Source organism: Rhinopithecus roxellana, chromosome 1 (assembly GCF_007565055.1).
Source record: "Rhinopithecus roxellana isolate Shanxi Qingling chromosome 1, ASM756505v1, whole genome shotgun sequence".
Classification (NCBI taxonomy): Eukaryota; Metazoa; Chordata; class Mammalia; order Primates; family Cercopithecidae; genus Rhinopithecus; species Rhinopithecus roxellana.
Genome location: NC_044549.1, coordinates 54,451,686 through 54,588,262, shown reverse-complemented (window position 1 = coordinate 54,588,262; position 136,577 = coordinate 54,451,686). Strand labels below are relative to the sequence as shown.

General features: G+C 51.9%; 10 protein-coding genes across 29 annotated transcripts in view; 5 read left to right on the top strand and 5 right to left on the bottom strand.

Annotated features, from left to right (window-relative positions):
* The window catches only part of IQCF1 (IQ motif containing F1), a 6,936-nt gene extending 600 nt beyond the window's left edge, over positions 1-6,336 (bottom strand). The window contains exons 1-3 of the mRNA XM_010360441.2: positions 6,253-6,336; positions 5,973-6,077; positions 1,645-1,707 (exon numbers count right to left, since the gene is read on the bottom strand). Coding sequence (XP_010358743.1) covers positions 1,645-1,707; positions 5,973-6,077; positions 6,253-6,255 — 171 coding nt within the window. The 5' untranslated portion in view covers positions 6,256-6,336. The remainder of the gene's footprint in view (positions 1-1,644; positions 1,708-5,972; positions 6,078-6,252) is intronic.
* A 32,566-nt stretch (positions 6,337-38,902) lies between these two features.
* RRP9 (ribosomal RNA processing 9, U3 small nucleolar RNA binding protein) lies at positions 38,903-48,375 on the bottom strand. Its single transcript, XM_030934175.1, has 15 exons — positions 48,067-48,375; positions 47,712-47,794; positions 44,252-44,358; positions 43,836-43,903; positions 43,715-43,756; positions 43,310-43,436; positions 42,551-42,675; positions 42,377-42,469; positions 41,783-41,883; positions 40,812-40,946; positions 40,667-40,729; positions 40,105-40,250; positions 39,946-40,025; positions 39,181-39,254; positions 38,903-39,072 (listed from the first exon to the last, which is right to left on the bottom strand). The coding sequence occupies exons 1-15, from the start codon at positions 48,151-48,153 to the stop codon at positions 38,979-38,981; spliced, it is 1,425 nt and encodes a 474-aa protein (XP_030790035.1). The 5' UTR covers positions 48,154-48,375; the 3' UTR covers positions 38,903-38,978.
* A 257-nt stretch (positions 48,376-48,632) lies between these two features.
* On the top strand, positions 48,633-55,161 carry PARP3 (poly(ADP-ribose) polymerase family member 3). Of its 3 annotated transcripts, none has more exons than XM_030933992.1 (11): positions 48,633-49,363; positions 49,666-49,852; positions 50,400-50,525; positions 50,696-50,884; positions 51,084-51,216; positions 51,304-51,530; positions 51,800-51,949; positions 52,158-52,244; positions 52,478-52,655; positions 54,044-54,199; positions 54,600-55,161. In XM_030933992.1, the coding sequence occupies exons 2-11, from the start codon at positions 49,673-49,675 to the stop codon at positions 54,767-54,769; spliced, it is 1,596 nt and encodes a 531-aa protein (XP_030789852.1). In that variant the 5' UTR covers positions 48,633-49,363; positions 49,666-49,672; the 3' UTR covers positions 54,770-55,161. The 3 variants fall into 3 exon arrangements, with proteins under 3 accessions (XP_030789852.1, XP_010363355.2, XP_010363357.1); XM_010365053.2 differs by having other exon boundaries at positions 48,984-48,998; positions 49,671-49,852; XM_010365055.2 differs by having other exon boundaries at positions 49,318-49,363; positions 49,671-49,852.
* A 6,765-nt stretch (positions 55,162-61,926) lies between these two features.
* On the top strand, positions 61,927-64,077 carry GPR62 (G protein-coupled receptor 62). Its single transcript, XM_010365047.2, has one exon. The coding sequence runs from the start codon at positions 62,226-62,228 to the stop codon at positions 63,315-63,317; it is 1,092 nt and encodes a 363-aa protein (XP_010363349.1). The 5' UTR covers positions 61,927-62,225; the 3' UTR covers positions 63,318-64,077.
* PCBP4 (poly(rC) binding protein 4) lies at positions 64,030-74,122 on the bottom strand. Of its 12 annotated transcripts, none has more exons than XM_030933119.1 (14): positions 73,950-74,109; positions 68,339-68,684; positions 67,749-67,893; positions 67,599-67,622; positions 67,457-67,489; positions 67,120-67,236; positions 66,785-66,916; positions 66,492-66,620; positions 66,172-66,246; positions 65,959-66,003; positions 65,821-65,884; positions 65,640-65,692; positions 65,383-65,552; positions 64,030-64,921 (listed from the first exon to the last, which is right to left on the bottom strand). In XM_030933119.1, the coding sequence occupies exons 2-14, from the start codon at positions 68,341-68,343 to the stop codon at positions 64,633-64,635; spliced, it is 1,281 nt and encodes a 426-aa protein (XP_030788979.1). In that variant the 5' UTR covers positions 68,344-68,684; positions 73,950-74,109; the 3' UTR covers positions 64,030-64,632. The 12 variants fall into 12 exon arrangements, with proteins under 12 accessions (XP_030788979.1, XP_030789363.1, XP_030789096.1 ...); XM_030933503.1 differs by having other exon boundaries at positions 64,030-64,724; XM_030933236.1 differs by having other exon boundaries at positions 68,537-68,684.
* Positions 74,123-75,139: 1,017 nt separating this feature from the next.
* On the bottom strand, positions 75,140-81,281 carry ABHD14B (abhydrolase domain containing 14B). Of its 2 annotated transcripts, none has more exons than XM_010365043.1 (4): positions 80,610-81,281; positions 78,093-78,524; positions 76,568-76,809; positions 75,140-76,237 (listed from the first exon to the last, which is right to left on the bottom strand). In XM_010365043.1, the coding sequence occupies exons 2-4, from the start codon at positions 78,301-78,303 to the stop codon at positions 76,058-76,060; spliced, it is 633 nt and encodes a 210-aa protein (XP_010363345.1). In that variant the 5' UTR covers positions 78,304-78,524; positions 80,610-81,281; the 3' UTR covers positions 75,140-76,057. The 2 variants fall into 2 exon arrangements, with proteins under 2 accessions (XP_010363345.1, XP_010363344.1); XM_010365042.1 differs by having other exon boundaries at positions 78,093-78,330.
* ABHD14A (abhydrolase domain containing 14A) lies at positions 80,334-88,508 on the top strand. Of its 4 annotated transcripts, none has more exons than XM_010365045.2 (5): positions 80,334-80,550; positions 84,836-85,047; positions 85,222-85,337; positions 87,699-87,934; positions 88,142-88,508. In XM_010365045.2, the coding sequence occupies exons 1-5, from the start codon at positions 80,497-80,499 to the stop codon at positions 88,322-88,324; spliced, it is 801 nt and encodes a 266-aa protein (XP_010363347.1). In that variant the 5' UTR covers positions 80,334-80,496; the 3' UTR covers positions 88,325-88,508. The 4 variants fall into 4 exon arrangements, with proteins under 4 accessions (XP_010363347.1, XP_010363346.1, XP_030789528.1 ...); XM_010365044.2 differs by lacking the exon at positions 80,334-80,550 and adding an exon at positions 81,387-81,854 and having other exon boundaries at positions 88,142-88,504; XM_010365046.2 differs by lacking the exon at positions 80,334-80,550 and adding an exon at positions 82,326-82,357.
* Positions 88,509-91,218: 2,710 nt separating this feature from the next.
* On the top strand, positions 91,219-97,060 carry LOC115898588 (aminoacylase-1). 2 transcript variants are annotated; one of them, XM_030933551.1, is made up of 15 exons: positions 91,219-91,519; positions 91,933-92,044; positions 93,093-93,157; positions 93,247-93,351; positions 93,738-93,832; positions 94,145-94,221; positions 94,306-94,395; positions 94,496-94,552; positions 94,860-94,933; positions 95,019-95,068; positions 95,181-95,325; positions 95,428-95,496; positions 96,399-96,478; positions 96,631-96,691; positions 96,775-97,060. In XM_030933551.1, exons 2-15 carry the CDS (start codon positions 91,951-91,953, stop codon positions 96,937-96,939), a joined length of 1,227 nt encoding a protein of 408 aa, XP_030789411.1. In that variant the 5' UTR covers positions 91,219-91,519; positions 91,933-91,950; the 3' UTR covers positions 96,940-97,060. The 2 variants fall into 2 exon arrangements, with proteins under 2 accessions (XP_030789411.1, XP_030789447.1); XM_030933587.1 differs by lacking the exons at positions 95,019-95,068; positions 95,181-95,325.
* Positions 97,061-101,933: 4,873 nt separating this feature from the next.
* Positions 101,934-107,805, top strand: LOC104663721 (aminoacylase-1). 2 transcript variants are annotated; one of them, XM_010365040.2, is made up of 15 exons: positions 101,946-102,246; positions 102,660-102,771; positions 103,820-103,884; positions 103,974-104,078; positions 104,465-104,559; positions 104,872-104,948; positions 105,033-105,122; positions 105,216-105,272; positions 105,601-105,674; positions 105,760-105,809; positions 105,922-106,066; positions 106,169-106,237; positions 107,139-107,218; positions 107,371-107,431; positions 107,515-107,805. In XM_010365040.2, exons 2-15 carry the CDS (start codon positions 102,678-102,680, stop codon positions 107,677-107,679), a joined length of 1,227 nt encoding a protein of 408 aa, XP_010363342.2. In that variant the 5' UTR covers positions 101,946-102,246; positions 102,660-102,677; the 3' UTR covers positions 107,680-107,805. The 2 variants fall into 2 exon arrangements, with proteins under 2 accessions (XP_030788929.1, XP_010363342.2); XM_030933069.1 differs by lacking the exons at positions 105,760-105,809; positions 105,922-106,066 and having other exon boundaries at positions 101,934-102,246; positions 107,515-107,799.
* Positions 107,806-110,939: 3,134 nt separating this feature from the next.
* On the bottom strand, positions 110,940-113,338 carry RPL29 (ribosomal protein L29). The gene is made up of 4 exons (XM_010365039.2): positions 113,192-113,338; positions 112,733-112,777; positions 112,351-112,415; positions 110,940-111,448 (listed from the first exon to the last, which is right to left on the bottom strand). Exons 2-4 carry the CDS (start codon positions 112,767-112,769, stop codon positions 111,083-111,085), a joined length of 468 nt encoding a protein of 155 aa, XP_010363341.1. The 5' UTR covers positions 112,770-112,777; positions 113,192-113,338; the 3' UTR covers positions 110,940-111,082.
* Positions 113,339-136,577: the final 23,239 nt, after the last annotated feature.

The following is a 136,577-nucleotide window of genomic DNA, read 5'->3' as shown; positions in this document are numbered from 1 at the left end:
GAACCAGATCAGGTAGGTGTCCTGCCTCTGCCATCCTCTGGTTGATAGCCACAAGCACATCACCTTGCCCCTGGGTCTCAGTGTCCTGCCCATCTTGGGGCACACCTGCCCTGGCTACCTCACCCAGTTTTCCACAGACCTTGTTGACCAGCAAGAACACTGTGATATAGGGTCAAAGGGTTACCATGTTCCACCCAGACCTGCTCCTTTCTTTCAGACTCCTTCCACCTGCTGGAGAAGTCACATCTTTGCCAGCCCTGCCCTCTCATCCCTGACAACAGTTCATAGCCACAGCCTGTTCTCTCCCTCGGTCATGTCTGAAGACTAAACCCTGATTTTTTTTTGTCTTGCCCAAATTCGTATCTAAGGAGCCTGGGGAGTCATGCCCTACAAATCATAACTTCTCGTCAGATGGGTTTTATTTAACCCTTTACTTTCCAACCTGACCCTGGCATAACATTACCAGACAAGGAAGAAAAATATTTTATCCCAAAACATGCTTCTTTGCCATATTTTGAAATGGCCCTGCAAGGCTGTTCTTTGTGGAGGAAAATTTGCATCTGTAAAGAATCTCTATTAACATAGCTAGATCTTTTTCTTCCAGACCCTCCCAAACCTAAAGAGATTAACTAAGATCTGAATAGGAAACATTTGTCATCTATTGTTTCTAAGGGGAGATACTACAAGAGTTCAAAAGAACTTTGGTCTCCACAATCTTTTATCTTAACCTGAATATTTCCTTTCTATGAATCTCAGGTCTTTGGACAAATTCAACCAATTGTCAGTCAAAAGATGTTTAAATTCACCTATAGCCTGGAAACACCACCCTCCCCCCAGCCACCGCTATGAGTTGTCCCACCTTTCTGGACCAAACCAATGTATTTTTTTTTTTTTTTTTTTGAGACGGAGTCTAGCTCTGTCCCCCTAGCTGGAGTGCAGTGGCGCGATCTTGGCTCAATGCAAGCTCCGCCTCCCGGGTTCACGCCATTCTCCTGCCTCAGCCTCCCAAGTAGCTGGGACTACAGGCGCCCGCCACGGCGCCCGGCTAGTTTTTTGTATTTTTAGTAGAGATGGGGTTTCACCATGGTCTCGATCTCCTGACTTTGTGATCCGCCCGCCTCGGCCTCCCAAAGTGCTGGGATTACAGGTGTGAGCCACCGCACCCCGCCACCAATGTATTTCTTAAATGTATTTGATTGATGCCTCATACCTCTCTAAAATGTATGAAACCAAGCTGTGCCAGGACCACCTTGGGCACATGTTCTCAGGACTTCTTGAGGGCTGTGTCATGGGCCATGGTCATTCACACTTGGCTTAGAATAAATCTCTTCAAATATTTTGCAAAGTTTCAACTCTTTTCTCTTTTTGTCAACATGTCATAGTATCAAAAGTTCCTCCACCCCAAAGTTCAAACTCTTACATCTCTTCCCTATCATCATTTTTCTTAACTTTCACATTTTAAATCTTAATTCACAAGCACACATACATGCACAAGCTCAAACACACACACACAAACATACACACACACACACGCACATACACATACTTCTAACCGAGCCCCGCTTCCATATCATGGTCATTCCATTCCACAAGCACAGCCCCCACATCCCCAGCCCCAGCCCTGTGTGGTTTGGGAGGTCACACTTTTTCTAATTTCTCATTGGCATTGTCCACTGTCTGTGTCTCAACCAGAACTGGAGTGTTAGCCTGAAAGGGAAATGGGGAAAGAGAACGGACAAGATTGAGTTTATTTCTCTTCTTAGCTCAGCACTGTTAGATATGAGTTCTAAATTTCTCTTCAAAGAATCAATCAGTACGTTCAATTCTTTGCCTTCTACTTTTAAACTTAACTTCCTCATAAAGCAAGCTTTTTCGATTACCTGCTCCACCCTGACTCATTCCCATTACCTGCTCATTCTCCACCCTGACTCATTCCGATTTCCTGCTCTGCCATACCATTTTTCCTGCCAAACCACTCACCTCGTCACTCTCTTTAAATTAACCAATTGGAATTAGTTTAGCCTGTGCGGTCTAACCCTAGCCAACCGGTCTAACCCTAGCCAACCGAGGAACGACCCAGCAGCAGGGGCCACATGTGTCAGGGATAAGAACCCCTTCCCCTCCCTTGTCCAAGGGTGCGCTCACCATTGCTCCATCTGTAAGGGCGCACCCTTCTATAGAAGTACATTGCCTTGCTGAGAATTAAAAAGAAAATTTTACATTCGAGTGCTATTTCTTTTGCAGCACTGAAGATTTACTTATAACAATCTGGGGGCTTGCCTGTGATTACATTCCACTCTGGGGGAGGTCTCTGGTTCTCTCTCACGAGGAGGTGCACCCCGCCCCCTTGTAACGGCCTCAGGGGTGAAAAATCAGGACCCACCCAGTGCGAGGAATAACCCAAGCTCTCAGCAACGCAGAAAGAAACTGGCCAGCAACCTAGCTTAAAGGATCCTCATATATGGTGGCAACAACTCTGTGCACAGACCAAGGAAAGAGAAGCTGTGGGAGCCGATAAAGTACTTCCTTGGTTGTCAAATTCTGGAGGGCTAAATGTGTGTGTGTGTGAATGATCACAAACAAGCTTACTTGAGGTGTTGTTCGTGTGGACAGTGACAAGTCCTACTTCTGGACGGAATGAGTGGGTCCTCTCTGCAGTTCTGTAGCTACCTCTTATGGCTTAGGGTGGATCCCACCATGGGATTTATACCAGCACGCCAACACTAAGAGGGGCCTAATTCTCCCTTGGGGAGTGGCCAGAGAGGGCAACATGAGTGGGAAGTGTCCAAGGGACCTTCAGAGGGGAAAAGAGAGGAAACAGGTCAACCTTCCAGACCAGCAAGGCAAGATGCCCCCTGATTTGAGGAGTTGAACCTTCCAGGATAGGCAAGGTGAGACATCCCTGGTTTGTGGGGTTGAGCCTTCTGGGGCAGGCAAGGTGAGACATCCCTGCTTTGAGGGGTTGAGCCTTCTGCAAATTTCAGGGGGTTGAACCTCACACAAACTTCTGGTAGTAAGAAAAATATTCAGAACACCCCTTTCCTTTCCTGGGGGAAGAGAGAGTAGCTCCTTTCCCAACGGTCCCTCCCCTAGGGGAAGGGGAAGGACAGGGGAGAACAGCAGCATAAGCAGCTGGCAGAGGCAGGGAAAGACCAGCAAAGAAGAAAGAGAAACTGGGAGAGGAAGTCAGAGAGAAAGAGACAGAGAGAGAAGGAGAGAGGCAGAGACAGAAAGAGAAAGACAAAGAGGGAGTCAGAGAGAGAGAGAGACGGAGAGGCAGAGAGAGAAAGAGACAAAGAGGGAGTCAAAGAGAAAGAGAGACAGAGAGGCAGAGAGAGAGAGAGACAAAGAGGGAGTCAAAGAGAAAGAGAGACAGAGAGGCAGAGAGAGAGAGAGACAAAGAGGGAGTCAAAGAGAAAGAGAGACAGAGAGGCAGAGAGAGACAGAAAGAGACAGAAAGACAAAGAGGGAGTCAAAGGGAAAGAGAGACAGAGTCAAAGACAGAGAGAGAGATGGAAGTAGTAAAGAGAATATAGTGTATCTTATTCCTTTAAAAGCCAGGGTAAATTTAAAACCTATAATTAATAATTGAAGATATTTTCCATGACCCTATAACACTCCAATACCACCTTGTTGTCAGTGTAAACAAAGGCATAGCCCAAAAGCACTGAGGCCACTGACAACCCATAGCCTTCCTAATCAAAAATTCTTAATCCGGTAACCTGCGGATGGCCCAAATGCACTCAATCTGTAGCGGCAACTGTTGCTAAGAGAAGAAAGTAGAAAAACAAGTTTTAGAGGAAACCTCATTGTGAGCACTCCTCATCAAGTCAGAACTGTCCTAAGTCAAAAAAGAAAAAAAAAAAGGCAAAAAGGTAGCTTAGTGACTCAAGAACCTTGAAGTATGAGGCTATTCTGTTAGAAAAAGATGATTTAACATTAACCACTGAAAATTCCCTTAACCCAGCAGATTTCCTAACAGGGCATCTAAATCTCAATTACCATACAAAGGTCCGACCAGACCTCCAAGGAACTCCCTTCGGGACAGGACGATAGATGGTTCCTTCTGGGTGATTGAGGGAAAAAGACACAATGGGTATTCAGTAAGTGATGAGGAAACTCTTTGTAGAAGCAGAGTTAGGAAAATTGCTCAAACCTGCAAGCTGTTTGCACTCAGCCAAGCTTTAAAGTACTTACAGAATCAGGAAGGAGCCATCTATACGAATTCTAAGTTAATATGGACTGAATGAGGCCTTATTAATAACAAAGAATAATTGAAATCCCAAACTTGCAAGATTTTTCAACAAAAGTAAAGTTTGCTAAAAGTTAACAGTGTAACATGTATTATAGTAACTTCTAATCTTGTGGCCTTAGGCAGTCTAGTCCACAGACATGAAGGAAGTTCACTTTGGAAAAGAATGGTTATCATCTTCAAGAAAACAAAAGCGGGGGGAGCGGGGGAGGATTTATGTAAAAAGGAATGTTATATGGTAAATTCTTGTCCTAAAAGAAATTAACTGGTTGTTTAAAGAAAGGGATGTTTGCAACAAGTGAGAAAATTGAGGCATGTCGAAGAATTGTCTGTGAAAGTCATGGAAAAAAAATGTTATAATAGGGAATTTATGCAAGAAATGTTGTATAATTTAAAAGTAATTAGGCCTCCTGAATGTAAAACTATTGAAGAAACAGTTTATGTGCAAGGTGTGTAGGTGTGTAAGGAAAGTAAAATATACCTTTGGTGAAAGGATTATAAGGAGGTATAAGAATGTGGATTTTTACCTACATTAAAAGGTTTAAATTTTTTTTTTTTTAAAGGTTTAAGCAAGTTTTGAAATGTTAATTGTAAAGGAAGTTCTGCGTGTAAACATATTGGCTAAAGTTAAAGGGGTATCATCCAGTTTTTCTGTGAACTGGACATTAAAATAAAAGCACAACAGGTTTTTCTTAAAACACTAACCTGCTGTTTAACGAAAATTATAAAAGGTTAAAAAGAGTCTATAAAATTCTTACCTTATAGTCAGACATTAAAAATTGGATAAATATGTCTACAAGGTTTTATTAAAATTAAGTTTAACATTAATAACACACTAAATAGGAAGCATTGTCAAATATAAAATGGTGTTTGACTTTCTTTGGTCTAAAAACTAATAAAAATAGGTGTTAAAGGAAATTTCTCAGTAAGAAGATACAAAAGACTATAAAGTCCACTACTGATGTCCCCACATTTAAAACAAAAGGTCAATTTCTTAGAAATTATATACTTGGTTTATCTTCTACTTTCCTTTCCCTCAAAACAAAAAGTCTTTTAGCACAGGTACCACCCCTAGAATTTCCAGTAAACCAGCACCAGCCTGAGGATCACGTTCTCATCAAAGGGTAGAAAGAAGGAAAACTCATAGATAGGAGTTCTAAATTTCTCTTCAGAGAATCAGTATGTCAGTATGTTCAATTCTTTGCCTTTTACTTTTAAACTTAACTTCCTTGTAAAGCAACCTTTTTCAATTACCTGCCCCACCCTGACTCATTCTGATTACCTGCTCCACCCTGACTCATTCCCATTACCTGCTCATTCTCCACCGACTCATTCCGATTTCCTGCTCTGCCATAACAATTTTTCTCACCAACCACTCGCCCCTTCACTCTCTTTAAATTAGCCAATCAGAATTAGTTTAGCCTGTGCATCTAACCCTAGTCAACAGGGGAATGACACAGCAGCAGGGGCCACATGCATCAGGGATAAGAACACCATCCCCTCCCTTGTCCAAGTGTGCACTCACCATTGCTCCACCTGTAAGGGTACACCCTTCTATATAAATACATTGCCTTGCTAAGAATTAAAAAGAAAATTTTATATTCGAGTGCTATTTCTTTTGTGGCACTAAAATTTTACTTATAACAGCACCATGCAAAAGACACTAGCCACAAGCACTAGGACATAGGATCAATGACATCCAAGTCAGGGCTCCTCCTACCTCTGCCTTTGACTCTGCTTCTAAGGACAAAAGGGTCAGCGTCTCCTTCTGCTGAGGCTCATCTTCTTTTGAGGGCTCCTCTGTCTTTATGGGCTGCTTCTCCTCCTGCAATCAGCATTAGGGGAAAGGCAAGAGTGAGGCTGCTGTCCCTCCGCCTCCATTCAGTATGGCATGCATCCCCAGCTTCCAGGGCTTCTGAGAGTCTTCAGTGTCAGTGGGTCCCTTCACCCTGAGAGATCTATGGGACACCCCTAACAAGCCTGGTGTGTTTGGCTCTTACCATTGGTCACATATGGATTGGTTGTAGATGGTTCAAATCCCCTCACATCTGTGTTCATCCAGCCATAGCATAGGCAGGAAGGGTGGAGGAAAAAAGGCCTGTGATGTCATAATGTCCCCTGTGACTCAGGCACCAGATGGTTCCTAACAAGTGATCCCCCTCCAAGGGAAAGACAAAAGCACTGCCCATTCTTTTCTGCCAGAAATGGACAAAGCCCTGACTTCAAAGGCAAGATGCCAGAAATACTGGCCCATTGCTGTAAAGGTTTATAAAAAGCGAGTCATTGGTAATATTTAATTGAAAAAACTTGGCCAGGCACGGTGGCTCAGGCCTGTAATCCCAGCACTTTGGGAGGCCAAGGCAGGCAGATCAACTGAGGTCAAGAGTTCGAGATCAGCCTGGCCAACATGGCAAAACCTTGTCTCTACTAAAAATACAAAAATTAGCTGGGTGTGTTGGCTGTCACCTGTAATCCCAGCTACTCACGAGGCTGAGACAGGAGAATTGCTTAAACCCAGGAAGTGGGGTTTGCAGTGAGCCAGGATCATGCCACTGCACTCCAGGCTGGGCAAGAGAGCAAGACTCCATCTCAAAAAAAAAAAAAAAGGAAAAAACTTAAATAGCCCACTTAAATAATCAATACGGGATTAACTTAATGGTGTATAGTTCATTCATACTATAAAATACTACATAACTGTTAAAAATAATGAATTTGATCTATATTACTAATGAGGAAATATATAAAGATGTATTTATAAGTAAAAAAACTAAAGTTCCTTTTGATCCCACTATGTAAACAAAACTAGGAACATAATTCTACACATAAAATTGAATAATTTATGCCAGAAGTTATTATATGATACACATTTTATGTTGTAAATTAATATAAAGAAGAAAAAAGGTATATATACCAAACTATTAGCAATGATTACCTTTGGAGAGGAGAGTTAAATTGCTGACTCATGCCTAACACAGTCCCCAAGGAACCCCATGAGGGCCTGAGGACCAGCCTGGACTCCATCTGAGGTTCAAATGGGTTCAGGTGCTCTCCTGTCTTCCTCTGTCCCTGGGGTCTCAAGGCCAGTCAGATGGATGAGGGAGGCCACTGCACATGCACGGCCCCTTTCTGCCTGATCTCAGCCTCTGAAGACCCAGCTGGACAGGGTAAATCCCTGGGAGGCACAGCCCCCGGGATCACTGAGGAGTGCACTTGAAATGTATAGGGTGAGTATGGGAGAGGCCAATGTGGATATGTAGGGGGAATGTAGGGAAGAACAGGAGGCCATTTGAGGCTGGGATGTGAAGTTAATGGGATGAGGGAGTGGGGAATATGGGAATACATTGAAAGATATGGGAAGTTGTGGGTGTGATATGGTTTGGCTCTGTGTCCCCACCCAAATCTCATCTTGAATTTAACTCCCACAGTTCCCATGTGTTTGGGAGGAACCCAGCGGGAGGTGACTGAATTGTGGGGGCGGGTCTTTCCTGCACTGTTCTTATGGTAGTGAATGAGTCTAATGAGATCTGATGGTTTTAAAAATGGGAGTTTGGGCCGGGCGCAGTGGCTTATGCCTGTAATCCTAGCACTTTGGGAGGCCGAGGCAGGAGGATCATGAGGTCAGGAGATCGAGACCGTCCTCGCTAAGACGGTGAAACCCCGTCTCTACTAAAAATACAAAAAATTAGCAGGGTGTGGTGGTGGACGCCTGTAGTTCCAGCTACTGGGGAGGCTTAGGCAGGAGAATGGCATGAACCTAGGAGGCAGGGCTTGCAGTGAGCCGAGATCGCACCACTGCCCTCCAGCCTGGGTGACAGAGCAAGACTCCATCTCAAAAAAAAAAGGGAGTTTGCCTGCACAAGCTCTTTCTTTGCCTGCTACCATCCATGTAAGACGTGATTTGCTCCTCCTTGCCTTCCACCATGATTGTGAGGCCTCCTTAGTCATGTGGAACTGTAAGTCCAATTAAACCTCTTTCTTTTGTAAATTGCCCAGTCTTTGGTATATCTTTTCAGCAGTTGAAAATGGACTAATACAGTAAATTGGTACCATTAGGGTGAGGTGTTGCTGAAAAAATACCCAAAAATGTGGAAGCAACTTTGGAACTGGGTAACAGGCAGAGCTTGGAACAGTCTGGAGAGCTCAGAATAAGATAGGAAAATGTGGTGAAAGAGATCAAATGAAATCCACAGGCAGACAGCCCGGGCGGCGCCTTGAGCCTAGTTAAATGTTGACCCCACAGGCAGACAGCCCAGGCAGCGCCTTGAGCCTAGTTAAAAGTTGACCCCGGACCTAACCGATTATGTTATCTATAGATTCCAGACGTTGTATAGACAAGCATTGTGAAGGTCCCTGTCTTGTTCTTTTTCTGTTCTAATTACCAGTGTTTGCCATATATCTCTCAACTTCCTGAGCCCAGTATAAACACATCCCACCATATGTCTCCCCTCCATATGTCTCTCAACTTCCTGGGCACATCCCACCATATGTCTCCCCACCATATATCTTTCAACTCAAAGACTACCATATATCTCAACTTTAGAAAGACACCACCTGGAAAGTCCCCGATAAGAACACAGCCGTTTGTGAGAGCGCGGGAACCAATAAAAAAACTGCTAAATGTATAAACTTAAAATGTTAACCAATTGTAATGCTGTAACCTAGAGAATTCCCTCGTTCCTCTGCAACTTTACAAGTCCTGTTTACATTAGGCTATAAAAAGCAAGCACACGCATTGTTCGAGGCCCTCTTGTATGTTGTAGAATGGAGGGACCAAGTTCGAACTTGCATTAAAGATCCTTGCCGCTTGGCTTTGACTCTGGACTCTGGTGGTCTTCTTCGGGGAATAAACGATCTGGGCATAACAGTGGGAAAGTTTGGAACTTCCTAGAGACTTGTTGAATGGCTTTTTAAAAAGCCTGATAGTGACATGGACAATAAAGTCCTGGCTGAGGTGGTCTCAGATGGAGATGAGGAGCTTCTTGGGAACCGGACCAAAGGTGACTTTTATGTCGCCAAAAAGAGACTGGCAACACTTTGCACCTGCCCTAGAGATTTGTGGAACTTTGAACTTGAGAGAGGTGATTTAGGGTATCTGGCAAAATAAATTTCTAAGCAGAAAAGCATTCAAGATGTGACTTGGGTGTTGTTAAGAGCATTCAGTTTTATAAGGGAAGCAGAGCATAAAAGTTCAAAAAATTTTCAGCCTGACAATGTGATAGAAAAGAAAACCCCATTTTCTAAGGAGAAATTCAAGCCGACTTCAGAAATTTGCATAAGTAATGAGGAGCCGAATGTTAATCCCCAAGACAATGGTGAATATGTCTCCAGGGCATGTCAGAGGCCTTCACAGCAGCCCCCCATCACAAGCCCAGAGGCCCAGGAGAAAATGGTTTCAGTGCTGTGTGCAGCCTAGGGACTTGGTGCCCTGTGTCCCAGCCACTCCAGCCATGGCTGAAAGCGGCCAATGTACAACTCAGGCTGTGACTTCAGAGGGTGCAAGCCCCAAGCCTTGGCAGTTTCCACATGGTGTTGAGCCTGTGAGTGCACAAAAGTCAAGAATTGGAGTTTGGGAACTTCTGCCTAAATTTCAGAGGATGTATGGCAATGCCTGGATGCCCAGGCAGAAGTTTGCTAGAGGGACTGGGCGCTCATGGAGAACCTCTGCTAGGGCAGTGTGGAAGGGAAATGTAAGGACAGAGCCCCCACACAGAGTCCCTATTGGGGCACCACCTAGTGGAGCTGTGAGAAGAGGGCTACTGTCCTTCAGCCCCTGGAATGGTGGATTCAGCTTGCACTGTTTGCCTGGAAAAGCCACAGACACTGAATGCCAGCCCGAAAAGCAGCTGGGAGGGAGGCTGTACCCTGCAAAGCCACATGGGTGGAGCTGCCCAAAACCATGGGAACCTACCTCTTGCATCAGCGTGACCTGGATATCAGACATGGAGTCAAAGTAGATCATTTTGGAGCTTTAAGATTTGACTGCCCCACTAGATTTCAGACTTGCATAGGGCCTGTAGCCCCTTTGTTTTGGCCAATTTCTCCCATTTAGAATGGCTGTATTTACCCAATGCCTGTACCCTCATTATATCTAGGAAGTAACTAACTTGCTTTTGAGTTTACAGGCTCATAGGCAGAAGGGACTTGCCTTGTCTCAGATGAGACTTTGGACTGTGGACTTTTGAGTTAATGCTGAAATGAGTTGAGACTTAGGGGGACTGTTGGGAAGGCATGATTGGTTTTGAAATGTGAGAACATGAGATTTGGGAGGGGCCAGGAGTGGAATAATATGGTTTGGCTCTGTGTCCCCACCCAAATCTCATCTTGAATTATAACTCCCACAATTCCCACGTGTCGTGGGAGGAACCTGGTGGGAGGTTATTGAATTAGGGGGCAGATCTTTCCTGCGCTTTTCTTGTGATAGTGAATGAGTCTCACAAAATCTGATGGTTTTAAAAAATGGGAGTTGGCCGGGCACGGTGGCTCAAGCCTGTAATCCCAGCACTTTGGGAGGCCGAGACGGGCGGATCATGAGGTCAGGAGATCGAGACCATCCTGGCTAACACGGTGAAACCCCGTCTCTACTAAAAATACAAAAAACTAGCCGGGCGAGGTGGCGGCGCCTGTAGTCCCAGCTACTCGGGAGGCTGAAGCAGGAGAATGGTGTAAACCCGGGAGGCGGAGCTTGCAGTGAGCTGAGATCCGGCCACTGCACTCCAGCCTGGGAGACAGAGCCAGACTCCGTCTCAAAAAAAAAAAAAAAAAAAATGGGAGTTTGGGCTGGGTGTGGTGGCTTACACCTGTAATCCCAGCACTTTGGGAGGCCAAGGCAGGTGGATCACCTGAGGTCAGGAGTTCGAGACCAGCCTGGCTAACATGGTGAAACTCTGTTTCTATCAAAAATACAAACACTGGGCATGGTGGTTCATGCCTGTAATCCCACTACTCAGGAGGCTGAGACAGGAGAATCGCTTGAACCTGGGAGGCAGAGGTTACAGTGAGCTGAGATCACACCATTGCACTCCAGCTTGGGCAACAAGAGTAAAACTCTGTCTCAAAAAAAAAAAAATGGGGGTTTGCCTACACAAGCTCTCTTTACCTGCTACTATTCATGTAAGACATGACTTGCTCCTCCTTGCCTTCCGCCAGGATTGTGAGGCTTCCCCAGCCACATGGAACTGTAAGTCCAGTAAACCTCTTTCTTTCGTAAATTGCCCAGTCTTGGGTATGTCTTTATCAGCAGCCTGAAAATGGACTAATAGAGGGTGTGACAGAGAAGGTGCGATATGTGTTCATTTGAGAAGGATAATAGGATACAGGCCTTTGTTGTAACACTAGTCAGTTTTTTACTTCTCCCAACTCCCAACACTCTCCACACCTCCCCCCCACCGACACACACACACATACTCATGAAAGCCTTGTGCTTCATCATCTGGAAGAATAAACCCCAAACTCCTCACAACCTAAGTAGTGGGCATCAGCTTTTTGAGAGAGAAGAAGACAGAGAAGGCCAGGTGCAGTGGCTCACACCTGTAATCCCAGCACTTTGGGAGGCCAAGGCAGATGGATCACTTGCACCCAGGAGTTTGAGACCAGTCTGGGCAATATAACGAAACCCTATATCTACAAAAAATACAAAAATCAGCCAGGCGTGGTGGTGTGCATCTGTAGTCCCAGCTACTTGGGAGACAGAGGTGGGAAAATCACCTGAGCCCAGGAGGTCCACTCAAATGGAAACTCATGGCTGCAGTGAGCCATGACCATGATCCAACCTGGGTGACACAGCGAGACCCAGTCTTAAAAAAAAAAAAAAAAGATAGAAAAATTCAATCAAAAATCTAATTACTGATCAGAATATATGGGGTAACTCACATCCTGTGAATAATAAAAAGCCCTGGCAACATCAAGAAAGGAAATGAGACAGTATAAAGGCAGGTCTGGGCATGGAAGGGCTTCCCTCCAGAATAGCCAGAAGAAGGAAGAAACGCCACTTCATGGGAATGTCAGAGGGCTCCACCTCCAGTTAGGATGCATAGGGTCACAAAATACTTCCACAGCAACTGCACAATAAGAAAACACCTGACAAACTTAAAACATCACATAATAGTAGCTATGGAGGGTCTAAATAAACTGAATTCTAAAGTGGCTCTGTCCCTCTCTAGGTGCACGGAGGTTAGTGGCTGCTTTCATGCCTGTGGATAGGTACCAAATCTCTGGACACAGGGACCTGCAGGAGTAAGCCTGCCATACGCGGTGAAATGCTGTGATGGGGATAAACCAGCTGAACTTTCAATGGCTGCATGCGAGCTGCAAGACAACTTGGAATCTGGAAAAGCCACACACACACACACACACACACACACACACACACACACACACACACACAGTGAGTCCTCTGCTGCCCCCATTCCTTCCCGTGGGACTTCTGCTGGATCCACAGAAGCACAGGGAGCCAGGGGCTGGCCTGGACAGCAGAGAGAGCTCTTAAGTCTCACAGTGCTAACATTCCACACTTTTGCTGGAGAAAGGAGTCTGAGCCGAGCCTCAAGACATTTGAAACTGAGGGGGATGCAAACCAACTAAAGTGTCAACACAGCCCCAACCTAACTGAACTCCTGACTAGTTGAGAAATAGCCTACCCTAGTCTCTACTGCTTTTATCTAGTGTTTGCACACAATTTTAAAAATGAGACACATGAAGAAGCAGAAGAATGTGACCTGTAATCAAAAGGAAAAAAGCAATAGAAGCAGACCCACAGATGATTCATATGTTAGAATTAGCAAAGACTTTGAAACAACAGAGATTATATAAATATACATATAACAGAAAAATAATTTAGAGGTAAAGCTAGAAAAAAATGAAATAAGAAGATGGAGAATTTGGGCAGACAAATGGAAACTCTAAAGAACAGAATAAAAGAAATGCAATTTTTTTTTCTATTTAAAGAGACAGGGTCTTGTTATATCATCCACCTTGGTCTCAAACTCCTGAGCTCAAGAAACACTCCTGCATCAGCCTCCTGAGTAGCAGGGACTACAGGCACACACCACCATACGCAGTTCTGAAATTCTAAAACTGAAAAATACAATACCCAAAATGAATAGTTCACTAGAGAGAGTAACAAAAGAAAGGATTATCAAACTCAAAGGCAGGTCAAAAAGTTATACGAACATGATAAACACAAAGAAAACTACATATAGGTACAATAATGAAATTGATAAAAATCAAGGGAAAAGAAAATTGTTTCTAAAAAACCAAGTGGTTCACGCCTGTAATCCCAGCACTTTGGGAGGCTGATGTGGGTGGATCACTTGAGGTCAGGAGTTTGAAACCAGCCTGGCCAACATGGTGAAACCCCATCTCTACTAAAAATACAAAAATTAGCTGGGTATGGTGGCATGTGACTGTAATCCCAGCTACTCAGGGGCTGAGGCAGGAGAATCACTTGAACCTGGAAGGCAGAGGTTGCAGTGAGCTGAGATTGCACCACTGCACTCCATCCTTGATGACAGAGTAAGACTCCATCTCAAAAAAAAAAAAAAAAAAGAAAAGAAAGAAACCAAAGATGGCCGGGTGTGGTGGCTCACACCTGTAATCCCAGCGCTTTGGAAGGCTGAGGCAGGTAGACTGCTTGAGGCCAGGAGTTCAAGACCAGCCTGGCCAACATAGCGAAACCCCATCTCTACTAAAAATACAAAAATTAGCCCTGTGTGGTGGTGCATGCCTGTAATCCCCACTACTTGGGAGGCAGAGGCATGAAAATCACTTGAACCCAGGAGGCAGAGGTTGCAGTGAGCCAACATCGTGCCACTGCACTCCAGCTAGAGTGAGACTCTGTCTCAAAAAAACAAACAGCTGGATGTGGTGGCTCACGCCTGCAATCCCAGCACTTTGGGAGGCCGAGGCGGGCAGATCACAAGGTCAGGAGATTGAAACCATCCTGGCTAACACCGTGAAACCCTGTCTCTACTGAAAATACAAAAAAATTAGCCAGGTGTGGTGGCAGTCACCTGTAGTCTCAGCTACTTGGGAGGCTGAGGCAGGAGAATGGCGTGAATCTGGGAAACGGAGCTTGCAGTGAGCCGAGATCTCGCCAGTGTACTCCAGCCTGGGTGACAGATCGAGACTCCATCTCAAAAAAAAAAAAAAAGAAAGAAACCAGAGGAAAAGGTCACATTACATTTAGGGGAAGAAAAATAAACAGTATAGACGACTTGTCATCAGAAACAAAAAGAAGTCAAAAAAAAAAATGGAATGACATTGTAGAGTGCTAAAGAAATGAGAAGAGAAAAATAAGCCAACCTAAAATTCTATACCCAGAGAAAATGTCCTTCAAAAATAAAGATATAGAAATACAACTAAAAGTTCTGCTCTTATCATTTCTACTTAACAATACACTAAAAGTCCTAGCCAGTGCAATAAAGCCTTTAAATGGCCTTAAAATTCTGTTTAAAGAAAGAAAACTGTTATTCACAACATGATCATTTGCATTAAAATGTCCCCAAAAATGTATCCAAAAAGTCCTACTAAAGCTGATAAAGGAATTCAGCAAATTTGCTAGATATCCATGGTGATGGTGGCACATGTCTATAAATATACTTAAAACCATTGAATTGTACATGTTACATAGGTGAATTGTATGGTACGTGAATTATGTCCCAGTAAAGCTGTTTAGAAAATAAAAGTCATCAAAACATTTTCAAGATACAAGGATAATATATGAAAACCAACTGCCTTTTATTTTATTTATTACTATTATTATTATTTGAGATGCAGTCTCACTCTGTCACCCAGGCTGGAGTACAGAGTGCAATGGCATGATTTCGACTCATTGCAACCTCTGCCTTCCAGATTCAAGCAATTCTCCTGCCTCAGCCTCCCAAGTAGCTGGGATTACAGGCACGTGCCACCATGCCCAGCTAATTTTTGTATTTTTAGTGGAGACAGCATTTCACTATGTGGGCCAGGCTGGTCTTGAACTCCTGATCTCAAGTGCCCAGTTCAGCCTTCCAAGGTGCTGGGATTACAGGCATGCCACTGTGCCCAGCCAATCAACTGTATTTTCATACATCAATGGATGATTGGGGAATTCTCGATATAGAAGAACAAAGTTGGCTGGAGGCAGTGGCTCACTCCTGTAATCCCAACACTTTGGAGGCCGAGACATGCGGATCACTTGAGGCCAGGAGTTGGAGATCAACCTGGGCAATACAGTGAAACCCCGTCTCTACTAAAAATACAAAAAATTAATTGGGCGTGGTGGTGGGCACCTGTAATCCCAGCTATTCAGGGGGCTGAGGCAAGAGAATTGCTTGAACCTGGGAGGTAAAGGTTGCAGTGAGATGGACAGAGTGAGGCTGTCTCAAATACAAACAAACAAAAAAAATTAAGAACAAAGTTGAAGGATTTATATTATCTCATTTCAAGACTCACTATAAAGTTACAGTAATAAAAACAGCATGGTATAAGAAGAGACAAACAGATCAATGAAATGGAATAGAAAAGCCGGAAAAAGACTTACACTTATATGGTCTATTGATTTGTTTAATGTACCAACACAATTCAATGCAGAAGGAAACGCATTTTTCAATTTAAAATAAAAGAATCTTGATCCTTATCTAACACCATAGACACAAATAATAATTCAAGGTGGATCATAGCCTAAATGAAACCTAAAACTATAAAACTTCTAGAAGAAATCCTATGAGAATTATTTTGTGCCCAAGAATCAACAAAAACTGTTTTTTTAGCACACAGAAAACACTAAGTATAAAATATTGATAACTTTGCCAGGCGTGGTAGCTCATGCCTATAATCCCAGCACTTTGGGAGGCTGAGGCGAGAGGATTTCCTGAGCCCAGGAGTTTGAGACTAGCCCGGACTCAAACATGTTGAGACCTTGTCTCTATAAAAAAAAATTTTTTTTAATTAGCCAGGTGTGGTGGCATGCACCTGTAGTCCCAGCTACTCAGGGAGGCTGAAGTGGGAGGATCACTTGAGCCCAGGGATCAAGGCTGCAATAAGCCATATTTGCACAACTGTGCTCCAGCTTGGATGACAGAGTGAGACCCTGTCTCAAAAAAAAATTTGATAAATTAGACTTTGGCCAAATTAAAACTTCTGTTTATCAAAAGACAGCACTTAAGCTACAATCTGAGGAAAGAATATTCACAATACCTATATCTGGCAAAGGACTCCTACTCAGAATAGAAGAACTCTTACAACTCAGTAATAAAAAGCAACCTAATAAAAATGGACAAAAGGCTTAAGCCAAAGCTTCATAAAAAAAGATATTCAAGTGGCTTCCAAACACATGAAATTTGCTCAACATCATTAGTTATCAGGGAAAGACAAAATTTAAGCCACCATCATGATGGCCAAAATTAAAGAAAAAAAGAAAAGGAGAATACCAAATGTTGGCAAGGATGTAGAGCAAAAGAAACTCTCATATATTTTTGATAATACAATCAATTTGGAAATTCATTTGGCTATTTCTTTTAAAATTAAACATATACCTACACCCACTCTCTGACTCAGCAATTTCACTCTTAGGTATTTACTTAAGAGAAATGAAAACATATCCACAAAAAGACTTGTACAGGAATGCTCATAGCATATACTCATAATAGTCAAACACTGGGAACAAGTGAAATATCTATAAATAGGATAATGGATACACAAATTGTGGTATATTCATAAAATAAAATACCATTGGGCAATAAATAGCTAAGAACTAATGATACGTGCAATAACATGGGTGAATCTTATCCATGATACTATATTGAGCAAAAAAAGCCAAATGCAAAACAATTCTATTTATATCAAATTTAAAACATGTAAATTTGGGCCGGGCGCGGTGGCTCAAGCCTGTAATCCCAGCACTTTGGGAGGCCGAGACGGGCGGATCACAAGGTCAGGAGATCGAGACCATCCTGGCTAACACAGTGAAACCCCCTCTCTACTAAAAATACAAAAACTAGCCGGGCGAGGTGGCAGGGCGCCTGTAGTCCCAGCTACTCGGGAGGCTGAGGCAGGAGAATGGCGTAAACCCGGGAGGCGGAGCTTGCAGTGAGCTGAGATCCGGCCACTGCACTCCAGTCCGGGCGACAGAGCGAGACTCCGCCTCAAAAAAAAAAAAAAAAAAAAAAAAAAAAAAAACATGTAAATTTGTTGTGGTGGCTCAATGCCTATAATCCCAGCACTTTGAAAGGCCAAGGATCTCTTGAACCCAGGAGTTTGAGACCAACCTGGGCAACACAGGAAAGCACTGTCTCTACAAAAAATGTTTTTAAAAATAATTAAGCGAGGATGGGTGTGGTGGCACATGCCTGCAATCCCAGCACTTTGGGGGACCGAGGTGGGTGGGCCACCTGAAGTCAGGAGTTCACAACCAGCCTGACTAACATGGTAAAACCCTGTCTCTACTAAATACAAAAAATTTAGCCAGGCGTGGTGGCACATGTCTGTAATCCGAGCTACTTGGGAGGCTGAGACAGGAGAATCGCTTGTACCTGGCAGACAGAGGTTGCAGTGAGCCAAGATCGCGCCATTGCATTCCAGCCTGGGCAACAAGAGCAAAACTCCGTCTCAAAAAAAAAAAAAAAATTTAGCCGAGTGTGGTGGTGTGCACCTGTGGTCCCAGCTACTTGGGAACCTGAGGTGGGAGGATCACTTGAGTCTGGGAGGTCGAAGCTGCAGTGAGCCAGGATCAAGCCGCTGCACTCCAGCCTAGGTGACAGAGCAAAACCCTGTTTTTTAAAAAAAGCAAAACTAATATATCATGATAGAAATCATGAACAGTGGACCGGGCGTGGTGGCTCATGCCTGTAATCCCAACACTTTGGGAGGCCAAGGCGGGCAGGTCACCTGAGGTCAGGAGTTCGAGACCAACCTGACCAACATGGAGAAACCCCATCTCTACTAAAAGTACTAAATTGGCAGGGCATGGTGGCACATGCCTATAATCCCAGATACTCGGAAGGCTGAGGCAGGAGAATGGCTTGAACCTGGGAGGCAGGAGGTTGCAGTGAGCCAAGATCGCAGCCATTGCACTCCAGCCTGGGCAGCAAGAGCTAAACTCCATCTCAAAAAAAAAAAAAAATCTCAGCTGGACACGGTGGCTTACGCCTGTAATCCCAGCACTTTGGGAGGCCAAGGCGGGTGGATCATGAGGTCAGGAAATCAAGACCATACTGGCTAGCACAGAGAAATCCCGTCTCTACTACAAATACAAAAAAAAAAAAAATTAGCCAGCTGTGATGGCGGACGCCTGTAGTCACAGCTACTCGGGAGGCTGAGGCAGGAGAATGGCGTGAACCCAGGAGGCGGAGCTTGCAGTGAGTCGAGATTGTGCCACTACACTCCAGCCTGGGCGACAGAGCGAGACTCCGTTTCAAAAAAAAAAAAAAAATCTAGAGCAGTGGTTGCCTCTGGGGGTTGAGATTGATTGGAAAGGGATACAAAGGGACTTTCCGGGATGACATGAATGCTCTATATCTTGATGAGGTGTGGATTTGAGGTATATGCATTGTCAAAACTCATTTAACTTCACATTTAAGATTTCTCCATTTCACTGTACATAAATTATACCTGCGCTTTTCTAAGGAAGGTGAAATAAAGATATTTTCCAAAAAATAAAAGCTGAGATCGTTTATTATCAGCAGACTCACACTGCCAGAATGCTAAAGGAAGGTCCCGGGTGGAAGCTCAGAGCAGCAGGTGGAAATGAAAGCCCCACAATGGTGATTATGTGGGCAAACAGAAAAGATCATCTTTTTAAATTTCTTTAAAACACCATTGAATCCAGTGCTGGCAAGAGGAAGTAAGTACACTATAGATAATCTTTCCTAGTGATTACAACAGAAAACTCTGGACAGAATACAAAATCAACTAGACTCCGAAAAGTAAACAATAGCGGCCAGGCATGGTGGCTTACGCCTGTAATCCTAGCACTTTGGGAGGCCGAGGCAGGCAGATTACCTGAGGTTGGGAGTTCAAGACCAGCTTGACCAACATGAAGAAACCCTGTCTCTACTGCAAATACAAAATTAGCTGGCCATGGTAGCATGTGCCTGTAATCCCAGCTACTCGGGAGGCTGAGGCAGGAGAATCCCTTGAACCTGGGAAGTGGAGGTTGCAGTGAGCCAAGATTGTGCCATAGCACTCAGCCTTGGCAACAAGAGCAAAACTCTATCGAAGAAGAAGAAAGAGAGGACAAAAGAAAGAGGAAGAAAAAGAAGGAGAAGGAAGAAAGAGAAGAAGAAGAAGAAGAAGAAGGAGGAGGAGGAGGGGGAGGGGGAGGGGGAGGGGGAGGGGGAGGGGAGGGGGAGGAGGAGGAGGAGGAGGAGAAGAAGAAGAAAAAGAAGAAAAGAGGAAGAAGAAAAGAGAAAGTAGCAATAGCACACAGATTGGGGAAGAAAGTCAAATGTGAAGAATTATCAGCTCTGGTTTCCAAGTCAAAGTCAAAAACAGCCTAAAATGCAGAACTGCACAAGTGTGAATGTAAATAATCCAAAAGAAAGTCCTTATTTTGGATCAGAGGATCAGAAAAAGACACTTCCTCATGCTAGAGAGTATGGATAGCATCCTTCTTCTTTCTTTCTCTTTTTTCTCTTAGCTCTACCCCAAGGCCAGGCCCAGTCACAGAACCGCATTGTCACAGTGGTGGTGCTATGGGCACCTGAAAAATCATCTCCCTGGCTAGAGGAAATGTACAAAGGGACGAGACCCCTGTAGTCTGAAAGAAGTAATTTTTTCTCATTTCTTTTGCCACTTTGCCCTGAAGGCAGCTCTAGTCACATGGAACTGCATGCAAGTGTAGTGGTCTATAACTCTGAGACAAATCCATATTTCTGGCCAGAGGAATCAAGAACATAATTTCTAGGAGTGAAAGAATGAGGCAAGTCCAGAAAATAAGGAAAAGGGAATCCCCTAATTCTGTGTATAACAAACACATGTCTTAGGTTCATGCCTTAGCTGCACATTATAAATCAAAAATAAAATTCTAAGCCCCCAACCACCTGAATGGACCCCTCTTCTTGGCCAAGGGCACTCCAAAGTTAACCTGTAAAACTAGTTCAGGCTATGCTGGAAAGTGAGAGTCAGACATACCTCATTACTATTAATATCAACACAGACCTTAAGACTGATAGAACAGACTCTTTAAGTCTGATAAGAAACACATACAGGGCCGGGCGCGGTGGCTCAAGCCTGTAATCCCAGCACTTTGGGAGGCCGAGACGGGCGGATCACAAGGTCAGGAGATCGAGACCATCCTGGCTAACACAGTGAAACCCCCTCTCTACTAAAAATACAAAAACTAGCCGGGCGAGGTGGCGGGCGCCTGTAGTCCCAGCTACTCGGGAGGCTGAGGCAGGAGAATGGCGTAAACCCGGGAGGCGGAGCTTGCAGTGAGCTGAGATCCGGCCACTGCACTCCAGTCCGGGCGACAGAGCGAGACTCCGCCTCAAAAAAAAAAAAAAAAAAAAAAAAAAAAAAGAAACACATACAATCTATTTTCTCTAAAGCCTGCTACCTGGGGCCTCCATCTGCATCATAAACCCTTGGTCTCTGCAAGCCCTTATAACCCAGACATTCCTTTCTACTGATTCCAAGTCGTTAGATAATAACCAATTGCCAATCAGAAAATCTTTGAATCTACCTATGACATTGAAGCCCCCACTTCCAACTGTCCCACCTTTCCAGACCATACCAAGGTACATCTTACATGTACTCATTGATGTCTTATGACTCCCTAAAATGTATAAAACCAAGTTGTAGGTCACCCACCTTGGGCACATGTCGTTAGAACTTCCTGAGGCTGTGTCACAGGCATGTCCTTAACCTTGGAAAAATAAACTCCTAAACTGAGACTTGTCTCAGATGCTTTTGGTTTACAGCATCCTTTGAAAAATGAACTACAACAAAAACCACTTCCAAGTCCCAAACTAACCCCTATGTAGCAAATGCAAGGGCAGACCCAAACAGCATAGAAAAGGCTTTGAAAGCTGACACTGACATCAGAATTATCATCCATGGAAAGCAAGACAAAGCCCCTGGCCTTTACGTAACTGATTTGTCTGCTAAAATAAAAACTAAACATTATCCAGAGATGTAATGTTTAAACTGTCTAGGATGCAATCCAAAATTACTCAATATATGAAGAGCCAGGAACATCTGATTAATTATCAAGGGAAAAGATAATCAGTTCTTGCCATTCCCAAATCACCCAGTTGTTGGAAGTATTGAAGACTTTAAAGCAGTTACTGTAACCATTGTCCATGAAGCAAAGGTGAACCCTCTTTTTTTTTTTTTTTTTTGAGACAGAGTTTTGCTCTTGTTGCCCAGGCTGGAGTGCAATGGCACAATCTCAGCTCACTATAATTTTTGCCTCCCAGGTTCAAGTGATTCTCCTGTCTCAGTCTCCCGAGTAGCTGGGACTACAGGCGCCTGCCACCACGTCTGGCTAATTTTTGTATTGTTTTAATAGAGGCAGGGTTTCATCATATTGGTCAGGCTGGTCTCGAACTCCTGACCTTAGGTGATCCGCTCGCCTTGGCCTCCCAAACTGCTGGGATTACAGGCGTGAGCCACAGTGCCTGGCCGAACCCTTTTCAAATGAATGGAAAGATAGGAGCTCTCAGCAGAGAAATAAAACAAAACAAAAATATAACTAGGGCCCTGTCCTCCCTCTCCCTCAGGAGGGCAGATGGGTCCACTAAAAATTAAAAAATAAAGAAATATAACTGAATAAAAATTTTAGAACTGTAAAATACAATCAATATCTGACATAAAGAATCCACTGATAGGCTCATTGGCAGAATGTCAATGACAGAAAATCAGTGAATTTGAATATAGAGCAATTGAAATTAGCTAATCTGAACAACAGAGAAATAAAAGATTGGAAAAAATAATAAACAGAATGCCAGTGAACTGTGGAACCGTATCAAAAAGCCTAACATTCATGTTACTGAAGACCTAGAAAGAAAGGAGAAAAATCATTTAAAGAAATAATGGCTAAAAATTTCCCAAATTTGGTAAAAGGCACAAATCTACAGATTTAAGTATCTCAGCAACACCAAAAAGGATACACTCAAAGAAAACCATGCCCAGAAACATTATAATCAAATTGTTGAAAACCAGAGGCCAAAAAAAAAAAAAGAAAGAAAGAAAAGAAAAGACAAAACACAGACAAAACACCTTAAAAGTAGCCAGAGAAAAAATGATGCATTACTTATAGGGAGATAATGATTCAAATGACCAAACTTCTCATCAGAAATCATGGAGACCGGAAGACAGTGAAACAACATCTTTAAAATGCTTCAAGAGAGCTGTCACCCAGAATTCTAGAAACAGGAAAAAAAAATAGTTTTGAAATAATGGTGATATAAAGACATTCTCAGATGAAGGAAATAAGAGAATTCATTGCCAGCAGAACTATTCCTAAAGAAATGCTAAAGGAAGTTAGGAAGAAGAGAAATAATATCAGAGAGAAACTTGGAACTTCAGTAATGAAGAAAATACAACAGAAATGGTTATCTAGGTAAATATAATAGACTAAAAGTAGTAGTCTTTTAAGTTCTTTAGAATATGTTTGACTGCTGTTACAGTATTGTCTGGTGGGGCTTTCAAAATATACAAATGAAATACACATGGCAACTATTACATAAGAAGGGAATATAAAGGGACTTGTGTGGTTGTGAAGTTTCTACATGTTACTTGAAGAGAGAAAGCATTAATTCTAATCGATTGTGAAGGTATGCTATATGTAAAAATATATAGTAATCCTGAGAGAAAACACTAAAAAAATACAAAGAGACACATTCAAAAATCCAAAACGTAAATTAAAATGGAACACTAAAACATATTCAAATAACCCAAAAGAAATCAGGAATGGAGAACAGAAGGGGAAATAAATAACAGAGGGAACTCACAGAAAACAAATGATAAACTGTAGTCTTAAATTATATCAATAATAATATTAAATGTAAACAGTCTAAATATGCCAATTAAAAGAGAGGTATTAACAGAGTGGCTTTTTTTAAAAAGACAAATTGTGTGCTCTCTATAGTAAATCTATTTAAAACATAATTATATAGGCATGTTAAAAGTAAAACAAGTACTTAATGTACAATGAAAATAGTTAAAATTGTAAACTTCATGTGTATTTTACCTCAATAAAAAAAATTAAGTAAAAGGATGGGACTTCCATTTCCAGCCAAGACAGAGTAACAGTAACTGGATTTACTCTCCCACCTGAAACAATCAAAAACTACACAAAATCTAGAAAACAATGATTTTTAAGATTCTAGAAACCAGGCAATGAAGGACAGTAATCCCCAAGAGAAAGGAAACAAATGAGTTTACTGCCTGGAGAGTTTCCAGGCAACTGTACAGGAAGGGGGAACCAAAGAAGATACCTCAATGGTGAATAAGCATATGTACAGATACTCAAAATCCTTAGTAATGAGGGAAATGCAAACTAGGACAATAAACTATTATGGCCCACATATTAAAATGCCTACAATTTCAAAGACTTATGCCAAGTGCCAGTAAGGATGTAGAGCAACTTGAACTCTTTAGATGAAAACGAACTCGTATACACTGCTCATGAGAATTAAAAATGGTACAACAACTGTGCAAAAAAGTTTGACAGTTCTTAAAACATTTTACATATACCTACCATATAACCCTCCTATTCCAGTCCTATTTACCCAAGAGAAATGAGAGCATATGTGTACATAAAGACTTGTACACTAATGTCCACAGCAACTTTATTTGTAATAGCCAAAACCTTAAAACAACACAAATGTGAATGCATAAACGTAGTACACCCATTCAATGGGACACTATTCCACAATAAAAAGGAATAACTATTGATATACGCAGTAACAGGAATTAATCTCAAAATAAATTTTGTTTGAAAGTATACAGATGAGGCCAGGTAATCCCAGCACTTTGGGAGGCCGAGGTGGGCAGATTATGAGGTCAGGAGATCAAGACCATCCTGGCCAACATGATGAAACCAGGTCTGTACTAAAAATAAAAAATAAAAAAAAATTAGCCGATATTGTGGCACACTGCCTATAGTCCCAGCTACTGGGGAGGCTGAGGCAGGAGAATCGCTTGAACCTGGGAGGCAGAGGTTGCACTCAGCTGAGATCGCACCACTGCACTCCAGCCTGCATCTCAAAAAAAAAAAAAAAAGTATACAGATGAAAAGAGTATATCTAAAACATTTATCACTTCTTTGTGTTGAGAACATTTCAAGTCTTCTAGCTATTTTGAAACATACAATAAATTCCTTTTTTTGTTGTTTGTTTTGAGACAGTCTCACTCTGTCACCCAGGCTGGAGTGCAGTGGCTTAATCTTGGCTCACTGCAACCTCCATCTCCCGGGTTCAAGCAATTCCTGTGCCTCAGCCTCTCGAGTAGTAGCTGGGGTTACAGGCTCGCGCCATCACACCTGGCTAATTTTTGTACTTTTAGTAGAGACGGGGTTTCGCCATGTTGGCCAGGCTGGTCTCGAACTCCTGACCTCAGGTGATCTGCCTGCCTCGGCCTCCCAAAGTGCTGGGATTACAGGTGTGAGCCACAGCACCCGGCCATATGCAATAAATTCTTAACTATAGCCACACTATTATGCTAACACTTTAACTTATTCCTCCTAGCTAACTGCATTTTTGCACCCATTAACCAACCCACTCTTCATTCTTCCTCATACCCGACCCTTTCCAGCCTCTGGCAACCATCATTCTACTCACTCCCTCCATGAGATCAATTTTTTTAGCTCCCACATATGAGTGAGAAAATGTAATATTTGTGCCTGGCTTATTTCACTTAACATGTCCTCCAGTTCTATCCAGCTTGCTCCCAAATGTCTGAAGTGATGGATATCCCAATTACCTTGACTTGATCATTACCCGTTCTATGAATGTATTAAAATATTATGTGTACCCCATAAATATGTACAACTTTTATATATCAGTAATATATATATATATATATATCCTGTATAATTTCATTCATATAAAATTCTGGAAAAATGTAAACTAGTCTAAAATGTCAGAGAGCAGATCAGTGATTTCCTGAAGATGGAGGTGGGGCTTCAGGAGGGGTGAGAGGAAGGGATGACCGAGGAACATGAGGAAATATTTAGGAGTGATGAATTCTAAACAAAGCCCAGGCTGCACGCAGTGGCTCAAACCTGTAATCCTAATGCTTTGGGAGGCCACGGCAGGTGGATCACTTGAGCCCAGGAGTTCGAGACTAGCTGGGCAACATGGCGAGACCCTGTCTCTATACAAAACAATACAAAAATTAGCCAGGCATGGTAGTGCGTGCCTGCAGTGCCAGCTACTCAGGAGGCAGAAGAATCACCTGAACCCAGGAGGAAGAGGTTGCAGTGAGCTGCACTCCAGCATACGCAACAGAGTAAGACTGTCTCAAAAACCAACAAAAGAAAACCACAGCCCAAATCCTAGCAGATTAACATAAATCCTCATACTAAAGGCATATTTACCTCAGTTCCTATTACCTGATACATGCCCAGCATTTTTTTTTTTTTTTTTTTTTTAGACACAATATCTTGCTCTATCTCCCAGGCTGGAGTGCAGTGGCACAATCATAGCTCACTGCAGACTCGAACTCCTGGGCTCAAGCAATCCTCCCACCTCAGCTGCCTGAGTCGTTAGGACCACAGGCATGCACCACCAGGCCCTGTTAATTTTTTTTTTAGAGATGAGGGTCTCACTATGTTGCCCAGGCTGGTCTTCAACTCTTGACCTCAAGCAATCCTCCCACCTCAGCTTCCCAAAGCACTGGGATTACAGGTAGGAGCCACCACACTCAGTCCATGTCCAGCTTTCAACACAACACTACAAGCATGCTAAAAGGCAAAACATACCACACATACACACAATTTGAAGAGACAAAGCAATCATCAGAATCAAACCCAGATGTAACACAGATATTGAAATTATCAGACAGAAAATTTTAAGTAACCATGATTATTATGTGAAGGGCTCAAATGGAAAAAGTAATGCAAGAATAGATGGGTAATATAAATAGAGAGATGGAGACCCTAAGAAAGCATCAAAAGGAAAGCTAGAAATTAAAAAACACGGTAACAACAGAAATGAAGAATGTCTTCAGTGGGCTCACCTGTGGCCTGACGTGACTGAGAAAAGAATCAGTGAGCTTGAAAATATGCCAACAGAAACTTCCCAAACTAAAATGCAAAGGAAAAAAAGACAATGCATCCAAGAACTGAGGGACAATTTCAAAAATGTGTAACATATGTGTCACTGGAATACCTAAAAAGAAGAGAGAACAGAGCAGAAGAAATATTTGTAGAAATAATGGCCAAGAACTTTCCAAATTAATGGTAGATACCAAACCATCGATCCCAGAAACCCAGAGAACACCAAACAGGATAAATACCAAAATCTACACTGATGCATATCATATTCAAACTGCAGAAAATCAGCGATCAAGAGGCAAAGTTGAAAAGCCAGGGGAGTGGAGAGAAACACCTTACCTACAGAAGAGCAAAGATAAGAAATACAGCAAACTTCTCATCAGAAACCATCTGAACAAAGGAGAGTAAAGTGAAGTGTTTGGTGTTGAAAGGAAAAAAAAAAAAAATGCTGGGCTTACAGGTGTGAGCCACTGCACCAGGGCCAGGTGCAGACGCTCACACCTGTAATGCCAGCACTCTGGGAGGCCAAGGCAGGAGGATCACTTGAGGCCAGGAGTTTGAGACCAACCTGATCAACATAGCGAGACCCCATCTCCACAAAAAATAAAAATAAACAAATTAGCTGGGCATGGTGCTGTACACTTCTGGTCCCAACTGAGGTGGAAGGAACTCTTGAGCCCAGGAGTTGCTACAGTGAGCTATGATTGTACCACTGCACTCCACCTTGGGTGACACAACCTCATCTTAAAAAAAAAAAAAAAAAAAAAAAAAAAAAGGAAAAGAAAAGAAATTGACTTTTATGTTTAAAACTTTCTAATAAAGAAAATCCCAGATAAAGATGGTTTTGCTGGCATATTCTACCAAACATTTAATGAAGAAATAGCACCAATTCTATACAATTTCTTACATAAAATATAACAGAAGGGAATCATTTTCAAATGGCTTTAGACAGCAGAATTACCTTGATATCAAAACCAGACAAAGACAATATAAGAAAATTAAACTATGTTCCTCATGAACATAGAAAAAAAATCAGCAAAATATTAGCCAATTGGATCTAGCAATATATAGAAAGAATAATACACTACTACCAATGGGGATTATCACGGGAATGCAAGGAGGGTTCTACATTAAAAAAAAATCAATACAATCCATCCTATAAACAGATTAAAGAAAAAAAAACTATATAAGCAGGCTGGGCGCAGTGGCTCACGCGTGTAATCCCAACACTTCGGGAGACCGAAGTAGGCAGATCACTGGAGGTCAAGCGTTCAAGACCAGCCTGGCCAACATGGTGAAACCCTTTCTCTACTAAAAATACAAAAATTAGCCGGGCGTGATGGTGGGCACCTGTAATCTCAGCTACTCAGGAGGCTGAGGCAGGAGAATCACTTGAACCCGGGAGGCGGAGGTTGGAGTGAGTCAAGATTGTGCCACTGCATTCCAGCCTGGGCGACAGAGTGAGGCCTTGCCTCAAAAAAAAAAAAAAAAACATAAATTGGCCAGGTGCAGTAGCTTACACCTGTAATCCCAGCACTTTGGGAGGCCGAGGCAGGTGGATCACCTGAGGTCAGGAGTTCAAGACCAGCCTGGCCAACATGGTGAAACCCCGCCTCCACTAAAAATGCAAAAATTAGCCAGGCGTGGTGGCACATGCCCGTAATCCCAGCTACTCGGGAAGCTGAGACAAGAGAATCACTTAAACCTGGGAGTCAGAGGTTGCAGTGAGCCGAGATCACGCCACTGCACTCTAGCCTGGGTGACAGTGGTCTCAGAGACTCCTTTAAAAAAAAAAAAAGCATATCAATTGATTCAGAAAAATTATTTCACAAAACTCAACATCAATACATGATAAAAACTCAGTCAGGCACAGTGGCTCACGCCTGTAATTCCAACACTTTGGGAGGCTGAGGTGGGCCGATCATGAGGTCAGGAGTTCAAGACCAGCATGGCCAAAATGGTGAAACCCCATCTCTACTAAAAATACAAAAATTAGCCAAACGTGATGGCAGGTGCCTGTAATCCCAGCTACTTGGGAGACTGAGGCAGAGAATTGCTTGAACCCAGGAGGCCGAGATTGCAGTGAGCCACGATCATGCCACTGCACTCCAGCCTGAGCAACAAAGCAAGACTGTGTCTCAAAAGGAAAAAAAGGCCTGGCGCAGTGGCTCACGCCTGTAATCCCAGCACTTTGGGAGGCCAAGGCAGGTGGATCACAAGGTCAGGAGATCGAGACCATTCTGGCTAATACGGTGAAACCCCGTCTCTACTAAAAGTACAAAAAATTAACTGGGCGTGGTGGCAGGTGCCTGTAGTCCCAGCTACTCGGGAGGGTGAGGCAGGAGAATGGTGTGAACCTGGGAGGTGGAGCTTGCAGTGAGCTGAGATCGCACCAGTGCACTCCAGCCTGGGCGACAGAGCAAGACTCGTCTGAAAAAAAAAAAAAAAAAAAAAAAAAACCTGGCAGGTAAAATAATTGTTAATGGTGATAAACTAAATGTTCGCTCTTATGATTGGGAATAAGACAATGGGTCCACTCTCACCACTCCTGCTCAAGATTGTACTGGAAGTCTTAGTGCAACAAGGCATGAAAAAGAAATAAAAGCCACACATATTTTTAGTGCAACAAGGCATGAAAAAGAAATAAAAGCCACACACATTCAAAAAGAAATATAAGTGTCCATATTCACAGTGACTGTCTACATAGAAAATCTCAAAGACTCCACCAAAGGCCCCTAAGTGAGTTTAGCAAGATTAAAATAAGGATTTATCTTCATGCTCAAAGAGAAAAAAAGATGTAAGGTTAACATACAAAATTTAATCACATGTCCATATACTTCTATGAATTGTTGGAAACCAAAATTATAAAAAAAAATCATTTATAATAGCTCCAAAAATATAATGCTTGGATTTATCTAATCTAATAAAACACATATCTAATAAAACACTGAGCAGAATACATATTCTGAAATATACAGAATGCTAATGACCAAAATAAAAAGATACAAATAGAAAGATATATCATGTCTATTGATTGGGAGACTCAATATAGCTAAATACTCCCCAAATTGGTCCATAAATTAAATGTCATTTGAATCAAAATCCCAGCAGAATTTTAGAAGAGACAAGGTGATTCTAAAATTTATGTAGAAAAGCAAAGGAACTAGAATAGCACAGTTCTGAAGATTAAAAAAATTTGAAAGACTCACATAACTCAATTTTAAGAATTACTGTAAAGCTATAGTAATAAAAACAGTATGACATTAGTGAAGATTAAAAACACAGACAAATCGATCACAATAGTATGTCCAGAAATAGATCTCCACAAATATGACTAATTGCTTTTTTTTCCCACAAAGATGCAAAGGCAATTTAATGGAGAAAGAGTAGTCTTTTTTTTTTTTTTTTTTTTTTTTTTTTTTGAGACGGAGTCTTGCTCTGCCACCCAGGCTGGAGTGCAGTGGCCGGATCTCAGCTCACTGCAAGCTCCGCCTCCCGGGTTCACGCCATTCTCCTGTCTCAGCCTCCCGAGTAGCTGGGACTACAGGCGCCCGCCTCATCGCCCGGCTAGTTTTTTGTATTTTTTAGTAGAGACGGGGTTTCACCGTATTAGCCAGGATGGTCTCGATCTCCTGACCTCATGATCCGCCCGTCTCGGCCTCCCAAAGTGCTGGGATTACAGGCTTGAGCCACCGCGCCCGGCCTTTTTTTTTTTTTTGAGATGGAGTCTTGCTTTGTCACCCAGGCTGGAGTGCAGTGGCACTATCTAGGCTCATTGCTACCTCCACCTCCTGGGTTCACACCATTCTCCTGCCTCAGTCTCCCGAGTTGCTGGGACTACAGCTGCCTGCCACCACGCCCGGCTAATTTTTTGTATTTTTAGTAGGGGCGGGGTTTCATCATGTTGGCCAGTATGGTCTTGATCTCCTGACCTCGTGATCCGCCTGCCTCGGCCTCCCGGAGTGCTGGGATTACAGGCAATGAGCCACCACGCCCGGCCAAGAGTAGTCTTTTTTTTTTTTTTAAATGGTGTTGGGATAATTGGACATCTATCAGAAAATGTAAAAAGGAGGACTCTCAGCCTAAACTTCGTACCTTATAAAAAATTAACCGGGCCGGGCGCGGTGGCTCAAGCCTGTAATCCCAGCACTTTGGGAGGCCGAGACGGGCGGATCATGAGGTCAGGAGATCGAGACCATCCTGGCTAATACGGTGAAACCCCGTCTCTACTAAAAAATACAAAAAACTAGCCGGGCGATGAGGCGGGCGCCTGTAGTCCCAGCTACTCGGGAGGCTGAGACAGGAGAATGGCGTGAACCCGGGAGGCGGAGCTTGCAGTGAGCTGAGATCCGGCCACTGCACTCCAGCCTGGGTGGCAGAGCAAGACTCCGTCTCAAAAAAAAAAAAAAAAAAATTAACCCAAAATGGATTATAGCTGTAAATGTAAAATGTAAAACTTTAAGAAGAACACAAGAGAAAATTTTCCATAATATTGGAGGAAATACTTCTTAGATATAACACTAAAAGCATTATCCATGAAAATGAAAGAAAAAATTAATTTACTTCAAAATTTAAAACTTGGGTACAGTGGCTCATGCCCGTAATCCCAGCACTTTGGGAGGCTGAGGCGGGCAGATGAGGTCGGGAGTTCGAGACCAGACTGACCAACATGGATAAACCCCATCTCTACTAAAAATACAAAATTAACTGGGCATGGTGGTGCATGCCTATAATCCCAGCTACTCCAGAGGCTGAGGCAGGAGAATTGCTTGAACCTGGGAGGCAGAAGTTGCCGTGAGCCAAGATCACGCCATTGCACTCCAGCCTGGGCAACAAGAGCAAAGCTCTGTCTCAAAAAAAAAAAAACAAAAAAATCTTTTGCTCAGTGAAAAAAACCATTAACAGAATGTAAAAGCAAGTCACAGAATTGGAGAAAATATATGCAAATCACATTCTAGAAGGGACTTGTATCAAGACTATTATTGAGAATTCTCAAAATTAAATAGTAAGTAAACAAACCCAATTAAAAATGGACAAAGGACTTGAACAAACACAGCATCAAAGAAGATATAATGATAGCAAGTGAATGTATTAAAAGATGTTCAATATAATTAGCCATTAGGAAAATGCAAATTAAAACCACAATGAGATATCACTATGCCCCTGTTAGAAATGCTAAAATTAAAAATCCTGGCAACACCAAGAGCTGGCAAGAATGACGAGGAACTGGAACACTCATACACTGCTTGTTGGAATGAGAAAAATACAACCATGCTGGAAAATAGTTTGGCAGTTTCTTATAAGGTAAACATATACTTACCTAATCATCCAGCAATCCCACTCCTGGGTATTTGCCCTAGTGAAATTAAACCTTATGCTCACACAAAAGCATGTACACAAAGGTTCACAGCAGTTTTAATTGTAACAGCCAAAAACTGGAAACAACCCAATGTGCTTCAAAGGGTAAATGGATAAACACAAACTGCTGTAATTCCAGCAGTGAAAAGAAACAAGCTGTTGATACCCCCAACCACTTGTACAAACTCAGAGATATTAGGCTGAGTAATAGAAGCCAGTCTCAAAATGTTATATGCTGTATAGTTTCATTTATTTGACATTCTGTTTTTTTTTTTTTTTTTTTTTTTTGAGATAGAGTTTCACTCTGTCACCCAGGCTGGAGTGCAGTGGTGATCTCGGCTCACTGCAAGCTCCACCTACCGGGTTCATGCCATTCTCCTGCCTCAGTCTCCCGAGTAGCTGGGACTACAGGCACCTGCCACCATGCCCGGCTAATATTTTTGTATATTTTAGTAGAGATGGGGTTTCACCTTGTTAGCCAGGATGGTCTTGATCTCCTGACCTCGTGATCCACCTGCCTTGGTCTTCCAAGGTGCTGGGATTACAGGCGTGAGCCACTGCACCCGGCTATTTGACATTCTTAAAAGACAAACAACATACTATTTAAATAAGCAAAGGATTTGAACAGGTACTTCACCAAAGAAGATACACAGATGGAAAATAATCACATGAAAGATATCCGACACCATTATCCACTAGGAAATACAAATTAACATTAAAATGAGATACCACCACACATTTATTTAAATGGATAAAATTTAAAATACTGATAATAACAAGTGTTACAAAGGATGTGGAGTGACTAGAAGTCTCATAAATTGCTGATGGGGATGCAAAATGGTACAGCTGCTCCAGAAAATAGTTTGGCAGCTTCTTATAAAGTTCAACATATGACCCAGCAATCTGGCTCCTTGGTATTTAACCTAGAGAAGTGAAAAAGTATGTCCACGAATATTGAGAGTAGTTTTATTTATTTCTTTATTTTTGAGACAGAGTCTTACTCTGTCATCCAGGCTGAAGTGCAGTGGTGCCATCTCGGTTCACTGTAACCTCCGCCTCCTGGGTTCACACAATTCTCCTGCCTCAGCCTCCTGAGTAGCTGGGATTACAGGCGCCTGCCACCACACCCGGCTAATTTTCTGCATTTTTAGTAGAGGTGGGGTTTCACCATATTGGCCAGGCTGGTCTCTAACTCCTGACCTCAGGTGATCCGCCCACCTTGGCCTCCCAAAGTACTGGGATTACAGGCATGAACCACTGCGCCTGGCTTCATAGTAGCTCGATACAGAGTATCAAAAATTTGAAACAACCCAAATTTCCATCACAAAATGAATGGATAAACAAACTGGAATCCATTCATACAACAGAATACCACTCAACTGGAAAAAGGACGTGAAAATGTGAATGAATTTCAAAGACACTATGCTGAGTCAAAAAAGACAGTCTCAAAATGTTACATACTGTATGATTTCATTCATGTGACATTTTCAAAAAGACAGTTCAGTGGCTGCCAGGGGTTAGGGATGGGGGAGGTCTGACCACAAAGGGGTACCAAGTGGATCGTTTTAGGGTAACAGACTATTCTGTATCTTGGTTGTGATGGTGGTTACACGAATCTATGTGTTATAATGTATACTTCACAGAACTGTACATTCCCTAAAAAAAAGTCAATTTCAATGCACAATTTTTAAAAATTTAGAACCCCATATGTCACATCAAAGAAGCTTATTTTGTGTAAGTTTTAAAAACAACTCAAAACAATCATGATCCTCTTTTTTTTTTTTTTTTTTTTTTTTTTTTTTTGAGACAGAGTTTTGCTCTTGTTGCCCAGGCTATAGTGCAATGGCACAATCTCGGCTCACCACAACCTTCCGTCCCAGGTTCAAGAGATTCTCTTGCCTCAGCCTCCCGAGTAGCTGGAATTACAGGCATGTGCCACCATGCCCAGCTAATTTTGTATTTTTAGTAGAGGTGGGGTTTCTCCATGTTGGTCAGGCAGGTCTCGAACTCCCAGCCTCAGGTGATCTGCCCACCTCAGCCTCCCAAAGTGCTGGGATTACAGGCATGAGTTATCCCACCCAGTATGATCCTCTTACTTGGGTCTATATGAGAAGCAAAGAGATGAAGGTCCTTGCACTCCAAGGGCACAGGAAAGATCCCACATTTGGAACCTAGGGTGACTAGAGAGCTGAAGCCCAGAATGGAGGGAGGCCTAGATGGGGAAGAGACCCAGGGACTGGGGGATTGGTGGATGAGGTGACCCTAGAGGCCAGGTGGGTGCTGGGGCCTTGAGTACCACCAAGACCAGCTCAGCCTCTAGCCAGTGGGCAGGAAGGAGGCACCCCAGGGGCTGAGGAGCAGAGGGAGATGCCATTGAAGGGGAGGTTGGAGGATGCGCTGGGTGAGGGAGCTAGGGCAAGCATGGTGGAGTGAGCCTCCTGGAGCTGGGGTAAGGGATGAAGCACAGGGAGCAAGACACAGGCCCCTCAGGGCCACTGTGGGTGACCACTGAGCACAGAAGTACCAGCATCCTGGGGTACCATTCTCCCATCCCACCCCCACAATTCTCCACCTCCTCTACCAGAGTTTCCCCCAGAGGTTCTCAGTAGGCCCCTTGAGGGAGGGCTGGAAAAGGGAGAAGAAAGCAGGACTCAGTGAGGGTCCCAGTGGGACCAGCCCTCTGCTTGTGCTCCCAGGCCCACGGCCTGCAGAGGAGGAAACACAGGTCTCCTGGGAATGGGCTGTTCTAAGGCAACCCTCAGCCCCTGCCTCAGGCATTTCTTCTGCAGCAGCCCCAGCCCCATCCCCAGATAAGTGACCCTCACATGCAGCCCCTGGCACAGCAGCCTCCCAGGAGGACCCAGGAGTTTACTTGGTGGATCCTGCACCTTGGGAAGCCCCATGGCCCCCTTTAAAGATCTCTACCTGATCTATATCCACCTGTGGTCCTCACCTGATCTTATGCAGTCACCTTTGCTAGCCAGTCTCTTCCTTCATCTGGCTTCTTGCTGACAGAATCTGAGCATTTTCCTCGTTTGTGTCCCCAGATGCTAAAAAGTGCCAGCACAGAGCAAGTACTAAATAAATGCTCATTGAATGAATGAATTTTATAAAGTAAAAGAGGACCAGATGCTTCTGTAAGGAGACCCAAGGCCCTAAAGTCCCAATACCCTTTTCTCCATGCCTAGGGACAGGTCCTGTCACTGTGCTTCCCTGTACCCAGTGTCCCCAGAAAGAGGTGGGGGTGAGCAGGAAGTGACTGGGCTGGGATTGAGGAAGCTCCGCATTGGGGAAGGTGGAGTTCAGCACTGGGAATTGGACAGCAGCCAGAAGAGCCAGCACTGGAAAGGTAGGGGTGGGGAAGACAAATGAGGCAGAGACGTGCTAGACTAAGACGGGTTGAGAGAGGCAGGGCATTTAGCTGCCAGCCAACCCCATCCTGCACCAGCTACCCCTCTGTCTTACTCACCTCTGCCTGGGGTTTCTGTCCACACACTTCTCTAGTCAGGAGGCCCTGGAAAGTGGCTCATTGAGGAAGATTCTCTTGTATTAGGCCTTTGCAGATGATTCCAAGACTGGGGGTGCTCTTCCCCCAGATCTTCCCAGAATTCAGGTCTCATGGGATGTCACTTCTCCAGAAACCTTACCCAGTCTCTGTCCTCTCACTCTGCTTGACCTCTTCATAACACTAATCATCTAGATTTCCATTGTGTCTGCTTATTTACATGCTTTATCCCTTCAGAGGGTAGGTTTCTTGAATGTAGGAACTATTTCTTGTTCATTTCTGTATCCCCATAACCTAGAACAGGAGCTGGGGCTTCACTGGAACACAACAAAGTTTTGATGGACGGATGGATGGATGGATGGATGGATCGATGGATGGATGGAGGAATATGCTACAAGGTGCAAGGGATAGTTTTCCAAGAGAAATTGGAGTTACACTTTCAGAAGGAAATGGGAATGAGCACCTGGCAGACCACACAACAGGTATTGAAGACATATTACTGTCACCATCTCCATAAAGTGGCCTCAACCCTTCTTGTTTGTGGAAAGAAGGTGGGCTGCCAGCCCTCTTGCCTTCACCTCCCTGATTTCTAGTTTCCCTTTTGAAGTTAGGATTGATGGTAGATTCCCCCAGAATGACAGTGATTTGGGTGGTTCAGAGGTTCAGACCGTACTCCTAGGCCCATTCTCAGGCAGAAGGGAAGAGTGGATACTGGCTGCTCATCTGTCATGCCAACCTCCTAATAGTGGCCAGGGGGTGGCCAGCTGCCGTGGCTCATGCCTGTAATCCCAGAACGTTGGGAGGCCAAGGTGGGCAGATCACTTGAGGCCAGGAGTTTGAGACCAGCCTGACCAACATGGTGAAACCTCGTCTCTACTAAAAATACAAAAATTAGCCAGGTGTAGTGGCTCATGCCTATAAACCCAGCTACTTGGGAGGCTGAGGCATGAGAATCACTTGAACCAGGGAGGCAGAGGTTGCAGTGAGCCAAGATCTCACCACTGTACTCCAGCCTGGATGACAGAGCGAGACCCTGTCTCAAAAAAAAAAAAAAAAAAAAAAAAATTGGCCAGTGGACTAGGGTCTGGCTGTTCATCCCTGACTCTTCCTGCACCATTAATCAGAGTCTGAGGTTGCCCTCTAGCACATCCTCTGCCAACTCAGGAGTAAGAACAGCCTAGCTCTGGCAGGAGAAAGGTGCAGTGATATTCTGGACTGGACAAGTAGACTATGTGGATTCCCTGCCGACATATCCCATTTCTGTGCCCTTCACAAAATAACATGACAGTTACTCCCATCAGGAGATGAAGTTTCCTTCCCTTGAATCTGGGATGCCCTGCCATTCCACTTTGGCCAACTGAATGCAATAGAAGTGCCATATCCAAGCCTAGACCTCTAGACGACTTGCATGCTTCTCTCCTGGCCTGGGCTAGCCTGCTGGAGAATGAGAAATCACATATGGAAGTGCAGTTTTCCCAGTGTGTCCATTGCCAGTCAACCTCCAAACATAGATAAGTCAAGGTCAGCAGAGCTTCAAACACACAACTGACTGCAAAGTCATGAGTAAGTTCAGCTGGAACCAGAAGAAACCCCCAGCTGGGCTCGGCACAGTGGCTCATGCCTGTAATTCCAACACTTTGGGAGGCTAAGGTGGGCAGATCATCTGAGGTCGCGAGTTTGAGATCAGCCTGACCAACATGGAGAAACCCCGTCTCTACTAAAAATACAAAATTAGCCAGGCGTGGTGGCACATGCCTGTAATCCCAGCTACTCGGGAGGCTGAGGCAGGAGAATCACTTGAACCTGGGAGGCAGTGGTTGCAGTGAGCCGAGATTGCACCATTGCACTCCAGCCTGGGAAACAAGGGCAAGACTCCGTCTCAAAACAAAACAAAACAAAAAACAAAACAAAAACCCCATTGGCCTACAGATCCATGCACACTAATGGTTCTAAACCAGTTTTAGGATGGTTTGCACCCAGCAATAGCTAACGGATGCAGGAGCCAGGAAGAACACCTACTCAATCTCAGCCTGAGAGCTAGGTGGAATGCAACCCTCCTGGAACAGCCAGATTTTGGCCAAAGCGGAAGTGAGGGGAAGGGTCCTGGGAGAGGTTGAAGGCACCATATTTGCTGATAGCAGCTCCTGCTCAAGAATCCAATAGCAAGGAAGCCCTGACGGAGCAAGGCTGAGAATAGAAACCATGGGAGAAGTTATCTTCACTTTGAATCCGGAGTCCTTGCTTTCATTTGATGAGAATGTACTTAGGAAAGTGTTCTGTCGTTCAGGAGCTTCTCTGTGTTGTTTACAGTGTTCTTCAGGTGTTCATGACATTGCTAAGCTCAATTTGAGACGGGACACAGGAGTGAGTGAATTCTATCAACATCTCATCTGTAATAGGATTTTTCAGGCTGGGCACAGTGGCTCATGTCTGTAATCCCAACACTTTGGGAGGCCGAAGCAGGTGGATCACCTGAGGTCAGGAGTTCAAGACCAGCCTGGCCAACACGGCAAAACCCCATCTCTACTAAAAATACAAATATTAGTCAGATGTGGTGGCATGCACCTGTAATCCCAGCTACTTGGGAAGCTGAGGCGGGAGAATTGCTTGAACCTGGGAGGCAGAGGTTGCAGTGAGCCGAGATCATGCCACTGCACTCCAGCCTGGGCAACAAGACCGAAACTCCGTCTCAAAAAAAAAAAAATGATTTTTCAGAGGCTCAACCTGAACCTGACCCCTCTGGCCCCAGGTTAACTGCAGGCAGTCTGAGGGGGAGGCCTCGTGAGCATGGGGTCAAGATGAAGATGTGGCTTCATCTCTCAGGGGACCGTACCACTCCTTCACAGGTTCAGGGCCCCATGGGCACAGGGCTTTCCCTTAATACCCTCTTCTCCTTTTTCCTGACAGGAAGGAACCTCACTGTGCCTCTACACCTCCAGTCCACCTCTGCCTCCTCCTCACTGGCTTCACCCCACAGCAGGAGGGAGCAACCCACTCGGTGAAATCAGAGAGAGTGAACATTCCTTTGACTCGCTTGCCTGGCAGGTAGGTCCTGGCTGTGATGAGCACTGTAGCCTGGTTCTGACATTCAGACCAAAGACAGAGCTCTTCCCAACTTGGACCCCTGTCTCCAAACAGTAAGCCTACGGTCCAGGGTCCCATTCACACTCCCACTCCCGACCCCCCCACCTCAGGGGCAGTCTGTCCCCTCCAGCTTCCTGACCTGACCTGGGAGAGGAAGCCAAGCCAGTTTGACATGCAGGTCCTGTCTAAAGCCCAGTCCTGACCCCTGCGCCAGCCCTTACAAGCCATGGCTTCTGAGCTGAGGGGTGAGTAGCTTCTGACTCCAACCACCCAAGAGCAGTGGTGGGCAGCTAGCCTGATGAGGTCGTGCAGGACACACAGGGACCAGAAGCCAGGAGCCAGTTGAGGTCTCCATCCCAAGTTCTTTGGAAAAGGATAACAGCCCTCAGGCTAGCAGAGGGGCAGAGCTAGGAGACTGCTGGAGTCCTGTCCCTCCCCAGGCCGCCTCCCACCCAGTCCCTGATGCAATCCCACCCCACCTCCTGCCAAGAAGCTACAAGAGACAAGGCCCAAAAGAGGAGGCTTTTAATACAAAGAGGGTGGGGCATGGCCTGGGAAGGACTTAAATAAGGAGGGTAAGAGTGTCAGGAACCAGCAGCTGGGGGTACAGGGACCCTGCGGAGTGGTATGATGCAGACAGAATTCCGAGCCTCTTTGATTCTCCACCATCGGCCAAGCCTGCAGATAGCGCAAGAAGCAGTTGAGACTCGGCCCAGTCTCCACCCCATTTCCACCCAGCTGTCCAGCCTGCACCACCTTACCTGAACCCTTGAGGGCCACACGTACCTGTGCTCTTGCCCCACCCCAGCCACTAGGAAGTCCCCAGAGCTGGAGAACTTGAGGCTGTTGATAAAACCCACCTGAGCAGAGAGAGAGACAACACAGAAAGACATTAGAATGCCCCTCCACCACCGTCCTCAGCATCACAGTCAAGGGCCAGGCCTTACCAGGCCTGGGTTAAATCCCTGCTCTGCCTCCTGCCACCTGGTGACACAGGCCAGTCCTTCACCTGTTGGGGCCTCAGCCTCCACATCTGCGAGATGGGGGTAAGCAGAGCACAGGGCTAGCAGTGAGTTTGTGAGGATGAAGGAGGCAGTGTACACCAAGTATGGCCTGAGGCTGGCTCCTGGTGGTGGGGCCCTGGAGACCCCATGACTGTCCCCATTGACCTAGACCCTGCATTCTCAGCACACATCACTGACAGATCCTGCCACCCTCCCCCAGGTCACCCGAGTGTGGACAGTAGGGTCCACATGCTCTAGCCTGGCACCCAATCTGGCACCAGCGGTGCAGAACCCATCACAGGGCCAGGTCTCCATGCCTCTGCCCATGCTGCTCCTGACTTGTACCCCAGCACCCTGGACAGGGCCTAGGATAGGAAGCAGAGCAGAGCGGGGAAAGTGAGGAGGGTTCCTGCCAGGCCCTGTGCTACGAGCTGGCCCTGCCCTGAGAAGGTTCCCTTCTGGCAGGAAGACAGACCTTAAAGAGCTAATTCCAGGGGCCTCAGCAGTGTGGCAGAGACAGGCTGAGCATTCAAGCCTACTTACTCACCAGGGGAATGTCGCAGAGAAGGTCAAGCTGCCGGAAGCCTTCCCCACACTGCCAAAGCCGCACGCAGGAGCTGTGGGAGCCTGGGGAGACGAGAACAGTGAGCAACCCCCGCACCGGCCCACCCGGCGACCCCTCCTCCCTGCCTCTCAGGGCACCCACCTGTAGCCACGAGATCTGTGTTGAGGACGGCTGCCACCGATGATATCCAGAAGGGTTGCTCCAGGCCTGGCTCTCCCCGCAGCCCGTGAGCTTCACGCTGCAGGGCAAGTGGTCGCTTCTTGGAGAGGCCCCACAAGGCCACAGAGCTGTAGACAGGGAGGGAATACAGCAGTGAGGGGGCCAGAGGCAGAAAAGGCCACACGTGTAACACAAAGGATTAATGCTTGAGGGGATGGGTACCCCATTTCCCATGACGTGATTATTACGTACTGCATGCTGTATCAAAACATCTCAAGTACCCCATAAATACATATACCTAAGTACCCACAGAAAATTTTTTTTAATTCTAAAAATAAAGAAGAAAGGCCACATGACAGGAAGGGATCAACAGCACACAGCCCAGACAAGGTCATCTGAGCTCTCTGCCTCAGCATCCTCATCTATGAAAAGAAGTTACAACAGCTCCCCCACTGGGGGTGCCCTGAGGCAAGCTCAGGGCCCCATGGGCAGCCAGCGCTCGGGAGCAGAAGCCGTGGCCAGAGACATCCAAAGGAGCTCTTACCCATCGTCCGCGCCAGACACCATGTGCTCCTCATTGATTAGGTGGATGCAGTCGATGGAGCCCCTGAAGAAAGGGGCTGTGAGGGGCGTGGCCCAAGCCCACCCCCAACCCATGTAGCCCCCACTGGCACGGCAGGCCACCTTACTGGTGGCCATAGAAGACAAGCTGGGACTCCTCGGGGATCTTCCACACACGTACAGTCCCATCCCGGCCCCCAGCCGTCACACAGCACTCCCGGCTCAAGGCATCCAGAGCAGCCACTGTGTCCTGGTGTCCAAAGCTGGAGGGCCAGACACAGCAGGATGGGGTACTGCGTGAACTCAGCACGTACACTCACACACCCTCTCCCACGCCCTCCACATACCCTCTCCCATACACACTCACACACCCTCTCCCACGCCATCCACATACCCTCTCCCATACACACTCACACACCCTCTCCCACGCCATCCACATACCCTCTCCCATACACTCACACACCCTCTCCCACGCCATCCACATACCCCTCCCATACACACTCACACACCCTCTCCACGCCATCCACATACCCTCTCCCATACACACTCACACACCCTCTCCCACGCCATCCACATACCCTCTCCCATACACTCACACACCCTCTCCCACGCCATCCACATACCCTCTCCCATACACACTCACACACCCTCTCCCACGCCATCCACATACCCTCTCCCATACACACTCACACACCCTCTCCCACGCCATCCACATACCCTCTCCCATACACTCACACACCCTCTCCCACGCCATCCACATACCCTCCCATACACTCACACACCCTCTCCCACGCCATCCACATACCCTCTCCCATACACTCACACACCCTCTCCCACGCCATCCACATACCCTCTCCCATACACACTCACACACCCTCTCCCACGCCATCCACATACCCTCTCCCATACACTCACACACCCTCTCCCACGCCATCCACATACCCTCTCCCATACACTCACACACCCTCTCCCACGCCATCCACATACCCTCTCCCATACACTCACACACCCTCTCCCACGCCATCCACATACCCTCTCCCATACACACTCACACACCCTCTCCCACGCCATCCACATACCCTCTCCCATACACACTCACAGTGTCTCCACGTAGGAGTTCTCCGCCACATTCCACACCTTCACGGAGCGATCGTGCGATGTGCTGTAGAGCTGGTGGGTGCCTCTGCGGAACGCCAGCCCCTAAGGGTGCATGGGGAGAGGACAAAGGGGACCTGGACTACAGCAGGCAAGAGACAGTTCAGGCCCAGGGAGGACTTCCCAAAAAGCAAGCCATGTAGCATGTCCTGTGAGGCACTTTTGTGCAGCCCAGCTGTATTGCTCAGGTTGGAGTGCAGTGGTGCGATCATAGCTCACTGCAGCCTCCATCTCCTGGGCTCAAATGATCCTCCATCTCGGCCTCCCAAAGTCCTAGGATTATAGGCAAAAGCCACCACACCCCGCCCAGAGGCAGCTTCTCAAGGCCCTCCCTGATTCCTGAGCAAGCTCAGCCTGGTCTCCCCCAGCTCCTCTCCATCCCTCTAGACCATTTATGTACTTTACAGCACCACTCACTACCCACTCGCTACCCCAGGATGCAGGTTCTCTGAGGACGGGGACCCCAGAAGCCAGCACTGAGCCTAGAACACTAGCATGTGCCCGCTAAAGATCCACTGGGGTAGACCCAGCTCCTCACCGACACTGCATCCCGGTGTCCTGTGAAGGTGTACAGGTGCTGGCAGCTCTGGGCCTCCCAAATGAGAATGAGCTTGCTGCGGTCACCCGAGGCCTGCAGGGATGAACACAATGACCACAGGCACCCACCGTGCACCAGACCTCCCACCTGCCCCCAGGGCCAACCTGGCCTTACAAGGTACTTGCCGTCGGAGGAGATGGCCATGCAGAGGACATGGCTGCTGTGGCCAGAGGGTTTTCCCTCGGCACCCTTCTTGGCTCGAGGAATCACATGAAGCTTCCGTCCACTCTCCACGCTCCCTGCCATTGGGGATGGGGGAGAAACTACTGGGATGGGGGACTAGGGCTGGCTGGTAACCTCCCTCAAGGGGCAGCATGGAAAGAAGAGCCATGGCAAAGGTCCCAGACTCCGCCAGAAGACCTGGCTCAGCCACCATGAGCCTCCGGACAAGCTGCCTCAGTTTCCTCATCTATGAAGAGGGACATTAGTGCCAAACAGCAGCCATGAAGCCCAAAGAAGAGAAGAGATGCACAAGGGCTTTGGGATTGATGGTGTGAGCTCTCCTGTTACTACAGCGGGTGGAGAAGGAACTGCTCAGCCAGCAACAGATGGGAACGCAGGAGGACCGAGCACTCAATCCAAGGACTGCACAGCCTCAAATGTCTTCTAGTCCAACCACCCACCTGCGGCATTAATTCCCATTAAATCATCTTCCTGACTTTGCCAGAAGGTCACTAGGGACAGGGAGCTCATAAGCCCTGCTGCTGGGCAGCAGCTTCCACTGTCACCCAGAGAGCACCTCTAGGGCAGCAAACCTGCTTCCAGAGACTTCTCCACTTCAGGGCTCAGCCTGCCGTGGATCACTCCCGCTGCCCTGACCGGCCCTCCCAGATTTTCCCTGAGGGCTGCAGCCCCTCCCAGGCACTCACTCACACTTAATGATGGTGCAGTCTTTGGCGGCAGAGAAGATGGCCGAGTCATCGGGGGTGATGACCAAACATGTGACAGAGAGCTGGTGCCCCCGTAAAACACGAATGTCAGCTGAGGCTGGGGCCTGGATCTGGGCAGACAGGTGCTGGGTCACTGCGGGAGTGGCATAAAGGCACCACTCCACCAACCCCACCACGCAGTCTTGGCCTTTCCTACCCAGGCCAGAAGGAAAACAAGACCCAAGGCTACAAGGACCAGCTCCTTCCCTGACCGGATAGGCCCAAGTGTCCACCAAGTTCCAGGGCAAAGACTCCCACACACTGAGCCCACACTGAGCCACCTGCCCACCAGCCCAGGTGGGGTCCCCAACTCCCTCTAACCTTGTACCGAAGTACCATGCCTACTCACCTCCTTTGCCACCGACTTCTGCAGCCTGCCCCTCTGCTCGAGCTGCACGGAGAAGAAATGGATGAGACCCTGGGAGCAGATCAGCTCCACCCCCGCCCTCCCCAACTCTCCCTCCACTTACCACATCCTCCTTCAGGCGCCCTGCCACCTGATCCTCCTCAAATGCACGGGCCTCAGCCTTCTCCTCCTCTGCGCAGGACAGACCAGACCAAGTAAACTGAGGCTGAGATGCCTCTTTCCCCTTCCATCCCACTGCCGCAGGGCAGGGTGATGTGGGAAGCTCCAGCTGCCTCAGCAGAGGGGAGGGCGGGCTGGAGGGTTTCCTCCTGCCTTTACTTATCGGATCAGCCCCCTGCAGGCTCCCCAGGAGGCCCATGAGAGCTCCTGGCCACCCCCACAGAGCAGCCAGCACTGACAGCCCGGGTACCCACTGGAAACCCATGTCAGTCACCCATCAAGTGGCTGGGGTTGCAGCAGCGGGCAGCAGAACAGCACAGGCACAAGCCCTGCCCATGACTAGCCTGCCCACTGGCTCACCTTGCTGACGGAGCTGCTCTAGGTAGAGCTTGGCCAAGCGCAGCTTCTTTTCCTGTGCAGTTTCCTCCAGCTCTTCCTCCTCCTCTTCAGGCTTCCTTGGAGCTAGGCTTTGGGCAGGAAGGGGCTGGGTCTGAGGGGCTCACCTTGTTCCTGTGGCCACTAGGATCGTGCCTTCTGAATGCTCGCCCTGCCATCCAACCTTTCCCATTCCCTGCCAGCCCACATGGCCGGTGACTACACAGCAGAAAACTGAAGGATGTGACTCCCCAAACTAAAAGGCCCCACTCAGTGCCCCACGTAGGGGGGGAAACAGACCCAAATCCCAAAGAGATCACTAAAGACTCTCAACTCTGGGGGAAAGAGGAGGCTTCCAAGAGAAACCAGGCTTCCAAAAGAAATCAGGTCACATACAAAGAGTCAGGAACCAACATGCTCGGGCATCTCAACAGCAATATTGAGAATAAGACAAAGGAGCCTCACACACAAACCTTTGAAGGAATACACTGACCCCTAAAATGCCATACCCAGTCAAACAATCAACGACGACACTGCCACGTATGCAAAGTGCCACAGAACTTTCTCCCTCTTTCTTAAGAAGGATAGAGGATGTGCTCCCCAAATAAGAGGGTAAACTTGGAAAGAGAAGGGAAGGGATACCAGAAACCAGAGATGCGACACAGAGAGCAGAAAAGATGACACCATCCCCAGACATGACGGGGGCAGTCTCGATCAGATCCATGGATCCACCAGGCAGACACACCAGGACTGTCATCACCACAGCACCATCCTTTACCCTGGGAACAAGGTTTCAAGTGAACCTTGACCGTTTGGGGATTGACCCTTACTGGTGAAGGTACTGCTTTCCCTTCCATGACCCAGCCCTCGTGACCAGCTGAGAGTACTCACTTCACTCAAAGATAGGTCCTGCTTTGACCTGCTCCTGGGAGCTGGGGGTAGGTCATGGGCACTCAGATGCAGAGAATCCAGGGCAGCCCATTCCCTCTGATCATGTGCCTGCAGACATCTAGTCTCTGTCCACTCCCCTAACCGGGTTTCCCAGGACTCACTTGTAATCCTGCCCCTGACTTCCCCAGAAGGGACCTCGAAAACTCTCAGCAAAGCCAAAGCTGGACCATGCCCCAGAAATAATTCAGTGCCCTGTGCCTGGCAAGCCTTCAGCCAACAGGGCTGGTGCTGCCCTTCCCTTACACAGCCAAGAGACCTGTGTTAACTTCAGACTTCTACTCAGTTTCACCACACCAATCAATCTATTGTTGAAGGATTCATACGCATGAGGCAGAACGCTAAAGAAACGCAAGGGAAGACACACTATGATTCCATTTACAGGATATGCTAGAAAATGCACGACTCCAGGGGCAGTGGTTAGCAGAGACTGGGGGAGAGGGAGAGGGGCTGACTACGAAGGAGCAGGAGGAATTTTGGAGGGTGATAAAACCCTTTATCTTCAGGGTAGCGGTGGTCACAGGACTGTGTGTGTTTGTCAAAATTCACTGAACTATAACTTTAAAAAGTGAATGGTACTGTATGTAAACTATACCTAAATGGAAAATACTAATTTTTTAAAAGAAGAGCAAAGAAACCAAAAAAATGATTAACTCAAGTTAGGAATGACAGTTGGGGGTTCTAAGTTTCTGCAAATGTTCTAGTTCTTAACCTAAGTGGTAAGTGTACAGAGATTCACCAATTTACCACTACTCTCTGTAGTACAAATACATCTCGTTCATTCTTCTGTATCTAACACACTTCACAACACAACATTCTAAAAATATTTAAAAGCACTTAGCCACACTAGTCTGTCACACACTCACCCACAATAACCTTTGGATTAAGAAAAATACATTAATGGATGGGTGTGGTGGCTCACGCCTATAATACCAGCACTCTAGGAGGCTAAGGTGGGTGGATCACTTGAGGTCAGGAATTTGAGACCAGCCTGGCCAACATGGTGAAACTCCATCTCTACTAAACATACATAATTAGCCAGGCATGGTGGTGCAGGCCTATAATCTCAGCTACTCAGGTGGCTGAGGCAGAAGAACCACTTGAACCTGGGAAGCAGAGGTTACAGTAAGCCAAGATCACACCACTGCACTCCAGCCTGGGCAACAGAGTGAGACTGCCTCAAAAACAAAAACAAAAAAAGTACATTAAGTCTTTCTGTGAGCAAATTAAGGCAACACATACTCAATCTTAGAAGAGAGGTTCTAAAGTCAGCTCACAGGGAAGGCACTAGGATTCTCTGGTCCAAGAGCCTCCCACCCACAGGGTCAGGCCTGACCCCTTGCCTGACCCTTTGAAATCCTGCAAGCAACCACACCCATCACTTGCAGAAATGAGGGAGGCATTCAAAGCCCTCTACAATTTGCATGCACCTATGACCAGCCCTCCTGTTTTTGTGTGTGTGTGTGTTTTTTAGAGACAAGGTCTTGCTCTGTCACCCAGACTGGAGAGCAGTGCATGATCATAGTTCACTGCAGCTTCAACTTCCTAGGAAGGGATCCCCCAACCTTAGCCTCCCGAGTAGTTGGGACTACAGGTGCAGACCACCATACCCAGCTAACTTTTTTTATCTTTGTACAGACAAGATCTCGCTATGTTGCCCAGGCTGGTCTCAAACTCCCGACCTCAAGCAATTCTCCCACCTTGGCCTCCCAAAGTGCTGCGATTACAGGCGTGAGTTACCAGGCCCAGCCCCCTTCCTTCTTTCCTAGTGCCCATTCTGGCACACTTACACCTCAGACTTTCCTCTGATCCCTGAATGCCTTCCCTACCTCTCCATGACAGACTCCTCTTCATCTCTCAAGACCCTATTTAAATGTCCCTCCTCTGTTCCCAGAACACACAGCTATAAGATACACATCTCACCACAACACTGTCTTCACCTGCCTGCCTACCTTTGCTGTTCCCTGAAGGCCTTCCCTACCTCTCCGTGAAAGACTCCTCCTCATCTCTCAAGACGCTATTTAAAAGTCCCTCCTCTGTTCCCAGAACACACAACTATAAAATACACATCTCACTACAACACACTCTCTTCACCTGCCTGCCTATCTCTGCATTTCCAACAGTAAAGACAGTGCCTGGCGCGTTAAGAGACGGGGAGTCCAGTAATTGTGAAATTGCAGGAAAACTGGCAAGGGAAGAGAGATGCAAGAAATACTTGACAGCTTTGTTCTGTTTTCCTGCAATTTCACAATCAGTCCAGTCCCTGCCAAAGACTAAGGAGGTCTCAATGGCCTCGGATTGGGGCCTAGGGTCCTTCCCACCCAGAGACCTCGCAGAAACGAGACTGCAGGACCAGAAACTAAAGGAAAGAGCCACGATCTCAGAGCCAAGGGCCAGAGTCTTGGGTTCTAGGCGCAGCTCTGCTCGGACTCACTGAGTCTTCCATACACCATGGGCCTCAGTTTTCCCTCCCACTACGTGCAAAAGAATAGCTCACCTCTCGCTCTCAGAGTCGCTGGAGATCTCCTCATTCATTTTGCCGCCACCCTTGGATTTGCCCCTGTTCCCCGCAGAGTCGGCCTGGGAATTATACGGTCCTTTCTTTGGTTAGGGGTCCCGACCACGCTGGCATGACCAAGGGCCCCCTCGGGTCCCTCAGAACCCCAGAACTGGGAAAGGCGGTGGCTCCCGGGTTAAGCGCACGGCTTTCTAGGATTTGGCCCGCGGAGAGAGGGACGAAGCTGAGTCCAGCAGGGATCCTGGGGGAAGGGCCCGGACCCAGGTCCCCTGGATGGGATGACGGTTGTCCCAGTAGCAGGGCTGACCGCGGGCCTCAGAAGCGCCATGCTCACCTTTCGCCGCCGCTTGCCGGCCCCCGCGCCAGCCCCGGCCCCAGAGGCCGGCTTTCCCCGCTTACGAGCTCCAGCCGTTGCCGACATGCTGCCCACCAGGTGTGTAGCAGCAGCCGCCGGGGAACTCACGTGGCAGCTGAACCCTCCCAGCTCCCCAGCCGCATGGCAAGACCCCGCGTCCTGATAGGCTTCCACCGCCCGCCGGGCCCCGCCTCCTACTGCTCCATTGGGTCCTTAGGCAGGCTCTGCCTCGCCCCCAAGCACCCATAGGATGCACGCTTGTGGCCCCGCCTCCTGAAGTTCCTAGGCTCCCGCACCAGGCTCGAGTAGGAAGCCCGCATCTCCCGGGCGCTTCCGGCCTGAAGCTGTGGCGCTTGCGCTCTGCTGCTGGCCGACTTCGAAGTCGGAGGAAGAGCCTTCTCTGTGTTTGCGCGCCTTGGCCGCTGGGGGGCGCCAGAGACGCGGAGTCCTTTCGCGTTCTAGAGCGTGACTCCTCCCCTCCTTGGGCAGCCCGGCACTAGACCCAGCGGGGATCCAAGCAGCCCCGGGGAGAGGGAGGCTGCGTCGTTACCCGGGCCCAACGTCACTGGGCGACTGGCAGATGCGTGCTGCAGGCCCCGGCCACCGGAGCAGCGCTACGGATGCGACTGCCCTGGCCTTGGATATGCCAGATCGAGTGTCCACCCGTCCGTGGGACTGGTCGCCTGACTCGGCCTGCCCCAGCCTCTGCTTCACCACACTGGTGGCCAAATAGCCGATGTCTAATTCCCCACACAAGCTCATCCCCGGCCTCTGGCGATTGTTGGGGAATTCCCTCCCTAATTCACTCCTAAGGCTCATAGAGAGTTGTTAGACCTGGAACTGCCCAGGTTGGCGCACACAACCAGGTGGGGTGGCAGCCAAGACCTCTCCCATGTCCCTGCTTTTCTTAGGTGAGTGTCCTACGGTCCTGCCCACAGCCCTCCGCAGGGCAGGGCAGGGCAGGGCAAGTCCTGGTGGGACTGGCCTTTGCCCTCTGGCAGTTCAAGACCACTGATCTGGAGTTCTGGCTCCTCAGAACTCTTGAGTCTATTGGGAAGGACCAGCCTGGCCTTCCCAGCACTGGATTCTAAGCTCCGGGAGGATAAATCTGGCCCCAAGAATCCTGCTCCCAGGAGCCTCTGCCCACCCTCCCCCATAGCTCGGTGACTCAGCCCGGCAACCATGCCAGGGCTGAACTAGCTGACACAGTGGGAGGAGCCCTGAAGTGGAAGACAGAGATCCTTCTTTCACTTTCCCTACCCCTCAGGACACCCAGGTGAGCTGGAGAGGGTAGGGAGCCAGGCAGACCCTGTTGACCCGAGTGGGCAGACTGGACAGAGTCCTAATCTTGCACTTGGGACTGGGGAAAGGGGCGTTTCTGAGTGACAAATAGCCGGGTGTGGTCTGGGACTGGGAATGCTGTCAGGGTGGACAGAGGATGCAGTGGGAGGCCACCGAAGGGCCAGCCTGGGGTGGGGCAAGTTGATGCTGTGCTGACCCAGGGCGGGGATGGGGAGTGAGAGTGGGTCGTTAGGGATGAGGAGACCATGGAGGCCTAAGGGCCTCTCTGTGCCCTAGGACAGCCATGGCTCCAAAGCGGAAGTGCCCGGTACAGACTGAGGGCCCTGAGAAGAAGGGCCGGCAGGGGGGAAGGGAGGAGGACCCCTTCCGCTCCACCGCTGAGGCCCTCAAGGCCATGCCCGCAGAGAAACACATAATCCGTGTGGATCCAACATGTCCACTCAGCAGCAACCCTGAGACCCAGGTGAGCTGCAGTCCCCAGTCAGGCCCAGAGCCTGCCCGCTGATAAGCACAAACACACCCAGGCCACCCCCTTAGGGCTCAGTTCTGGTTTTGGAGCCCAAATGCCCCCAGTAAGCGCCAGAGCAAGGCCATGTTCTCCTGACCCTAGACGTCAGGGCTGTGTCCCATCAGGTCCAGGCAGGTCACGTCTGCCCTTCAGACCCCATGCAGGCCTCCCCCCACCACACTTAGGGAAAGGCTCTGACTATATCAGTCTCCTGTGTGCTCGCCCATGTCCCCTCAGGGCAGAGCCATGTCCCTCTCAGATTCCCCCATTCAGGGCCCAGTTGTGTGCCCCTGAACTCCCCACACCCCCATGTCAGGGTTTAGCCATGTCCTCTCACACCACATCCCCGAGGGAAGAGCAGTGACCACCCAGGCTTCCAAGACAGGGTCCCTCTGACTCCCACTGCTGTTGGACTCCTGTCCCCATCAGAGCCCTCTCGGTGTGCAGCCAGGCACCCCATCTGACCCCAACCAGACTGCCCCCCACCTCCCCTCTGGCCCAGGTGCATGAGGACTACGACTGCACCCTGAACCAGACCAACATCGGGAACAACAACAACAAGTTTTACATCATGCAGCTGCTCCAAGATGGCCACCGCTTCACCTGCTGGAACCGCTGGGGCCGTGTGGTGAGTGCCCCGCCTGCTCTGCACATACTCCACAGGGTCCCCAAAAGGCCACAGCTACTGAGTGGGGGGGCACACCCAACTGTCCCGGGGCACTCAGCACAGGGCCTGGCCCAACACACAGGCCAGCAAATGTTGATGGTGGACATACCCCTGAAGGCTGTCGGTTTCAGGGAGAGGTAGGCCAGTCGAAGATCAACCACTTCACAAGGCTAGAAGATGCAAAGAAGGACTTTGAGAAGAAATTTCGGGAAAAGACCAAGAACAAGTGGGCAGAGCGGGACAGCTTTGTGTCTCACCCGGGCAAGTATACACTTATCGAAGTACAGGGAGAAGATGAGGCCCAGGAAGCTGTGGTGAAGGTGAGATGGCCAGGGAAGGTGGGCGGGCCCTGGGCTGAGGGAGGGGACTGGTTGGAGAGTCCCCGTTGGTTGGGCTTTGCCACTGCCCAGCTGCGCAGCCTCAGCCACAGAACTCCCTTCTGGCCTCAGGCTGGCCGGTCTCTGTCTGGTGTCACGCCCTGCCCAGCTGCTCCTGCCCACATGTGCCCTCTATCTTCAGGTGGATGGAGGCCCAGTGAGGACTGTGGCTAAGCAGGTGCAGCCCTGCTCCCTGGACCCAGCCACGCAGAAGCTCATCACTAACATCTTCAGCAAGGAGATGTTCAAGAACACCATGGCCCTCATGGATCTGGGTGAGGGGTGAGAGGCAGGCAGAGTGGCAGGGGCTTCAGGGTGGCAGGGCTGTGGGGCTGAGTGTCCCCACTCCCCTGTCCCTCCAGATGTGAAGAAGATGCCCCTGGGAAAGCTGAGCAAGCAACAGATTGCACGAGGCTTCGAGGCCTTGGAGGCTCTGGAGGAGGCCCTGAAAGGCCCCACGGATGGTGGCCAAAGCCTGGAGGAGCTGTCCTCCCACTTTTACACTGTCATCCCGCACAACTTCGGCCGCAGCCAGCCCCCGCCCATCAACTCCCCTGAGCTTCTGCAGGCCAAGAAGGACATGCTCCTGGTGAGGGCTGGCAGGGGTGTGGACAGGCAGTGGGGCAGTGAACAGACAGCCTAGGCGAGCAAGATGAGGTACAGGTAGCCGAGAAGGCCCACAGGGATGGATTGCCTGGGCAGGCTGACAGACAGGTGGGGAAGGCCAGGCAGACAGATAGGGTGGGAAGGGAGATGTGGATACACAGTTTGGGTGGCTGCAGTACCAGTTGTGTGAGAGAGGATAGGGGAGTCCAGAGGTCAAGTGGGAAGACAAGCTGCCAGGGCCCATCATCCTAGGTGCTGGCAGACATCGAGCTGGCCCAGGCCCTGCAGGCAGCCCCTGAGCAGGAGAAGATGGTGGAGGAGGTGCCGCACCCCCTAGACCGACACTACCAGCTTCTCAAGTGCCAGCTGCAGCTGCTAGACTCTGGAGCACCTGAGTACAAGGTGAGTTAGACCCCATAGAGGGGCCAGGCTATCAGTGGACACCGTCCCTCTGCCCACCTGCCCTTGAGGTGCCCAGAGGAATACTCACCCTCAGCCTTCCCTTCTTGTGTCTCCAGGGCCTGAGGAGGGCTTGGGACTGGAGAAAGAAAAGAAAGGGATTAGCTCCTGAGCCTCCCACCCTGGCAACCAGATTCTGCTCTCCCCACAGGTGATACAGACCTACTTAGATCAGACTGGCAGCAACTACAGGTGCCCTACTCTTCGACACGTCTGGAAAGTAAACCGAGACGGGGAGGTGAGGGAGGTTCCTCCACCCCCTCCCCCATCACCACTGTGCCTTAGGAAGATGTCCTTGGCTTATCTGCCCCTTAGCAAATCGTGTAGCAGCTCTGGTCAGTTTCTGCCGGCCATGAGTGCGTGTGAGTAAGCAGAGGGGCGCTAGGCCTTGGTCACACCTCTGAGCAGCAGGGCAAGGCACCTGAGTGCTTGGGTGGCAGGACTCCCATTTCTCACTTTCTCTCCACTCAGGAAGACAGATTCCAGGCCCACTCCAAATTGGGTAATCGGAAGCTGCTGTGGCATGGCACCAACACGGCCGTGGTGGCCGCCATCCTCACTAGTGGGCTCCGCATTATGCCACATTCTGGTGGGCGTGTTGGCAAGGGAATCTACTTTGCCTCAGAGAACAGCAAGTCAGCTGGCTATGGTGAGGTGCCCCTCTGGGCCAAGCCCTGGGAGGGTTGGCACTAAGGTGGATTGGGCCCAGTCCTTGCCCACTGGAAGCTCATGGTGAATCCAAGAGAGGAATCCTTTAATGGTTAATGACTATAGTGCTCAGTGGGTTGTCCTGGGCTTTGGCGGTGGGGTTCTTAGAGGAAGTGTCTGATGGTCAGGGATGGCTTCCTGGGGGAGGTGATACAGATAGGATGGGTTTACCAACCAGACCTGGGAGGGGGTAAAAGGGGAGCCTTTGAGCCAAGTGTGGTGGCACGCACCTGTAGTTCCATCTACTCAGGAGGCTGAGGCAGGAGGAGCGCTTGAGTCCACGAGTTTAAGGCTGCCATGAGCTATGATCACATTCTAGCCTGTGTGACAGAGCCAGACTCCATCTGAAAAAAATAAAAATAAAAAAGAGGAGATGTCAAGGCAAGGGGATGGGCAGAGAGGCTGGGAGGATATGAGGATGTGGCAGGTCAGGGCTTCCAAACACTTCCTGATACTGGAGCCCAGAGCAATGCCTAGTGGGGGCAGGGTGGGTTAGGGGCACAGAACGATTGATGAGGCTTTATCCAGAAAGTGATGGTGAGCCTAGCTGGACTTGTCTGTAGCAGGATCCCAGTGGCTACAGCTATGGAGACAGGGGCAGCAGCCAGAGGCTGAAGGGAGGCCATGCTCTCAGCCAGGCTGGATATGATGGGTGCCTGGCCCAAGGGCTGGGAGGTGCAGGGGAGGGAGCCCATGAGAGGTGCATGTAGGACGTGGGATGGGGAGCGTGTGGGAAAGAGTCAATGCTGTCTCCAGTGACTTCTGAGTTTCTGGCCAGGAGTGTCCTCACCAAAATGACCTCCCCAGACCAGCTCCTCAGCCCAGGTTGACCTCATCATTGGAGGCCAGCTGGCCAAGAGAGCAAGGACAAAGGATTCATCCCAGAACAGATGGGGCTGAAGTTCTAGAATGCCTGAGGTCACCAACAGCAAGGGGTCCACCAGGAGGGCAGAGGAGCTTAGGAAAGAGTGGCGGGGTGGAGGGCTCAGGAGAGCCAGGGCGAGGAAGTCCCAGGTAGGGGCTGATGAGGTCAGGAGCAAAGTCAGCAGAGCAGGCCAGGGAGAAAAGCCTTTGCCCCGGGTTTGGTCACTGGGAGGCCATTGCTGACCTTGGTAAGGACAGCAGAGGGTGCAGAGGCCTGGCCATAGGGAGCACAGTAAGGTGGGAGGGAGTGGGCCGGGACAAGGAGGGAGTGACGGCTGGAGGAGAGTGAGCCTTTTCTTGCTGGAGCAGCAAAGCCAGAAGGGATAACATCGCAGCAGAGAGCGGCCCCGTGGGTCAGCAGGAGAAAGGCTGAGCTGCCCACTGGTGCCTCCCTGTGTTCTCCAGTTACTGGCATGAACTGTGGGGCCCACCATATCGGCTACATGTTCCTGGGTGAGGTGGCCCTGGGCAGAGAGCACCGTATCACCACGGACAACCCCAGCTTGAAGAGCCCACCTCCCGGCTTTGACAGTGTCATTGCCCAAGGCCACACCGAGCCTGGTGAGTCCTTGGAAGCTGGACAGTCCAAGGAGAGAGGTGGGGCTGAGCTAGGGGCTGGGACATTTTCAGGGAGGGGGCTGGGAAGAGGGACAAAAAGAAGCTTCCCTGCAGTCACTCAGTTTATCATTTGACAAATATCCACTGGTTCAACAAATCATTCCTGGGCATCCCGGAGGGCTTCAAAGAGAGGAGTCTTGACTGAACATTGAAGGATGAGTACGAGTTTCCCAGAGAGAAGTCGGGGCAGACACCACAGGCAGAAGCCCCGGCCCCTGCAGTGGTTTGGAGGTGGGCAAGGTGGGCCCTGTGACAGACGTGGAGAGCATAGGGGGCAGGACTTACTCGTAAGGCCAGGGACCAGTGACCCCTGGGCCATCCTGGCTCTTGCTGTGCCCTGCAGATCCAACCCAGGACACAGAGCTGGAGCTGGATGGCCAGCGAGTTGTGGTGCCCCAGGGCCAGCCTGTGCCCTGCCCAGAGTTCAGCAGCTCCACATTCTCCCAGAGCGAGTACCTCATCTACCAGGAGAGCCAGTGTCGCCTGCGCTACCTGCTGGAGGTCCGCCTCTGAGTGCCCGCCCTGTCCCCCGGGGTCCTGCAAGGCTGGACCGTGATCTTCAATCGTCCTGCATATCTCTGGTACCCCATATCACTCCTTTTTTTCAAGGATACAATACGTTGTTGTTAACTATAGTCACCATGCTGTACAAGATCCCTGAACTTATGCCTCCTGTCTAACTGAAATTTTGTATTCTTTGACCCACATCTGCCCAGTCCCTCTCCTCCCAGCCCATGGTAACCAGCATTTGACTCTTTACTTGTATAAGGGTAGCTTTTATAGGTGCCACATGTAAGTGAGATCATGCAGTGTTTGTCTTTCTGTGCCTGGCTTATTTCACTTAGCATAATGTGTACCATATTCACCCATGTTTTCACAAATGACAAGATTTCCTCCTTTTTTAAGGCTGAATGGTACTCTGTTATATGCACCACATTACCTCTATCCGTTCATCTATCAGCGGACACCAGGGTGCTTCCATATCTTGTGAATAGTGCTGCAGTGAACTGAGAAAGCAGACATCTCTTGAACATTCTGATTTCATCTCCCTTTGATGTATACCCAGTAGTGGGGTTTCTGGATCCATATCACCCCTTCTTACCAGGCTCCCCTGTGTCCCAGACGTCAATCCCTTCCCTCCAATCCCTGTTAGCCTTGATGTGGCTGTGGCCCCAGAGTCTTGCCTCCTGAAGTGATGGGTGTGGTAGGGGCGTATTACAGGGACACAGATGCAGCAGCCTACTCAAGGGGCACAGCTGAGAGTGGCTTGGATCCCACATCCACCCAGGCCGTCCATCCTGGCCTGGACTGCATGTCGGAGCCATGTGGTCACCAACGTAGGCTAAACTGCAGGCATGCGCAAGCAGCTTTCCTAAACGTGGTATTCTCTTGCCCCAACCTCTGCCTATCTGTGCCACTGTGCTGGGCCTGGGCCTCCAGCCACACTCCAGGGAGCGAGTGCTCACATCGGTTGATGTGGATCATGCACATACTCCTTGCCCTTCCTGGTCCATAACTGCAACAACCTGCTTCCTCCAATTGAGGCTTCCAGGGGGACCCCCACTGTCAACTCAGAGCTATTTGTCATCTGGGGACCCATGTGGTGATTCTGTCCTTTATCCCAGACATTGCCAGGTGAATCAAGCATTCCTCATGTCTTGGCACCAAACATCCCTTTGTGTCTTTTTTTTTTTTTTTTTTTTTTGAGCCTGGGTCTTACTCTGTCACCCAGGCTGGAGTACAGTGGTGCAACCATTGCTCACTGCAGCCTCAGCCTCCCCAGGCTCAGGTGATCCTCCCACCTCAGCCTCCAGAGTAGCTGGGACCACAAGTACATGACACCACACCTGGCTAATTTTTGTGTTTTTTGTAGAGACCGAGTTTTGCCATGTTGCCCAGTTTGGTCTCAAACTCCAGGGCTCAGGTGACCCTCCTGCCTCTGCCTCCCAAAGTGCTGGGATTACAGGCGTGAGCCACTGCACACAGCCTCCTTTGTGTCTTAATCTAAATGTTACAAACAAGTTGAGCATATGTGAGAGGGGCACAGCTCTGCAATCATGAAAGGAGGCTGTTCAGACAGGAATGCCAGTGATCACCAGGCAGGTCATCCTATCCACAGACAAGGGGTGCCATTGCTGGAGCAGGCCAACATCCAGGCTAGGGTTGCACATTGCATTTAGTTGTTGTGTCTCTTTAGTCTCCTTTAATCTGAAAACACTCCTCAGTCTTTTTTTTTTTTTTTTTCTTTTATAACTTTGACATTCTTGACACTTGAAGAATACAGGCCAGTTGTTTTATAGAATGTCTCTCAGTTTAGGTTTCTGTAATGCTTTGTCGTGATTAGATTTAGGTATTGCATGGGCAGGAACGCAACATAGATGATATGCCCTTAGGGAATTCCATCTGTAGGGGCATGGCCCATTCTTGGTGATGTTAAATAATTTTAATCATCCATTAAGGTGATGTCCACTATGTTTCTCCACTGTGAAGCTGCCATTTCTCCCTTTTGTAATTACTCAATAATCTGTGGGGAAATACTGTTGGGTGTAAATGTCCCTTTCCTCATCACCTTTCACCCACTAGCTTTAATATCCATCGATGATAATTGAAATCAACTACCTGAATCAATTTTTGCTAAGATGATTGCAAATGGTAGTTATCTAACTCCATCATTCCTTTTATATGTATTAGTTTACATTATCCTTTCTGTCTTTATTACAGTGTAGACTCATGGATTTTGATTTTATTCAGTGAGTTATAATCCATTACTGTCATTAGTTACTTTGATCCTCAAATTGTCCCAGATTTGGCCAGCACAAGGTCCCTTCTGTGTCCCGATCATTTTTTGAGCGCATCCTTTCTCTCTGGCATCACAAGATGTTCCAGGTTCATCTCATACAAACCTGGAATCAACTATTTCTCCGATGAGCCCTGGTTTCCTGGAGCAGGAAATGTTTAGAATCCAAGATCTGGGCAATAGATGTGCTCCTTGGTGCTGAGGTGTCATTGCTTTTAAGTCCTTTCAGCAAAGAGAGCTAAGGAATGTGTATATGTGGCTGGGCGCAGGGGCTGTCACCTGTAATCCCAGCACTTTGGGAGGCCAAAGTGGGAGGATCTCTTGAGCCCAAGAGTTCAAGGCTGCAGTGAGTTATGATTGCAACACTACATTCCAGCCTGGATGACAGACTGAGACCCTGTCTCTTAAAAAATAAAAAAGGAAAAAAAGAAAGGGGAGAGGGAATATGTATGTGTGAATAAATAACAAACACATCTGTCTATATGTATTTCTGCAGTTCCAATCAAACACCACAGAGTTCTTCCATTCTTCCCCAATTCCCTATTTCCTTGATTCTCAAACAGTAAGAACCTGGGTTTCCATCAACATCAATGTATCTACTTATTTGCTCAATCCTACACAAAAAGGAGTTTCAGAATTGCCATACCAATACCGTGTGAAAAACAAATGTTCTAAATAGAGTTTAAGATGTATCTGATCTTACTCAGTATTTTTTTTTTTTTTTTTTTTTGTCTTTATAGACTGAGGGTCCATGGTCAAAGTAACAGTTTGAATACAGGTTCAGTTGTTACTTGGATTGGTTCTTTCTCTTCAATGTAGTTATGTTATTCATTTGAAATACAGGTAGGCTCAGCCATTTCTGTCTACATTCTTCTTTGTTACTTTATTGTTTTCAATATGTGGAACATTAACATAGTTCCAAAAGGTCCATTCTATGCAAGGTGTGCTCAGAAGAGTCCTTCTATCCCCCTTACTCCATTCCTACTCACCTGCTGGAGGGAGCCAGTTTCATTAGTTTCTGATATATCCTTCCTGTGTGTGTTTTTATTTAATTTTTTTTTTTTTTTTGCAAATTTTGCAATACACACACATACATACACATGCTAACAAAGTGTTTTAATTTTTTATTTATATTGATGATGTTGAAGGGAGCATGAACTCTGCAACCCACCATAGTCCCCACCCCTCCCTGTCGCCTTCCCCAGTCCACTTTTCTCATTTGCTGTTCCCACTTGGCCCTACTGAGCTCTCTCCAGGCCCTGGTAACTCAGGGGCTGCCCCCGGCCTACAGGGCTACCTGGGTAAGGACCAAAACTTCAAAAATTCAGCTTCACTTCCTACAGGCAAATGCCCAAGTTCAAGTTGTAGTCAAGGACAGGAAGGGACACCTGTGTGGACAGAGCTCTAGGAAGCAAGTGACCTGGATTCCAGGTCCAACTCAGCTGTGTGACCTGGGACCCATTTCTCCACTCTCCGGGCAGGCCCTACTTTTCTCATCTGAATAATGGAGAACTGCACTGGAGCCCTTTGAATTCCAACACAAAATTAGTTAAACCAAGAGGTCCATGTGCTGTCTTCACCATCTAGATCTGCAGCGATGCTGACCCTGTGTCTGTGAGGGGTGCTAGGGCCACAGGCACAAGTGAGGCTCAGATGAGGTCCCTGCTCTCATGGAGCTTACATTTTAGTAAAGCAGGCTCTAATCAAATGTATGCATAAATATGAAATACCATAGCAGGTAGGGAAAGTGCTGGGAAGAAAAATAAAGCAGGATAAAAGGATTTGAGTGATGGGAAGGTGGAAAAATTTTAGAAAAGATGGTCGCAGGCTGGGCGCAGCGGCTCACGCCTGTAATCCTAGCACTTTGGGAGGCCGAGGCAGGTGGATCACAAGGTCAGGAGATCGAGACCATCCTGGCTAACACGGTGAAACCCCGTCTCTACCAAAAATACCAAAAAAAAAAAAAAAAATTAGCCAAGTTCGGTGGTGGGTGCCCACAGTCCCAACTAGTCAGGACGCTGAAGCAGGATAATGGTGTGAACCCGGGAGGTGGAGCTTGCAGTGAGCTGAGATCATACCACTGCACTCCAGCCTGGGTGACAGAGAACCCATCTCAAAAAAAAAAAAAAGGCCGGGCGCAGTGGCTCACGCCTGTAATCCCAGCACTTTGGGAGGCCGAGGCAGGCAGATCACGAGGTCAGGAGATCGAGACCATCCTGGCTAACACGGTGAAATCCCATCTCTACTAAAAATACAACAACAACAAAAAAATTAGCCAAGTGTGGTGGTGGGTGCCCATAGTCCCAATTACCCGGGACGCTGAGGCAGGATAATAGCGTGAACCTGGGAGGTGGAGCTTGCAGTGAGCTGAGATCGTGCCACTGCACTCTGGCCTGGGTGACAGAGTGAGAACCCATCTCAAAAAAAAAAAAAAAAAAAGAGGCCGGGCACAGTGGCTCATGCCTGTAATTCCAGCACTTTGGGAGGCTGAGGCGGGTGGATCATGAGGTCAGGAGATCGAGACCATCCTGGCTAACACAGTGAAACCCCATCTCTACTAAAAAAAATACAAAAAAATTAGCTGGGCGTGGTGGCGGGCTCCTGTAGTCCCAGCTACGCGGGAGGCTGAGGCAGGAGAATGGTGTGAACCCGGGAGATGGAGCTTGCAGTGAGCTGAGATGCGCCACTGCACTCCAGCCTGGGCGACAGAGTGAGACTCCGTCTCAAAAAAAAAAAAAAAGGATGGTCGCTGAAGGTCCCTCTCGAGCAGAGACCTGAATCATGTGAGGGAGCAAGCCATGGACAGATCTGCAGCAAGGGTGTTCTTGCAATGGAAACAGCAAATGCAAAGAAACTGGCTTGAAGGGCGGAAGGAACACAAGCAGACTGCTGTGGCTAGAAATACTGCGGGCAAGGAGGAGGGTGAGCTCAGAAAGGGGCAGAAAAGGCAGATAAAAGGGCCTGGCTCCCATCACAGAGGAGCCGAGATTCTATTCTGATCTATTCTGATGACGGGAAGTTCTTGGAGGTATGAGAGCTGGGTCATGCCCCCATCTGCTTTGTTTTTAGAGGGATCCACTTCAGCCACTGTGTAGAGAGTGGACTGTAGAGTATATGTCAGTTAACATCCAGTCAGCAAAACAGAAATTACCTAGGTATTTCAGACAAGGGAAATTTGATACAGGGAAAGAATTGAATGACCAAATGGGGGATGATGAGGCAATCCAAAGATTAGCAACAGCCAGAAGTCATTACCACCCTAAGACTGGAGAGATAAAGGAAGTGAATGGTGTTCTGATCCCAGAGGCTAGGGTCGCCCTGCAGGAGCCAGAAACACAGAGGGGGCCACCTGAAGGGAGCCCCTGGCTGAGCTTCAGAGGGCAATAAATCCTGGCTTCTTCCCTCCTCCCATCCGCCAGTCTTTTGCTGGTAACTTTCATTGGCTGAACATACCCAAAGTCAGTTGACAAAGGAGCCTGGGAAATATAGTTCCTAGGAAGGCACTGGGAAAGAAGGGAATGAATCTGAGGGCAAACAAGGCAGATGGCCAGCACAAGGTGCAGGAGCCGAGGCCAGGAGACCAGCTAGAAGGATGCTGAAATGGTCCAGGTGAGAGGTGGTGGTGGCTGGGACCAGTTTGATGGTGATGGTGAGAAATGGCTGGATTCCAGAGACCTCAGCGGATTGGATATAGGGCGTGGGGGAGAGGGAGGCATCCTGAGATGGAGTTCACCAAGATGGAGAAGATTCTGGGAGGAGCAGGCTGCTGGGGAGGGGTCAAGAGTCATGGTTCTGTTTTGGACATAGGAAGTTTTAGATGCCCATTAGTGAAAGTCCTGGGGGGAAATGTTGAAAAGGCAGCTGGATACCCAAGAAAAGAGGAAGAGGCTTCAGATACCAATGCAAGCTATCAGACTATAGATGGGGTTTTGCCATGAAACTGTGTGACTACACCTGGGGGCATATGCCCTACTGGAGTTATATGGCTTTCCATGAGCCAACCACATTGGGGCAGGGAACCCTGCCATTCACTGATTAGTCAGGACTGGGTTTTGTGCTTAATCAGGAAAATGGAGGGTGAGGATCTTGTTCACCCAAACTTCCTGTCCTGAGAACTGGGGAGGGGTGGTTTCCTAAAGAAAATTCAGGGTGTTTAGCCAGGTGTGGTGGTTCGTGCCTGTAGTGCCAGGTACTTGGGAGGCTGAGGTGGGAGGATCGTTTGAGCCTGGGAGGCAGAGATTACAGTGAGCCAAGATTGTGCCACTGCACTCCAGCCTGGGCAACAGAGACCCTGTCTCAAAAAAAAAAAAAAAAAAAAAAGGGAAGAAAAAGAAGATTCAGAGTGCTTTTACCAGAAGGGCACCTGTTAGGGCCTCCTCTCACTTATCCCACACAGTATCATGGAGAACCTATTCTGTGTGAAGTTAATATTAGCTGAGCACCTACTATGTGCCATGTCCTATGCTTTTCTCTTACTTTTCCAGCCTCCTTTCTTTCCGAGAGAACTAGCCCTCTTAGGGGGCCAGGGCATGCCTAAGGGTCCTCCGGTTTCAGCTTTTGTCTCACTGGTACCTCAGTTTCCCTTTAATATGAGAGCAAAATGCTGTGATTACCCCCACTGATGAGGATGGGGGAAGACAGAAAATGGGGGGCCACTTCTCACCACTGAGAAAGGTAGAGCAGGCTCTGGGTGACTCCAAAGCTCACACTCTAACCTTCTGAAGTCTAAGCTCCAGGTCTGTGCCTGCTCTGTCCTCCACCCTGCCACCCTAGAGGCACCCCCAGGCACTTCCACAGCAGAGCCTCCAGCCTTCAGCTGGCAGCTGCTAGGACCCAGGGGGCTGGCGCCAGGCCCTGCCCTCCCTTGCCAGCCCTGTGTGGCAACATCAGAGTGACAGCCAGTACCATCTCCGACAGGGGCTGAGTTGCTGGAGCTGGGCTGGGGCAGGGGAGAAAGACAGCAGACTCATCCTTGCACCCCTCCATGGGCCTGGCCAAGCCCCCAAGAGGATGGCAGCCTGGGCGTCGGAGCCACCTCCTGGGCAGCCAATGAGGTGAGGGGCCGGAAGAGCAAGGGACAAGAGGAGCAGGGGACAGGTGATGGAAATCCTGCCGCTGTAGGCTCCATTCTGCCATCTACATCCCAGTGCAAGGTGAAGCCTGAGAGCCCAAATGGCCAACTCCACAGGGCTGAACGCCTCAGAAGTCGCAGGCTCGGTGGGGTTGATCCTGGCAGCTGTCGTGGAGGTGGGGGCACTGCTAGGCAATGGCGCGCTGCTGGTAGTGGTGCTGCGCACGCCGGGACTGCGCGACGCGCTCTACCTGGCGCACCTGTGCGTTGTGGACCTGCTGGCGGCCGCCTCCATCATGCCACTGGGCCTGCTGGCCGCACCGCCGCCCGGGCTGGGCCGCGTGCGCCTGGGCCCCGCGCCGTGCCGCGCAGCTCGCTTTCTCTCCGCCGCTCTGCTGCCGGCCTGCACGCTCGGGGTGGCCGCACTTGGTCTGGCACGCTACCGCCTCATAGTGCACCCGCTGCGGCCAGGCTCTCGGCCGCCGCCTGTGCTCGTGCTCACCGCCGTGTGGGCCGCGGCTGGGCTGCTGGGCGCGCTCTCCTTGCTCGGGCCGCCGCCCGCACCGCCCCCTGCTCCAGCTCGCTGCTCGGTCCTGGCTGGGGGCCTCGGGCCCTTCCGGCCGCTCTGGGCCCTGCTGGCCTTCGCACTGCCCGCCCTCCTGCTGCTCGGCGCCTACGGCGGCATCTTCGTGGTGGCGCGTCGCGCTGCCCTGAGGCCCCCACGGCCGGCGCGCGGGTCCCGACTCCGCTCGGACTCTCTGGATAGCCGCCTTTCCATCTTGCCGCCCCTCCGGCCTCGCCTGCCCGGGGGCAAGGCGGCCCTGGCCCCAGCGCTAGCCGTGGGCCAGTTTGCAGCCTGCTGGCTGCCTTATGGCTGCGCGTGCCTGGCGCCCGCAGCGCGGGCCGCGGAAGCCGAGGCGGCTGTCACCTGGGTCGCCTACTCGGCCTTCGCGGCTCACCCCTTCCTGTATGGGCTGCTGCAGCGCCCCGTGCGCTTGGCACTGGGCCGCCTCTCTCGCCGTGCACTGCCTGGACCTCTGCGGGCCTGCACTCCGCAAGCCTGGCACCCGCGGGCACTCTTGCAGTGCCTCCAGAGACCCTCAGAGGGCCCTGCCGTAGGCCCTTCTGAGGCTCCAGAACAGACCCCCGAGTTGGCAGGAGGGCGGAGCCCCAGTATACCAGGGGCCACCTGAGAGTTCTCTCTCCTGAGCAGAAGGAGGGTGGTTTCCGTGGGGGCTCATCCAGCCCCTGCACAGGTCACAGCAGGTGCCCTGCTGGACATCTGGCTCTGGAACAGGAGGAGAAAGGGTATCTGCAGGCTTTTGAGGCCCACGGACTTCTGAGAGCCAGGAATCCTGGGGTCTGGGCCCAACACTGCATAGCATTGTGCACAGGCCGACCCTTCCTTAGGCCTCAGCTTTCCCATCTGCACCCTGCAGCATCTCTAAGGGCCCCTCCAGCATAGGTGGTTTGTGAAACTCACAGGTGGTCCCCACGCCAAGGTGGGCAGGTGTTACAGAGAAGAGGGCCCTAAGGGCTCACAACCAAAGTGATCCGCCAAGCAGGACAGTATCTGCGTTACAGCCACAGCAGGAAGAACCACTGGAGAGACACTCGGAACGACTTCCCTGACATCTGCACCAAGGAGAGTCTGGACAAAGCTACTGAAACTCCTCCATCTGCTTCTAAAATGCCCAGAAGACAACTGGACCAGTTTGGTGTTAGAAGTAGGAGGCTGGACGACTTCATCCCCAAAGGGTCCTGAAGGACCAGAACTGGCGTGTGGAAGGGGCGGAGGCCTAATTGAGGTTGGTGGATTCACACATGGGGGTCGTCCTCCAGGACCTCAGCTGCACCCATTTTCTGGAGGTTTTGCTGCCCACAACACCAGTATTTCACAACTTTCTGGTCGCTGAGAATATTTATTCAAAAACAGGGATTGAAAAAACTGTACAGAGTGTCTGCTGCTGAGAACTGGGCCCCTGCCCCATGCCACTCCCCCAGCTACCTGGCAGTGCCCCCTCTTTAGGGTGCCCCCTGATAAGCCCAGCCAGTTCATTCCAGTCAAAAGGGTATCAGTGGAAGCAGCAAGAAATCTGCAGGTGGTGGGGAGAGAAGCCTGGCCCCAGCTACCCCCCGGGCCCTCCTCCCTGACTCCCAAAAGGATGCAGTAGGCTAGGAAGCCCTAAGGGATGGGGAGTGTGTGAGTGACACCCCCCATGGTGGGGGCACTAGGGAGTCTCCTGGCTGCTCCCTGTATCCAAGCACAGAGCTGAAGAGGTACGTCCCCTGCCCTGGGGCTGCCGCAGCTCAGACCCCTGGGCCAGAAACTGCCCCCACTCTGAGAGAAGGAACTCCCATAGACGGAGGCAGGGTAGGGGGTGCATCCATGCGTCTGGGCGTTAGCGGCGTTTAGGACCCCAGGGTGGAGTCTCCTTGGGCGGGCAGGGTGCGGAGGCAGCCCCCTGCTGGTGGTCCTGCCTGCCCCTGCCTGTACCTCATCTGGCCTCAGTAGGGGGAGAATTTCTGCCGCTCAGCCTTCTTGCTCCCATTAGCCGCTGCCATCTTGGCAGTGTAGGCCGCCAAGCCCGGCGGCGGCCCTGGGGAAGCAGGTGGTAGAGCCAAGAAGGGCACAGGCTTGAGGCCGATGAAGTTGGAGAGGGAGATGGCATAGGGTGTGCCCAGCAGGCCTGGGGGAGCTGTGGGCAGGGCCGTCAGGGGTGGCGAGAAGGGGGCAGGCAGGTCTGCGGGGGCCGAGCCGGGCGTCCCCCCAGAGGTAGACTTGGCCGTCTCTAGACTGGAGAGAGGGATATAGAGGGGAGACGAAGGGGAAAGTGGGAGTGAGAGAGGGACAATGAGGGCAGAGATGGGCATGAGATTAGATGGAAGGCAAGAGAGAGGCAGTGAACAGAGAACAATCACATGGGGTGGATGTGTTTGAGGGGAAGATGGGAAATGTGGAAGAGGAAGGGAAAAAAGGACAAGCAGATATAGCATGAGGTGCAGGGAGAAATGGGGTTGCCAGAGACCCAGGGAAAAGAGACAGCAATGGAGAATGAGAGGTGGATATAGACGGGGGAGATGGGGCAACAGAGGGTGAATTAGGCGAAGACCATGGGGAATTGGGGTAGGGTTAGGAGAGGCAGAGGTCGGGCCCAGACAGAGAGAGGAGGCCAGCTGTCCTCTCCCCACCCCTGCCTTTCTTGGGCACATGAGAACCGTGACCTGCTCCCCTGCTGCCGCCCAGCCCACGCTCACCAGGCAGTGATGAGGTACTGGGCCAGGGCGATGGAGACCGGAGAGCCAGTGATGGTGACATGCCGCTCCCCAGCGCCCTCTGCTTGGTTCCCGATCTTGATATGTGCCCCTGACATCTGCCGGATCTCGCTGATCTTGCTGCCCTGGCGCCCGATCACACAGCCAATCAGCTAAAGGGAAGATAGAAATCAACCCTGGGTGAGGTGCAGACCCTCAGGCCCCTTACCCACCCTCCAGCCATCCCATCCCCTGCTCACGTCGTTGGGAACCAAGAACTCCTGTGAGCTGGTCTGTGTGCCGGGATCCAGTCCTGAGGGGGAGAAGAGGGATTGAGTGTGGTTCTGGACCTTTCCCACCCCACCATTTCCACTCTCCCTGGAAGGGAGGGGGGTGCCCTCTTAGGACCCTCCCCTGCCTCCTTGTGCGGGGGTGGCTCACCTGGCACCACGCTGGGTGTGGCAAAGGGGACCGCATGGCTTGAGAGCTGCTGGAGCTTGGTGACCTGTGCCAAAGAGGGGTCAGAGGTCAGAGGAGGCATGGTTCAGGAAGGGGTGCCTTGGGCTATGGGTCACTCACCTCAGCTGGGGTAACAGCCCCATACTGACCCTGGACAGAGAAGCCCTGTGGGGACAAAGTGGGTGAAAAGGGGGTTACTGTGACATTAGGGCAGTTCAGCGACAGTCACTCCTTCCCTGCTCCCTGGACTTCCGATTCCTTCTTCCATCCCCTCCTCCATCTCAATCCCCCTTCTCCAGTAATGTGTCCCACTGCTCCTGTTATTCCCCTCACCTGGTTGGCAGAGAGAAGGACAGTACCTAGGGAGAGGCTTGGATGGTAGGGGATAGTGGCTCCTTTGGGTGGGGACTGGAAGGCATAAAACAGGGAGGCTCTGTCAGGACCTTCTCAGACTCCAGTAACCTCCCCAACTGCCCAGTGGCCTCAGGCCCCCACCATGACCCCCAGGGAAATGCACATGATCCCCGGAGCTCATCATCCATCCCTGCAGCCCTGCCCTGCTCCACCTGTGGCACAGGCATAGGGTTTGGGGTGCCCGACAAGGCAGACCCAGGGCCCATCTCCTGCCCCCACTCCCTGCCCCAGGGCAGCACCTCCAGGATAACAGCGCAGATCTGGCGCACACACAGGATGATGGCATCAGGCACCCCAGACACCGTAACAGCTCGCTCTGTGGAGTTGGGGAGCAGGTCCCCTGCCACCTGTACCTGGGCACCTGTAGTCTGCAAACAGAGAACAGGGGCCACTTCTGGCTGCTCCCATAACCCAGAAAAGGGCTGCCTAGGCTCAGAGCTATCTAGTCAGGAGGACGCCATAAGCCCAACACCCCTCTTGCAACTGCTCCCTTGCCCCGGACTCCCTGTGTGCGGTATCCCTCTCCCCTCACCTCTCGGATCTCCTTGATCTTGGTGCCAGCCTTCCCAATCAGTGAGCCACACTGACTGGCAGGGATGACAAGGCGCAGGGTCACTGGAGGCCTGGAGACATTTCCACCATTTGCAGGAGCAGCACAAAGGTCCTGACAGGGAGATAGTGGGTTGGCCATGCTCGTCCCTGCTACATCCGCCCAGGGGTCAGGAGGGTACCCTTTCCCCAGTCCCACTTCAAGGGAACACTGCCCTGGGCTTGACCTCCCCTCCCACCCATAGCCACTATCTGAAGTCGGAGTTGCGTTCCTCCTAGGGAACCACTCTTGGTCTCCTGCCCTGGCCAGCCACGGACCTCATCCAGTTTGAAAGCAATCATGGAGACTGCATGGAAGACAGCCGCTGTAGACCCGGTGATGGTGGTGATGCGTTCGGGGCAGGAGCCCTCGGAGATGGTGATCCGGGCACTGCTCTGCAGATACAGAATGAGCGCCGGGCAGCGGGGCATCTTCCCTGCTCCCTTGCCAGAACTTGTCTGCCTGCCCCACTCACCAAGCCCCAGGCAAGGCTCAAAACTGCCACCCTCTGGGGCACTCACTGGTCAGCCCAGGAGTGGTTCAGGGAGAAAGTGGGGCAGGGATCTCCCCTCCACATCAAGTGCCCTGGGCTCCTCCCCCAGACTCCATCCTCACCTGCTCCCGGATTCGCTTTACAGTCTCGCCCTTCTGTGGGAGAAAAAAAACAGAATCGCTCTTAACTTAGAGGTCACAGCCTCCTTCCCTGGGCTGAAGCCTCAGCTGGAGGGGGATGTACAGAGCAGAGCTGGGCACCTACCTTCCCGATGATGCTGCCCACTTCCTGCGGACAAGACAAGAGTCGTCAGATGGGTGCCAGTGCCCAGGCCCAGCCCCTCCCCATTGGGATAGCCAGTGAAACCCAGCCCAGCCCAGCCTCACCTCGCCTTGCCCTCCACCTCCCACTCACCTTCCCATGCATCAGCATCCGCAGCGTGAGGGTGATGCTGAGCTCTGGCTCCTCCTCCAGTCCCCCATCCGAGCCGCTCATTCTGTCAGGCGAGGCTGGGGCCACAGCGACCTGCAAATGTGTCCACGCTGCAACCTGGCCGGCTCTGGGAGGGGCAGTCAAAGAGGGGTTCGAGAGGAGCCCAGTTCACCCTGTCCCTGCCCTTACATGGGGACCCCAGAGCTAGGCTAATCAAACTCCCAGAGGAAAGAGACTGCATGGACCTGGAGTGCCACACATTCCTCTGACCAGGTGCTTATGTGTGTCTCACGAGCTGTGCAAGCCTGGGGAGCCATTCAACCCTCTGAGCCTCAGCTTCCCCATCTGTAGAAGGGGGATACAAATTCCCATCTCCAAAGAGTGATGAGAATTAAAACAATAAGCACATATATGGTAGGTACCTAGTCTTTCCCTTACCCTGAGACACTAAAATAAATAATTAACTAGGAAGCCTATAGGAGTCCAGAGAGGAGAGCCTCCTCCCTGACCTCTTGGAAGAGGGAACCTCTGTGGATTGGGCCTTGAAGGTGGAGCTCAGGCTGAAAGCTTACTCCATAAGAGAGGCACTTGCGTCCAGCAGCCAGAACCTCTACTGGATGGAGCACAGAAGAGCAGCTGGGGAGGAAGCTGGAGCAGCCATGGGAAGTCTTGAAGCGAGGGAGGCCTCGGGTGTGGTCAGGTCTTGCCCCTGCCTGGTAAAGGCTTGAGGCAGGGGTTGAGGGGGGAATTGAGGCATACCTCCCACCTACCAGAAGTCACTAGGGCAGAGGCTCATTACAGACACCTCTGGGCAGGGTTCATTCAGCACTGGGCTGCAGTGGGTGGGGCACAGCATGTCAGGGGACTGCCAGTTCTGCACGTTGGTTTCCAATCTCTCTCCTGTGTGCTGGAAATGGCCTTGGGAACAGGAGGTAAGAAGTGTCCAGGCTGGCCACATTCCCAGCCTGGAACACTTTCTACTGTACCAGAAACAAGTCACCTGGGCTCTGAGTCTCAATTTCCTCACTCATGAAGTGGAGGGAATACCTCTCCCTGGGATTGCGTGATGGGTAAGAAAAGGATTTGGTGGGCTGCGGGAATGTCAAGGCCATTAACTGATGGAGAAAGGTGGAGCCTGAGATTAGCTGCTGGGATTAGCTCAGCAGTCGGCCCTCCCCACCCGACCCTTTTTCATGCCCCAACTTAATCCTGAACCTTAATCCTGCTTGGAAATCCCTCTCCTTAGGCGTCTGTCTCCTGCCAAGGCTCAGCCTTGATGGGGAGCTCACTGGGGGACCAGAACCCTATGGGGAACACAGGGAGTGGGACTAACTGGTGCTAAGTCTGGGCCAAGACCAAGCCCTAACACTGCAAATTCCTCATGACCAGAAGGGTGTGGGGTGAAGGATGAGTGTGCTGGGCTTGGAACACTCCAGAAGTCTCTGGGCGCCTTCCTCCTCAGCCCCCTGGCCCCATCCCGACATGACAGGAAAGGGCATGGAGTTCTGTCCAGCACCCTCTTCTGAACTCCCCTTGCTAGACAGAGCTTGAGCACGGAAGGTGAAGGGGGCTCCCAGCCTGGCTCCTTCTTAGAAGCCCCAGCAAGCCACCGTATGGCATAAGGTCTTTGTTTCCTCACCTATCCAGCGGAGGTGACACCCTGCTCCCCTGGGCACAGCTGCTCCTCCTTCTATTTGAGTTCTGCCATAGGGACTCCAGAGGGTGGAGATGAGCAGTGGATGCAGGGACTGTGCTCTCCGAGCATCCTGGCCAGCGTCATGCTGGCTGCCCTTGCTAGACATTCCCCCAGCTGCCTGCACTTCCCCCATCAAAGCACTTGTGATGACGTGCTTGGTTTCTGCCTCTCTGGACAGCCAAGCCCAGGAGCCCCTTGGAGCAGGAGCCAAGGCTGCTGCCTTCTCCTTATGTCCCCAGGGCTCAGTTCAGAGCCAGGCCAGAGAAGGTGCTCAGAACATACTGAGCTCAGCTGGAACTCAGCTAACATACTGGTTAGCTGAGCAGATGAATTCACTGCACAGAAGGAGAATCTGATGCCTGGAGAGGATCAGTAACCTGCCCAAGGTCACAGAGAGGTGGGACGCGGTGGGACTAGCATTGCTAGTGTGAGGTTATCCAAAGCCCCACCTGCCTCCCCTTTCAGGCTGCTCCTGTCTGGATCTGTTAGTCCTCTTCCTGGAGGGCAGGCTCCTTCCAAAGCGGGGATTGGGCTTCAGTTGTCTCTGAGACCTTTGCCTGGCTAGTAGACAGGGATCCTATTTGGAAAGGACTGACAACTTGTCCAGGGCCTCAGTCTTAAGTTCCAAAATTTTCTGGGGTTCAAGGACCCCCTTGGGATGGTAACCAGTGGGAGACCTGACATTGTCCCCAAACCATCTCCACATGACCTCTCGTGGCTTCATGAAAAATGGGGCAGGAGGGCTGGAACATGGCCAGAACTACAGCTTTTGCCATGAAAAGATGCCTGGGTCTCCAGCAGAGACCCACCGCGCCAAGTCCAGTGGGTAACTTTGCCCAGGTCCTCACCTGACCTAGACCTTGGTTTACCCACCTGCATTGTGTTTAGGGGCTGGGGGTAGGGAGAGAGTTGCTGGTCTATCTGCGCCCTTCCTATTCTGAGAGACTCTCAAGGTCTTTCCCATCTTTAGGCAAGAACAAGGGGTTCTAACCCATGTCTTCCAAATTATTCTCCTAGGGCCCAAGGAACAAGCAGCCCCATTAGGCATCACTGGCTCCCCCTGCCCTCACCGGGGATCTAGGGAGTTATTTGTTGCTCCAGCCTGGTGGGCCCTGGGTCTTTACTGGGCCACCCACGTGGCAGCCACACAACATGCCACAGTGACCTCCAGCTCACCTCCGAGGATGCCCAGCCCCCTCTGGTCAGCATGGCTCCCTGGCAGGACACACCAAGCTCACACCAGGCCTCTGACCTCGGGCATTCCCTCCTGACTCCCAGGCCCCCTCCCCAGCCCCAGTGCCCACTTCTGTCCCTGGCTTTCTGCCACTCAGGCTGGAGGAGGTGGCGGGGGGGCGGGCGGTGACAGCTGTGTAAGCGATGGCGGCTGCCCCCTTCCTGCCCCTCCCCCCCAGCTGTCTCTCTCCCATGACAGCTGCCCAATCAAAGGGCTGGGGGCTTAGCCAGCTCCCCCCACATGCAGGGATCAAGTGTCCACCCTGCCTTTGTTCTGGAACAAGAACAATCCGGGGGAGGGGAGGGCTCCTGGGGCCAGGCGATTCAAGTAGACTGGACCGCCCCTTGGGGGATTCCCTCTGCTCTGCTGGCCAGAATGTCTGGACCAGCTAGGGCCTGTGGACCCACCTGGGCTTCACTCTCCCTCTCACATCCCCCCACATCCCCTCAGCACCCCCAGCTCTCCACCTAGCAGCCTCCTTCTCCTATTCCCACTCCCAAAGCAGCCATGCTAGCCACACCCAGCGATGCTGGGGAATGGCTCGGAGCATCCGGGGAGGCAGGGTGTGGTGAGGGTGGACCCTGGGCCTGAGCAGGTCTGCATCGAGGGCTCCTAACACTCCTGCCCAATCCTTTCTTCGGAGATGCTCACCCTCCTAACTAGCCAGGCCTTCATAAGAATTGCCCCAGCGTCCTTGGACACATGTGCCCAGCCTCTTGGCCTCCCAGCCTCTGGGGATGGCCAATCATCTGCAGTTGAGAGAGGAGGAGGGGAGTGGGGAGCCTCAGGTGAGCATCCTGGGGTCCACAAGCTCCAGCCTCTGGCTTCTTGATTCAGATCTGCCACATAGACAAAGTGCCAGGAAGGGAAAGGCAGCTCTGACAAGTTGGCAGGTGCCAGAAATGCTACAGCTTCCGTACAGCATCATTAGGCAGCCCCCAGGGATCTTCAGAACCAAGGGAAACCAAGTCAAGTCCGGGCCCAGGCTTGGCTCCAGGAGAAAGGACACAGCCTCCTCATGGTACCCATCCCCTCACTCTCTCACCTACACTGAGAAAAACCTCTAGCTTCCATTCTTCGTGCTGAAAACTGTATACTTACTCTGCTGCTCAACAGCCACCCATGGCTCCCCAGTGCCCAAAGAATAAAGCCTGAGCTCCATGGACAGACCATCAAGGACCTTCGTGATTCAGCCCCCGTCTCTCGTCTCATCTCCACCCCATCCTTCACATATGGCAGGCTGCAGAACACATGTAGCACCTCCAGCCCTTCAGGCCTTTATCCAGGCTTACCTCAGTTCAAAACACCCATCCTCTCCACTCTCTGTCAAAATCCTTCTCAAATGTCACCTCCTCTGTGAAGCCCTCCCCAGGCTTCCAAGTCAGATGTGATCACTCAGGCCTCTGTGCCCCTCAAAGATGTTGCTGCAACTCAAAGAAGTCCCCGTTGGGCATTTCTGAGCCTGTCTTTCCACTATACACAGAGCTCCAGAAAGAGGAAATTTGAGACAGGACCAGGGTCAGTGTGCAAGGAGAAGAGTTAAGGTTCATGGGGCCTGGGGACATTTGGAACCAAAGATGGGGCTGAGGGTCCCAGAGGAGTAATGAGAGTAGAGTGAGAAGATCCAGATGTGAGGGGCCAGTCACATGGGCAGAGGTAGGACCTACCTGGACAGGATGCCTGGTTCCTTTCTCAGCATCCCCAGCCCTACTCCTGCCATTTTACCAGGACTAGGAGCTCCCTAGGTATGCTGCTGGGGTGAGGGATTTGGGCTGTGCTTTAGGTTTTCAGAGGGTGGGAGCAGAATGGGTCTCCTCACACAAGAGGGGGACTGGAATAAGAGCTGGGGGGTGGAGTACGTTTCACAGAGTCGAGTTGGGCTCAGCCTGTCACAGCTGGAAAGGCTTCACCAATCACAAGAGGGGCCTGAGGCCCAGAGAGGAAGGGAAATATTTCTAAGGCTACATGGGAGGCAACTGGCAGAGCTGGAGAACCCAGGGGTCTACCTGTGCAGCTCAGAGCTCTTTCCTCAAGATGTCAGCGCCACTGGGCAATGGTGATGGAGGCTGGAGGGGCAGCAGTGATGGGAGTAGGGAGGGTGGACAGCCTGTCTGGGGACACAGGGTGGGGCAAGCCAGCCTCCTCGTGGCCTGGGCCTGCCAGGGTGTGTGGGCTGCCTGCTCCCAGCCCCCCACCCTGAGCATGCAAGAAGAACAATCCCCTTGTGTTTGGGCAGCCTGAGCCTGCATGCTGATGAAGGCTAGGGGGTGGGGGCTGGGATGGGGGTGCCCTGGAGGTTGAGGGGGCTCCAGGACCTGGGAAGGCCAGGGGATTTTTTCAGATGGGGAAAGAAGAGGGTCCCAGGTACTGGTCCTGAGGCAACAAGGGTGACCCAGGGAACAGGGAGGGCATGAGCTCAGCTCTTAGGGAGTTCATGGGTTTTAAGAGCCTTTGTGGCGGATGGCGAGCCCCTGGGGACACATGTCCTGCTGGTTCAGCACGAACATGAGCATCCTGGGCTTGGTGGGGAGAAAGGAATGCAACTGGCCCTGGGTGCATCACCTTGGAGACCACTCCCCTGGGTGCTGGGGCCGGGTGGGGCACTGGGTGCCACAGGTCTCAAGATGGCGGGCCAGGGATAGGGGAGAGAGGAGGCGGGCACCTCCCTCTCCTGGCCAGGCAGGCATGAGGGCCAGGTTGAAGTGAGTAGCAGAGCCTCCCACCCCCACCCCCCAGGACCCCAGCCAAGAAGCTAGGTCAGAACTGAAGGGCTGAAGAGCTATGGGGCAAGAGGGACCACTCTGAGCCCCCAGCTGTCATCTCCATACACCCCTGGCCTGGAAGTCTGCATCCGGCTCCCCCAAGGACTGCAGAAGATGGGAAGGGGTGTGTGCCCAGCCAGGAGCTACAGGGGAGTGGCAGATGAGGGCAGAGATGGAGCAGAACCAGAACCCAGGGTAGGAGGCAGAGAGAGGAGCAGGCCCAAAGGACAGAAACAGCGAGTGGGATGGGGGCCTCAAATCTGGGATCTAAGGTCCAGGAAGTCCCCCCCCCCCCCCCCCCGTGCGACAGCGCCTCTGGCAGACCAGCGCCCCCCACCTGTGCAGGCCTCAGCCGTGTGGGACAGGGAACGTGTTCCTCGCAGTCTCACAAACCCCGGACCCCAACCGAGGGATCCAGGCGCGGGCTCCCTGCCCCCAGGCGAACCCCCAAACTTCGCGGCCCGCCGTGCCCCGCCCGGCCCGCGCCCTACCTCGCTGGGGCTGTCCTGCGGCGGCGGCGGCGGCGGCACGGCGGCTGGGCCGCTCAGTCCCACATTGTCCCCGGGAGAGGCGGCCGCTCACAACTGCGAGTGACATCAGCTGCGAACAATGAGGGGTTTGACAGGCGCGGAGCCCGGCCGGCCCGGAGCCCGGCTCCGCGCCCCCCCCCCACCCCCCGGCCCGCCCGGCCCGGCCCCTCCCCGCCCCCTCCCCGGATCCGATTACAGAGCGGCGGGCCCGCCCCAGCCGCCCCAGTGCCGCAGCCACCCGCCCCGCCCCGCGCGCCGCGGTGCGCCCCGAGCGGCGGCCGCTTCCAGGAGGGCTCGGGCGACCCTTCCCCTGCCGCTCCCAGAGTCCCGCGGGTTGGGGGTAGGGCCGTCCGGCCTGAAGCGCGGTCCCCAGCCATGGCCTTCCCCGTGCCGCCCGCCCTGCGCCGGGCTCCGAGCCCCCTCCGCTCCCGCCAGGCCAGTCCTTCCGGCCCGGGCCGCCCGCCCGGCGCCTCTGCCGAGCCCCCTGCACCCCCATCCCCGCCTCGGCCCCGCCAGCCCCGGCTCCGCCTCGCTCCCGGCCCGGGGCCCTCCGAGCTCGCGCTGGGACCCCGCGCCCCGCCTAGTTCCTAGATCTGCTCGCTGCGCGCCATCCTCCACTCGGGCTCGCGCCCACCAAGACCCGCTCCCCTCAGCCACCCACAGCTGCACTGCCCGGCCCTCGTCCGCGCAGGGCAGGCTGGAGGAGGGGCCTGAGAGCTGTGTGGCCCTGTGCACCCGGTCCTGTGATAACCCCAAATCTACCCCCGGAATTCCTTTTGGGGCTAGGGTAGCAAGGAACGGGCTCCGTTGAGTCTTTTACTGGAGAAGGGATACTAGTGGGGGAGACGCTGAACTGTTCTCAAGTCCCCTGGGCACCCCCCGGCCTCGGGGGAGCAACTATTCCTCCCCCTCTCCTCCATAATCGGCTCAGCCTGGTCCCACTGACCTCCACCTCCCCCCACAGCTGAGTCTCTTGGCACCTGGGTATGTGTGGGTGGGGAGGGGAATCCAATCTCCCTTCCTCTCCATCTGGCCTGGTGGACAAAGGGCAGGGGGACCATCTGGTCCCGCCGGGGTGGGGGAGGGGCTCACAGTGTTGGTCCCAGGGGTGGGGGAGGGGCGACGCTCTTTAGAAGCAGCAGCCAGTGGGGTCTAATTGCATCACTTTATTTCACCGACCTCCACTCTGGCTCCCACCCCCAAAGCCTCACAGCAGGAAACAAGCTTGGCTGAGATGCCTCAGGCCTGGTAACCTCGGAGGTATAGAGCACCCAGAAGGAAGGGTAAAAGCAGGGGGGCAAAGCGGTGGCCCTCCCTTTCTGGGGGTCACTTCTGAGCTGGGGCCCGCTGAAACCTGTGTCCAAAGTAGCTTTCAGGGCTGGCCACACCCTAAGCCTTGCAAAAGGGCCTCCTGCAAGGGCTGGCCCCATGGGGTCCCCACTTTCCCAGCCAGTGAGGTTAGCATGGTTAGGAGTCCACATGTGCAAGTGCTTGTGTGAAGGATCATGTATGCACGTGTGTATATGCAAAGCTGTACATGACAATGTGCTTGCCAGTCCAGAGTTCCATGTACCTATGCAGTTGCCCTCAAGCGAAGGGTCATATTTAGGAACAAGGATGGCTCTAAACATGTAAGTGTGCATGTGGGCATGTATGTATCTGGGGCCTAACGGGGTGGGGAAGTGGGTGTTGGGGGAAGGGCTGGCCTTCAGGGCATTTGCAGAAGGAGGAGAGGGTGGGAGGGAAAGGCTGGGCAAAGCAGAGGAAGGAGCGAAAGCCAGGCAGGAAAGTGGAAGAACAGGAGAAGCTCAGGTAATGGATTACCCTCCACCGGATTATGTTCCTTGATTCCTGAGGGTTTTTTCTCTTGATTTTACCCCCTCAGCCTATCACTGCAAGAGAAAGAGGCAGAAAAGACAAACAGACCACAAAAAACAAGAACCCAGACAGACATATAGACAGACGCACCTGTTGCATGTGCATGAGGCAGAGCCCGTGAGAGAAGAGAGAGCGCGCCAGAGAGAGCTCAGAGCAGGCAGGCAGCCCACCCCCTGCAGCAGTGCTGGGCTTCACTGGAGCCCCTGCAGGAAGTCCAGCAGCCCTGTATGCCACTCCTCTGGTTTGTCCAGGTAACAGGGGTGCCCCGCCCCCTTCATGATCAGCACCCTGTGGTTGGGCAGCTGCTTCAGGTGCTCAAAGCTGGACTGACCCATGGGGTCCTGGTCTCCATATACAATCAGAGCCGGAGTCTGAGAGGAAGGATGGGGCAGTCAACAGGGACCTGCCATAGCATCCCCAGCCCTCCCCACCACTTCAGTCTCTCCCTGGGACCACCCCATATAAGGGAGAGAGACAAGCTGTCCCAGTGGGTGGGGGCACATATTGGTGTCTGCCCCAGAACACAGTTTAGCACAGGGCTTGGCACAGTAGTCTGCTGAGTAAACCAAAATGGTGGAGTTGGGTGGTCAGTTCCTCCCAGAAGACACCCCTTGGTTACCCAGCCCCCAGATAAGGAAGGCCCAGGGATGCACCCTTCCTTGTTCCTGGCAGGGACACCTCAGCTTCCCACACAAGGGTACCTTCACACTGGCATAGTTGGCAGCATTGATTTTGTCAGTGCAGATGGGGGCCACTGGCACATAGCCGCGTAGCTGGGAGCCAGGGGCCGTGAGGAAGGGCAGGGAGTACATGCCACTCAGTGATGGGCTGATCACAACCGGGGGGCCCAGCTCCAAGGCATCCACCACAGCCGCCAGGAAGCTGCCAGGGGCCAGCTCCCCAATAGGGGCAGGGGCTGCTGCTTCCTTGGAGTGCCCCAGACCTGCAGGGATTCAGGTGTGGAAGAGATAAGACAAGGGCAGTGAATGGTAAAACAAGGGAGATGGTTGCTCTCTCCAGGAAGCCCTCCTAGGTCAGTTTCTCTGTGGCCAGGTTCCTATAACACCCAGTGTGCCCACGTTTATGCCTACAGTAGCCTCACTCTATCCTATCTGTGCCAAGCATGAGGCACTTCTCTCCATGTCTGTGCCTGTCTCCCCAGCAGTAAGTGTCCTGAAGAGAATCAGACTCTGAAGCCCAACAAGTCTGGGTCCAGAACCCAATTCTGCATTTATTATCTATGTGACCTTGGGTAGGTCCCCCTCAGCCTTCTCTCAGCTGCTCAGTTTCCCCATCTGTTAAAGGGGGATAACAAAAGTATCTGCCATTTAAGATTGTTGTGAAAATTAACTGCGTGAAAGGCACGTGGCCTTGGATTGGGACAGGAGAGGCTCCTGAAGGACAGCAGCTGAGGGGCAGATTCTGCAGCTCCTCCTCCGGTCATTCAGGCTTCACCAACAAGATTAGCTCCAGACCTTCACCCTGAAGCTCAAGACAACCCATCATTAGAACCAATCCTGCCTGGGCTGGAGGCTCGCCCTTGAGCCCTGAAACCATACCATCCCTGGCCTGAGGGGGTGGGACCACTCATGCTGCTCCTTTCACACCTGGCACCAAGGGTTGGGACCCAGCCGTCTGGGTTATGACAGGCAGTCTGGGCACTGATCCCACCTCCCTAGAACCCAGCTCAGGGCTTTGCATGTGGGATCACAACTGGGGGCCTGGCCACCCACCAGGCCCTGCCTTGTCCCCCAAGGCTCCAGAAGACTCAGATCTCACTCCTTAGGGCTTCCAAAAGCCTATGGTTATGACTCAGTCAAAATACTTTACTTCCAATTGGCTGAGCACCAATTACTCTGTGTCAGGTACTAGCCACATACTCACATGGATTATCTCATTCCATTCTCATTAGAGCCAGCCCCAAACATAAGTGTGGTTATCTCTCACTGCAGATGAGGAAACAGAGGCTCAGAGACACTGAGACACTGCCCAGGTAACAGTGAGGAGCAGCTGGGCGGTGAGGACCACATCTGGATCAAGACTGCTCAGAGGCCCTTGCAGTGTGCTTGACCAAACGCTGTCAAGTTCAGGGCCCAGCCTGGCTGGGTCCTCCAGATCCCACCGCCCCCACCTCTGGAGTGGGGAGGGGCTACATGTTATAGGAACCTGTCCCTGTCCCTGATGAGAACTCCCCAACCCCTGCCCAGAAGCCTGCCCCTTAAGTACCTGGCAGGTCAATGGCCACAGCCTGGTAGCCAGCCTGGGCCAGCCTGTGCAGTGTACCCAGGTTCTGCCAGGTCTCAGAGGAGAAGCGAATACCATGCAGTAGCAGTACAGAGAAGTGAGCTTGCCCACTGCTGGGTCGGGCCTCTCGGAAGAAGAGGGCCTGGCCCTGCACCTGGATGGTGCCCTGGCGCTGCTCCACGCTTGCCGCCATGCCTGCCGCTGCTGGCTGGTGAAGGGCCTGTGGTCGAAAGCCACAATGATGAGGGGCCACAGAACACCCTGCTCAGGGTGGTGGTCCCACAGGAGCCGCAAGGAAGCCTCCAGTTGGCTTCCAGAACTTTAGGAACATGCTTTGGGGTCAGGAGGACATAGGTGTTATTTCTGCCTCTGCCATTCACTTTAGTGTGTAACCTTGGGCCTCAGCTTCTTGATCTGAAATATGGGAAAATAAAGCCAACCTCAATAATTAGGAATTTAATTAAAAGTTTAAGAAAAATTATCGGCTAGGCATGGTGGCTCACGCCTGTAATCCCAGCACTTTAAGGCGGGTGGATCACCTGAGGTCAGGAGTTCGAGAGCACTCTGGCCAACATGGTGGAACCCCATCCCTACTAAAAAAATAAATAAATAAATAATAAGCCAGGTGTGGTGGTGCGTGCCTGTGGTCCCAGCTACTCAGGAGGCCGAGGCAGGAGAATCACTTGAACCCGGGAGGCAGAGGTTGCAGTGAGCCAAGATCGCACCACTGTGCTCCAGCCTGGGCGACAGAGTGAGACTCGGTCTCAAAACAAAAAACAGAAAGAGCCAGCTGATGGTCACATGTCATTGCCATTAGGCCAGTGCCGTGGCACACGCCTGTAATCCCAGCACTTTGGGAGGCCGAGGTGGGCAGATCATCTGAGGTCAGGAGTTCGAGACCAGCCTGATGAATATGGAGAAAGAAACCCCATCTCTACTAAAAATACAAAATTAGCCAGCTGTGGTGGCGCACGCCTGTACTTCCAGCTACTAAGGAGGCTGAGGCAGTAGAATTGCTTGAACCCAGGAGGTGGAGGTACAGTGAGCCGAGAACACGCCATTGCACTCCAGACTGGACAGCAACAGCTAGACTCCATCTCAAAAAAAAAAAAAAAAAAAAAAAAAAAAAAAAAAAAAACCAGAAAAATTATCAGTGGGGGTGCCTGCTATAAAAACTGAGCATGTGGTGGGGTTCCATTACGATTGCTGTTCTTATTCTCATTGTTATTATCCTTTTCTATAAATAGGGATAATTCAGTAGTACTAGCTCATAGGTGGTTGATAGGATTAAATAAGGCCATGCATGTACTATGCCTAGCACGTAGTGCTCAGTGCTCAATTAAGTTACAGGTCATGAGTTGGCAATGCAGGCCAGAGGGAGCCTAAACTGGGGTAAAAAGCCCATTTTATTTTATTTATTTATTTATTTATTTATTTGAGACGGAGTTTCACTCTTGTTGCCCAGGCTGGAGTGCAGTGGCATGATCTCGGCTCACTGCAACCTCCACCTCCCGGATTCAAGCAATTCTCCTGCCTCAGCCTCCCAAGTAGCTGGGTTTACAGGTGCTCATCGCCACTCCCGGCTTTTTTTTTTTTTTTTTTTTTTTCTTGAGAGGGAGTATAGCTCTGTCGCCCAGGCTGGAGTGCAGTGGCGCATCTCCGCTCACTGCAAGCCCCGCCTCCTGGGTTCACGCCATTCTCCGGCCTCAGCCTCCCGCCTGGCTGGGACTACAGGAGCCTGCCACCACACCCGGCTACTTCTTTGTATTTTTTTTAGTAGCGACGGGGTTTCACCGTGTTAGCCAGGATGGTCTCGATCTCCTGACCTCGTGATCCGCCTGCCTTGGCCTCCCAAAGTGCTGGGATTACAGGCGTGAGCCACTGCACCTGGCCTAATTTTTGTATTTTTTGGTAGAAACAGGGTTTCGTCATGTTGGCCGGGCTGGTCTGGAACTCCTGACCTCAAGCGATCCGCCCATCTTGGCCTCCCAAAGTGCCGGGATTACAGGCGTGAGCCACCGCGCCGGGACTAAAAGCCCATTTTCTTTTTTTTTTTTTTTTTTTAAGAGAAGTTGTCTCGCTCTGTCGCCCACGTTGGAGTGCAGTGGCGCAATCATGGCTCACTGCAGCCTTGACCTTCCTGAGCTCAAGTGATTCTCCCGGCATTCACCCCCAGTAGTTGGAACCACAGGCGCGCACCTCCACACCGGAAAGCCCATTTTCTAGAGGCGGAAACCGAAGAGCCCAGTGGGAAAGGCGACGCGCCGGGGACGTGGGGTGCTCAACGCGCTGCCACCTGGGGCCCAACGCGTTGACCTCGCGGTCAGGTTGCTTCCGCGGACCACGGTTCTGGCTCGCTAGGTGTGGCAGGGAGCACGGGGAGGGAATGGTGGCAACCCCCAAGGAGGGGACCCAGGGATCCGAAAAACGAAGACTTGGGGTAGGTGGGGTTGGGTTTTGACTGGAGAGAAGAAAGGGTCAGGAGCGCAGGGTGGGTACCTGGGGAGCTGTGTGGACTCGCGCAGACTGGAAGCAGACGCGTACTGGCGGTGAATTAGACCCGGCGGAGGAATGGTGGGAGAAGAGGCCGGTCCCCATCCAGCAGGGGCGGGGACTGGGCCGTGCTCCGGGGCGCCCTCTTGTGGTCACAAGCTCGCAGGGTCCATAGGCTCCGCTCAACTCGTTCTTCTCACAGCTGCGTCAGTTTCCCCAAGCCACTTGGTCCCACATGACCCAAACGCGGTACTGAGCACGGTTTTGAACTCCTCAGCGACCTGCCCCACATGGACATGGAGCAGTCTGAGGAGGAAAGTTCCTTCGGGATCGCATCCTTGCTGCTCTCTTCCGGCTCCCCATCCCCCTTATCCCCAGCCAGAACTGCCCAGGGCGAGTTGTTGGCCTGGCACGGAGTTGAGGCGGGACAGGTTTGAGTGCGAGGCTCCGCCAGTGTCCAACCAAGTGGCCTTGATCGTTTTCCCAATGCCTCCGAACCTGTTTCCTTCCTGTAGAGCGGGTCATATGTTGCCAACCTCTGCAGAGTAGCAATAAAGAGTAAACGCCACGCTCTGCACAGCCTCCCAGTGCTGGGCCTGGTAGCCACGCGGAGCCTTGGGCCTGGGACAGCCCAGACGTTGGTAACGCATCACCAACCAGGGTAGCCGCCATGAGTAGATGTGAAGGAGCCCAGGGCCGGTCCAGGCTCTGACCGTGGGTGTGCGTCGGGGAGGTGTTGGGGTGGAGTGGATATGAGTCAGGAAAGTGGCTGGGCCAAGACCTGGAGCTGCTGCATAACAATATCTGACATTTACACAATGAGGCTTCTGCTCCGGACACTGTTCTGAGGCTTGACCCGTCCTTAAGAACCTAGAACAACCCTGTGCTGTGGGTTTTATCCTTAACTCCATTATACAGGCCAGAGAACAGAGCGAGAGTGGAGATGTTCCACTCGGAAGAAGCCACATGGCTCTCCGCCATCCTTCAAGCCAAAAACAATTCCGAAATCTGGGCAGGGGGCGGGCCAGAGAGCATTTGGGCTCTGCTCCCAGCACCCCCTTCGCGCAGACGACTCGGTAACTGGGCTGCAGGCCCGCGGCTGCGGAGTGCGCAGGCGCGCCTAGGTGGCCGCGGTCCTGGCCTTCTAGAGCCGGAGCGGCCCGCTGAGCTGCGGAGGCAGCCATGGTCGGGGCGCTGTGCGGCTGCTGGTTCCGCCTGGGCGGGGCCCGCCCGCTCATCCCGTTCGGCCCGGTGAGTCTCCCCGGGTACGGAGGCCGGCCGGTGGCCCGGGGGCGGGCCATCTTTACCCCGCCCCTTGCCCCGGGGCAGAGTCCCGCGGAAGAAGCAGACGCTAGGGCCGCCAGTGTGCGTGTGCGCGCGTGTTGTCTGTGTGCGCGGGTTGTGTGTGTGCACGTAGGGTCTGCGTGTGTTCTTGGGGGTCTGGGTGTATGTGTACGCTCATGTGTCTGCGTGGTGTCCGTCAGTGTGTTTCTGCGCGCTTATATTGGTGGGGGGAGTGTGTTCGTTGATGTCTGCCTGCTTGTGTCGGCCTATGTCTTCCTAGTGTATTTCTGTGTGCGTGTGATTTTTTTTTTTTTTTTTTTTTTTTTGAGACGGAGTCTCGCTCTGTCGCCCAGGCTGGAGTGCAGTGGCCGGATCTCAGCTCGCTGGAACCTCCGCCTCCCGGGTTTACGCCATTCTCCTGCCTCAGCCTCCCGAGTAGCTGGGACTACAGGCGCCCACCACCTCGACCGGTTAGCTTTTTGTATTTTTTAGTAGAGACGGGGTTTCACCGTGTTAGCCAGGATGGTCTCGATCTCCTGACCTCGTGATCCACCCGTCTTGGCCTCCCAAAGTGCTGGGATTACAGGCTTGAGCCACCGCGCCCGGCCGTGTGCGTGTGATTTTAAGGGTATATGTCTACCTGTCTGCGTGTGTGCATTTCTGAGGGTTTGTGTGTGTGTGTCTGCTTTCCTATGCATGTGCCTTTCTTGTGTGAGTGTGTAGTTTTACGGTTGTGTGTATGACCGTGCTTGAGTATGAGGATCAGCCTGTGGTTTTGAAAGCGTGCACCTCCATCAGTCTCTCTGGCTTCCTGATGCCTGAGTGCGTGCGTGATTTAGAGAATACCATTACTAAATGGAAGGGATTGATTGCACACGGGCCAGTGTGTGTGCAAGGAGGCTGCATGTACATGCAGGGAATAGCTTGTGCAAAAGAAAAGCGTGTGGGGGCAAGATTTGTATTTGTGCTTGTGTGCACCTGTGTATTATTGTCAACGCATATTCCAGTGACCCAACACGGGCACAGTTTACCCTGCCCCTCGCATATCCCCCCAGGCGGCCGGCTGCAGGTCGGCTACAGTTGTCTAGTACTGCGAACACCCTGGGTTGCCAAGGCAACAGCCTAAGCCCCACCCTTCCCTACTTGGAGAGGCGCGGGGGCGCCCCGAGTGGACTACAAGGAACGGTCCCTCGCGCCCGGTGGGAACCTGGGCTAACGCCCTGTTAGAGACGTGCGTCTGAGGTTGTTCGTGGTCTCGAAGAAAAGAGGAATGCGGTCTTCCTCCACTAGGTCCTGGTTTTCCAGAAACAGCAGAAAGGCTGCTGCTGTGGCCCACAAACTGCCCCACTCCGAAGCCTGGGGATGCAGGCTCAGGAAACATTCCTAAAACATCCCAGAAGGATGAATAGGACCCAAGACGGGCCCCGGCTCCTAGCTCGGGCAGACGCCCAATTGGCACTCAACAAAGATGTGCTGGCCGGGCGCAGTGGCTCACACCTGTAATCTCAGCACTCTGGGAGGCCGAGGTGGGTGGATCACGAGGTCAGGAGTTTGAGAACAGCCTGAACAACATGGTGAAACCCGGTTTCTACTAAAAAATAGAAAACTTAGCCGGGCGCGGTGGCGAGCGCCTGTAATCCCAGCTATTCGGGAGGCTGAGGCAGGAGAATCGCTTGAACCCGGGAGACGGAGGTTGCAGTGAGCCGAGATTGTGCCACTGCACTCCAGCCTGGGTGACAGAGCAAGACTCCGTCTCAGAAACATAAAAATAAATAAAGATATGTTTGCTGGACTCCGGGAAGGAAGCAGGCGTGCTCATCCTAGGCCCAAGAAATGGCAGGAACAGCCCTGATCCAGTCCACGGTATTATCTAAATCTCACAGGAAGCTTAGGAGGGCAGCCACGAGGTTATCCCATTTTACTGACAAACTGAAGACACGAGGCCAGGAAGTGGCAGTCTCAAAGGCCTGCCCAATTTGAGTCCTGGGTCCTAACGGCTGTCCTCTGGGGTGGCAGAGACCCCAGACTGGAGGAGTCCACAAAGCAGGTCATTTGGCCAGAAGCTGTCTGTGTATGGGATGGGGAGTAGCATTCATCTCTCCAACCTCGACGCTGTGTTTTTCATTTCTGGGTGTACCATGCTCCTCCCTGGCCCTGCAGCCCCTCCCTCCTCAGCATTTTCCTCTATTACAGACATTCACTGTGAGCCTCGTCATAACAGCTGGGTTAGACCGTTAGTTATAATGCGATTGTAAAACGTATTCTGATTTTAGCAGTATTAAATGCAGCGAGATTAAAAGAACCATTTCCAAACATGCCTTTAAGTGGGAGGTCCCTTTGCACGCAGTCTTTCTCCTTTGATGGCCCTCACCGCTTTTTCCACCTGCAAGGCTCCAGTTCATCCATCACCTCCCAGCTCCACGGGTTCCTCCTTGGCAAACCAAGTGTGGCCTGGTAGTTAGTTAGAAGCCCATTCCTAGGTTCAAACCCCAATTCCCCCACTTGCTACTTGGCACTTTGGGCAAGAGAATGTACCTCTCTGAGCCTCCATTTCCTCACCTGTAAGAGACCTGTAATCACATCTGCTCCCCAGCGTTCTTGGTGGAAAAGAACGTTGTATATAAAGTGCCACACTCAGGGCCTGCTGTCATAAGCGCTTGATGAACGGAAGTGGTTTCAGTTGATCTCATGATGGTGGCGGTCACTGAGCATGCTGTGTGCCAGAGGACACCTCAGATGCACCTCCTCACACTGAGGTATCTGAGCATTTGCCCTGGCATGTGGAGTAGTTGAGCATGAACCCCCAGAACTTTGCCCATAGCAAGGGAAAGGGCAAGGGCTATAGCTCTTCCTCTGCTGGGGACTCTGGGTGGGTTTTTGGGATAGGATCCAGGGGTCCTTGTAGGGGCTCGGTCCCAGCCTCTTTTCCCTCTCCTCTCTTCCTCCAGACTGTGGTACAGACCTCCATGAGCCGGTCCCAGGTAGCCCTGCTGGGCCTGGGTCTGCTGCTCATCTTCCTACTGTATGTGGGGCTGCCAGGCCCCCCAGAGCAGAATTCCTGGCTCTGGGGAGACCCCAATGTCACTGTCCTGGCTGGTCTTACTCCTGGCAACTCCCCCATCTTTTATCGCGAGGTGCTCCCACTCAACCGGGCACACAGGTAGGTGCTGCCCCAAGGGTCTAGTGGAGGGACTAGGCCCAAGGGGAGTCCCTGTGTGGGACCTCCATTATACTCAGGGTGCTCAGGGCCTGGGAGGGCAATGGGAGAAGCCTAGGAATAAAGAAAGGCTGGCTACACCAGGTCCCCAGGATACACATTCCCATGTGCCTGCAGGGTGGAGGTGGTGCTGCTTCATGGAAAGGCCTTTAACTCTCACACGTGGGAGCAGCTGGGCACACTGCAGCTACTGTCACAGAGGGGCTACCGGGCCGTGGCCCTTGACCTTCCAGGTGAGCACCCCCACCCCTTTGTCTAGGGAAGCCCTAAGGTGTGGCTGGGGGGCAACTGGACCCTAGTGTCTGGACAAGCAGTGGCAGGTCACAACATGAGGAGGCACCATGAAAAAGTCTGTGTTTTCATTTTCTACCACGAAAACTAGTGTGAATTCTAGGTCACGGAGCAAATAAAAACTCTTCACAAGCAGTGTACTTTCTTTTTTTATTTTATTTATATATATTTTTTGAGACAGAGTCTCGCTTTTTCACCCAGGCTATAGTACAATGGCGCAATCTCAGCTCACTGCAACTTCCGCCTCCTGGGTTCAAGCGATTCTCCTGCCTTAGCTTCCCAAGTAGCTGGGATTACAGGTGCCTGCCACCACACCCGGCTAATTTTTCTATTTTTAGTGGAGATAGGGTTTCACCATGCTGGCCAAGCTGGTCTTGAACTCCCGACCTCAGGTGATTTGCCCACCTCAGCCTCCCAAAGTGCTGGGATTACAGGCGTGAGCCACTGTGCCCGGCCAAGCAGTGTACTTTCTATGACAAACTATATAGGTTTTGTGTTTTTAAGTACACAAATGATTTATGCTATCATTCTTGTCATTAAAAAAATTTAAAAATGTCATCGAATCATAGAGGATAAAAAAAAAACTAAAAAATAGCGAAGCTCTCAGAGACCGGTGCCCCATTTCTCTCCCTCTCTAAGAAGTTTAGGGGATGCCACACCCTCTTCTGGGCATTCCCACACATAAAGATGCAGACAATATAGAGAATTGTCTGGTGAGGGCTGTAAACATGATTGGTGTCTTGCCTGCTTAGCACATCCATCTGCAGCTTGGTTTTCTCTCCCTACATCATGTCTCAAAGATCATGCCGGTCCCTGCAAACCTCCCTCTCTATTGTTAACCCTGCAGTGTGTCCCACAGAAGGGATGGACAGGCTTTATCCAGCCATTCTTCTACTGGCGGAATGTTCAAGCAATGTAGTAGCTAAAGCATCCTTGGACATGCTTCTTTGAACATGTAAGCAATAATTTCTCTAGGGTAGCTACTGAGGACAATTGATGGGCCAAAGGACGTGGTTTTTTTTTTTTTTTTTTTTTTCTTAGACGGAGTCTTGCTCTGTCTCCCTGGCTGGAGCGCAGTGCCTCGTACTCGGCTCACTGCAACCTCCACCTCCTGGGTTCAAGTGATTCTCCTACCTCAGACTTCCAAGTAGTTGGAATTACATGCGCGCACCACCACGCCCAGCTAATTTTTGTATTTTTAGTAGAGACAGGGTTTCACCATGTTGATCAGGCTGGTCTCAAACTCCTGACCTCATGATCCACCCGCCTTGGCTTCCTAAAATGCTGGGATTACAGGCATGAGCCACCGCGCTCAGCCGCCAGGCCATGCACTTTTAAATTTAGATAACTACTACATCATCCTCCAAAAACACTGTATGGATTTATCTTCTCATCTGTCATGTATGAAAGTGCACATTTCCCCACGTCTCCCCCAACACTGGGTGTTATTTCAGTCTTTTTCATTTTGCTAATATTAGATGAATGAAAGATACGCTTTTCTTTTTCCTTTTTTTTTTTTTTTTTCTGAGACAGAGTCTCACTCTGTCACCCAGGCTGCAGTGCAGTGGCACCATCTTGGCTTACCGCAACCTCAGCCTCCTGGGCTCCAGCAATCCTCCTGCCTCAGCCTCAAGAAGCTGGGATTTCAGGCGCCTGCCACCACACCCAGCTAATTTTTGTGGGTTTTTTTTAGTACAGACAGAGTTTCTCCATGTTCGCCAGGCTGGTCTCGAACTCCTGACCTCAGGGGATCTGCCTACCTCAGCCTCCCAAAGTGCTGGGATTACAGGCGTGAGCCACCACACCCGGCCAAGATATGCTTTTCTTTTCTTTTTTTTTTTTTTTTGAGACGGAGTCTCGCTCTATCGCCCAGGCTGGAGTGCAGTGGCGCTATCTCGGCTCACTGCAAACTCCGCCTCCCGGGTTTACACCATTCTCCTGCCTCAGCCTCCCGAGTAGCTGGGACTACAGATGCCCGCCACCTTGCCCGGCTAGTTTTTTTGTATTTTTTAGTAGAGACGGGGTTTCACCGTGTTAGCCAGGATGGTCTCGATCTCCTGACCTCGTGATCCACCCGTCTCGGCCTCCCAAAGTGCTGGGATTACAGGCTTGAGCCACCGCGCCTGGCCTTCAAGATATGCTTTTCTAACAGGCATATTACATTGCCAGAAAATAGCTTCTGGGCAGTTTTAGGTAGTGTGTGCCAGTGCCACTGGTCCCCAACTTTTTCCCCCACTGTGGTGGGCAGGAAGTCTTGTGCTCTTTCCCATTGCCCCTCAGCTGGTACCTGCTGCTGTTCCTAGGTTTTGGGAACTCGGCACCTTCAAAGGAGGCAAGCACAGAAGCAGGGCGGGCAGCATTGCTGGAGCGGGCGCTGCGGGACCTGGAGGTACAGAATGCCGTGTTGGTGAGCCCCTCGCTGAGTGGCCACTATGCCCTGCCCTTCCTGATGCGAGGCCACCACCAGCTACATGGATTCGTGCCCATTGCACCCACCTCCACTCAGAACTACACCCAGGAACAATTCTGGGCTGTGAAGGTACTGGGAGAAGGATCTCAGAGGCCCTGGCACCCTGTCTCTGGCTTGGGGGGGTTCAAGACTCAAGTCTTACTTGGCAGGACATGGCCTTATCCCTGATCTTGGAAGGAAGAGTTGGATGGTGTTGGGGAAGGCTTCCTAGGAAGTGGCTTGGGGGTCAGAAACTCATCAGGCCCCAAGATCACAGCCCCCTGCCTTGCCCTGCAGACTCCAACCCTTATCCTGTATGGAGAGCTGGACCACATCCTGGCTCCAGAGTCACTGCGGCAGCTCCGCCACCTGCCCAACCACTCTGTGGTGAAGCTACGCAATGCGGGCCATGCCTGCTACCTCCACAAGCCGCAAGACTTCCACCTTGTCCTGCTTGCCTTCCTTGACCATCTACCTTGAACTAACCCACTCCCAGGTCCCGACCTGGCCTGAGCTTGGACAGTCTGGACCACCACCCTCCCCTGACCAGGGAGACAACCTCTGGGATTGGAGGCCAGAGGCCAGAGGGTCAGACCCAGCCAGGACTTCTCATTTCATCTCACAGACACAATAAAAAAGCGTATTTGTCCTGCCTGGGAAGTGACAGGTTCCATTTCCTGGTGTGCCGTGGGAGAGACGGGAGTGGGAGGCAAGTCTGGGACTACTTTGGGCCTGGGAGCTGGAGGGGATGCTCCAATAGTCTGCGAAGGCTAAGAGTGCGCCACTTCCTAAGTGCCTGGCCTCACCACTCTGTGCCTGAGTTTCCTCATCTGTAAAACGGGTATGATGGCAGTGCCTAGGTTGGAGGGTGGTTACAGGACTGAATGAGTCTGGATAACTGAGTACTCAGCCACATAAGGCTGGGGAATTGCTGGTGGGAGGCAGGGTGTATTACTGCTGCTGCATGACCACTGGGATTCGTGGGAAATCCAGGGTCCGGACAGCCAAGCTGAGGGAGTCAGGAACCAAGAGGGTGTGGGGAATGCGATTTAAGAATTAGCCAGCATTGGCCGGGCGCAGTGGCTCAAGCCTGTAATCCCAGCACTTTGGGAGGCCGAGACGGGCGGATCACGAGGTCAGGAGATCGAGACCATCCTGGCTAACACGGTGAAACCCCGTCTCTACTAAAAAAAAATACAAAAAACTAGCCGGGCGTGGTGGCAGGTGCCTGTAGTCCCAGCTACTTGGGAGGCTGAGGCAGGAGAATGGCGTGAACCCGGAAGGCGGAGCTTACAGTGAGCGGAGATCATGCCACTGCTCTCCAGCGTGGGCAACAGAGCGAGACTCTCTCAAAAAAAAAAAAAAAAAATTAACCAGCATTGGGCCGGGCGCAGTGGTTCACACCTGTAATCGCAGCACTTTGGGAGGCCGAGGTGGGCGGATCACGAGGTCAGGAGATGGAGACCATCCTGACTAATGCTCACACGGTGAAAACCCATCTCTACTAAAAATGCAAAAAATTAGCCAGGCATAGTGCATAGTGGTGGGTGACAGTAGTCCCGACTACTCAGGAGGCTGAGCCAGGAGGTGGCGTGAACTCGGGAGTTGGAGCTTGCAGTGAGCCAAGATCTCACCATTGCACTCCAGCCTGGGCGGCAGAGTGAGGCTCCATCTCAGAAAAAAAAAAAAAAAAAAAGAATTAGCCAGCATTGGCTGGGCACAGTGGCTCACATCTGTAATCCCAGCACCTTGGGAGGCCGAGGCAGGTGGATCACCTGAGGTCGGGAGTTCAAGACCAGCCTGGCCAACATGACAAACCCTGTCTCTACTAAAAATACAAAAATTAGCCCAGTGTGGTGGCACGCACCTGTAGTCCCAGCTACTCTGGAGGCTGAGGCAGGAGAATCACTTGAACCCAGGAGGCAGAGTTTGCAGTCAGCCAAGAACAAGTCACTGCACTCCAGCCTGGGCAACAGAGTGAGACTCTGTCTCAAAAAAAATAAATAGCTAAATAATTAGCCAGCATTGTTATAAGTTAAAGTCTATTTGCCCGCATGAATAAATAGGTAAATAATTAGCCAGCATTGTTATGAGTTAAAATCTAGTTGCCCACATGACAGAGTGAGACTGTATCAAAAAAATAACTAAATAAAGAATTAGCCAGCATTGTTAAGAGTTAAAGTCCATTTGCCCCCATGTTATGTGTGAGCAGCCAAGACTTAAACCTCAGGAAGGCCGGGCGCGGTGGCTCAAGCCTGTAATCCCAGCACTTTGGGAGGCCGAGACGGGCGGATCACGAGGTCAGGAGATCGAGACCATCCTGGCTAACACTGTGAAACCCCGTCTCTACTAAAAATACAAAAACTAGCCGGGCGAGGTGGCGGGCGCCTGTAGTCCCAGCTACTCGGGAGGCTGAGGCAGGAGAATGGCGGGAACCCGGGAGGCGGAGCTTGCAGTGAGCTGAGATCCGGCCACAGCACTCCAGCCTGGGTGACAGAGTGAGACTCCGTCTCAAAAAAATAAAATAAAATAAAATAAAATAAAATAAAATAAAATAAAAAATAAACCTCAGGAAAGGTGGGACAGAACCCCTCCCCTCAGCCTGCCTCCTTGGCCTAGAGATTTAAGTCTTTGTCCCTCACCCTTCCCCAAGCTGACTCAGCCCCTGGAGCAGAGGGCAGAGCTGGCTGGGAGTACAAAGGGCAGCTGGGGCACAAGTGGGCAACTGCAGCTGTGGCCTGCAGGGGGTCAGTGGTACACCTGTGCCTGTTTAGCCTCCCGCTCCGGTGGCTGCAGAAGAGCCAGTTTCCTCACACTGTCATCCAGGGTCACAACTGCATCCACTCACACTGACATCATCACACCCACCCACCATCTCACACGTCCCATACACAGTCATACCCACTGATAGACTGCACACGCAGTGGCACGCTCACACCGTCGCACGTGCTCTTGTCCATGCGTTTATTCCCATTTCTGGCACAGTGTCCGGACTCGGCATGGCCAGGGGCATAACCTCGCAGGAAGTGGAGCTCACAGTGTGGGCAGACAGATAATGACCAATAACTTCAGTACAAGCGGAGCTGAGGCGTTAGGAGGACGTCCCCGACGGGCTGAGGCCTGCACAGGGGCCTGCACAGGGGAGCTGTTGCCAAGGATCGCAGGAGCGCAGGCCTAGGGCTTTACAGCTCTGCATCTTCAGAGCCTCAGGGCGGACCCTTTTCCTCCCGCCCTATCCGGGGGCTAAAGGAGGAGGCGTCCTTAGGGGACAGGACCTTCCTGAGCTCCGGGGGCAGGAGTGGCAGGCGTGTGGGGCGGGGCGGGGCGGGCCTGTCAAGGCGGGGCCAGCCCGGAGCTCGCAGCTCACCGGGCGTCGCTGGCTGCCGCGGCCACTGCCCGGGGGCGGGATCCGGATCTAAGCCTCCAGTAATCCCGCTGAGGCCCGAACCAGAGGCGGGCGGGGACTTCCGCGCCGACGCGGCCGCGGGCGCTGGGACGGCCCTCACTGGCGGTCTTTGGGCTCCGCCCCGACATCCGGCCCCGGGCACGTGGTGGGCGGACCGGGGCGGTCCTGAGCCTGCGACCTCGCAGGGGACCTCCCAGGACCCTAAGTCCAGGCCACAGTCAGGGGCGGGCGCTGGGAGGCGAGCGTGAACTCAGCGACAGGAGAGTGAGGTGGGGGCCCTGGGGAGGGATAGAGGGACTGGGGCTCCGTGGCTTGAAAGCCGGGCAATTGGGAGGCGTTGGGTTTTTTGCTGTTGTTGATTTTTGAGGGATGAGGGAGTACAAGTCTGGGTTCAAACTTCGCTCGGCTACTCTGAGCTGTCCTCGAACCTCTCTGAGCCTCTCGGCTTTCTCCTCTGTAAAGTGAGCATTCTGAGCACAAACTTCATGGGGCTCTTTTGGGGATTAAATAAGGAAATGTGCTGGAAGCGGACAGCCCAGAGCCTGAAACAGAATGGGTGCTCCTTAATGGGAAATCCTACCCCTGTGGGAAATCCGGGAGCCGCCCTAGGGACGGGCTGTGTGCAGGAGCGCACCGGGTCCAGGGACTGGGTGGGGTAGTTAGCCATTCACTTTGCCCCCAGCTCACCACGCGCAGCGCCATGACCAGCAAGGGTCCCGAAGAGGAGCATCCATCAGTGACGCTCTTCCGCCAGTACCTGCGCATCCGCACCGTCCAGCCCAAGCCTGACTATGGTGAGAAGACGGTGGTTCCAGAGCCTGTGACGGGGCCTAACGGACGGGGACTGTGCTCTAAACCAGCCTCCAACACCTGTCACCCAGCTGAGCCCCCCTCTGCTGTCCCACATGGCTCCCCAACCCCTCCAGTCATTGCCCAAGTAAATAGACTGAGGCAGCCCCTCCAGGTTATGGAGGAATCCTTTCCCCAGACGCTCTGCTGCTGCCCAAGGTTACTCCTGGCAGCTGGTTAAAGAAAAACTTCACCTCACTCCCCAGGGCAGGAGTGGTGGGGGAAGCCTCAGGCAGCCACAGGGGAAGGAGAAGCCCTCCAGAAGCCCACTGAGGCTGGACAAAGGCCACAGCCCTTAGGGGATCAAGCTTGGTGGTTAGGGCCTGGGAGGTGGCTCCTGCCTTTTATCCCAGCACTTCAGGAGGTTGAGGCTGGCAGATTGCTTGGGCCCAGGAGTTCAAGACTGGCTTGGGCAACATGGCAAGACTCTTGTCTCTATAGAAAAATACAAAAATTAGTCAGGAACGGTGGCGCACCTGTAGTCCCAGCTACTGCGGAGGTTGAGGTGGGAGGATCGCTTGAGCCTGGGAGGTCGAGGTTGCAGTGAGCCGAGGTCGCACCGCTTCACTCCAGACTTAGTGACAGAGTGAGACCCTGGCCCAAAAAAAATAAAAAAAGAAAGAAAGAAAGGAAAAAAAAAAAAAACCTGGTGACTGGGAATTATGTACGTGGGTCCAAATTCCTCCTCTGTGATTAATCAGCTGAGACATGGTGGGTGAATCTCTTCGTGTCTCTGTGCCATAGTTTCCCATAATTAAGGAAGATAACACCTTCCTGCAACCCTGGACGTCCCCCTGGCCTTCCAGAAAGGGTCACTGACTAGCCAAAAACATCTTCTTTCTTGGGGATGGAAATGCAGGTGTCTCTGAGGGATATGGAGTGTGTTGGGGAGGCAGCAGCCCATTTCTGGGTGTGCTCCCTTCTCGGGGCTGCCTGGGCTGGTGGGAAGCTGTGGGTAGGCAGAAGCAGCCCCAAGACACTCTGTGCCTCCAGGAGCTGCTGTGGCCTTCTTTGAGGAGAGAGCCCGCCAGCTGGGCCTGGGCTGTCAGAAAGTGGAGGTGAGCCTGGGGCCCTAAGCAGGGAAGGGAGGTGGGCCTGGGCACTTCCTCACCCTGCTCAGACCACCTCCCCTCCTGACCATCTCCAGGTGGCACCTGGCTATGTGGTGACCGTGTTGACCTGGCCAGGCACCAACCCTGCACTCTCCTCCATCTTGCTCAACTCCCACACGGATGTGGTGCCTGTCTTCAAGGTATGAAAGGGGCTGGGGCAGTGGGCATTGCAGACCTTGGGGACAGATGTGATGCAGACCCCAGGATCCAGCCTCACAGAGGGCATGGTCGTTGTCCCAGTCCTGGCACTAACTTTCAACATCCTTATGACATTACACCACTCAAGCAGCCTTCGTCCAGCAACAAGATCTGGGCCAGAGTGGGGTAGGGACTAGAGGGTGGGAAGCAGGAGACAGCGATGGGGGATGACAATCAGCTTCCTTCTTCAGCCCCCGTCTTTCCTCCCCCACCACTCCACCTGTCACTCCAACCCTATGGTGGGCTCCTAGGGAAGGGACACTGTTGACCAGAGTGGATTAATGGCTAAGTTGGAGGTTTGGGCCCCTCTTCCCATCCCTGTCCCCAGGAACATTGGAGTCACGACCCCTTTGAGGCCTTCAAGGATTCTGAGGGCTACATCTATGCCAGGGGTGCCCAGGACATGAAGTGCGTCAGCATCCAGTGAGTGTCCTCCATTCCCGCTCCTCCACAATGTCCCCACTGGTCTAGTGGATTGACCCAGGACCTGGAAGGGTGATTGGAGAAACTTAAGGCCAAGGGACACCTTGACCCCTTGGACAGGAATTACTGCCATGACCATTGCATCGATAGGGAGATGCAGCCCAGAGAGGAGCAGGGACTTTCTGGAGTCCCTATCAGGGTGTGGCAGGGTAAAGTCCAGGGCACACACAGGACTCCAGCCTGCTGGCCCTGCCTGCCAGGCCAGCCTGAGCATCTGGTGGCTCCCCCAGCACCTGGCTTATGCCCCCTCAGGTACCTGGAGGCTGTGAGGAGGCTGAAGGTGGAGGGCCACCGGTTCCCCAGAACCATCCACATGACCTTTGTGCCTGGTAGGAGTGGTTCAGATACCTCTGGGAAAGGGGAGGGTGGAGATGGGGTAGCCTCCTCATCTCATGGCCCTGCTGCTTTTACAGATGAGGAGGTTGGGGGTCACCAAGGCATGGAGCTGTTCGTGCAGCGGCCTGAGTTCCAAGCCCTGAGGGCAGGATTTGCCCTGGATGAGGGTGAGCAGGTTGGCAAGCCGACGAGCAGCCAGGCAGGGAGTAGGAGGCTGCTAGTGGGGACTGGGCTGCTCCACCCTCTGAATCCCATTTCCCTCCTCAGGCATAGCCAACCCCACTGATGCCTTCACTGTCTTTTATAGTGAGCGGAGTCCCTGGTGTAAGTATGAGCTTGGAGGGAGGCTAGGCCAGAAAGGGCACGGTCCTATGAAGGGTTGCACAGCAAAAGTTGAGGCCTGAGAAGGCCTCGAACCCAGAGCCTCTGCCTCCCAGCTCTTTGCTATCTGAGCTTCTCTGAGGGCAAGCCCTGACTGGGCAGAAACAAGCTCTACGTTATGGGCCCTGAGCGGGGACAGGACCCTGCCAGAGGAGCCTGGAATGAGGGGGAGACCTGGGTCCACCCCAGGGCTGATTGTGTCTCCAGCGCCTCATACTGAAGACACTCCCTTCCCCCTATACCTCCCCAGGGGTGCGGGTCACCAGCACTGGGAGGCCAGGCCATGGCTCGCTCTTCATCGAGGACACAGCAGCAGAGAAGCTGGTACGTGGCACCCTGGGAGGGAGTCTGGGAGTTCAGGAGGCTCTATCCTAAGACCACTGTCCCATTTAACCTCATATTCTCGTAGCACAAGGTTGTGAGCTCCATCCTGGCATTCCGGGAGAAGGAATGGCAGAGGTGAGGCAGCCTGGGAAGCGGTGGGATGGCTCTGGGAGGCGGTACCACAGAGGATAGAGTCTGAGCCACTTCTTTTATCTGTTGCTGCTGCTACCCTGTCCCCGCACCACAGGCTGCAGTCAAACCCCCATCTGAAAGAGGGGGCTGTGACCTCCGTGAACCTGACTAAGCTAGAGGGTGGCGTGGCCTATAACGTGGTACCTGCCACCATGAGCGCCAGCTTTGACTTCCGTGTGGCCCCGGATGTGGACTTCAAGGTGCCACCTCCACCTGGGTTTGGAGGAAGGATCCTGGGTCCTCAGTCTTGTCCTAGAGGCCTCTGGAAAGCCTGAGGGATCAGCTCGTCTCCCTTCCCTTAGGCTTTTGAGGAGCAGCTGCAGAGCTGGTGCCAGGCAGCTGGCGAGGGGGTCACCTTAGAGTTTGCCCAGGTATGGACTTGGGACATGTGATGGGGGAGTGTGGGAGCTGGGGGAGACCCAAGTGTGCAACAGTGGAGTGTGTGCTTGGTGTGTCTGCATATGTCTGGGCATTTCTTTATCTGTGATAGACACATTTTATTCCAACAAGCATTAGTTTGTAGATGCTACTGTGGGTGCTGGGGAATGCTGTGGGGAATAAAATTAGGCACAGTTCATGCCCCTGTATGGTGATACAGGGAAATATAAATCAAATATTTATATGATATTACTTTTTTCTGAGAGAGTCTCACTCCGTCACTCAGGCTGCAGTGCAGTAGGCACAATCTGGGCTCACCTCCGTCTCCCGGGTTCAAGCAATTCTCGTGCCTCAGCCTCCAGAGTAGCTGGGATTACAGGCACCTGCCACCACGCCCAACTAATTTTTGCATTTTTAGTAGAGACAGGGTTTCACCGTGTTGGCCAGGCTTGTCTCGAATTCCTGGCCTCCAGTGGTCCGCCCACCTTGGCCTCGCAAAGTACTGAAATTACAGGCATGAACCACTGTGCCCAGCCGTACTTTTATACAATACATGTGGTACAGGAAAGGGTGGCCCCTTGCACTCTGAAAACCTCTAACTGGAGTATCCAACTAGTCTGAGAGGTCTGGGGGAGCCATCCTGAGGAAGGGGCACTTGGGCTAGGATCTGAAGGATGGCCCAGGAGGTCAGTAGATGGAGGGTGGGAACATCCCAGACCGAGGACATTTGAGGGGCTGAAAGAGGATCTGTGGTGGGACTGGCCACCCAGATGTCTGGGTAGGTGAAGGAGTGTGGGTGGGGAGGTGTTCTGTGCCAGGCACAGCCCACTCTATGGGAAATAGGGCAAGATGCCCAGGCCCATGTCCTGATCCTGCCATCCTTCCCGTCCCTCAGAAGTGGATGCACCCCCAAGTGACACCTACTGATGACTCAAACCCCTGGTGGGCAGCTTTTAGCCGGGTCTGCAAGGACATGTGAGCACACTGGCCAGCTCTCCTCACAGCCCAGCCCCCTACTCCTCTCCTTCCTGCTGCCCCCTCCCTTTTCCTGCCTCTCTCCCACCTTCCTTTGCCCCTTCAATTCTTCCCTTTCTCCCTCCCCATTCACCAGGCCCTTTCTCCTATAGGAACCTCTCTCTGGAGCCTGAGATCATGCCTGCTGCCACTGACAGCCGCTTTATCCGTGCGGTGAGCCACTTGCATGTAGTGCCTGGGCAGTGGACTGGGCCTGAGGCTGGCTTTCCCTTAACGGCTCCTCCTCGCCCCTGCAGGTGGGGGTCCCAGCTCTAGGCTTCTCACCCTTGAACCGCACACCTGTGCTACTGCATGACCACGATGAACGGCTGCATGAGGCTGTGTTCCTCCGTGGGGTGGACATATACACACGCCTGCTGCCTGCCCTTGCCAGTGTGCCTGCGCTGCCCAGTGACAGCTGAGCCCTGGAACTCCTCAACCTTTGCCCCTGGGGCTTCCATCCCAACCAGTGCCAAGGACCTCCTCTTCCCCTTTCCAAATAATAAAGTCTGGACAGGGCTGTCTCTGAATTACTAACCCCAAGGACACTCGTGGAGCAAGAATTTTCCTTTCCTTGGGGACATGTTACCATCTCCATTTCACAGATGAGGAAACTGAGCCTGGCTGTGAGCACTTCCCCACTACCCCACACTGCTCTGTGCCCCTTGATACAGCACACCCATTCAGTACCATCCAGCCATGTCTGTGCCTAGCAAGAAAGGGCCACAGTTCCTATCTGAGTGGCCACCATACTTAGTTCTGACCTGTCACAGATTCCATTCCCATCCAAGGGGGATACAAAGGACCTCAGGAACCACTCCCATCTTCCTGGGTGTACATCTGGGATCCTAAGACAGGACCAGAATAGGACCAGCTGGGCCCCTGCCAGATGAGGGGCAGGCAGAGGGCCAACGGTGACTGCTGGCTCTTGTCAAAACCTGTACGCCCTTGTATTGGCAGCAGGCTGCCACAGAGGAACAGGGGCCCTGGTAGACTAGGTCAGTTCATCTTAGGGGCCTCAGCACCCTGGATCTTTGTGTGCAGAGGCCTAGGAAGTGGGTTTCCATGTCAGCCTTGCTAGGACCCCAGGCTTTACCAAGAGTAAACTAGTAAACTGGCCCCAAGAGCAGAGCCTCATCTAGCCAGATCTGCTCTATCCTGTTCTGACTTTCCTGAGCATGGGGCAGGGGAGATGGGTGGGTTGGGGTGGTTGGATTTTTTGTTTCTAGTTGTAGCCAGAAGAGAAGTCCAGAGCCTGGCTGTGGACTACAGGCTTAGTGCTAATAGAAATAACAATGACTCCTGCTCACAGTTGACAAGCAGCCAGCACTTAGACTGGTTTTTTTTTTGTTTGTTTGTTTGTTTTTTTGAGGCAGAGTCTTGCTCTGTCCCCTAGGCTGGAGTGCAGTGGCGCGACCTCGGCTCACTGCAAGCTCCACCTCCTGGGTTCATGCCATTCTCCTGCCTCAGCCTCCTAAGTAGTTGGGACTAAGGCCCCCGCCACCATGCCCAGCTAACTTTTTGTATTTTTAGTAGAGATGGGGTTTCACATCCGCCTCCCGGGTTCAAGGGATTTTCCTGCCTCAGCCTCCCAAGTAGCTGGGACTACATGCCTGCGCCACCACGCCTGGCTAATTTGTGTATTTTTAGTAGAGACGGTTTCACCAAGTTGAGCAGGATGATTTTGATCTCTTGACCTCGGGATCTGCCTGCCTCGGCCTCCCAAAGTGCTCCGTTTACAGGCGTGAGCCACCGTGCCCGGCCTAGACTGGCTTACTTTACATTGAACCCGTACAGCAGTCTTGTGATGGATGCCAGGTCCCACTAGCAATGCAGAAACAGGCTCCACTGGCCAGGCGCAGTGGCTCATGCCTGTAATCCTAACACTTTCGGAGGCTGAGGCGGGCAGATTGCCTGAGCTCAGGAGTTCAAGACCCAGCATGGGCAACATGGCAAAACCCCGTCTCTACTGAAAATACAAAAAAATTAGCCAGGTGTGGTGGCATGTGTCTATAGTCGGGAGGCTGATTCTAGAGAATCACCTGAACCCAGAGGATGGAGGTTGCGGTGAGCCGAGATCACGCCACTGCATTCCAGCCTTGGACGACAGAGCAAGACTCTCTCAAAAGAAGAAAAAAGAAACATGTTCCACTAATATAGTTTGCCCTAGACAGAGCTTGGAGGCGAATGAGTCGAGACTCAAGAACTGGAAATTTGTGCTTCCTGAGCACAAGGCAGATTCCATGTACAAGTTGGAGGCTGAAGGCAGCAGCTGGGTGTGATCTTAAGCCCAGTTGAAGCCCTGACCTGGCCTCCCCCTCAGACTGGCACTTGGTAAAGGGATCACTTTTTTCATGGCAGGAACACTTTGGACCTCACTTTGGAAGTCATCAACTTGGTGGCCTGTCTGGGCCAAACCACCTTCAGAACACAGAACCTGCTCCAGCTCCCTTTCAACCCCATGTCCACCTGACACGCCTTGGCAAGGGGCAGTTGTCCACCCAGAGACTGCCAGGATTACAATCAAGAGCTAGCAGCCCCAGCCCTGGTTGGGTAACTGAAGCCTCCTAGGGCCCTACATGGACTGCCTAGGATCAAATGCTACCCCCTACCCCTTCCCAGCTTCATTATGTTCAATATTTTCTCACCAGTGAAACAAAGATCATCATAATATCTACTTCGGAATTAGGAGATCACATGCCATGGGCTGCACCTGCTGCTGTAGCATAACAGCACCCCTGTATGAGTTTCTACACTGTCCAAGGCTGGTTTTGAGGATTAAGTGCAGCTGGGAAGTGCCCACCTGGTGCCTTCTATAGGAAGCCTCCACAAATGCTTACTACTTTACTACTTGCTTCACTGACTGCCAAGGATGAAGACCTCTATGTGAAGCAGCTGACTCGGGGGCACAGCAGGGTCAGAACCAGCCATGGGAGTAAAGCAGTGCCACCACCATCTGCCTTCCTGGGTCCCTAGCTGTTGGGGGACTAACATAGCCCAGAGCAGTGGATGCTGACCAGGTGCACCGAAAGAACCCAGGTCTGGGACACCTCAGGCCGGAGTGCAGGGCTGCTCAGCGGGGCCCCTTCCCCTCCCTCGGAGTACGCGTTAAGACCTCATGAGGATGTTTATGATTTCTCCCTTTGGGCCAGGCGCACTGGCTCATGCCTGTAATCCCAGCACTGGGAGGCTGAGGCAGGCGGATCACGAGGTCAGGAGATCAAGACCATCCTGGCTAACACAGTGAAACCCCATCTCTACTAAAAATACAAAAACAAAATTAGCTGGGTGTGGTGGCAGGTGCCTGTAGTCCCAGCTACTTAGGAGGCTGAGGCAGGAGAATGGCGTGAACCCGGGAGGCGGAGTTTACAGTGAGCCGAGATCGCGCCACCGCACTCCAGCCTGGGCGACTGAGCAAGACTCTGCCTCAAAAAAAAAAAAAAGGAAAGATTTAGCCAGCATTGGCTGGGCACTGTGGCTCACGCCTGTAATCCCAGCACTTTGGGAGCCAAGGCAGGCAGATCACAAGGTCAAGAGATCGAGACCATCCTGGCCAACACGGTGAATTCCTGTCTCTACTAAAAAAAAATACAAAACATTAGCCGGGCGTGGTGGCAGGTGCCTGTAGTCCAGGTTACTCATGAGGCTGAGGCAGGAGAATGGTGTGAACCCGGGAGGCGGAGCTTGCAGTGAGAGGAGATCATGCCACTGCTCTCCAGCCTGGGTGACAAACCGAGACTCTCTCAAAAAAAAAAAAAAAAAATTAGCCAGCATTGGGCCAGGCAGCAGTGGTTCACGCCTGTAATCCCAGCACTTTGCGAGGCCGAGGTGGGCGGATCACAAGGTCAGGAGATCAAGACCATCCTGGCTAAGGCTAACACAGTGAAAACCCGTGTCTACTAAAAATACAAAAAATTAGCCAGGCATAGTGCATAGTGGCGGGTGGCTGTAGTCCCAGCTACTCAGGAGGCTGAGCCAGGAGAATGGCATGAACCCAGGACTTGGAGCTTGCAGTGAGCCAAAATCTCACCATTGCGCTCCAGCCTGGGCAGCAGAGTGAGGCTCCATCTCAGAAAAAAAAAAAAAAAAAAAGAATTAGCCAGCATTGGCTGGGCACAGTGGCTCACATCTGTAATCCCAGCACCTTGGGAGGCCAACCAGGTGGATCACCTGAGGTCGGGAGTTCAAGACCAACCTGGCCAACATGACAAACCCTGTCTCTACTAAAAATACAAAAATTAGCCCAGTGTGGTGGCACGCACCTGTAGTCCCAGCTACTCTGGAGGCTGAGGCAGGAGAATCACTTGAACCCAGGAAGGCGGAGATTGCAGTCAGCCAAGAACAAGTCACTGCACTCCAGCCTGGGCAACAGAGTGAGACTCTGTCTCAAAAAAAATAAATAGCTAAATAATTAGCCAGCATTGTTATGAGTTAAAGTCTATTTGCCCGCATGAATAAATAGGTAAATAATTAGCCAGCATTGTTATGAGTTAAAATCTAGTTGCCCACATGACAGAGTGAGACTGTATCAAAAAAATAACTAAATAAAGAATTAGCCAGCATTGTTATCAGTTAAAGTTCATTTGCCCCCATGTTATGTGTGAGCAGCCAAGACTTAAACCTCAGGAAAGGTGGGACAGAACCCCTCCCCCCAGCCTGCCTCCTTGGCCTAGAGATTTAAGTCTTTGTCTCTCACCCTTCCCCAAGCTGACTCAGCCCCTGGAGCAGAGGGCAGAGCTGGCTGGGAGTACAAAGGGCAGCTGGGGCACAAGTGGGCAACTGCAGCTGTGGCCTGCAGGGGGTCAGTGGTACACCTGTGCCTGTTTAGCCTCCCGCTCCGGTGGCTGCAGAAGAGCCAGTTTCCTCACACTGTCATCCAGGGTCACATCTGCATCCACTCACACTGACATCATCACACCCACCCACCATCTCACACGTCCCATACACAGTCATACCCACTGATAGACTGCACACGCAGTGGCACGCTCACACCGTCACACGTGCTCTTGTCCATGCGTTTATTCCCATTTCTGGCACAGTGTCCGGACTCGGCATGGCCAGGGGCATAACCTCGCAGGAAGTGGAGCTCACAGTGTGGGCAGACAGATAATGACCAATAACTTCAGTACAAGCGGAGCTGAGGCGTTAGGAGGACGTCCCCGACGGGCTGAGGCCTGCACAGGGGACTGCACAGGGGAGCTGTTGCCAAGGATCGCAGGAGCGCAGGCCTAGGGCTTTACAGCTCTGCATCTTCAGAGCCTCAGGGCGGACCCTTTTCCTCCCGCCCTATCCGGGGGCTAAAGGAGGAGGCGTCCTTAGGGGACAGGACCTTCCTGAGCTCCGGGGGCAGGAGTGGCAGGCGTGTGGGGCGGGGCGGGGCGGGCCTGTCAAGGCGGGGCCAGCCCGGAGCTCGCAGCTCACCGGGCGTCGCTGGTTGCCGCGGCCGCTGCCCGGGGGCGGGATCCGGATCTAAGCCTCCAGTAATCCCGCTGAGGCCCGAACCAGAGGCGGGCGGGGACTTCCGCGCCGACGCGGCCGCGGGCGCTGGGACGGCCCTCACTGGCGGTCTTTGGGCTCCGCCCCGACATCCGGCCCCGGGCACGTGGTGGGCGGACCGGGGCGGTCCTGAGCCTGCGACCTCGCAGGGGACCTCCCAGGACCCTAAGTCCAGGCCACAGTCAGGGGCGGGCGCTGGGAGGCGAGCGTGAACTCAGCGACAGGAGAGTGAGGTGGGGGCCCTGGGGAGGGATAGAGGGACTGGGGCTCCGTGGCTTGAAAGCCGGGCAATTGGGAGGCGTTGGGTTTTTTGCTGTTGTTGATTTTTGAGGGATGAGGGAGTACAAGTCTGGGTTCAAACTTCGCTCGGCTACTCTGAGCTGTCCTCGAACCTCTCTGAGCCTCTCGGCTTTCTCCTCTGTAAAGTGAGCATTCTGAGCACAAACTTCATGGGGCTCTTTTGGGGATTAAATAAGGAAATGTGCTGGAAGCGGACAGCCCAGAGCCTGAAACAGAATGGGTGCTCCTTAATGGGAAATCCTACCCCTGTGGGAAATCCGGGAGCCGCCCTAGGGACGGGCTGTGTGCAGGAGCGCACCGGGTCCAGGGACTGGGTGGGGTAGTTAGCCATTCACTTTGCCCCCAGCTCACCACGCGCAGCGCCATGACCAGCAAGGGTCCCGAAGAGGAGCATCCATCAGTGACGCTCTTCCGCCAGTACCTGCGCATCCGCACCGTCCAGCCCAAGCCTGACTATGGTGAGAAGACGGTGGTTCCAGAGCCTGTGACGGGGCCTAACGGACGGGGACTGTGCTCTAAACCAGCCTCCAACACCTGTCACCCAGCTGAGCCCCCCTCTGCTGTCCCACATGGCTCCCCAACCCCTCCAGTCATTGCCCAAGTAAATAGACTGAGGCAGCCCCTCCAGGTTATGGAGGAATCCTTTCCCCAGACGCTCTGCTGCTGCCCAAGGTTACTCCTGGCAGCTGGTTAAAGAAAAACTTCACCTCACTCCCCAGGGCAGGAGTGGTGGGGGAAGCCTCAGGCAGCCACAGGGGAAGGAGAAGCCCTCCAGAAGCCCACTGAGGCTGGACAAAGGCCACAGCCCTTAGGGGATCAAGCTTGGTGGTTAGGGCCTGGGAGGTGGCTCCTGCCTTTTATCCCAGCACTTCAGGAGGTTGAGGCTGGCAGATTGCTTGGGCCCAGGAGTTCAAGACTGGCTTGGGCAACATGGCAAGACTCTTGTCTCTATAGAAAAATACAAAAATTAGTCAGGAACGGTGGCGCACCTGTAGTCCCAGCTACTGCGGAGGTTGAGGTGGGAGGATCGCTTGAGCCTGGGAGGTCGAGGTTGCAGTGAGCCGAGGTCGCACCGCTTCACTCCAGACTTAGTGACAGAGTGAGACCCTGGCCCAAAAAAAATAAAAAAAGAAAGAAAGAAAGGAAAAAAAAAAAAAACCTGGTGACTGGGAATTATGTACGTGGGTCCAAATTCCTCCTCTGTGATTAATCAGCTGAGACATGGTGGGTGAATCTCTTCGTGTCTCTGTGCCATAGTTTCCCATAATTAAGGAAGATAACACCTTCCTGCAACCCTGGACGTCCCCCTGGCCTTCCAGAAAGGGTCACTGACTAGCCAAAAACATCTTCTTTCTTGGGGATGGAAATGCAGGTGTCTCTGAGGGATATGGAGTGTGTTGGGGAGGCAGCAGCCCATTTCTGGGTGTGCTCCCTTCTCGGGGCTGCCTGGGCTGGTGGGAAGCTGTGGGTAGGCAGAAGCAGCCCCAAGACACTCTGTGCCTCCAGGAGCTGCTGTGGCCTTCTTTGAGGAGAGAGCCCGCCAGCTGGGCCTGGGCTGTCAGAAAGTGGAGGTGAGCCTGGGGCCCTAAGCAGGGAAGGGAGGTGGGCCTGGGCACTTCCTCACCCTGCTCAGACCACCTCCCCTCCTGACCATCTCCAGGTGGCACCTGGCTATGTGGTGACCGTGTTGACCTGGCCAGGCACCAACCCTGCACTCTCCTCCATCTTGCTCAACTCCCACACGGATGTGGTGCCTGTCTTCAAGGTATGAAAGGGGCTGGGGCAGTGGGCATTGCAGACCTTGGGGACAGATGTGATGCAGACCCCAGGATCCAGCCTCACAGAGGGCATGGTTGTGGTCCCAGTCCTGGCACTAACTTTCAACATCCTTATGACATTACACCACTCAAGCAGCCTTCGTCCAGCAACAAGATCTGGGCCAGAGTGGGGTAGGGACTAGAGGGTGGGAAGCAGGAGACAGCGATGGGGGATGACAATCAGCTTCCTTCTTCAGCCCCTGTCTTTCCTCCCCCACCACTCCACCTGTCACTCCAACCCTATGGTGGGCTCCTAGGGAAGGGACACTGTTGACCAGAGTGGATTAATGGCTAAGTTGGAGGTTTGGGCCCCTCTTCCCATCCCTGTCCCCAGGAACATTGGAGTCACGACCCCTTTGAGGCCTTCAAGGATTCTGAGGGCTACATCTATGCCAGGGGTGCCCAGGACATGAAGTGCGTCAGCATCCAGTGAGTGTCCTCCATTCCCGCTCCTCCACAATGTCCCCACTGGTCTAGTGGATTGACCCAGGACCTGGAAGGGTGATTGGAGAAACTTAAGGCCAAGGGACACCTTGACCCCTTGGACAGGAATTACTGCCATGACCATTGCATCGATAGGGAGATGCAGCCCAGAGAGGAGCAGGGACTTTCTGGAGTCCCTATCAGGGTGTGGCAGGGTAAAGTCCAGGGCACACACAGGACTCCAGCCTGCTGGCCCTGCCTGCCAGGCCAGCCTGAGCATCTGGTGGCTCCCCCAGCACCTGGCTTATGCCCCCTCAGGTACCTGGAGGCTGTGAGGAGGCTGAAGGTGGAGGGCCACCGGTTCCCCAGAACCATCCACATGACCTTTGTGCCTGGTAGGAGTGGTTCAGATACCTCTGGGAAAGGGGAGGGTGGAGATGGGGTAGCCTCCTCATCTCATGGCCCTGCTGCTTTTACAGATGAGGAGGTTGGGGGTCACCAAGGCATGGAGCTGTTCGTGCAGCGGCCTGAGTTCCAAGCCCTGAGGGCAGGATTTGCCCTGGATGAGGGTGAGCAGGTTGGCAAGCCGACGAGCAGCCAGGCAGGAGGCTGCTAGTGGGGACTGGGCGGCTCCACCCTCTGAACCCCATTTCCCTCCTCAGGCATAGCCAACCCCACTGATGCCTTCACTGTCTTTTATAGTGAGCGGAGTCCCTGGTGTAAGTATGAGCTTGGAGGGAGGGCTCACTCTACAGGTGGGAGGCTAGGCCAGAAAGGGCACGGTCCTATGAAGGGTTGCACAGCAAAAGTTGAGGCCTGAGAAGGCCTCGAACCCAGAGCCTCTGCCTCCCAGCTCTTTGCTATCTGAGCTTCTCTGAGGGCAAGCCCTGACTGGGCAGAAACAAGCTCTACGCTATGGGCCCTGAGCGGGGACAGGACCCTGCCAGAGCAGCCTGAAATGAGGGGGAGACCTGGGTCCACCCCAGGGCTGATTGTGTCTCCAGCGCCTCATACTGAAGACACTCCCTTCCCCCTATACCTCCCCAGGGGTGCGGGTCACCAGCACTGGGAGGCCAGGCCATGGCTCGCTCTTCATCGAGGACACAGCAGCAGAGAAGCTGGTACGTGGCACCCTGGGAGGGAGTCTGGGAGTTCAGGAGGCTCTATCTTAAGACCACTGTCCCATTTAACCTCATATTCTCGTAGCACAAGGTTGTGAGCTCCATCCTGGCATTCCGGGAGAAGGAATGGCAGAGGTGAGGCAGCCTGGGAAGCGGTGGGGTGGCTCTGGGAGGCGGTACCACAGAGGATAGAGTCTGAGCCACTTCTTTTATCTGTTGCTGCTGCTACCCTGTCCCCGCACCACAGGCTGCAGTCAAACCCCCATCTGAAAGAGGGGGCTGTGACCTCCGTGAACCTGACTAAGCTAGAGGGTGGCGTGGCCTATAACGTGGTACCTGCCACCATGAGCGCCAGCTTTGACTTCCGTGTGGCCCCGGATGTGGACTTCAAGGTGCCACCTCCACCTGGGTTTGGAGGAAGGATCCTGGGTCCTCAGTCTTGTCCTAGAGGCCTCTGGAAAGCCTGAGGGATCAGCTCGTCTCCCTTCCCTTAGGCTTTTGAGGAGCAGCTGCAGAGCTGGTGCCAGGCAGCTGGCGAGGGGGTCACCTTAGAGTTTGCCCAGGTATGGACTTGGGACATGTGATGGGGGAGTGTGGGAGCTGGGGGAGACCCAAGTGTGCAACAGTGGAGTGTGTGCTTGGTGTGTCTGCATATGTCTGGGCATTTCTTTATCTGTGATAGACACATTTTATTCCAACAAGCATTAGTTTGTAGATGCTACTGTGGGTGCTGGGGAATGCTGTGGGGAATAAAATTAGGCACAGTTCATGCCCCTGTATGGTGATACAGGGAAATATAAATCAAATATTTATATGATATTACTTTTTTCTGAGAGAGTCTCACTCCGTCACTCAGGCTGCAGTGCAGTAGCACAATCTGGGCTCACCTCCGTCTCCCGGGTTCAAGCAATTCTCGTGCCTCAGCCTCCAGAGTAGCTGGGATTACAGGCACCTGCCACCACGCCCAACTAATTTTTGCATTTTTAGTAGAGACAGGGTTTCACCGTGTTGGCCAGGCTTGTCTCGAATTCCTGGCCTCCAGTGGTCCGCCCACCTTGGCCTCGCAAAGTACTGAAATTACAGGCATGAACCACTGTGCCCAGCCGTACTTTTATACAATACATGTGGTACAGGAAAGGGTGGCCCCTTGCACTCTGAAAACCTCTAACTGGAGTATCCAACTAGTCTGAGAGGTCTGGGGGAGCCATCCTGAGGAAGGGGCACTTGGGCTAGGATCTGAAGGATGGCCCAGGAGGTCAGTAGATGGAGGGTGGGAACATCCCAGACCGAGGACATTTGAGGGGCTGAAAGAGGATCTGTGGCGGGACTGGCCACCCAGATGTCTGGGTAGGTGAAGGAGTGTGGGTCGGGAGGTGTTCTGTGCCAGGCACAGCCCACTCTATGGGAAATAGGGCAAGATGCCCAGGCCCATGTCCTGATCCTGCCATCCTTCCCGTCCTTCAGAAGTGGATGCACCCCCAAGTGACACCTATTGATGACTCAAACCCCTGGTGGGCAGCTTTTAGCCGGGTCTGCAAGGACATGTGAGCACACTGGCCAGCTCTCCTCACAGCCCAGCCCCCTACTCCTCTCCTTCCTGCTGCCCCCTCCCTTTTCCTGCCTCTCTCCCACCTTCCTTTGCCCCTTCAATTCTTCCCTTTCTCCCTCCCCATTCACCAGGCCCTTTCTCCTATAGGAACCTCTCTCTGGAGCCTGAGATCATGCCTGCTGCCACTGACAGCCGCTTTATCCGTGCGGTGAGCCACTTGCATGTAGTGCCTGGGCAGTGGACTGGGCCTGAGGCTGGCTTTCCCTTAACGGCTCCTCCTCGCCCCTGCAGGTGGGGGTCCCAGCTCTAGGCTTCTCACCCTTGAACCGCACACCTGTGCTACTGCATGACCACGATGAACGGCTGCATGAGGCTGTGTTCCTCCGTGGGGTGGACATATACACACGCCTGCTGCCTGCCCTTGCCAGTGTGCCTGCGCTGCCCAGTGACAGCTGAGCCCTGGAACTCCTCAACCTTTGCCCCTGGGGCTTCCATCCCAACCAGTGCCAAGGACCTCCTCTTCCCCTTTCCAAATAATAAAGTCTGTGGACAGGGCTGTCTCTGAATTACTATCCCCAAGGACACTCGTGGAGCAAGAACTTTCCTTTACTTGGGGACATGTTACCATCTCCATTTCACAGATGAGGAAACTGAGCCTGGCTGTGAGCACTTCCCCACTACCCCACACTGCTCTGTGCCCCTTGATACAGCACACCCATTCAGTACCATCCAGCCATGTCTGTGCCTAGCAAGAAAGGGCCACAGTTCCTATCTGAGTGGCCACCATACTTAGTTCTGACCTGTCACAGATTCCATTCCCATCCAAGGGGGATACAAAGGACCTCAGGAACCACTCCCATCTTCCTGGGTGTACATCTGGGATCCTAAGACAGGACCAGAATAGGACCAGCTGGGCCCCTGCCAGATGAGGGGCAGGCAGAGGGCCAACGGTGACTGCTGGCTCTTGTCAAAACCTGTACACCCTTGTATTGGCGGCAGGGGCCCTGGTAGACTAGGTCAGTTCATCTTAGGGGCCTCAGCACCCTGGATCTTTGTGTGCAGCGGCCTAGGAAGTGGGTTTCCATGTCAGCCTTGCTAGGACCCCAGGCTTTACCAAGAGTAAACTAGTAAACTATGGCCCCAAGAGCAGAGCCTCATCTAGCCAGATCTGCTCTATCCTGTTCTGACTTTCCTGAGCATGGGGCAGGGGAGATGGGTGGGTTGGGGTGGTTGGATTTTTTGTTTCTAGTTGTAGCCAGAAGAGAAGTCCAGAGCCTGGCTGTGGACTACAGACTTAGTGCTAATAGAAATAACAATGACTCCTGCTCACAGTTGACAAGGAGCCAGCACTTAGACTGGTTTTTTTTTTTTTTTTTTTTTTTGAGGCAGAGTCTTGCTCTGTCCCCTAGGCTGGAGTGCAGTGGCGCGACCTCGGCTCACTGCAAGCTCCACCTCCTGGGTTCACGCCATTCTCCTGCCTCAGCCTCCTAAGTAGTTGGGACTAAGACCCCCGCCACCATGCCCAGCTAACTTTTTGTATTTTTAGTAGAGATGGGGTTTCACATCCGCCTCCCGGGTTCAAGGGATTTTCCTGCCTCAGCCTCCCAAGTAGCTGGGACTACCTGCCTGCGCCACCACGCCTGGCTAATTTGTGTATTTTTAGTAGAGACAGGGTTTCACCAAGTTGAGCAGGATGATTTTGATCTCTTGACCTCGGGATCTGCCTGCCTCGGCCTCCCAAAGTGCTCCGTTTACAGGCGTGAGCCACCGTGCCCGGCCTAGACTGGCTTACTTTACATTGAACCCGTACAGCAGTCTTGTGATGGATGCCAGGTCCCACTAGCAATGCAGAAACAGGCTCCACTGGCCAGGCGCAGTGGCTCATGCCTGTAATCCTAACACTTTCGGAGGCTGAGGCGGGCAGATTGCCTGAGCTCAGGAGTTCAAGACCCAGCATGGGCAACATGGCAAAACCCTGTCTCTACTGAAAATACAAAAAAATTAGCCAGGTGTGGTGGCATGTGTCTATAGTCGGGAGGCTGATTCTAGAGAATCACCTGAACCCAGAGGATGGAGGTTGCGGTGAGCCGAGATCACGCCACTGCATTCCAGCCTTGGACGACAGAGCAAGACTCTCTCAAAAGAAGAAAAAAGAAACATGTTCCACTAATATAGTTTGCCCTAGACAGAGCTTGGAGGCGAATGAGTCGAGACTCAAGAACTGGAAATTTGTGCTTCCTGAGCACAAGGCAGATTCCATGTACAAGTTGGAGGCTGAAGGCAGCAGCTGGGTGTGATCTTAAGCCCAGTTGAAGCCCTGACCTGGCCTCCCCCTCAGACTGGCACTTGGTAAAGGGATCACTTTTTTCATGGCAGGAACACTTTGGACCTCACTTTGGAAGTCATCAACTTGGTGGCCTGTCTGGGCCAAACCACCTTCAGAACACAGAACCTGCTCCAGCTCCCTTTCAACCCCATGTCCACCTGACACGCCTTGGCAAGGGGCAGTTGTCCACCCAGAGACTGCCAGGATTACAGTCAAAAGCTAGCAGCCCCAGCCCTGGTTGGGCAACTGAAGCCTCCTAGGGCCCTACATGGACTGCCTAGGATCAAATGCTACCCTCCACCCCTTCCCAGCTTCATTATGTTCAATATATATTTTTTTTTTGTTCAATATTTTCTCACCAGTGAAACAAAGATCATCATCATATCTACTTTGGAATTAGGAGATCACATGCCATGGGCTGCACCTGCTGCTGTAGCATAACAGCACCCCTGTATGAGTTTCTACACTGTCCAAGGCTGGTTTTGAGGATTAAGTGCAGCTGGGAAGTGCCCACCTGGTGCCTTCTATAGGAAGCCTCCACAAATGCTTACTACTTTACTACTTGCTTCACTGACTGCCAAGGATGAAGACCTCTATGTGAAGCAGCTGACTCGGGGGCACAGCAGGGTCAGAACCAGCCATGGGAGTAAAGCAGTGCCACCACCATCTGCCTTCCTGGGTCCCTAGCTGTTGGGGGACTAACATAGCCCAGAGCAGTGGATGCTGACCAGGTGCACCGAAAGAACACAAGTCTGGGACACCTCAGGCCAGAGTGCAGGGCTGCTCAGCGGGGCCCCTTCCCCTCCCTCGGAGTACGCGTTAAGACCTCATGAGGATGTTTTATGATTTCTCGCTTTGGGCCAGACGCACTGGCTCATGCCTGTAATCCCAGCACTTTGGGAGGCCGAGGCAGGTGGATCACGAGGTCAGGAGATCAAGACCATCCTGGCTAACACGGTGAAACCCCATCTCTACTAAAAATACAAAAACCAAATTAGCTGGGTGTGGTGGCAGGCACAGCTACTTAGGAGGCTGAGGCAGGAGAATGGCGTGAACCCGGGAGGCGGAGCTTGCAGTGAGGTGAGATGGCCTCACTGCACTCCAGTATGGATGAGGGGAGACTTGTCTCAAAAAAAAAAAAAAAAAAAAAAAAAGAATGATTCCTCCCTTTGCTGGGCAGTTTACACAGTCCAGCAAGCAATGTGCCGGAGCTTACCAAAAGCCCCCAATCATTTCTCATTCATTAGGTCCTCCTCTTGCACTACAGGGCCCCATCTCTTGAGTCCCACCCACCCCTTACCAGCCACCACCCACAGACTCATGTCTTCTCCCACACCAACAGATGGAGCAACCAAACCCAGTCCCAGGATCATAGACAAGAGTCCCAGGATCATAGACAGAGGCTAACAAATCCTGCCTCAGGTTTATTTGTACAAACAGCACAGGAGGACCACAGCGCCATGCAGATGGCAGCCCGGAGGTGGGGATGGGGGGTCGCACCAGTCCTGTCCTCACGTTGGCACACAGAGATACCTACTCTGTAGCCTTTGTAGTGGCCTGGGCACCTTTGGGAGCCTGAGCTGGAATTGAAACTGGAGCTGCAGCCTGAGCCTTGGTTTGATCCTTGGCCTTGGCCTTTGGCCGGCACAGCCGGAGCCCCTTGGCAATGCGAGCACGAGCACGCTTCCCAAGCTTGGGGTGGGCAATGTAGGCAAGTCGATCAAGCTTGCGGCTGACACCCTTTGGGATCTTGGGCTTAACCTCCTTGGGCTTTACGAGGGCCTTGACAGCCTCGGCACGTGCACTCATGGCCTTGGCATTGTTGGCCTGCATCTTCTTTAGGCCCTTCTTGTTGTGCTTCTTGGCAAAGCGCATGTTCCTCAGGAACTTGGGGTCCACCTGAAAAGCAGGAATGGTACAGGTGGCAGCATGTGGGTCCCCAAGTCTCTCGCTGGTGCCTCTCTCCATAGGGGTACCCAGTATTCCAAAGACAGCATCAAGTCAACCTCAAATGTGGAAATACCCAACCTCTTGAAACTATTTCCAGAAGAAGTGTACCACCACCCCAGGGAGCCAATACTCCACCTGGGTAATGCTGTGCAGACCTCCTTCAACAACAAAATTACAAGCCGCTTTGCTGCCCTGTCTGCCAAGGTTGCGGGGTTTCAACTTCCTACAGCAAGGGTTCCACCAAGTTTTTTCCTGACATCCCCTCAGGGACACCCGCCCTCCCATCTTTAGAAGAAGGTATCAATTAAATACCAAGTCTGGTCTAAAAGACTTATAGCCGAGGCAGAATATGGGGAAACTGAGGCACAGAGTTTGTGATTTACTCCACAGAACAGAGAGCAAAAGGGGAGGAACAGACTGGGGACACGCTCAGCTGTCCCCTAGACCCTCCAGCCTTCTCAGCTAATTCTTAGAACTCCCTGACACAGGAAGAGAAGCTGACCCCAAGTACAGGACTGGGTCAGATCGAGGTCCTAAGGCTGGTCAGTGTGGGAATGTGCCCTGCACACGCTCAGAGAAGGCCACTCCTTACCCTAAGTGCCACTGCCAAGCAAGGGAGATGGCCAGGAGGCAGGTTATGCCCTGACCAGAGGGTTACACTTCAGGCTGGGGAAGACCAAGGAAAGCTTTATTATGGGTCTGGTAGGGTAGAAAAAGGAATTGCAGGCTTTGGGTAGGCCAGTTAGGCTCTGCTCAGGCAGAAGCCAAAGTAAGAGAAAAACTACATGAAAGGCCTTGACTGTGCACCTGGAACCAAGAAAAGACACTTCCATGTGATTCAGTGCACTCACCCCCTTAAGAGATTCGTATCTTTGTGATCGGGGTTTCTTGATACCATTTCTGTGCCATTTTCGGGCTGTGGGAGAAAAAAGGGAATTAAGCCAAAAAAGAACTTTCCTATGATAAAGACCACCCAACATCACAGCTGGCAAGTCTGGGAGAACCAACGCTTCCTACAGCAGCTACGCTTCAGATATGGGAAACCCTTACTACTAAATGCAAAACACTGTGTATCTCAAGTGGATCTCTAAACCTATAACCTTAAAGTTATTACTGGGTGAAATCAATCAGCCTCAGGCCCACAGTGGAAACGTGCCCCTTCATCCCTGCCCCAGTTTGCCTGAACCAGTCCTTGCCAAGGTCTGGGATGTAGACAGGGCCGGAAAAACTTACACTGGTTGTGTGTGGTGTGGTTCTTGGACTTGGCCATGTCTGCACCTAGAAGACAAAAGTGGAGATCAGGGTTAGGGGCTCTCCGGGCTGGGCCACCTCTGCCCCCCCCCCCGCCCCATCTGGTGGAACGTGAGACCAGAAGCCAGAAATGAGTCTGCAGACAGAGGATGTGCACCCTCCACCAGTCTCGACTTACTCTGCACGACCCGACGCCAGTCCCCGCCTCCCAAACCTAGGTAATGATGCCCTGAAATCAACTCCTTACCTCCGGAAAGCTGCGTTCCCCAATAAAGTGGTTTTCCCTGCCATTCCCCTCTTAGGACCTAGAAACACCATTCCCACCCCACAGCCTTCGCTCCCCACACACACACAGTCGGTCACCCGTCCCCTCCGCAGCCTGCGCCCCGCCGCCGCTCGGAAGTTGCGGATGGCATTGGATGCCGCGCGGCCAACACTCACCTTTAGCCGCTGCTCCCGAAGCTCCTAGAACCGGAAGAGAAAGGGGTTGCGGTGCAGCACGGGAAACAGGGTCAATAACGCCGGAAAGTACTACTGGAAACTCTTCCCTCCGCTCCGGGAAGAAAAGTTCCGAGGCCCGGAAGAACCAAGCCGGACGTGGAGGCGGTGCTACGACCTTGCCTCCGCCCCCTTCAGGCTACCTCTTCACCTCTCTGTTTCTCCAGGACCTGGCTCTTAAGCCTTATTCAAGATCCTGAAAGAGAAAGAAGTCCTTGAGGGATCGATGTTAGGCAAGGAGATCCGTGTTCTTTTTTTTTTTTTTTTTTTTTTTGAGACGGAGTTTCGCTCTTCCACCCAGGCTGGAGTTAAATGGCACGATCTCGGCCCACCGCAACCTCCGCCTTCTACTGCACCTGGCCGATCTGTGTTCCTAAAAGCACCCCTGTAGTCCCAGCACTTTGGGAGGCCGAGGTGGGCGGATCATGAGGTCAGGAGTTCGAGACCAGCCTGGCCAACATGGTGAAACCTCCATCTCTACTAAAAATACAAAAAAAAAAAAAAAAAAAAATTAGCTGGGCGTGGTGGCACGCGCCTGTAATCCCAGCTACTCCGGAGGCTGAGGCAGGAGAATTGCTTGAATCTGGGAGGTGGAGGTTGTAGTGAACCAAGATTGCGCCATTGCACTCCAGCCTGGGCTTCAGGGCCAGACTCTGTCTCAAAACAACAACAACAACAACACCTGACAACAACAACAACAACAAAACACACCTCTTTCGTGGAGAAGGAGCAGAGGGGAGGAAGGAGAGAGGGCCTGAGGGAGGACAGTGGGAATGCAGAGGAGTGGACAAGGAAAGAATAGACTGGACTTGGGACACAGAAGATGAGGGAGAAGAAGGAGGCAAGGATAGCCCCTGTGTCTTTGGCTTGACAACTGGGTGAATGGTGGGGCTGTTTACAGAGATGGAAGATTGAGTGGGGAGCAGGGGTTTGTTTTGTTTTGAGGGGGAATGATGAACCAGATATTTTTGTTGGATGCATTAAATGTGAGGTGCCTGTTGGACATCAGAATTGAGTAAGCACTGCCCCTAACAACTCTGTTGCCCTCTCCACCTCTTCCCCCTATAGTTCGTTTTCCACACAGCAGTGGGGCTTGGGGACTTGTTTTAAGATACAAATCAGATCCTGTCCCTTAAATCTGCAAGGACATCCCCTTGCATTGAAGATCAATTCTTTACCCCACTTGACCCTGACAACCGCTCTTTTTCATTTATTTCTCTCCAAACCCATGGGCTTTCTTTCGTGCCAAGCACAGATGTGTATTCTGCCTCAGGACCTTTGGACTTGCTATCCCGGCCACCTGGACTGCTCTTCTCCCTGCTTTTTGGATGGTGTGCTCTTTCCTATAGAGGCCTCCCTGGACTCCACTATCTAAAATAGAGAATCTCTGCCTCATCTCATCAGTTATTCTGTGTCCTCTCGTGGTTTGCTTTCTTTTCTTTTTCTCTTCTTTCTCTCTCTCTTTTTTTTTTTTTAAGATGGAGTCTCACTCTGTGGCCCAGGCTGGAGTGCAGTGGCGCGATCTCGGCTCACTGCAACCTCTGCCTCCTGGATTCAAGCGATTCTCCTGCCTCAGCCTCCTGAGTAGCTGGGATTATGGGCGCACACCACCATGGCCAGCTAAAAGAATTATTTTTAGTAGAGACAGGTTTTCACCATGTTGGCCAGGCTGATGTTGAACTCCTGACCTCAGGTGATCCGCCTGCCTCAGCTTCCCAAAGTGCTGGGATTACAGGCATGAGCCACCGCACCCGGCCATGGTTTGCTTTCTTTATAGAACTTTCCCATACTCTAATTACATTGTTTACTTACTTGTGTATGTATCCATTATCATAGGAGCCCTGAGTTTGGGATTGGTTTGATCACCGTTTCCCACTACCTAACTCAGCACAGTGTAGTTAGAGCAAGAGCTTAATAAACACATGCCCAGTGAACATTCCTTGACAAGCCCGGTTCATGGAGTGACAGACGCATACTGCAGAAGTTTGGGTAGTGAAGGGGAAAGGAGGTTGTAGAGGCAGGACATGTGGATGACTCCTTACCGAAGCATTCCTGAGAAAGGGGAGAGAGATCTGGCAGATGTGAGTTGGGAGAATGAAAAGCAGGCTTATATACTGATGGATGACCTGGTGCCAAGAAAGAAACAGCAGAGCCCAGAGGAGAGTGTCTCTGCAGGAACAAAGTCCTTGTGGGGTGCTGAGCACAGGTGGAGAACCTGGTGGGCAGAGGTAGGGACTGCAGGAGGTGGGGGTGGTGTGATGCCTGACAGCAAGTCAAGTCTTCAGCTCAGGAAGTGGAAGAGGTAGCTCTGGAGACTAGGACAGGGAAGAGGAGGTCTGACTGCCACACCCTTGAGAAAGAGAAGCCAGCAGGGTAGAGGCTGACAGCAGGGGCTGCGATGACTTTATTTACTTTTATTTTCTTTATTTATTTTATTTATTTTGAGACAGAGTTTTGCTCTCATCGCCCAGGCTGGAGTGCAGTGGTGCGGTGTTGGCTCACTGCAACCTCCACCTCCTGGGTTCAAGCGATTCTATTGCCTCAGCCTCCTGAGTAACTGGGATTACAGGCACCTGCCACCATGCCCGGCTAATTTTTGTGTTTTTAGTAGAGATGAGGTTTTACCATGTTGGCCATGCTGATCTCGAACTCCTGACCTCAGGTGATCCACATTCCTCAGCCTCCCAAAGTGCTGGGATTACGGGGGTGAGCCAGTAATCCATGCCCAGCCTGTGATGACTTTAAAAGAACCAGGCTGCCCTGCTATTCCAGGCCTTCCAGCTGGGAAGCGACTCCCACAGCTCCTAAAAAGTGAGTAGTGACTTGGTTTAGCTAGACTGTTAGGACAGAGGCAGAAAAAGCAGTGAGCAAAAAGTCACGGTCTGATGGGGGGAGGCGGATTCAGTGATGGACGATGGCCATGCAGTACCACTGGGGCTGTGTTAGGGATTGGCCCAGAGTGAAATCCCAGCTATTAGGCAAGGGGGAGTCAGTGACAAGAATGAGGAACTTTGGCTGTGACTTGACCTGTTCAGGAGCCAAAGTGGGCCATGACCTGGAGCCACTGACCTGTCATGCTTTGCTTTTCTTTTTCTTTTTTTTGAGATGGAGTTTTCCTCTTGTTGCCCAGGCTACAGTGCAATGACCTAATCTCAGTTCACTGCAACCTCCGCCTCCTGGGTTTAAGCGATTCTCCTGGCTCAGCTTCCTGAGTAGGTGGGATTACAGGTGCCTGCCATCACACTTGGCTAATTTTTGTATTTTTAGTAGAGATGGGGTTTCACTATGTTGGTCAGGCTGGTCTCGAACTCCTAACCTCAAGTGATCCACCAACCTTGGCCTCCCAAAGTGCTGGAATTACAGGCGTGAGCCACCATGCCTAGCCCCTGTCATGCTTTTCAAAGTGGGATGGATGATAGGGCCATCCATGTCTATAAAGATAGTATTCTTTCTAGGAATAGTTTTCTTTATTTCTCCCTTCTTTCCTTTCTTCCTCCCTCCCTTCCTTCTTTCTTCCTCCCTCCCTTTTTCACTCCTTCTCCCTTTCATAAATGGAAACTTACACTATATGAACTCTTCTATAACCTGATTTTATGCATTTAATCATAAGTTGTGGACATCTTTCTCTGCTCATGAAAATCTTTTGTAATCCTAATCTATTTTACATATTTTGAAACATTATTTTGAGAAGAGGTCAATAAATATCACCAGATGTCAAAGGAGTCTCTGGCACACACTTACAAAAAGGCAAATAACTTAACCTTTCTTCTAGGGTTGACACACTCTAACCCTTCATGAGTGAGTGGTTCTTGCCCCATCTCAAATCTGCCTGGAGGCCAGGGTCCATTTGCCTCCTCCATGGAGTAGCCTTGGGCAGAGCCACTATCTGGACTCAGCAAAGCATCAGCCAGGTCTCTCTCAAATGCCTTGGGCACAAGGCAGAGAAAGATGTGAGCCTGGGTGACAAGATAGGGCTGGATAGGGCTGGAAGTGATCAGCCCAACCCATGTGACCTGCAAGGGTGTTGTCCAGGCCTTGTCCAGACCCATCACCCAGTTCAAAGCCCAAGTAGAATCCCATAGTGTCTCCTCAGCAAAGTGATGGGGTTGGAGACACCTGGGGTTGTTTTTGCAATTCCTATCATAGTCCCAGGAGTATGTGGGGACCTGATACATGTTTGAGGAATTAAATGTGCACATTTCAGAAATCCAGGAAGATGACAGAATCAGGGTCAAGAAGCCAGTTGGCCTGGAGGGATTTCTCAGAGATAAGAGTCAGCTCTTCTCCTGGACCCAGAGCCTTGCTTGCCAAGCCTCAGTTCCCAGCGTAACATGGGGATAAAAATAGTAATTATACCTCCTGGGGTTAAACTGGAAAATTTGAGTAAAGCACTGAACACTATGTTAAGTACACAGTAGGTGCTCAATCATTGTTAGTCCCATCCATGCATCTTCCCCACAAGGCTTCAGGGGAGGGAGACAGGGCTTGGGGAAAGAAAATCAGTGGCAAGTGGATGCTAAAAATAAGGACAAGATCCAAAGAACAATAAGCAAAAGCCAAGGTGGAGGAAAGTGGCGTTCCTCACGGGGCTGGGGCCCCTCAACCTCTGAGGTTCCAGAGAGACAGGGACTACCAGTGTTTTCAGGTAAGACGGACTGTGAAGGTTATCAGAACCAGGGTGTTTTATCTGGGTGTTTTACCCCCACAAGAGAGAAGTGTGGGGGGGCAGATGGGCTTTGGAACTTTGGATCTGCTTAGAACTTTCTGAGGGAGGGACTACCTGATTCTGTGTGTCCCTAGAAGACAGAGCCGTGACCGAGGACAGTAAATGCCAGCTTCATGGACAAGGGGCATTTTTGCTATCAGAATTCCCTCCAAACTATGGGCTGCTCCCATAGGCAGTGAGCTTCCTGATACAAGGGTTGTGCCAGCAGCGACTGAATGACCTGGGGTTGGGGGTTTAAAAATGGATGGAGGGAGCCAGCCATGGTGGCTCATGCCCGTAATCCCAGCACTTTGGGAGGCCTAGGCGGGTGGATCACTTGAGGTCAGGAATTCGAGACCAGCCTGGCCAACATGATGAACCCCCGTCTCTAGTAAAAATACAAAAAATTAGATGGTTGTGGTAGCAGGCACCTGTAATCCCTGTTACTTGGGATGCTGAGGCAGGAGAATTGCTTGAACCCAGGAGGCGGAGGTTGCAGTGAGCTGAGATCGCGCCATTACACTCCAGCCTGGGCAACAAGAGTGAAACTCTGTCTCAAAAAAAAAAAAATGGAATGCAGGGTTGGAAAATAGAGTTAAGTTCACTTCCCACCAGGAACTTGGGATTCAAAGCTCCTGGTAGAAGGAAAGGGCGATGGGCTGTATGCAACGCCAGGCTGGTGCTCCAGTATCTGTCAGAAGAGAGTCAGTTCCAGCAGAAACTGGAAGGTGCGGCCTATTCCTCAGGTCATCGCGCACACGCACCTCTCGGCCCCAGGCCTGATCACCCTCTGGGGGCGCACCTGGCCCACCCAGCCCAGGAGTGAGCCGGGATGTGAGCCTATCGTCCGCAAGGGGGCAGAGTGGGATCGCGGATGGAGTCTGGTGCTGCAGCTGGGCTATAGACAGGCACCGTGCCGCTCCCCTCCGGCGGGAGACTCTTGCAGCCTCCCAGGGCTTTCACAGCTGCACTTCTCAGCACCCTCCACTGCCCCCACCTCCAGATTCAGTGCGTGTCTGTCCATTTTGAACAGGTTCTCTAGGCTGGGTCAGGTATCCCTCAGCTCCAAGTTCCTGGTGGTGAGGTGTCTTCACCCAGAGAGGGTTCAAGGTAGAGGAAGTAGAGCCCGTGGTCATCCCTGGGCACAGACCATCCTGGCCCATTTTGGAGTTACCCAAGGGCCATGCCTCTTGTGGGTTAAAGGAACAGGCTTTGGCATCAGACAGACTTGGTTTTCAATTCTGATTGCCACTTACCAGCAGAGCGACGTCACTTCTTGGAGCCTCGGCCTCCTGCCACAGTGGAGGCAAGTAGCATCAGGGCTGAGCAGGCAGGAAGCCTCCCGGAGCTTCACTGTGCATTCCGGAGGCCTACAGTTTTGATTGTGAGACTGCACAGCAGCTTTTGGAAGGGGTAGTGTTTTTATCACCCCACTTCACAGATGGGGAGATGGAGTCCTTGGGCATGACTGGCTAGAGGTCCCAAAGCCAAATGGAGAGCTACTGCAGTCCAGACACCTACCAGAATCTGGGGGAGCATGAGGTGGTTTGTACCCAGTGAGGCCATGGAGGGGCCTTGTGACAGTGACTGCCATGTGATGGGAGAAGCCTGTGGCCTCTATGGTCAGTGGATGCCCAGAGTGAGGGCATCCTCTGTGCCAGCCCCTGCCTCTGCCAGACACACCTGCTCCATCCAGAGCAGGCCTAGAAAGGAGGTGGTAGTGTCCTTGGGTGGAGGGCAGGCTACTGCCTGAGCAGGCCTGGGCTGGGGTCACTGGCCTCAGGCAGCCAGGGACTGGCCAAGTATAAATGGAAGAGAAGTCCAACAGCACAGAAAACTGACCTGCCAGGAAGGGTGGAAGGGAAGGGACAGGGTAGGTAGGTGACATGAGGGTGTTGGATAGGGCTGGATGGAAGCCCCAAGTACCTCTCCCCACTCCTGTTCCCAGCCACAAAAAGAGGCTACGGAGACTCCCTTTTAACAAAGAGCATCTGAAAAGGAAGAATGAAGCTGAGGGTTGGGAGGGACACCCTTCTCCTTTCCCTCCCCAGCAGGCTCCAGTGGCCCCAGCAATGTCGTTGCCTTGACAACCACAGCCCCCTTCTAGCTCCCTTTCTCCTTTAACCCCATCCTGCCTGGATGCACCTCTCGCCTGTACCCTCCCTCCCTCCCTTCCCAGCTCAGACTAAAGAGAGGCGTGGTGGGTTGGGGAGAGAGGACTTCTCTGCTCACCAAGCAGTCCTGGGGGTTAATGCCCTGGCTGCATCCCAGGACCGCCCCTTCCTAGGGATCAGATGGAGGACTCTTTAAGATGGAGACAGGACAGGATGAAATGACCTTTGAAAGAATTATTCCGAATGAACAAAGGAGCTATCTTCTCCCAAAGTTTTCAAGCCCCAAGTCTCCCAGACTTCACTCCCTCCCAGGAGACAGGGGCTGTGACCCAGGAACCCCTGGCAGAGTTTAGGAAACCAGCGCTGGAGCAGGGGGTTTGAAGATCATCTAGTTGCCCTCTCTAAGCCTATGGGTGGGGAAACTGAGGTCTAGGAGGAGGATGAATTTACTCAAGGGCACACAGTGAGTAAGGGAGAGTCAGGGAGAGAACCAGAGAGGCCTGAGCCAGGGTGAGGATGGAGGGTGCATTTGCTACTGTTGGCCCGAGGAGTGGCTAGGTACAGAGGGCCACAGGAGGCCTGCACCCCATGGGAAAGCAACTGCTGGCATTTCTCTCATGAGTCCAGAGAAAGCCCCTGGCTTCCCTCACCCACTTCTGTTCCCTGAGAGCTTCCTGCCTCCCTACCATCGGTGTTCCTGGGTTTCCTAACCTTAGTGTTTCAGTAATCCCCTCCCAGGCCCCAGCACAACATAGGGTAAGGAAGGAGAATTAGGTCTGGCCTTGTTTAGGGAGGCACGCGGGACTCTAGCAAGAGCAGAGAGGAGTTAGGAGTCTGAGAGAGCTGGGATCTTAAAGGTCCCATTGAGAGTGTCCCCTGAGCAAGAAGGGCTTGTGGCTGCAGGCAGCGGGTTCCAGCCCAAGGGCAGCCCTTTCCTAACTGTGTCCCTGGCAAGTCACTCAACTTCCCAGGGGCTGCTAAATGGCCCACTCCCACCTCCACGTAAACGAGGTCGGCCACAGAGGCTACCGGAGATTCCCATGAGGCAGCAGATAGAGCTGTGGACAGGTCCTGGGAGGGGGTCCCAGCCCCAAACCTCTTGTATCTGCTGTGTCAGGGCTACTGCCATGATCACTTGGAGCACCTACGGTGTGCAGAGCCGGGGAGGCTGGGAGGGGAGGAAGCTGTGGGCACAGCACCCCTAGATGTAGACCAGAGAGGGCTTCATTCAAGCCAGGTCAGAAGGTTCCACAAAGCCTCTGAGGGTTGGAGGAGCACCCTGGGAGCCTTCCTGGAAGATAAGGCAGGCCCTGTGCAATCAGGCGGGGGTGGAGAGAACACACTGGGCTGGAGACGGTGACGGCTGACATTTGCTCCCATAGCTCTCCCAGCTGATCCGGACCTCCCTGAGGTGTCACTGTGCCCCTGAAGCCCCCAAGGCCTGGCCCGAAGAGGGTGCCCTCACCTTTCCTGCACACACCCCTAAATCCTGGGTGCAGGCAGAGAGAGGGGCCTGCTGCTGGGGGTTGAAGTCAGGAGCTTTGCCTTTATTGTGGCTGGTTCTCACCACACCCTCAGAGTGGCCTCGCCTGTTAATCCCACGTTGCAGAGGAGGAAACAGTCTCAGAAAAGTAAAGCGACTTGCTCGTGATCACCCAGCTTTCTCTCCCCTGTCAAAGCTGCTCCTTGAAACTCTTCTGGGCGTGGACACTGCCTGAGACTCTCACACTGATGACAGGTTGGGAAAAGGAAGGGGACGCCTACCGGGAAGAGTGACCCTCTGGTGGACGGTGCTGAGGTGTCTGTGGAAGGTGGGGGCAGGTGCTGGGAGACTCAGGCCCACCTCATCCAGCAGGCGTCCCCCTGCAGTATTGCATTTGTTAGTCCCTCTTTCTATATCGGCCCCATACCCGCTCAGTAGTTAGCTATTCAAATTCTCAGGCACCCCTTCAGCAGGCAGCCACTGGTGAGGGCTGGGGAGCACAGTCCAGACCTGCCTGGACGCCAGGCAGCCAGGTGATCTTGAGCAGAGACTCAACCCCAAGGCTCAGCTTCCTTATCTGGGAGAGGGGAAGCAGGGCATTACCTGCTTGGCAGGCTGTGGTGGGGATCCAGGGACCTGTTCATTCTGAGCACCTACCAGGCCTGGCCTGTGGACACTGCTCAGTCACCGGCTCGCCCACAGGCACTCCTCAGCCCTGGTTAATCCCCCAGCCACCTGCCTACTCCTGTGCCTGCCTGTGACTTTGGTCCCCATTTCCCAATAATCCTCAGGGCCAGGTGCTGGCAGTCAGGGGTCAGGGTTGTCCCGCCTACCCCGCAGGTCTCCTAGGACAAGGCTCGGGTTGGACAGATGACCAGGCAGGCAAAATGGGGGTCCTTCTCTGCCCTCACCAATCTCCCCTGGTGGGCAGAGGCTGGTGGGGACAGAGGCAAATAATCCCGTCCGGAGTGGGGATAAGAGAAAGGGATGGCTCTGCGGTGGCCCTCCTCCCTGTGGGCAGGGCTGCTGGGGACAGGGTCAGATGAGGTTGGGCTGAGAAGCAGCTGCTGAGCGGTGGCAGTGAGGGACATGTGGGGACCCCCACTACTCCTAACAACGCGGCACCAGTGCCTGGGAGCCAGCAGGTGAGAGGCCCACAGTCCTGGCTCTGCCTGTCTCAGCGCCTGCTGCCTGCCTGGCACAGGGCCCTGCAGCACTGGTTTTAATCGATCACTTTCTTTCCACAAGCAGCTCCTGGAGGTGCGGGGGCGGCTTCCCCTTGACTCCAGTCTCCTGGAGGATGCAGCTTGGCTAAAAATAACTTGCATTGCTGAGCTCCCACCCTGGCGCAGAGGAGGGGCCTGGGCGCTGCGGGGGTGGCACCTGGAGGGAATGTTGCCGCAGCCAGGAGGGGGTTCCCTGACAGGAAATGGAGAAGAGTGAGTGTCGGCAGGTGGGAAGGAGTGCAGCTTGTTGAAGGGAGGCTGGCCCTTTTTCGCTCATTCCTCCAGGCCCAGGCCTGCTCCCTGGGGACAGTGCTTCTAGAGAAAACCTGGGGAAGGGCTGGCCCTGACCCCTGCACTGGCATCACTGAGGGTGTGTGCCCTGAGCGGCCTGGCTGCGGCGGGGGTGCTCCTCCCAGCACAGACACCGGATTTGGAGGAGACTCCCCCTGTAGATGCTCTGGGCAGGAGCCTCCTCCATGCCCTCTCACAGGGCACCAGAATGCAAGCCGTGTTGGGCATCAGGCAGAGGAGTCAGGTCTGGTCTCATGTCCTGTTCCTTCTGTGTGACACTGAACTCAACTTCCTTGTCTGATAACTGGATACAACAGCAAAATCAAGCATTTGCCTCCACCCCCATCCTGCAGGCAGCCTCTCATCTGTCTGGAGGAGCAGCATCAGGCTTCCTGTCACTCCTCACCCCCTTGGTGCCTGCAGAGGGGGCAAATCCCATGACCACCCTTTAGAGCAGAATGGGTGCTATGTCCAGGTTGGGCAGGCAGGACCTGGGTCTCTCGAGGTGCAGCAGGTCAGGTCAGGGAGAGTGGGGACTCCAGGGCCTCATGGAGAGTGGAGGGTGACTTCAGGGCCCAGACAGAAGCCTGGGGTCAGGTAGCATGGTAATAGTCCCAGCTACTTGGGAGGCTGAGGCACAAGAATCACCTGAACCTGGGAGGTGGAGGTCACTGCTGTCCCCCGCCATCCCCATCTTCATACCCCAGGGCCAGGCCAGAGCACAATGCTACACAAGCAGTTCAAGGGCAGGTCCAGGGCTGCAAGGCGGAAGGGAGACAGCATGGCAGTCCCTTGCATGCACACAGAGGCAGGGGGACATACTGGTGTGGGACCAATCCGTCCTACAGCAGGGAACAGGCTGGGAACCCCTAGCCCCTGCCATTGCCTCAGTTCCCTCATCTGTAAAAGAGGTCTGGGTTAGATGCTCTCTGAAGTTCCTGATAGCATCTGGGGACGATGGAGCATAGCAGCTGCCCTCGGGAAAACAGCAGCAGCTACGACTTCCCTGCCCTTCACTGAGCACCTCTGGCACTGAGATGCTTTGTGAGGACAGCACTGAGGTTATGCCCCATCACACATGAGGAGACCGCGGCTTAGAAAGGGGGACTTGTCTGAGGTCACATGGCTTGGACGTGATGGGCTGATTTTGAACCCAGCACTGTCCAATTGCAGTCTGTTTTCCCATTCCATCCTATTCTAAACATAGGACCTGGGGGATGAGACGTGCTTTTAGGGGTGACTCAAGGTGGGGTGAAGGGCCCTGGATCCAGATAGAAGTTCCCTACAGCTGTGCCCCCTCCCACACCCTCTCCCACCCCCACCTAGGTTTGGCTCAGGTCACAAGGAGCCTCATTCTGGGGCACCAGTAGGCCTGGGAAGTGGCCGTGCTTACAGGAGGTCGAGAGGAGAAGAGGGAGTGTGAACCTGCTTGAATAGGAACAGGACCAGTGGATAACAATAATGACAATAATTCTCACTCCCCACCCCAGAGACATTTTTAGCAACACTGCTCCTAAGGAGAAACTCAAATATCTGGTGACAGGCAAATTGAGAAATCAGCCACAGCTCCCACAGCAGCATGGGTGAATCCTGAATCATCATGTGAGGTGAAAAAGCAAATGGCAGGAGACTACGTTCAGTTCAAAGCCAAATGTTTAAAACCCCACCGAAGTATAACTAAATGATATCGTTTGAGGAGTTCAGGTGTATATGATGATAGATAGAACTATCTACAGCCTACGAAGTGCTAAACCAAAATTTGCCATATTCAAGGAGAGGCAGGAGCTGGATAGGGAGGCCCACGCGGGGGACCTCACCCATGGACTCTTGCTATAGGCCCACAGGGTACCAGGCACTCTTCATGGTTCTGGGGAGATACAGGCACGAGCAAGGCAGTCGTGAAGCCCAGGCTTTGTGGAGCTTATGGTCTAGTAAGGCAGGTTCCATTCGCATTCTGTGTTGTATGGTAGGTCGCAGGTGTCCACTACACTGTTTTGCATTGTCTGCATAGTCCCTTGCAGATCTTCTTCTTCTTTTTTTTTTTTTTGAGACGAAGTCTCACTCAGTCGCCCAGGCTGGAGTGCAGTGGCCGGATCTCGGCTCATTGCAAGCTCCGCCTCCCGGGTTTACGCCATTCTCCTGCCTCAGCCTCCCGAGTAGCTGGGACTACAGGCGCCCGCCACCTCGCCCGGCTAGTTTTTTTTTGTATTTTTTAGTAGAGATGGGGTTTCACCGTGCTAGCCAGGATGTTCTCGATCTCCTGACCTCATGATCCGCCCGTCTCGGCCTCCCAAAGTGCTGGAATTACAGGCTTGAGCCACTGTGTCTGGCTTTTTTTGTTTGTTTGTTTGTTTGTTTGTTTGAGACAGATCTTGTTCTGTTACCCAGGCCAGAGTGCAGTGGCGTGATCTCAGCTCACTGCAACCTCCTCCTCACAGGTTCAAGTGATTCTCCTGCCTCAGCCTCCCAAGTAGCTGGGGTTACAGGCATGCACCACCACACCTGGCTAATTTTTGTATTTTTAGTAGAGTCAGGGTTTCACCATGTTAGCCAGGCTGGTCTTGAACTCCTGACCTCAGGTGATCTGCCTGCCTCAGCCTCCCAAAGTGCTGGGATTACAGGTGTGAGCCACCGTGTCCAGACACACATATTTATTTATTTATTTATTTATTTAGACATGGAGTCTCGCTCTGTCACCAGGGCTGGAGTGCAGTGGCGCATCTCGGCTCACTGCAAGCTCTGTCTCCTGGGTTCACGCCATTCTCTTCCCTCAGCCTCCTGAGTAGCTGGGACTACAGGTGCCTGCCACCATGCCTGGCTAATTTCTTGTATTTTTAGTATTTTAGTAGAGACGAGGTTTCACCGTGTTAGCCAATATGGTCTCGATCTCCTGACCTCGTGATCCACCCACCTTGACCTCCCAAAGTGCTGGGATTACAGGTGTGAGCCACCGCACGCGGCCTGATATTCTTTTATATTAATCAAATACTGTATTTAGGCCAGGAGTGGTGGCTCACACCTGTAATCGCAACACTTTGGGAGCCTGAGTCGGGTGGATCGTTTGAGCCTAGGAGTTGGACACCAGCCTTGGCAACATGGCAAAACCCCATCTCTACTAAAAATACAAAAATTAGCCAGGTGTGATGGTACTACATGTCTATAGTCCTAGCTACTTGGGAGGCTGAGGCACAAGAATTACTTGAACCTGGAAGGTGGAGGTCACAGTGAGCCAAGATCACACCACTGCCCTCCAGCCTGGGCAGCAGAGTGAGACTCAGTCTTAAAATATATATATATATATTTAAATACTACTGTTTTATCTGTTTAAATACTATATATATAATCTGTTTAAATACTATATATACACACACATATATACTATAGTGTATATATACTATATATAGTATATATATACTACATGTATGTATACCATATATAGAGTATATATATGTGTGTGTGCATATGTATATAGTATTTGGTATTTAAATAGATTAAACACAAACTTAAGGAATAAACACAAACTTAATTGACCTTCTTCTCCCCAGTAAAACATCCCACCCAAGTGGGTGGGTTCTGGGGGCTGAGCTCCTCTCTCTGCTACCACTCATGGATATCCCATCACACTCACCTAGAGGGGGTGTGAATCCCAGATTCCTTCCCCCCTTTCAATCTCCCACCCCAGCTGAATGTCCCACAAAGTCATTCTCTCATTCAGCAGCAGGTAAGGGTCAAATATCGCTTGGAGTGCTAGGCTGGAAAGTGGGACAGAGTTCCCTACCTCTGGGAGCACCAAAGCCAGTTGGAAAGATAAAATGCAAGAGAAAGACATGCAGGATGGCCAGGCGCAGTAGCTCATGCCAGTAATTCCAGCACTTTGGGAGACTTGGGCTGGCGGATCAGTTGAGGTCAAAAGTTCGAGCCTGGCTGACATGGTGAAACCCCGTCTCTACTAAAAATACAAAAAAATTAGCTGGGTGTGGTGGCACAAGCCTGTAATCCCAGCTACTCAGGAGGCCAAGGCAGGAGAATCGCTTGAACCCAGGAGGCAGAGGTTTCAGTGAGCCAAAATCAAGCCACTGCACTCCAGCCTGGGCGAAAGAGTGAGACTCCATCTTAAAAAAAAAAAAAAAAAAAAAAGACATGCAGAGCCTGGCAAACATCCCTCTCCTGATTCAGTGCTCTTGCACTATATTAATAGTGATAGAGAGTGCAGGAGATGGGACATAACAATGTGTGACCTGTCTCAAACTGTTCATTCCCATCAGAGGCAGGGGAATCAGGAGGGCTTCGTCTGCCATCCATCCATCAACCATCTCCCCATCCATCCAACCCTCTATCCATCTGTCCATCCATCCATCCATACATACATACATACATACATACATCTATCCATACATCTACCCATCCATCCAACCAACCACCTATCTATCTGTAATAGGCAGACTAATGTCCCCCAAAAGATGTCTCCATCCTAATCCTAGAGCCTGTGATTATGTTACTTAACATGGCAAAGGGGGATTAAGGTTGCAGATGGAATTAAGGTTGCTAATCATCTGGTGTTAAAATAGGGAGATTATCTTGGATTATCTGGGTGGGCCCAAGGTAATCACACAGGTTCTTAAGAGGAGAAGAGGAACCAGAGAGATGGCAGCATGAGAAGGGCTTGGTCTTACATTGCTGGCTTTGAAGATGGAGGAAGGGGCCACAAGACAAGAAAAAATGACAATCCCCAGAAACTGGGAAGGCAAGGAGGACATGGATGCTCCATTAGAGCCTCCAGAATGCAATCCTGCTGACACCTTGATTTTAGTCCAGCGAGACCCCTTTCAGATTTCTGACCTCCAGAACTGTAAGATAATACATTTGTGTTGTTTTAAACCATGAAATTTGTGATATTCTATTACAGCAGCATAGGAAACTAACACAGCAACTAACCAGCCAGCCCTTCATGCAACCATCCACCCAACCATCTAGCCAACCATCCATCTAACCATCCATCCAACCATCCATCCAACTACCCATCCAACCATCCATCCAACAATCCATGTGTCCATTTAACTAACTATCTACCCATTTAATAAATATTCATCGGCCGTCCCCCTTGTGTCACCCCTGGCAAGCTGTGAAAGAAAAGTGGCCAAATTCCTGAAGCTCCCCATCCATTGGGAGCAATAGACACAGAATTTCCATCCAGGATCCTCAATGCTATGATGGTAGAATATGAAGCACTTGGGAAGGATTATAGGAGGACCTGTGGCTTGATGGCTTTTGGTGGCAGGAACAAGGAAGGGAGCACTATAAAACAATTGTGAGTCACATCGATTTTTTTTCTTTTCTCTTTTTTTTTTTTGAGACAGAGTTTTGCACTCGTCGCCCAGGCGGGAGTGCAGTGGTGCAATCTCCGGTCACTGCAATCGCCGCCTCCCAGGTTCAAGGGGTTCTCCTGCCTCAGCCTCCCGAGTAGGTGGGATTACAGGCACCTGCCACCACTCCCAGCTAACTTTTGTATTTTTAGTAGAGACAGGGTTTCACCATGTTGGCTAAGCTGCTCTTGAACTCCTGACCTCAGGTGATCCACCTGCCTTGGCCTCCCAAAGAGCTGGGATTATGGGCATAAGCCACTGCGCCCAGTCATTTTTATTTTTCTTTTAATTTTTTTTTTTTTTTTTTGAGACGGAGTTTTGCTCCTGTCACCCAGGCTGGAGTGCAATGGCACTATCTCTGCTCACTGCAACCTCCACCTCTCAGGTTCAAGTAGTTCTCCTGCCTCAGCCTCCTGAGTAGCTGGGATTATAGGTGCCCACCACCACACCCAGCTAATTTTTGTATTTTTAGTACAGACAGGGTTTCACCATGTTGGCCAGGCTGGTCTCGAACTCCTGACCTCAGGTGATCCACCCACCTCAATCTCCCAAAGTGCTGGGATTACAGGCGTGAGCCACTGTGCCCAGCCAATTTTTAAAAATTTTAAATTGAAAAAGCCAACAATTGTGAGTCTCTGCAGCCAGCCCCTCACCTGACGGCTGCCCCTTGAGGCACTGTCCCTTACTGCCTCTGTCCTCACCCCGGGTACCTGGAACTCTTTGCCTTGTTCAAGGAGTAGGGCCAGAGGCCTGGTCCAACCAGGTTTTGTCCTCCTGTTGTGACTTCTACCTTCTGCTCCTCAGCTCAGGCCTCATGCCTGCCATACCTTCTGCACAGCCCTGGGGCTCTGAGATTCACTCTTGCTCCCAACTAAGCCACCAGCACATCAGTTAGTAGTTAATGGCCATGACAGCCACATTCTTGGAACCAGTGAGGAGCAGCTGCTCAAGGGTCAGGCTGACCCTAGTTCTTGGGCTGTGTGATCTCAGGACTGCCTGTCTGGGTCTTCACACCCTCATCTGCAGAATGGGAATAATGATAGCTCCTCCTTTCAGGGCTGTAGTCAAGATCAAGAGAACTCATGTTGAAGACCAGCCTGCACAGGCTCTGGCATACAGGAACCCCGCCATCATCACTGGAAGGTGTCAGATTGTTACACTGGAGGATGGGGTTGTTGGCACTTAGCTCCTCCCCACAGGAAAGGACCAGTTTCCTGTCTGTGAGTTGTTGGCTTTGACATGCTGAGCTGTAGCCCCGTGGAGCCTGATCACAGGGGAGCCTGCGATCCACTGACCAGAGAGTTGCCCAGTATCTTGTAGGGCCATGGGCACAGTCCCCCCGCCTAGCCCAGCTCATTTCACAATCTTCCAGGAACAGCCTGTACCTTGGCATGGCCCTGAGAAAGAGCAAAGACAGTGTTGCCCATCCTGTTTCAACCTTGTCACAGGAAGGATATGTGTCTGGTTATGTCCAGCAGATGTTTCAGGTCAAATGTGTAGCCTAGGATAGCTTCCTGGGCAGCTGGCCCCAGGTTGGGTGTGGGGGAAGGGAGGGCAGAGGTCAACATTGAGAAGGGACAGCAAAAACGGCTCGGGGTAGAATTTCAGACCCTATCTGCCTAGGGCAGATTGGGGTAAGGTCTTCCCAAGCTTCTTACAGGATCAGCCGCCATGAGGGTCACCCAGGTACCATGTTGGAGGCCTGCTTAGCCAACCTCGACTAGATGTGACTGGCTCTTCTCTACACACCCAATTGAGACCACAAATCCCAGATGCATGAACCTGCTGAGTTTGGTCCACCCCAAGCCAGGAGGCAGTGTGGTCAGGATGCCACACCATATGCCAGGAACTTGGTGTGCCAGTCTTGGCTCTGTCATTGCTCTCAGGATGTCACTTTACCTCTCCAGGACTCAGTTTCCCCTTCTGGAAAATGGATCTATACACAGTAGCCCACAATTTGTGGAATGCCTGGGGACTGTGCCCAGAGATCTTTTGAAATTTAATCTCATTGCTCACCTGATTCTGAATATGAAAGTTGAGGCTTCAGGAGGAAGCAGGCTACCCGAGCCCATGATCCATGGTGGCAGCTTGTACATAGGTCTGGCTAACTGGGTTCTGGTGCAGAGCTGAACTGGGGCAGCCGCCTGCCGGCTCTGAGACCACTGTGCTGCTGGGCTCAGTCTGTGCCGCCCCACCTCCCCCTGGAACAGGTTTTCTACTCAGAAGTTGGCCTTTAAGGATCTCCCACCTGAAGGGCCGAAGCTCCGGATGCTCATTTTTCCCTGACTGGCTTGGGAGCCTGGTGAGGTGTAAGGGACCCCCTGTTTTTCATCCCTGTCTTCACTCTCTCCTCCTAGCTGTGTTCTCTGCCCAGCTCTGGATCCTGGAGGTGAGATCAAATGGGAGAATTCTGTTGGCCCAGGCAATGTCATCTTCCTTCAGATGTGTGACACCTTCCTAAGTCTGGCCAGGCAGCAGGGGCAGAAACTCAGGCCCACCTGGGACCTGGTGACCCAGGCTGTTCAGTGGCAGCCAGAGGTAGGGGCACAGACTGGGGGTGTTCATTGTATAGACACCCTTATATCCTGAAGGGGATCCAGCTGGGATTGGGCTGGATGCCAAATAAGACAGGCAGCACGTGGAAGCCCAGGACCCGGGTTCAAGTTCTACATCCACTAGAGCAGGCTAGGAGAGCTTAGATAAATCACTCATCTGTCCATCCATGAATCAACCACCCACGATCCACACAACACACATTTATAAGGCATCCTCTGTGTGTCAGGCGCCATGAGCAGGTGAAAATCTGCCCTCAGAGGTTGCAAAGGTGTAAGCATGGGAACAATCTAATAAGAACAGAGAGATGAGAGCAGGGTGTGTGTGCGAGCAGGGTCCTGGTGTTGTGCAAGGTACAGCTTGCCCTAGTGGACAATGATGATGCAGCAGAGGTGGACCCAGAGATGACCAGGCAGTCAGGGCTCTAGGTTGGGTGCACACGTGTGCATGTGTCACAGGACTCTGACTCTCTGGAGGCTGTTGGCAGAAATCTGGAGGCCCCATATCCCTGCAGTAATCGCCACACAGCAAAGTAGTGTGTTTGACAGGAAATACCTTGACAGCCGCTGCAATTTACGTTGCAGAGCACAGAGCAGTAGCCCCCGCGACGGTCAGCAAGCCCAGACCAGCAGAAAGGGGTGGAGAGAAGGGGGCTTCACCTGTTCTGCCCTCGGACTCTGCTCCCAGCTTCTGGCCTCAGGCTACCCCAAGCCCTAGGATCCAGTGCGAGCATTAAAGGAAGTTCACAAAGCTTTCCTGGCCTTCTTATCAAGGACAGCTTTGGAAAGGAGTGGGTTGGCAGCAAGGCCTGTAGGGGGCCACCCTGGGGTTAGGCTTAGGGACAAGGGGGTGGTGTAACATTTTTGTGGAAGCTCTCAAATGCTGGTGTCCAGCCTCCCAGTGCAGTCCCATCTCCTGCCTGTCTCTCTTCTACCTCGTTGTAGTGGCTTCATCTCTGGCTGGGCCAGAATCCCACTGGAAGACCACAGTGGACACCTCTCTGAGGCCCACTCTAACCAACTGGGTGGGTGAACTCAGCTTAGTCTCTTGACCTCTCTGGGCTGGGAGTGCCCTTCTGAGCAGGTACCTTTAGGCCTCCATTTCCCCGAGGGAAACAAAGAAAGGGACTTTCGATCCTAGCACAGAACCAGGAAAGGAAACAGGTCAGGAAGGAGGTGGCCGAGGTACTTCCTGCATGCTGGACCTTGATGACAGGAGGCCCCACATCCCAGATTAGCCTCACTCTAGACTCCAGTGTGTCCACCCCACTCCCTCCTGGGATAGGGCCCATCTAGCTGCCTCCAGCCAGTTGCCTGGTGCACGGGAGGGAGTGCCCTGCCTCTCTGTCTGTGCTTTCTGCAGGGGAGGATCCACTTTCCTTTTTTTTTGAGACGGAGTCTCGCTCTGTCACCCAGGCTAGAGTGCAGTAGCCGGATCTCAGCTCACTGCAAGCTCTGCCTCCCGGGTTTACGCCATTCTCCTGCCTCAGCCTCCCGAGTAGCTGGGACTACAGGCGCCCGCCACCACGCCCGGCTAGTTTTTTGTATTTTTTAGTAGAGACGGGGTTTCACTGTGTTAGCCAGGATGGTCTCGATCTCCTGACCTCGTGATCCGCCCGTCTCGGCCTCCCAAAGTGCTGGGATTACAGGCTTGAGCCACCGCGCCCGGCGAGGATCCACTTTCAAACCCTCACGCACACTGTTCCCTCTGCCAGGGACAGTACACACCTCACCTGACCGAGCCTAGAGGTCACTGCCTCTGGGAAACCTTCCAGGACCACTTTAGTCAGGCCAGGCCCTGCACGCTGGTCTTGCTTTGTCCAGCTCCATCTCCTCTTCTGAGTGAGGGCACTCCCCAAGGGCAGGCCTGGGCCCCCAGCATCCCCTGGGCTGTGCCGGGGCTCTTAGGAGAGCTTTTAACTTCCTCTTATCTACCATTCCTACTCCTGAACACAGTCCACTATCTTTTCCCTGGAGGAGCTGAGCAGGAGGGGAAGGAGCCACTTTACCTCACCAAGACCTCTTGGATGCCCCTTTCTGGGTTTTTAGCCCTCCCCTAGCAGCCATCTTCCCTGAGGGCTACCAGGGCTTTGGGCATCCGTCTCTTCCAGAGCTACCTTCAGCGGGAGAGATCGTGAGCAGGAAGGGAACAGGACTAGGAAAGGGGGCTGGGGGCTGGGGGCTCCAGGGGAACACCCCTGAAAGACACACTGCTCCCCAGCTGTCTGTCCCTGCGGCTTGCGATGGAGGCTGGGGGTGGGGGATGGGGGAGATGGCAGGGGCTGGTCCTCGGTCCAAATCCAGGTCACTCCCAGCCTGCTCAGCAGCCGCTCAGTAATTAGGGGCCAGCAGGACGTGGGCAGGCGGGTGGCAGGAAGCCTAATTGTCTGATTTTTCAGGTAATTAACGGGCGGCTGTCTGGCTAGTCCCCACGGGGCCCAGCATCCGCCACCCCATCCCCTGGGTAGCCCTAGCTGCCTAATGAGGCCAATTACTGAGTGGTGCCCAGGTTCTCATTAGCCACCTGGAAAGGTCATGTGGGACTGGCACCAGGGGGCAGGGCTCAGCCAGCCATGGTGGAGGCTGGGCCTCTCCTCCAGAAATTGGGGTGCAGCGTGGACTGGCTGCTGGGCTCCGCTGCTGCCTGTTGAGGAGTAGCCAGTCCGACAGCTGGGACCTCCCTCCACAGCTCGCTTTTCAGGATAGTAGCTTTAGGTCAAACACCAGACTCCCTTCCCACCTCCCAGCTATGTGGCCTTGGGTATGTCAAGCCCCTATCTGGCCCTAGGATTCCTGGATCAGAGATGATGGACATAAAGCCCAGTAGGTGCCCCACTCATGGGTGGGCACTCACTTTCCAATAGTGCCAATTTGCCAATTCCTGTCCTGACTCTACCTGTGAGGAGCAGGAGGCCAGAGGGGATAGAGACTGAGGTCACCAGCATGTCAGGAGCCCACTCTGCAGGGCCCTGGAGGCTGAGGGCAGCAGGGACAGTCCCCTGGTATTCACCCCAGAGGACCTCAGCACCTGGGTGGGGAGTCTTAGGAGGGGTCAGTAGAGGTGGACAGACCAGGTTGGGGGTGCTCTAGGAATGACTGGTCATCCAGGGCATCTGAGCTGCAGGAGGAAGGGAAGCAGGCAATCCTCAGGAAATGAGGGGATTCGGATACCGTGGTGGAGCCCTCCCCGTCCCTGGGTGCTCTGGGACATGTAGGGAAAGAGCCCAGAGTGCCCAGGCTCCTGTCTGAGGCAAGAGCTCGTCTTTTCTTGGTCAACTCTCGCCATTTTCGGCCCAGGAAATCGGGGGAGGACTGCATCCTGGGATGTTGAGCTTTTTGGGCTTCTGTGGCTCTTCTGTTTTAAGAATTTTGTGACCTAATTCCATGCTGACAAATTCCGTGCTGTTCCGGCTCCTGTAATCATCAGCTAACGCTACTTTTGGCCCTGCTGCTGGCCTAGAATCTAAGTTAAGAGTTTCCAAAATGTGTCCCCCAGGAGCCCTTGGGTAGAGGCGGAAGCGAGGGGTGAAGGGATGCCTGACCCCACAGCTGGAGCAGCTTGCCTTTGGTCACTGGGAAAATATTGGTAGCTGCCCCTTTGTGAGCTTTTGCCTTGTGCAGGGAATCCGCCTCTATGGTTGCGTTTTGTCTTCATAAAACCCCAAAAGGAAGATAACATCACAGTCCCATTTCCCAGATGAGGATTCTGAGGTTATTGCAGGCTAAGGCTGAGCAGCCTGCCTCAGGTCTCAGAACTTACAGGAAGAGCCGGGACTTGGATCCAGTTTCCATTCTGAGCCACCAGGAATATGGGTTCCTTAGAAAGAAAACTAGGTGCAGGGTTGGGGATGTGTGTGTCACATTCATTAAAACTTGTTTCCTCCAATCAGGGTGTGGGCGCTGGCCTCTCTGTCCCAGGGGAGCGTGGTTCTAGCCCCAGGTCACCCAAGGGCCCCTGCATCCCACCACGCGGTGTGGTGTCTATGTGTTTGAGGGCCCATCTGCCTGTTTCCCTTCCCTCTGCTGTGGGCTCTGCTTTGCTCACGGTCCAAACCAATAAGATCCAGCCCAGAAATAGCATATGTTTCCAGCCTCTGCTCCTCCAAGTCATACATCGCCTGGTGTGATGTGTCCCTGTGTCAGCCTGCTTCAAGACTCAGGGCGGGGGTGGTTGAGGAGGGAGTGTGAGGAGCTCACAGGGCCACCTCCAGGTTGAGAAACTTAGAGGTGAGGAGCTGGGTGAGCCCAGGACACAGCCTCAGAAGGCAAGTGGGGACCACTATTCTCTAGGCCTGGGGCTGGGTTCGGGGCTCAGCCTGGGATGGGAGTCAGAGGTTGATGGCCCAGATTCATCCTGGGCCTAAGGGTTGAGACTTTAGAAACTAGCTGGGCACAGTGGCTTATGCCTGTAATCTCAGCAGTTTGGGAGACCGAGGTGGGTGGATCACCTGAGGTCAGGAGTTCGAGACCAGCCTGACCAACATGGAGAAACCCCATCGCTACTAAAAATACAAAAAATTAGCCAGGTGTGGTGGCGTCTGTCTGTAATCCCAGCTACTCAGGAGGCTGAGGCAGGACAATCGCTTGAACGCGGGAGGCGGAGGCTGTGGTGAGCCAAGATGGTGTCACTGTACTCCAGCCTGGGTGACAGAGAAACTCTGTCGAAAGAAAGGAAGGAAGGAAGGAAGGGGAGGGGAGGGGAGGGGAGGGGAGGGGAGGGGAGGGGAGGGGAAAGGAAGAAAGAAACTAGAGTTGGGGCCCAGAGGTTTGGGCTTCAGTCTTGTCTAGCAGCAGAGGTCTAGACTCAGGAGTTAGAGGGTCGGGTTCACTATTCACAACCTGACAAGGATGAAGGTCCAAGCTCAGTTTGGGGTCAGGGTCAGGACTCAGGGTGGTCCCAAAGGCCACGACTGCATGAGGAAGAGGTCCCCAAAGACCCAGAAGTCTTCCTATTTTCTGGAGATGACTCGGAGCAGGACTGGTAACAAAGAGATGCCTGAAAAATGGGCTTCTAGGGCTTGGACATGACTCTGTACAGGGTGGTAGCCAGGTGTGGTGGCAGCGCCTACAGTCCCAGCTACTCAGGAAGCTGAGGCGGGAGGATCACCGAAGCCCAGAAGTTTGAGGTTACAGTGAGTTATGACAGTGTCACTGCACTCCAGCCTGGGTGACAGAGCAAGACTCCGACTCTAGAAAGAAAGCAAAGGGCTTGGACCGAATCTTATTCCCGAAGGCCTCCAGCCCCGGCTGCCTGCCTACTCTCAGGGTGTGCTTCCCCTGAAAACCTGGCTGCTCATCTCTAAAATGGGGGTGATCATATCACCCACCTTCACGCCGATCGTGCTCCCTTAGCGTTGCTGATTTCTACCCTCAAGGCTGTAGGCTTGAGGGACCAGAGGTGGCTGAGCTATTAAGTGTGGATGAGTGTTTGAGGTGGGTGTGTGAGACGCCTAGTGTGGATTCGTGCCCTTTCCCTACCTCTATGGCATGGGGGCCTCAGGGGCGGGGCTGAGCCAAGGCTCTAGGTCCCCAGTCACAGCCCAGGGCCCCATCACTTCCCAGGCTACCTCCGAGACATAGCCCTGTGGCCTGTTC

Bases quoted from the DNA above. Each gene is read 5' to 3' on its own strand.
- RRP9 (XM_030934175.1), bottom strand. From the start codon at position 48,153: ATGTCGGCAACGGCTGGAGCTCGTAAGCGGGGAAAGCCGGCCTCTGGG. The intron at 43,904-44,251 runs GTGAGCCAGTGG...TGTCCTGCGCAG, and splicing joins AGAGCAGCTCCGTCAGCAAG to AGGAGGAGAAGGCTGAGGCC. The intron at 39,073-39,180 runs GTACGTGTGGCC...CGCTATCTGCAG, and splicing joins GGGGTGGGGCAAGAGCACAG to GCTTGGCCGATGGTGGAGAA.
- PARP3 (XM_030933992.1), top strand. From the start codon at position 49,673: ATGGCTCCAAAGCGGAAGTGCCCGGTACAGACTGAGGGCCCTGAGAAG. The intron at 50,885-51,083 runs GTGAGATGGCCA...CTCTATCTTCAG, and splicing joins CCCAGGAAGCTGTGGTGAAG to GTGGATGGAGGCCCAGTGAG. The intron at 51,950-52,157 runs GTGAGTTAGACC...CTCTCCCCACAG, and splicing joins CTGGAGCACCTGAGTACAAG to GTGATACAGACCTACTTAGA.
- GPR62 (XM_010365047.2), top strand. From the start codon at position 62,226: ATGGCCAACTCCACAGGGCTGAACGCCTCAGAAGTCGCAGGCTCGGTG.
- PCBP4 (XM_030933119.1), bottom strand. The intron at 66,917-67,119 runs GTCCGTGGCTGG...TCTCCCTGTCAG, and splicing joins TTGCTTTCAAACTGGATGAG to GACCTTTGTGCTGCTCCTGC. The intron at 65,693-65,820 runs GTGAGCCACCCC...TCTCCCCCTCAG, and splicing joins CACACCCAGCGTGGTGCCAG to GACTGGATCCCGGCACACAG.
- ABHD14B (XM_010365042.1), bottom strand. From the start codon at position 80,708: ATGGGGACCGGCCTCTTCTCCCACCATTCCTCCGCCGGGTCTAATTCA. The intron at 78,331-80,609 runs GTACCCACCCTG...TTTCGACCACAG, and splicing joins GAGTCCACACAGCTCCCCAG to GCCCTTCACCAGCCAGCAGC. The intron at 76,238-76,567 runs GTACCCTTGTGT...CCTTCCTCTCAG, and splicing joins CCAACTATGCCAGTGTGAAG to ACTCCGGCTCTGATTGTATA.
- ABHD14A (XM_030933668.1), top strand. From the start codon at position 81,547: ATGTTCCACTCGGAAGAAGCCACATGGCTCTCCGCCATCCTTCAAGCC. The intron at 85,338-87,698 runs GTGAGCACCCCC...TGCTGTTCCTAG, and splicing joins CGTGGCCCTTGACCTTCCAG to GTTTTGGGAACTCGGCACCT. The intron at 87,935-88,141 runs GTACTGGGAGAA...CTTGCCCTGCAG, and splicing joins AACAATTCTGGGCTGTGAAG to ACTCCAACCCTTATCCTGTA.
- LOC115898588 (XM_030933551.1), top strand. From the start codon at position 91,951: ATGACCAGCAAGGGTCCCGAAGAGGAGCATCCATCAGTGACGCTCTTC. The intron at 92,045-93,092 runs GTGAGAAGACGG...CTGTGCCTCCAG, and splicing joins CCAGCCCAAGCCTGACTATG to GAGCTGCTGTGGCCTTCTTT. The intron at 94,934-95,018 runs GTACGTGGCACC...ATATTCTCGTAG, and splicing joins ACACAGCAGCAGAGAAGCTG to CACAAGGTTGTGAGCTCCAT.
- LOC104663721 (XM_010365040.2), top strand. From the start codon at position 102,678: ATGACCAGCAAGGGTCCCGAAGAGGAGCATCCATCAGTGACGCTCTTC. The intron at 103,885-103,973 runs GTGAGCCTGGGG...GACCATCTCCAG, and splicing joins TGGGCTGTCAGAAAGTGGAG to GTGGCACCTGGCTATGTGGT. The intron at 106,238-107,138 runs GTATGGACTTGG...CCCGTCCTTCAG, and splicing joins TCACCTTAGAGTTTGCCCAG to AAGTGGATGCACCCCCAAGT.
- RPL29 (XM_010365039.2), bottom strand. From the start codon at position 112,769: ATGGCCAAGTCCAAGAACCACACCACACACAACCAGT. The intron at 112,416-112,732 runs GTAAGTTTTTCC...TTTCTCCCACAG, and splicing joins CCACACCACACACAACCAGT to CCCGAAAATGGCACAGAAAT. The intron at 111,449-112,350 runs GTGAGTGCACTG...CCTGCTTTTCAG, and splicing joins GATACGAATCTCTTAAGGGG to GTGGACCCCAAGTTCCTGAG.